General features: G+C 41.1%; 4 protein-coding genes and 1 long non-coding RNA gene across 11 annotated transcripts; 3 read left to right on the top strand and 2 right to left on the bottom strand.

Annotated features, from left to right (window-relative positions):
- Positions 1-29271: 29271 nt before the first annotated feature.
- epn2 (epsin 2) lies at positions 29272-73509 on the bottom strand. 6 transcript variants are annotated; one of them, XR_005209915.1, is made up of 12 exons: positions 73260-73509; positions 64602-65408; positions 61789-61943; positions 56435-56547; positions 56133-56237; positions 55559-55691; positions 53650-53802; positions 53103-53195; positions 51505-51735; positions 49336-50387; positions 34697-34701; positions 29272-29284 (listed from the first exon to the last, which is right to left on the bottom strand). XR_005209915.1 is itself a non-coding variant. In XM_037792361.1 (10 exons), exons 2-10 carry the CDS (start codon positions 65030-65032, stop codon positions 50047-50049), a joined length of 1755 nt encoding a protein of 584 aa, XP_037648289.1. In that variant the 5' UTR covers positions 65033-65408; positions 73260-73509; the 3' UTR covers positions 46610-50046. The 6 variants fall into 6 exon arrangements, 4 of the variants coding, with proteins under 4 accessions (XP_037648289.1, XP_037648291.1, XP_037648290.1 ...); XR_005209916.1 differs by lacking the exons at positions 29272-29284; positions 34697-34701 and adding an exon at positions 36133-36149; XM_037792361.1 differs by lacking the exons at positions 29272-29284; positions 34697-34701 and having other exon boundaries at positions 46610-50387.
- b9d1 (B9 protein domain 1) lies at positions 42122-46305 on the top strand. The gene is made up of 7 exons (XM_037792365.1): positions 42122-42424; positions 42555-42623; positions 44006-44117; positions 44275-44371; positions 44467-44529; positions 45088-45155; positions 45643-46305. The coding sequence occupies exons 1-7, from the start codon at positions 42362-42364 to the stop codon at positions 45798-45800; spliced, it is 630 nt and encodes a 209-aa protein (XP_037648293.1). The 5' UTR covers positions 42122-42361; the 3' UTR covers positions 45801-46305.
- A 9909-nt stretch (positions 73510-83418) lies between the features above and the next one.
- Positions 83419-119619, top strand: grapa (GRB2 related adaptor protein a). Its single transcript, XM_037792233.1, has 5 exons — positions 83419-83822; positions 90182-90279; positions 91326-91445; positions 105447-105615; positions 117344-119619. The coding sequence occupies exons 1-5, from the start codon at positions 83745-83747 to the stop codon at positions 117527-117529; spliced, it is 651 nt and encodes a 216-aa protein (XP_037648161.1). The 5' UTR covers positions 83419-83744; the 3' UTR covers positions 117530-119619.
- Positions 91308-126404, bottom strand: LOC119501687. Its single transcript, XR_005209882.1, has 5 exons — positions 126266-126404; positions 126072-126171; positions 117932-118055; positions 113164-113252; positions 91308-91438 (listed from the first exon to the last, which is right to left on the bottom strand). It is a non-coding gene; the product is annotated as an uncharacterized LOC119501687 (long non-coding RNA).
- On the top strand, positions 126140-142425 carry LOC119501685 (protein FAM83G-like). Of its 2 annotated transcripts, XM_037792232.1 has the most exons (6): positions 126140-126853; positions 128976-129143; positions 134714-134838; positions 135294-138429; positions 138563-138597; positions 140819-140926. In XM_037792232.1, the coding sequence occupies exons 1-5, from the start codon at positions 126383-126385 to the stop codon at positions 138587-138589; spliced, it is 3927 nt and encodes a 1308-aa protein (XP_037648160.1). In that variant the 5' UTR covers positions 126140-126382; the 3' UTR covers positions 138590-138597; positions 140819-140926. The 2 variants fall into 2 exon arrangements, with proteins under 2 accessions (XP_037648160.1, XP_037648159.1); XM_037792231.1 differs by lacking the exon at positions 138563-138597 and having other exon boundaries at positions 126145-126853; positions 140819-142425.
- Positions 142426-144179: the final 1754 nt, after the last annotated feature.

The following is a 144179-nucleotide window of genomic DNA, read 5'->3' as shown; positions in this document are numbered from 1 at the left end:
CAAGACACGGAAAACCTCTGTTGGTCTGGAAGAGCTGCAGCATTTATTTCTGCACAAACGTCCACTGTACATTCACTAGATATTCTCAGAGCTAAACTAACTCTTCTGCAGTGTGCAGTGAGCGCTATCTGAGTGAAGGAAAGCAGGCAGAGGAGCGGGGACGCCGGCCATACGTGAGCGCGCATGTGCCCCGACCCTGTAAATTTATACGCTTAAAAAGTTACAAACAGTCCCTTTAAGTATCGTGATAATATTGTATTGTGGGCCCCCTGGTGATTCCCATCCCTAGAGTGGTATTGCCAGAGGAAGTTGATAATTTAACTTTTTTTTAATATCATACAGCAGAACTCTTTTTCAACCAATCCTGCGTGACATATACTGTAGTTTATAATAGTGTTGTTCTATTAGAATGTACAGGTATTTATTTTTGCCAGATGTACCTCATAGACTGACTGTATATTCTATTGTTATTTTCCTTCCTTGTAGTTATATTCGCTGCAACAGCCCATTATTTCCACGAGGATCATTAATGATCTAATCTAATCTACTGACTGATGCTGCTCTACCCTGCTGCTGGTTATGCAGCTCTTGGAATCCAATTGGTGCGTCAGTCGCTAATTCTGCGAAACAGCAGACGTCAATCCAGATGGTAGTAAAAATCACCCCGGGACACCAGTTGACCCATACACAGTAAATAATTTCAGATGGAACATTTACCAGAACAGAAATAAATTATTTCCCTAGACAGCTGACATTTATTTGATAGGGAGATAAAAAAAATAACCAAACCACTCTGGCTAATTCTAAAGGGCTGCAGAGAGAGTGTGGCTTTGAGTGTGAGCATCCAAATCGGCTTTATTTCACAGTTGCGCTAATAGCTATGGAACAAAGTGTACTTACTGTATAACCATGTACAAGCCTTTAGAGGTGTAACAATACAATAAGAGCAGCAACGATTAATTGATTAGTTGTCAACTATTAAATTAATCTGCAACTATTTTGATAATCGATTAATCGGTTTGAGTAATTTTGCAACAAAACAAGTTGAAATTCTCTGATTCCAGCTTCTTAAATGTGAATATTTTCTGGTTTCTTTACTCCTCTGTGAATATCTTTGAGTTGTTGACAAAACAAGATATTTGAGGACATCGTCTTGGGTTTTGGGACACTTTTGGGACACATTTTTCACAACGTCATGTCAATGAAATAATACTACAATCAGCTCATAATTATTTTTTTAATTAAGACCAAAAAAGATCCTTATTTATTTTCTTTAAAACGTACAAAAACTCTTTTTTAAAATCTTTTTTAAATAGTTTTTCTTACAAATTTTGTAGCAAAATACCAATAATATCATATTAAAACAATAAAAATTGGATCACAAGCTCACCCTTATCTTGTGATAAGTTTTTTGATCATGAAAACTGATAAAATATAAAATGTTAAGATAAGAATGTCAATATTAATATATACAGAACAAATGTTATGAAGGTTTTATTGGACCAAAAATACCAGTTTTCAAAGTAAATGTGGCAAAAGCTGCAGTTTAGTTGCATTTTATGATGCCAACAAAGGCAAAGAGTCCACAAAGAGTCAAACTGAATACATTTGCAGGTGCTGTGAATGGATGTAAGGACATTTGTTTGAGTTAAAACGGTTTGATTGATTTATTCTCAGGGACAATGCACATTGATCAACATCATTGTAAATGTGCCAGTGTTAGACAAAAGGCTAACATTCAACTGTTTTCCCCCTCGGCCTGCTGTTAAATTGGCCAATAACACTGTTTCAACTTCAGTGGTTAATTCAAGTTGTATGAATGCAAAGAGACAAAAACAAAAAAAGGAGTCAGTCTGGAGGAAAATGAGAAACTGGCAGTCTGGTTATCAGTCTGTCTGAGCTGTCACACGCAGTCGCTGCTTGTGGCCTCACCAAACATCAATCAGTGAACTACTGCACTGACTGTTTGTGGCCAGAAGACGGAAAAACCACTCCAGCGATCAAATCGAGCTGAAGATTCATGTCACTTTGTATCCGTTGCTCATGATGTATGAGATACAACATGGAGACTTGGGAAAGAAGCTGCTCCACACCACTCCATTACTACAGTCAGCTGATAGCATTCAGTTGACTGAAATGTCTTACTTTTTTGAAATGTCGTGTTCTGTGAAATGTTGTTTTGAGAAATTTTGTGGTGTTTTGTGAAATGTTGTGTGTTGACCCTCAGGGCCACCGTAGGTTTAGGAGTTCAATTAACGCATACAACACTTTGCCCACAACAATAAATACAACTCCACCCACTACGCATTGTTTGTACTGCTAATTAAGACAAGTAGGAACAAAAATGATCAGTGTAAAATCTCGAGCAAACATATAACCAACCAGGCTACAACTGGTAAGTAAATCATCTACATTGTGATAAAGAACAGCTAACACCATGCAACTTTTTGTTAATGGTGCTTTAATCATAAGCCTAACAGTTGCACAGTTTGTGGAACTAATCCTGGCGGAGGACGGGCCCGCGTGAGCACATGTGCTGATAAAAAAGAAGTAATACAGAATTGAAACATATCCGAGGAAGTGATCATGTAGAGAAAACAAGATAGGGTAGAGAGCAGAGCAGAGCGACAAACATTTGAGCAGATAGGAATGTGTCAGTGCAACGCTTGACAACTGATGATCCTGGAAAGAGGGATAGAGGGAAGAGAAGGGGGGAGGGAAGGGAGGGAATGAGGGGGAAACAGGCGGGTGCCAAGTGTCAGGAGGACTGTCGAGACGAGAAGTGGGACGACTTGTGGTCAGCGAAAAGAGGATGAGTCAGAGGAGGTGGGGAGTGAAGAGTAGTGGAGGGTGAAGGAAGGGTTTTACAGACAACAGGGTGAGATACTGAGTGGAAACAGTTCCTGGCAGTCATTTTAAACCACTTGAGGGGTGGGGTTTACTGTATCACATTATGCTATTTAAGACAATGATCAAAAAGTATGTGAAGTATGTAAAGTTTGTGACAGTAACTTAAATATTTCAATTTGACTGTCTGAACATGTTTAAATTACCTCTTATCAGAGTGCAGCAGAAGGAACAAGATATCAAAGACGGCATACTTAGCGAATAAGACGAATTTAGATGAACTAATCAGATGAAGTCATCAAATGAGTGTGAGTCATGTAATGTGCGAGACGGCAACCAAACGAGGGAAGCAGAAACTGTCATGTGCGGCGACACAGACAGAGGCAGGACTGCGGGACAACTGACGGTCAGGTCCAATTACCAGGAAAAACACTCCTTCAGGGAGACCACGCTGTGGGTAAACACAGCTCTCTGACAGGTGTGTGAGACTGAGTGTGTGTGTGTGTGTGTGTGTGTGTGTGTGGGTGGGTGGGTGGTTGTTGCCATCCCAAGAGCAGAAACTGTACTTTCATATATTGCTTGTGGTTTTAATTTATTGCTCATGTTCTTCCTGTCTGGCTCCCAAAACTGTTAGCACAATTTCCTTCAACATATTAATGTACTCTGTTAAATATAGTGATTGTGATTCAGAGCACAGCGCAGCATCGTATTTCTCTGACAGAGAGGGGGGATGTAGCGGCGCTGGAAAGACACGGATCAAACGGTCTTGATGTTCATTTGCTTTTTGCTCACGTGAACCATCTGGGTTCACATCTCATTGCATCGTGGTACTCGATATTAAAAATGTAAATCAGGGTGGTGGTGTGTTTTTCTCAAAGGATATTTCTACTATAAACTACTACTAAAAACATTTCATATGGACATAATTGCAATTTCCATCGCCATACATGCTTGTGTACTAATATAGTTATCAGGGCTGTCAATTAAAATATTTAATCGCATGATTGTTCATAGGCAATCGCAATTAATCGCACATTTTTTATCTGTTCAAAATATACCTTAAAGGGAAATTTGTCAAATATATAATACTCTTATCAACATGGGAGTGGGCAAATATGCTTGCTCTATGCAAAAGTATGTATATATCTATATTAGCAATCAATTAATACAAAACAATAACAATCATTATCCAGAAACATGGTTGTGGATTCTTTAGGTTTTCTAGTTTCAAATCATACCAGTATCTTCACTCTAGCTTTAAAACTGAGCCCTCTACAACCTAAAAATCACAAATTGAATTAATATGTTAAAGAAATTAGTAGCGTTAAAACGAATTTGCGTTAACGCGTTATTATCGCGTTAACTTTGACAACCCTAATAGTTAAACTTGTATACTTTATATATCGTTATTACACGGCTTTGTTGAATACTTGATTCTGATTGGTCAATCACGGCGTTCTACGGTTCTGTTATTTCTTTATAGCGGACACACCTAATAACACACCTACTTTTAAACATCATGAAAGACTTGGATACCAACAGGTTTTCGGATATGCGCAAATATCGCGACTCCGATCCTTTTGATCCTTTCCGTGTTCGCACGGTTGAACAAGTCTGCCACCGGTTACGTCAATCGGAGTACGCATGACTGCATGTAAACATAAATATTAGTGGAATATTCCTTTTCACTAGCCATGTAAACAGCTTAGTATGAGTGCATGTAAATGTAGTCACTGAGGTATGAAGCAAACGATCTATTTAAAATTGTCAAATGTCTCAAAATGTTTGAAAAACAGGGACAGACAATGAACTTTAGATGTCAGGAGACTGATATAGGGCGAGGTATGAGGTTGAGGCTAAAGATTAATTTCCCTGTTTAGTATTTTAAAAGAATAGTTTGACATTTTGAAATGCGCTTACAGTAATTGCTTTCTTGCCGAGAGATACAGATGAGAATATTGCTACCACACATGTCTGAATGGTAATGAAGCTACACCCACCACCTGATTAGCTTAGCTTAGCTTAGCACAGAGTCTGGAAGCAGGGGGAAACAGCCCGTCTGGCTCTGAATAAAGATTACATAATCCTCTACCATCACCTCTAAAGCTCATTAATTAATGTTATATCTTGTGGGTTTAATCTGTGCCTAAACCAAAGTGTAAAAATGCAGAGGGTAATGTGCCAGACTATTTCTTGATTAGGTGCAGTGACTTCATATAGTCTGGTTCTCTCTGTGAGGTTGCCAAGCAACCAGCAGTGTTAATTAGTGAGTATTAGAGATGCTGGTAGGTGGATTTTGTTATCTTTAGACAGAGCCAGGCTAGCTGCTCCCCCTGTTTCCAGTCTTTGTGCTAAGCTATGCTAACTGACCGCTGGCAAGACATGAGAGCGGTATCAATCTTCTCATCTGATTCTCAGCAAGAGAGCGAATAAGCGTATTTCCCAAAATACTAATTCCTTTAAATGACACATTTTAGGTTGCAAAAGCTGTATAAGTTTAATAAATTCAAGACCATTAATTTCCCTCCAAAATGAATTGTGTCTACACTTGGAAAAATGGAAACGGGAGATAAAAACATGAGTGTCCTCTACAGTACAGCCCTGAGGAGATTCTGATGTGCAGCCACTTTAATATATTATGAGAAATAAGCGCAGCTATAATAACTCTATTATGTATTTTCTCAGGACAACAAGGACGTTGAACCAGGACACAATATTCAAGTTCACACTTTATCTCCCTCAGGCCCTCTATCCCACCCCCGCCACTGTACAGACACGCTGACCAACCAGTACAAATCACTGGTGCAGCAACAGGGAAACGATTGCGTGCTTCCTTCAAACCATCCACTGTATACTACCAGCTGAGTTTAGTGGATGCCCATCCAAGCCTGAGGCACTGCCGCTGGGATCTGAGTCATGTTGCCTGCTGGTGGTCCTTGAGCCTTCAGAGCCTTATATTCCACTCAATGACACCAAAAAAAAAGGCCATTAAAATGAAGCAAAATAACAAGTGATACTACAAAAAGCCTCTAAAGACGCTTCACAAAAGTGAGTGAGAAGGTGAGTCAAGCCCCAAGCTGCGCTAGACAAAGGGTGGCGGCATTAACGGCAGCTTTAGTATCCGCAAAGTGCATCTTTCTCAGCTGGGAGTAGCCTTCAGTCTGCTCTGATACAATGCTCCTTGAAATCACACACACACACCTGCACACACACAATTCATTCACACGGTAAAAAAATGCACAATCATGTGTAAACACAACTCAATACTCACGCGTAAATCCCCTGCCCCAGAGTGTTTTCCTTTTATCCACGGTGTGTTTGTGTGCGCTATTGTGTTCACAATGTATTTACTGTGTGAGTGAATGAAAGGAGACAGACTGGAGGCAACACCTCACTGCACACAGCCACAATGGAAAACAAATCTCTGCCATTCAAATGGCCCACTCCTGTGACACTATCAGCCTTTTCTGACGTGACGAGCTCCGCTGAGCAGAATTCAGAAAAGTGATGCGTGGCTGCTGCTTGTCCTGTGGACTCCATTGTGTCTGGAGATGTAGAAAAAAAAACCACCTGGGGCTGATTGCAGCACATTGCCATGGTTACATCTGATACATTTTTGACTTTCATAGTTGTTAGTCCATACAAAGTCATCATTACAGTCTTAATATATTATCCACAATGACTGTCTTTTCTTTAATCGCCCTGCTTATGACCACATCTCAAACATTTTGTTCTGACCTTCTAACCTGATGTGTCTCTGGTAGTTTGGCCACCAATCGTAATAGGCCAATTTCGTTCTACATCGTTATAAGAATCTCTATAAAAGGCCGATCAAAAGAGATGATCAGATGACGCAGAACATGCAAAACACACGCCACTACAATGGCTTCACTAGTGTTCTGAGTCATGTCTCTAAAGCCCCTTTTACACAGCTTGTTCAAGGCGGACTGTTGTGCCGTTATTCAACCTCGCTGTTGTATAAAAGGTACAGACACGAAATGGGGGGGGCATTGTTGTTCCGCCGCTAAGCCGGCAGCGGAGATAGCCACAGAGCCGAACCACCATCTATGTAGAAGTGTCAGCCAGCATGGGAATACATGGACTCACACACTAGACACTGTTGTGTCTATCTAAAATCACAACTTGGGCAGCTTGGGTTTTTTAGTTAGATGCCTGAAATAAGGTCTGTGGTTAACACAAGCTGAAGAGATTTTAACATTTTGTTCTACGACATAAAATACATCAATAAATACCCCACTCATGAATTTTGAAGCCTTTATGTGTCAGTTGCTAACGAGTTGCTAAATGAGACTACTGAACGTCATCACGCCGACTTGTTCGCCTTTACAGACTCATTGTTTATACTCACGTTCATGCGACCGTGGTGTAGTTTGTTTAAAGCCTAACTTAAGCTTTTTACTTCTGCCGATTGCATTTACTCTTCAAAAATCATAAAAGTGGTGTTCATTTGTGAAGATTATCTTGCTGAACAAAACGTGTAAGCCACCGTACCGGCGTACCATGAACGGTTGTTTGCCACAGAGCTTATTTTCTGCAATAATCCAAAACCCAACGGAAAAATCCCATTGGCTTTTTGTCGAGGGAACCCAGGGCGATGATAACTTCCTGGCTCGCCTACAAAAATACGTCATCTCTGGAGCACTCCATTATGCCGGCTGTGTTTGTTTCGTGTAAAAAAGCAGAGCCGTTGTAATGAGGTGTCTTCTTTACAGCAGTATTCTCAGCAGATATCTGTAAGGGGGCTCTAAGAGAGAGAGAGTGGAATATGTTGCACGTTTCCTGCCAATAAACAAACAGTTGTCACTTCATGATACTTTCTCAACTCTTAATCTTAATACTTAATATACAGTGTTGTTAAGAATTGTTAAATAAATAAACTAGTATTACCGCCTCGCACTTGTATGCTTCCGCCAAACAGTCAAGTTGTAGTTTACATTCATGTCTGTCCAAAATGTCATCACTTCATCAGTTAGACATTTGTGTGACATTGTCATAATTAGTATCTTAATTCTTGAGATATGGCCAAAAACGTGTTTTGTGAGGTCACAATGACCTTTGACCACCAAATTCTAATCAGTTCATCCTTGAGTCCAAGTGGACGGCTTGTGCCAAATTTGAAAAAATTCCCTCCAGGCGTTCCTGAGATATCGTGTTCAACAGAATGGACATTAAATGTTGCCCAAACTGGCGGTTAATTTGAAGTCATGCAAGATGGGCATCATCACATTTTGAGATTTTAAGATGAATTGATTTTTGGGGGGCATTTTTGCTTTTAACTGACGGTATGAAGTCACAGCTGGATTCAAACTCAGGATGCTTACAAGCCCCACGGCTTCAACACGTGTCACTGTAAGGCCAAACTGATGCATTTAATATACCACAATTTTTCTCTATTTTTAATACATTTTGTACTTTACTGTACATGTTTTGCAATTTTGCTTACTGATAAATCTTGCTAATCTGACTCTTGGCAGCCTCGCCTGCATCAGAGCCTTCCTTCGTTTGTTTATAGCTCCCTAATTAATCAGATTCATTAAGCTTTTGTGCTCCATAGTTTTCCCCTGGTCATGGATACAACAGCTCTATGGACCATTAAAGGACCCACTTCCCCAGTTTGGCAATGACTGCAATAAGGTAATATAAATAAAATATCACTCTGAAATGGACCATTGCATCTCTCCAGTTACAACTGACAGCGTTATGAAACAGACCAGACAGTTTATGGCGTTCTAGTAAACTAAACAAGTGCTACAGCGACACTTTCTCCTTTATCTTTCATCGTCTGATTTCTCCAAACTGACATCTACTGGTGGCGGTCATCGTTACTTGGAGATTTGTGATGCAAAAGTCTGAACTAACTATACCTTGTGCTGTTACACCCACAGAAACCTGGTTTAGATATTAAAAAACGAACAGGTTATGTTACAAAGTGGGGCACATCCATCACTAACTTTTCATTAAATTAGCACCATGACATCACAGGGAGACTCAGCAGCACAGTGAAGCTTTAAAGTTGTGCATTGTGCGTCAGGATTTAAGGGATTTAAGTCGCGACGGTGAAGTCACCGGAGTTCTGACAGCTATCCCTGCTCCCGCTGACAGGCCTCCCCGCCTGCAGTCTTTTTATTTATGTTTCTTACAGTGTCAAATAAAATCAATCACTCACTTACTCGCTCTCCCTTCCTCCTCCCTCCTTCCCTCTCTCTCTCTCTCTCTCTCACACACACACACACAATGTAAAGACACCTACAGGCATGACTGTGAAAACACACACACACACTTTCACACAACGCCGAGATACGGAGGTGGGTGATGTCATCAGGGTTTCTAGGCGACCTGTCATTGAACCCTGAGGCCTCTGGTTACAGTAGAGCTGGAAAGATGAGGTCACTCAGCTGTCAATAATAAATTAAGTTTATAACCAATGGTGTGTGTTGGTGTGTAAACAGGTTATATACAGTTAAGTGCACAACAGGAAGGGGGAGACGCTGTATGTGTGAGTGCAAATGTGTGTGTGTGTGGGTTTTAAAGGCTCGGGGTAATTAAAGCGAGAGGTTTATTGTGCGTGTGTAAAGCAGTCCTCAGCACAGTGGGACTGTAAAATCGTCGAAAAGTCTTTCATCGACACACATCACTCCCTAGATTACTTAAATCTCTTTAATGGAAGTGTTATGCGCGTGTGTGTGTGCGTGCACAAGCAGTCAGTACTCACTAGGAACGATTTTGTTCTTATAGGGCCAGTAAAGTGTTTACTGTCCAATAGTATAAACTGATAATACCGCTATACTGTATATATCTGAAAGGTCGATGGGGTCATTGATCAATACCGGTGACTCAATAACTATGATTACACGGATGGCGATATTTAACGTGATTAGGACAATAGTTGGGATAAAAGTAGTAAATATGACCATAGTTGTAGTAAATATTATTAATATCATCATTAATTTAACAGTATTTCAGACATCTTAATTCCAACATTTAATTTTATATTCATAGGAATAATTCGACAGGGAGTTATCCGTGTTTTCGTCTTACAAATTTAACCCTTTCGCAGTGTGTTTTCAGTTCATGAAAGTTAATTGCAACATTTTGGTCGCCTAAAAATGTCTTATTCAGTGTTCGGTTGTAGCTCCACCCTCTCGTGTCACTTCTGGTTGCAAAAAAAGAAGATGGCGACGGACAAAATGTCGACCTCGAGGCTTCAAAACGGCAGCCCACAAACCAAGGGGTGACGTCACAGTGACTACGTCCACCTCTTATATACAGTCTATGCAGGAAACAGGGAAACAGCTGACTACTTAACTAGTTATAAATTATCTCATTTGATTAATCCGTTCAAAAAAAGTGTAAAAATGACACTTTGCATTGTCTCCACTGGGTTGCCTGTCAACCAAATGGTGATGACGAGGAAGTTCCTGCACTCTGAAGAAGTAGTCTGACACTCAACCAGCCTCTTAACAATGCAACGTGTCATTTTAACACTTTGGTTTTTGCACGGTTGAACAAATGGGATAGAACAAGTAAATTGGTGCTTTGGACAGAGCCAGGCTAGCACTTTCCCCCCTTTGCTTCCAGTCTTTATGCTAAGCTGAGTTTACCAGCTGCTGGCGCGACTGGAGGTAAAGTGACAGTTTAATGCACTCCGATGGGGGTGTCATTACTTGAGCTCTGCACTGTCTCGTATATTTGAATGGTACAGTTTTATACTCAGCCAATCGTCTTATTCAAAATCAGGCCAAGAGTCAGATTATTGCCCTCCATAACAATAACTGTATCAGATGCTGAGATGTCTGCCAACTTAACTATTCAGGCTGACGAGCTTAGTTCTTCAATACAGCAGGTGTTGCCAGTTGTGTACTGTATTGTGTACTCTATGTGTACATGGCGGGGTCACAAGGAGAGGTCAGGGCTGGGTATAGATTATTGATGACTTCATAAATCTGCAGCATGGAGGAGGGGCCTCGTTACCTTGACAATTCAATAAACCTCATCAGTGCATGACCGCATGAAGGAGACATTCTCTCAATGCTGCAAGTGCTGATTTGACCCTGCCTGTATTCTGCTGATGATGCTGACAGTAAAACACAAATGGCCAACCGGTTTGACATTTTGCTTAGAAAAGCTTTTGAGTAAAAAAGATCAAAGTGGACAGCTAAGGGAAATGACATTGAGCTTAAATGTAAACTATAACAGGAGTGTATTTAGCACAGATTGTAACGTGAATCATATGAGCTTCATCTGGTTGAGGTCAGGATCCAACCAATGATCCGATTATTAGAAAGTGTAAGGTAATTGGTTTTATAAGCTGAGTGGCTATGCATTCTAGCTGTTGTTGGACCTGTCATTAGTGCTATACATAGCAGCTTTATGACATTACTCTTCCATATCTAACTGTCAGGAGCCAGATTAGGACCAAACACAGAATCCCAGGAAATCTGTTCTTTGTTCTTCCTGCTGTCTGTGACAGTGATTACATAACACGGCCCTCCCTTACATAAGTGTCATTTGTCAGCAGTAAATTGTTGAAACTGTTGAAATGCATTTAAAAAAGCATCGGGCATGCACTCCTGGTGGCCTAGATTCAGAGGTCTGACATAGATACTTTTGTATACTTCAATCCTAGAGACCATCTTTGCACAGCAGGGCACGGCAGTCGGAAACAGCGATTATTTATTTATTTGCAGGCAGAATGTCCCGCACTGTGCAACATATACTTGGATGTGACTGGGATGAAGAGCTGGGAAACTTGAAAAAATGTTGTAAATGTATAGATGAGTAAAGAAGTTTGTGTCAGTTTGGGTTTTTGTGCATGCCGTAAGATTATATGAAGAATTGAATTCATAATGACCAAATTTAAAATTGAATTAAACATATCAAACTTATCAAAATACAATGGGTTACATCATTTATGAGACAAATTATCATATTTTCTAAGATTGGAATATCAAACTTCATATCTTCTTTCCCCATCGGTTGCGATACTCAGCATTTTTATGATTAGGGCTGACCCGAATGCTTAGAAGCTTTGAAGCTTTGACCGTTGCCATGGTTATCAACCTCCAAATCAGTATTCGAATGCTTTGTTTTTTTGTTTTGTTTTATATATATATAAGTATGTAATAATAATGTATAAATCCCAAATAGCCCATGAGGTAAGGAATAATCCCACAACATTATTGATTATTCATATTCAACATTAATTATTATTAGTTATTCTCAGATGGATATCACTGTTTGTTATGTTTAGAGGTGCGTGTGAGTACAGTAGTGCGGCAGCAGCACTGTCCCGAAGCTTCGAATACCTTTGAATATTTCTCACCGAAGCTTTGAAGCCCAAAAAATGGTATTCCGGACAGCCCTAGATAAAATAAAAAATAAATAAATAAAATGAATGAATGAATTAAAAAATGTGCTTCGTTGGCTCTGACACAGTCGTCTCTTTCTGTCTTTGGCATGGATGTATAATAAGAACTGGACCCCAAGATGGCGTCTATTAATTCTAATGAGAAAAAGTTTTCTAGCTTCCGGGTTTATTTCCAGTGTATACGGCCCACAGTAGTGTTTCTCCCGCTGGACCCGCCAGCGAGTTCCCGCTCGGCACCTAGACTTTACATTGTGATGACGTCACAGATTTTTAAATCGCTTTTCTCTGCTCGAGGAAAGTTTTACAAATATAAAACCTTCTGAATCAAAAATGTATAACAGAAAGAGTCGTAATTGACCTTGTTTGCATTTCAAAGTGTCCTGTCAACAGTTTGACAGATGTCCCTTTTACAATGGTGTCTTATGGGTCAAATGCAGGGGGATTTTTTTCCCTTTTTTGGAAAGAATTGGAAGCAAGGCTGAGCGGCAGCACCGTATCCAGGTCTTATTATACATCCGTGGTCTGTAGTCACCACTCTGTAGTCTCCTTCAATATCCCACCCACGTCACTATCCGATCGATTACACATCACAGGTAATAGCCTATCAACACCACTGAAGCATAGTGTGCCACAGACGGTCAAAGCTGCTCCAGTGAGCGAGCGGAGCGGCGTGTTGAATGTAAGGCACCAGATATGGCTGAAGTAACAAAAGCATTTTGATTATCAGAGTTTATAAAGCGCAGTGAGGATACAACTATCGGCTTCCGTGATAATCGGTCTCATATCGGCCCTGAAAAAAACATATCAGCTGATCCCTATTAAAAACGTTCTTTAACTCTGATTTGCTCTGATTTTCTATACTGTTGGTCACCGACAGCGCCGACTACATAGTCCTCTGAGGAAATCTAATTGTGCGAGCTTCACACCACATGTCGGTACAAGTCAGTAGCCACTTCTCAGCAGCGTTGCCAAGGCTTAGAAATGACCAGCTGGCGTAAAGAACATCATGGCCAAAACTGTGCGGCAAAGCCAATCTGCATTTTCATGTCAAATTATTTCATTCTGCTCCCCAAAGTGACTAACACTATAACCTGGTAGCAATTACAATGAAAGCCACAACGCTGTCGACCTGGCAGCAGGGTAAGAATACAGCAGGCTGTTCATTCAAACAGATGACCTGGCAAAACGCTGAATGCCTACTGCACCATCTTTTCTCCAAACATCAAATATTAATGTTCACATTTCTTTACACATGACATTAAATGAGCTCTCAGGAGAATTTACCCGACGAACAGGGTTAACTTTGAGTTTTATTTATTAAATTCAAGGCAAAGCAAATGTATATGTTAATGTACAAAAATGACTTCAAACTGAACAATATGAAAAAAACATTCGGCACGCATACAGTTAATGTATTCCCTCCGTAATATACAGTTTCTTAAGTTGCAATGGCGTGTTCCAATTCTCAGGGGGAAAAAGAAAAAAAAAGCATCTGTCGCTGTAGCCCCAATAATCTGCTCTCTGCTCTCATTTTGGTTAGGTTTGGTAGTTCTTACTCTCAATTCTGTAGCAGAAATCCCCTCCGAGGGGCTGTCGCAGTGGGGATTTGTGAATTTGTGAGTCCTTCTCACACTGTCAATCTCTTCCTCTATATATCTTACTGAAAGATAACTCCCCTTATCTCCTCTTATTTTCTATTTGTAGCGCTTCTCCGTTGCACGATCCGAGGATCCCATTCATGTTATCAGGGCACTCGGTCAGTTAAGGTAACGGATCGTCTTTGACCGTTGGCTGCTCTGCACAATCATGCCGACTGAAAACAGAGTTAATGCAAATTACTTGTATCTTAACTGGAGCATCAAGGCCTCATGTGATGGGACAAAGTTCAGCTGAGGAACAGAACAGCCCTCTCATAGTTGCTAACCTCAGAGCCAAAGAGATGCAGGGGGAACAGAGGAGGAAGAGGGTATATGAGGATATGTCTGTGTGTGCGAGTGGCTTAAGACTCTGTTTCTCTCTGTCTTTATCCTTTACTAGAGCTTTACGGGGAGTTCATGCGGAAACGGTACAGAATATTCACTTCTGGGTTCAGTTCAGGTCATATTTCTTTCCTTGTTTCAAGCTGACCATTCCTGATCCCTTACTCTGCTGGGCACACATTCAAATATGAATGAAACGTTGCTGATTTTACTTAAAGGATAGGTTCTAATTTTTTTTTAAAAGTCTACCTTAACAAGATGCAAAACTTTTATAAAAATCTACAGTTCACGTTCTGGTGAAAACTGCATTTTAAAGTTCAGCTAAAGCTAATATGAGGCAAAATGAAAAATTATAAAATCAGAATCCCGTTCTTTAGAGGACTATAATGAGCTCAGGATAAAGAGCCAGTGTGTAACATTTCGGGGGATCTATGAGCAGAAATGGAATATAATATTCATATCTATGTTTTTATTAGTGTATAATCACCTGAAACTAAGAACCATTGTGTTTTCGTTAGCTTAGAATGAGCCCTACATATCTACATAGGGAACGGGTCCTCTTCACGAAGTCCGCCATGTTCCTACAGGATGGACAAACCAAACACTGGCTCTAGAGAGAGCTTTTTGAGGTTTTTATGCTACCTGAAGGCCACGGTAGTTCTCTGACATGCTTGGAAAGTGAGGGGTATTCAGTTGGTTGCAATCTGCAACCTCACCGCTAGATGTCACTAAATCCAACGCACTGTAATTTAATACGATAATATATTACTACTACTACAGAATCCACAGTTCACATTCTGGTGAAAAATGTATTTCAAAGATCAGCCAAAGCTAATATGAGGCTAGAGCAAAATGAAAAATGATAAAAAATCAGAAACCTGTCCTTTTAAAGCTGAAGTGGGTAGAAATGGAGCAAATATTATCAAAAAAAGTTATTTTTATACAACGGTCTGTAAAATAAGAAAGTTTGTGACCCGGCAGCCATGTTGAGATCAGTTGAGGAAATACTAAGCACCGCCCACCAGCCGGAGCAAACTCTCTCATTTTACAGCTAAACAGTACACTACAAGATGTTTCTGAAAACATTTGAGGAGAGAAATAGGCATTACAATAACAGAATATTGATTCATATTTCATCAGCGTTGCCTAGTTTGACCGGAGTTTGCGAGTGATTGACAGCTGCCTCCGGTGAAATAATGGGTTGAATGTGGAAAAACACTGCCATTCTCAATTTATCGCTCAAAAACATAAGCGTAAAGTACAATAAATTGTTTCCCTGATTCAATATAAATGGCAAGTGTTGTGGAAAATTCTTATTTCGTTTCATGTTATGCATAATATCAATGTTTTGCAGTTGAAGTGAGAGAGAGGGACCACAGCTGATGTTAAAAAAAAAGAAAAAATGATGGAGAACACACATTCACTCAAATAACAGATAACACCTGATGCAGGGAGGAGATGTGGTCACATGAGGAAGCAAACAAAGAGAGCATACACGATTCTATTTAAGTGAATTATGATTGTTGATTTGTGTTAATCATTATAATGTATGTTATCATCAACAGTGATGGTGAATGCATGCTGATTTGTACTTAGTGCTATAGCACTGAATGGAGCTAAATTGAACTGAGATGAGCGATGAAGGGAGAGAGGATGGGGGGAAGGTAATGGTGGAGATGCAAGGGAGGAAGGGTGTGATGGAGGGAGGAACAAAAAATGTGAGTGATGGTGCAAAATGGCTGGGAGGGAGGAGGAAACAACATGTTGGTGTAAGGCGGACGCAAAGGAACAGAACATTCTCTTAGGTTTGAAACAACAGCACGTTCTGTAGAGTGAAGATAACAATGTGTTTGTGTTTATGCAAGTGTGTGAGAGTGAATAATGTGTAATACGGGTCAGCATATCCCTCCATGTAAACCCAGCAGGGTGTGTATTATATTTCATGCTATTGTGCTTGATTTAGGAAAAAACATGAATGGATGCGTTAAGCCACTTTATAGAAATTACCATAACCACATTTACATATGGCAGCACTAAAAGATGAGCATTATGTCTCCCATGAAAAATACTCTGGACACTAGATACACATATTGTCATTTAATACGTCTCTGTTTACAATCATCAATCCATTAACTCCTCTCATCCTCTGTGTATCGTACCTTCCTGCTTTTATACTCTGTAAATCATACACACACAGCGAGCATATGTTTGCTGAAAGATGATGTCCCTAAAGTAAATAACCAGCTGCTGGCTATATGAAATTCATACTGGATGCAATAATCATTTTGAGGGTGGGGAAAACAATGCGAGAGGGGGGTAAAGAGCGTGAGGAAGGGAAAGAGAAAGAAAAACGAGGAGTCATTTGTGTGTGTTTTAAAGACAAATACACAACCTGCCTTTATTTCTATGAATATTTTGTTATTTCTGCAGCTCTGTTGCTTGAGTGTTGAACAGAAAAGAGACGTGATGGGAGGTCAAATATATGCAGACTTTTGCTACTGCGGAGCTAAATCTTACTCTTAACCCTTAACTTAAACCTTAAACCAGGCAAAAATGTCTATAACAGGACCTTGAATATATATATAAATACACACATACACAGTCGTATCACAGGAGAAGTGCATTGCGGTGAAACTGTCTTGGCTTTTCACAGTAATGGATACTAAGTCACCCCCCATCTCTATCCCTCTGACCAGTCCTGAATTCTTTAGTCTAACAGCTGCGAATGCTATGATTCCTTACCCAGCACACACACACACACATGCTCGCAAACATGCAGACGCTTGCACATAATGCACAGGATGCCTGACACATATATAGTCACATTATACCCCCACCAGGAGTTTCAGATCGGCCAATTCCAGAAGCAGGTTTACTCGAACTTCTAAAATAGGGTTTCAAATCTTTTTAACACGTATATCTTGAATGAAATCAACTAGAAGAATAACTGGTGAATCAATAAAGACTAAAACGAGGTGTAAGCCTCAAATTTGGAACTGAATAAATTGGGGGGACACACTCACACACATTACAGCAGAATGATTATAAGTGTCTGCACCAACAAGTAGCTGCAGGGCAGAAAGAATCGATACGACAGGCCGGGTGATTAACCCATTACCAGACAAGTGGCAGGTTTACAGTTTCCTGTATTGTTTGAAATCAAAGGGCTGTTATACTTTTCTTTTTTTTCTTTTTTACTTACAGTATGTTATTAGTAAAACACCAAATTGAAAATCATAATGGAATCCATTAATCTCAGTACATTATATTAATATTAGTCAGCTTGTTTTCTATAACCAGACCTCACATTTTTTTTGGCGGCAAGTACACAAGTATTGCGACGCTATAGGCTTCTGTCATCGAAAAATGAGCCACATGTAAGAGTATATACAGTTTTGATTATAAAAACAGACCACAACTGAAAATATATGTTCATATATTAACACATAATGAATAGGAAATTCCATAAACTGCAGTGCAGACACTGATAGAAACTAGTGAGCTGTTCCTCGCTGTCTATAGCTGACGAGTGAGATGGAACGATTTCATGTTGTCATGATATTCAGATTCGACACTGACAACTGACACCTGTTGAGCCAAACATTGTCATCATTAATAGTGCAGCCTCATCCTCTTTGTATCCTTCAAATACTCCTATAATAATATAAGACCCCTGACGCCTGAATATCAATTAGTTGAAGTGGTTAATGTTCATTATCTGAGCTAACACACTGGCTAACTGTCTTGAACGAGCCCCAGTTTGGTTATGTTTAATTCATGAGGCCCCGTCACTGTGGCTGGAATAGCTGATGAATATGGATCAAGGCACTTCTACACTCTCCAGGTATTACCAACTACCCCATTGACTTTTCAAGACAGTATTTACCTTCTTTTTTTTTTTTCACCGGTGTTAGGTGGGTGTTCCAGTGAGAAACTGTAATCCCAGGAAATGAGACAGTTTTTATTTCTGGCAGCAACGTTCAGTGCAGTTCCCTGACTTTTTTTTTGGTGGTGCCGTAGGCGAGACACCAACGCTGCACTCAGCAGACTTATTACCCGTCATAAAAACCTGTCATCAACATCGACTCTCCTTTCCTGCTCCTCTTGCTTTTTATCTTCTCATAATCTGCTCATTTATATTCTACTTTTCATCGAAAGTCAGCTGCAGTTTAACACGAATGTAAATGTGTACCTGGCTGCACTCTATCTGAACAAGCCCCACTCTCCATCAGGACTTTGACTCTCTAGGGGTGCCACCAGCTGAGAGGGACACCCCCTTGTGGCCAAAACTGGTCACCTAATTGCTAGAATTTGTTCTCAAAAGCTTCCAGCAACAACTCCAGAGCGTGTCATTACAAATTGAGCAACTTGCTTTGCTGCCTGCAGTGATTCAAGTCACAATTCCACACAGCGTTTGACAAATGATCTCTGCAAAGTGCAGCGTCGAAAAACACTCCAGGCCCGAATCTGTCTTTAGTGCAGGTTGATTGCAAGGTGGCTCTTGTGACAGCGGACAGCGAGAGGACACCGAGAGACAGCCTGTCCTGTCAGCCGGGCCAACAACGTTTAAGAGAAGTTTAGAAGTGACCTTCCCCTCCTCCTTAACACGTTACATCATAGTTGTTTCCTTCCACTGTCCCCCTTTTTCCCACACCTTCCCTCTTTCACCGAACTGCCTCAGAGCAGGGATGCTGTTTGTGATGCGAGGAGTGTTTTAAAGTCACCCTCAGCAGTGAAGGGGATAAAACTCTGCTCATATAAAAGAGTAACATGAGACTTTAACAGCCATCTAAAGATTTACAGCAACGAAGAACAAAAAGGGAGTGAGAGCAAATGATGTGTGCTCATGCTAATGCTGGTCGACTATATGAGGCTAACATTAGATGTGATCAAACGTGCTGATATCCCAGCGGACAGGCCTGCTCCACCTCATAAAGCTCCAGCTCCACAGAGGTTGTGTAGAGCGTCATTAACCCGGCTAGTGAATGGTTCCTTTCTCACCTCCTTCTTCTAATCACACTGTGATGCAGTTTAGTTAACTGTGGAAGTGTGATCTGATCCACCTTCTGTATACAGCCTCCACAAAAACAAGCTTTGGACAGATGTTAGCCTTCTACAAGCCAAAACAAAATCCTGGCATAACAAACTGAACTCCACCTGGACTGATCCTCATTTGCTTTCTTCCCATGTTTAAAACTGGAGTGAACAGACAGCTTCTTCATGGTTTGCTACACTTAAAGCTACTGGAATCACATTTAGTTTGACTCACATCACCGTGAAAATGTCTTAACGCTGGAGCAGAATTATGTAAGAACTCCTATGAAGCCCATGTGAATTTTGTTTCCAAAGCCCTGGTTGGTTTGTAATTGTACAAATTGAACCCGAACAAATCAAATACAGAAAAATATACAGAAAACAAACAAGACTGTAGAGTACTTCAAAACTGCATTGATTGATTTTTAGAGCACAAAGAAGCTGTAAACACAACATTGACATAACGTCACTTCATAAAGTTACCAATTAGTTGCCTATTTGCGGATCTAAAACCAAAACAATTAGCTGAAAGATGCTAAAATGCTCCGTAGGACTGGGGGGGAACTGGAGAGCAGGGTGTTAATTCTCTGTGGATTTACAACATCTTTCACATTACACAGCTAATTATAAAAAATAATAAATGGTGCCGCTTTAAAGATTTTAAATATGTGGATATTTATTTTACATTTATTGTAAATTAGGCACGAAATTATTAATCAATTGACATAAAATTCATTAAACCTGCAATGACAACGGAAAACAAGCTGTAAACACAAGACTATTATCTCCTTATACAGTTGATATGAGAAACGTGTTAGTAAGTTGTCTATATATACATCCAACAGATATGGAGCGACATTAGCCTTCATTTGGAGTCATGTTATTTATAATATTCTTTCTCCTTTTAGCTCTGTTTTGCTCTCTTCCAACTCCTGAAGAAAACATCTGCTCCTTTAGCTGCTAAAGGCTCCTTTATGTTCACCAGCTAGTTGCCAACTTTGTCTGCTGTTTGTTGCTGGGCGGGTAGTGTACAGTTGGTTTTCAGAGCTTTCTTGCTGAAAACAGCTGTCTGATGCAGCTGGAAACGGCTTTAATGACAGCAGTGTACGTGAACCAGAACTGTAAAGTTGTGGGCCAGAAAACAAAAACAAAAAAGATGCGATAAAGCTCTGTAAAATTAAAGCGACTGAGTTAGGTGATACATCTCTGTGGGTTCATCACTACGAGTGACACCTTTCATATGCTAGTCATTATATGATCCTTTGTTAATGTGAAATTATAAAACGAGTAGCTCAAATAAAGCAATTTGATTGGTTCATAGCCGTGATATAATACTCACACACTACTGCTATGACGTCTAATTCCTTTGTACTTTCAGCATCACTCTGCGTCTAAGAAAAAATATTAAACTAATGTGCTGTCATGGTTGCTTAGTGACACGGGGGGGGGTCATATCTCCCAACACAGACCAGGTTACAGATACAAAGTAACAGCAAAGTTAGCTGCCAAAACCCGCTACAAAGTGGAAATATTTATGGTTAACTTCTATTCCATTGAGGAGTGGATTGAGTAGTGCCCATCTCCAGAAAACAATCCACCTGCTAAACGACATGCAGCGCTACGCAAAGAGGAAGTTCCACAATGTTGCCCGGCAGAAATACACACAACCACTGCCTCCACAACGCTACGATTCAGAAACTATCTCATGCAGGTCTCGTCACAGAGAGATTATGGCCATAAGTAGATTGGCAACCGAAACTCGCCACACCAAGCAACACACCTCCACCTGACAAAAAAAAGGCAAGCCTATAGTACAAGCAGTTATCAAAGTCATCCTACTGATGCTGGACAGTTTTTCAGTGGTTGCACAATAAATGGCAACATATAAATAATGTAAATAAAGAGCCACATAATGAAATCAATATAACGCTAGCCTGTGATGGAAAAAGAAATATGCTAGCTGCCGGTGTACGTTCTATCGCAACCGCCTCGCTGTGTGCAGGCAGGAGGGCCTATTATAGTGTTGACGTTTTTATTTATTAATAAAAATCTATTTAAATCGGAATGCATCTATAACTTTCATATTGCCATACGTGATGACCATTTTATAAAAGCACTAGCTCACTTCAGACCGTGATATGTTAGCGTCGGGTCGAACAACGCCCCTTAGCTGTGATATAATCACAACATACCACGGCCTGTCGAGAGCTATTGCTTAAACATTGATTATAGACGCTTTAATGGCAAAGTCACTCATTAAATTAATAAAAAATAACAAACATCTGCAGCTCTGTTTGCTTTTCTTCATTTTATATCAGCATTGATTGAACATGTGAAGAACTCTGGAACAGTTTGTCAGACAAAATAAGCACTTCGGAGACATAACATCATAATGTCAGTATGATTCCCAGGTTGGGAAAAGGCTCAATATCATAAATCATAAATATAATCATGGCGCCCAAGCGTAACACAACATCTTGCGTACAACAGGCAATATGTTGAGTCATTAAAACAACAACATTTTATTATAGATGTTGTGAAGTGCCTTTTATCTAGAGTGCGTGGCCTGCCTTTATGCAGAGCTGACAGTGTTAGCGTTTCACCAATCCTGCTTTGTTTTGCCTTCCTCTGGCAGGATTTAACTTTTTATTAATGTTTGGATTACTGGGTCATAACAAGCTCTCCGCTGGCTGCACTGTTAGATACCGCATTACAATCGTGCTTATCCAAATCCAATCTTGTCGTATTGTCGAATGCATAAAAACTGCTCACATTACTACCACAGCCAAACGCGGGGCATTCCCACACTTTCAGCTGCACACACAGTGCCACATCTGTAAACACACAATTACACCGCAGATAAGCCTAATCTGGAGCTGTAGTCGAGTGGGTTAGCTGCTCTGAACGGTGTCCGTGATTATATTCCGTGTCATGATTACTGTTCAATATGGAGATGATGCCTCGAGGCTGCATGTGTCACACACGTCCATACATCAGAGCGGGCAGCTTATCCGGTGAGAGCCGCGGCGATAGCGCGACATTAGGAGGCTATTGCAGCACCCGAGTGGATGATAAAACTCGGTTTTGCAGCATCTGTTAGTACTGTGAATTATCTAGTGTACTACTTTAGCTGCAGGGGTAAATGAAGAAGTTATGCATATTTCTCTATCTAGGCCACAGGGAAGGTGGGGAGGGAGGAGGGGGCGGTTGAGGAGGGGGGGTAATGTGATTGTCAAGACACGCAGAATTCCCACTTTGCTGTACAAGCGGATACTGTGTGTGTGTGTGTGTGTGTGTGTGTGTTCGTGAGTACGTGCGTGCGAGCATGAAAGAGAAAGATGAAAAAACTAGTGTATAAGAGCGGGGCAGACTTTAAAGCCTTCGCTGATATTCAGAGTAACAACATCAATATTCAGCCACATTAGGCTACAGGCTTGATGTGAGTTGCCCATGTCTCTCTCTCTGACTGTGATACTGCAGAGCTGGGAGGAGGACTTCTTCCTCTTTCATGTGTTCAGCTCTGTGGAATCCATAGATAACAGCCATAAATAACTCACACAAACACACACACACACAGACACACACACACACACACACACACACACACATGATGTGGTGACGTTTAAGCAAGGCGGCGCGCTCTCTGAGGTGAGTGTGTGAAAGCCTTAAGAATGTTTTTGGGTTACTCTGTAGTTCAAACGCTCACACAGAAGAAGAGAAGAAGAAGAAGAAGAAGAAGAGAAGACGGAGGGGAGTGGAGTGAGTCTGTTGCTATGCAACCAGACTGTGCCGTTTGAGAGCATAACCATCCACTCTGCAATGAGTTGATGCATGCCTGCGCACACACACACACACATGCATGCACCCACGCACATGCAGAAAACGGTGGGAATCTGCACAGACAGACAGACACAAACACTCCCATGGCGGATTCCCACCGAGCATTCAGACACATTAAAATATTTGACATGTCGCGTCATGTCAGAATCTCTCTTTCTCTCTCTCTCTCTCTTTCTTTCTTTCTTTCTCTAATCCATATGCATGTTCCAGCGTTCAGTGACTGGTTGGCTGATTGGGTTTCAGAGACCGGGTCCCTTCTGAAAACGCTCAGAATAATGGCTCTTTCATTGGCGTGATAGAATTTTCCTCCAGGAATAACTGTGCAGATAAAATGACCTAAAGCATATTGTAGATTCAGTGAGAGCGTCATTCTGCTCTCTTGTGACCCACCAGGACAAATCATACAAATGCATGAATACCTCTTATTATTCATTTTCTATACCAACTGTCCCATGGCGTTATCTTCTAGGCATATACCTTGAATTTAGATGTTTCAAAGAGTTTCCTTGTCAGTGGGGAGGTCATCTGAACAGCCCTCGCACATCAGCTCATACATCCACACTAAACCCCCTGTGTGCTGTACACCAGCATAGCTAACTTACTGTAGCCACTGTTTCTCTGTCTGTTTTACCATCATGAAGTTATTCATTTATACGGTACTATGAAATGTTTTGACATCAGAGATGAACTACAATATGGAACAAACTCAACTCCGATAAAATAAAAGGTCATCTAGTCAACATGGATGTGAATCGCACCGTTTAACTTTAAGCTACGAATCAAGTTGGGTTTGGAATGTTTTTGTGGTCAGTTCTGTTCCCACATCCTGTACTGGGACTTTTTACACGCAGCCTTATGTATAATCTGATATTGACATGGGTAAAACTAATTCTCTATAAAACTTTTAAAGAATAGCTCACCACCAAAGCAATGTTTTGCTGCCCTCTCTGGTCGAAAGTTTCAAGCCTGTTTCACCTCTGTTGTTGCAGCAATTTTTCGGTTGATATCATTCGTTACATAGATTTGGTACTAAATTTAACCATTTTTTACTACTTGAGAATTCATAAAAATTATCAAAAAACCCTCCAAAATACCCCATTAAGACACCAAGACCTTGAGGAACACCATAGAAATAGCCATGTTGTGAATTGGTATCAAAAACTTTTGACATTTGGATATTTCTGCAAGAATTGCATTTTTTGGTGATTGGATGGCGAGCACTGTTGTGTAAAACTACCCAGGAAAGCCATCCATCCTCTGAATGCCTCTAGGTCTCTAGTTTGTGGCTGTAAAGTTTTATGAGGCTGTGATTATCCTAGAGGTCACCACAGGTCATTTTATACAGTGATGTCAAGTATTCAAAAAAACTGTCTCACTACAATGAAATGGTCCCTATGGGGACTAACATCATCACACATGAATACAGTTGGGCTCATTGAATCCACAAGAGTCTCAGCTTTACAGCGATACCCAATTTATGTAATTCCAAGACTGTTTAGGGACCCCAGTACGCAGAAATAATCACAATACATCATTTTAGAATAGGCAAAAATAACAATTATACTGAATTCAAAAGCTGCATGTGATTATCATAAAGTGGGCATGTCTGTAAAGGGGAGACTCGTGGGTACCCATAGAACCCATTTTCATTCACATATCTTGTGGTCAGAGGTCAAGGAACCCCTTTGAAAATGGCCAAGCCAGTTTTTCCTCGCCAAAATTTTGCGGAACGTTGTAGTGTTATTTAGCCTCCTTCCTGACAAGCTAGCATGACATGGTACCAATGGATTCCTTAGGTTTTCTAGTTTCATTTGACCTTCACTCTAGCTTTAAAACTGAACCTGCAACAGCCTCTAAAATACAGTAAAGACAAGGGTTAACACCACTCCTTCATAAATAATCTAGAAGTACACTCATTCTAACAAAGACGGATACTGACAAAACAGAACATAGACACCCAAAAACTGTATCAGTTCAGTAACACCTGTAGCAAAACTTTGTTTCAGTGAATATTTTATTTAGAAAAATCGACTATATTTCAAAGAAAAAAAAGATATTTCAAAAACATAAAACAATATTATTGCTCCGGCAGGTACTGTAGGTCCTTGAAAAGGTTATGTCAACATATTGATTGGCAGACTGAAGTCAAGGGTTGGCTTCAAAATATCAACACTGGCATTTTAAGCAGAGGATGGAGAAGCCTCCCTCTGTACTGTAGGAAGTATAATTTAACGACTAAGGCACGAGGCATCAGGACTAACCATAAAAGGAAGGAATTAGCAATCACAACACCACATCAAAGGGTACATTAATCCTAATAGTTTGTTTGTTCGTTCTCATAACTCAATAAGCTCTTATTTGATTATTTGTGCTGCTTGGAATGAGTCACATGGTGAGACTAGGGGGTTCATAGCACTGTATCAAACAATGTTATAGACAAAGAGACATGTAGGAAATTATCTTTTGTAACCCCTGTCTGTAATCTATGCCCTCGCTAATGCTCAAAGTGTGTCGAGGGGGTATACGAGTAGACAATGACAAAGAAGGGACAGTAGATAAGTGAGTCATTATTTCCATTTAATCTCTTGAAAAACACTGCTGAGCTATCATGTGCAGCGTTATTCTCCAGCGTAGGATCTGGCAGAATTGCTTCAGCAGCACTTGTTCTTGCTGCGTGCATCTGGTGATTATGATCAGCTCGGATTTTTTTTCCTGCCTTCTTTTCCCATGCTTCTTCTCTCATCATTAAATGTGTCATATTCCCCAGTCCATCTCTTTCCCCTCCAGTCCTTGGTCTCTACTTCCGACCTCCTCCCCTTCTTCACCCACCACCACCACCCTCACCCCTCTCACTCCCATCCCTCCAGTATTGGTCTTCAAAGCGGCAGGCAGGAGTCTACAGCAGCTCTGCAGCTCTTGAAATATAGATTTTATTGCCTGTGGGACCTTGCTTGCTGCTCTGTACATTTCTACCGCTAAAAAACACACACACAGTGATAGAGCTGTATGTGTTGCTGTGCACGTTTTTTGCGTAAACACACTCTCGCAATGTTACTCCATATGTCCTTTTGTAATAAAGTTTGCACTCTTGCAGCGGTTGGGGCTTTATGAGCAGATCAGTGAGGAATGAACTGCAACCTTTACTAATATCTTTCTCACCTCCTCCACACTTCTCTATATGGAGCTCTATATTATACACTACGGCACGATGACCAGCTGTTGGCTCCCTAAATATAAACAAGAATAATAGTCTATACAGCCATGCCAGCAGCTCAGTGAGGATACACTTTGGTATAGTGGTGCTTGGAGCTAAATGCTAACGTCAGCATGCTAACTGTTTAGCAGGTATAATCAAAGAATGTATATCGCTATGAAGTGAATGTCAATTCAGCGCCCAGCAGCGGAGCTACGCTTCCACCATTTTGGACTGAAAGCGACTACCGGACGCCAGTGAAATGTCCATCGTACAAAAGTATAACAAAATTATTTCTATTCTATAGTCATAATTTTAATGTCTCTATCGAAATGGCCTGTGTTGAGCAATAAAAATATGATAAATATGCTTACTATCATAACTATTTACTTATTTATTTATTAAACTTTTTGGCCGATTCCCAGAGAAGCATAAAGTGAACGATGGACATAAATGGAAGTTAGAAAAATCCAGCACACAGATTTTGAGAGCAATCTCAGTCTTTTTCATGTCAAGGACCTCCAGAATCGATGTCCAATAGACCACAGACCATGGATGTATAAGTGCTACGCTTTTGCCCTGAGTGTTAGTTAATAGCCTACAACTACATTAAATCCTGTTTATGTCATGCTACTAGCACTACTAGCTACTGGCCGATAGCCGGTTGTTTGGGAACAGAGACGTTAATACATCCACCATGGTACAGGCTTACAGCATACAGCCCATGGGTGTATTATAAGATAATAAAAGTGATGAATTACAGCCAATATATCCATTATTACAGTCGCATACAGCTAGCAGGAAGCTGGCAGAACCGGATATGTCATATGAACGTGCAGGGCCGTGCAGTCCCGTGGGTCTGATGCACATTTATTATGCCGAGGAAAATAATTCTGGATTCAGCCATTAGTGCATTTTACAACTTTTAGGACATAATGATTTAAATGAGGGCTATTTAAGTGTTCATATCGGGAAGTTGATTTATCCCCAAAAAAAAACGATACTCTGATTTACCGACGTCTCTTTATGCATTCATGGCTATGGACTCATTGGCGTTTTCAGTCCAAAATGGCGGCTATTGTCAAAAAAGGCACCAGAGTTTCGCCTCTTTGCTTGCTCTTTATATACACTTTGGTATAATGTTTACTGTGTTCAAACATCTGTGGTTGATGGGAATTCGTTTTGCAGGCATTATATCGGTCATTAGCCAAATTAATAGACAAATTCAAATGTTGACCTGAGGATGGAGCTATAGATAATATGTTAAGGGATCATCAGAGTCAGTAGGATTCATGGCAGTGCTTGAACTTTACTTTTTTCACCACTTTCCCAAACCGTTCCAAAATACAATTCACATGCATTCAATTCATAAATCAGACAGACAGAAAGAGAAAGACAGAGGGCTTGGTTGGAGTTTGTCTCCGTCTCTGTCTCTTCCGCGATATGTTTTGCCGGTTAAGCCGCCAGTGACACCAGAGAACGCGAAATCCCACCACCACTTCAGGACGCCATTGTAACTGCCTGACTGCTGTGTGTGCGCACGTGTGTGTGTATGTGACAGACAATATGTGACAGCAATTGAATTCTCTCGCAATTCTAAATAGAGAACTTCGTCAGAGATTAATGTTCAGGTTTAATCTCAGTTTTAAATGTTTTTAGGCTAAATCTAAAACCTTTCGTCCCAAAATGTATGTTTCATCATCCCTGATCTTTTTTTTCCGTCTCCCGGACATCCTTAAGTTTGAGCCCTGATTTATGGTCTGAGAACCCTTATTGCTCAGACAACATTCCATGGCAGTCCATCAAATATGGACCGACAGTCAAACATTGACATCCCTAGAACAAATGTGTGACTAAGGCATTTTCGGGCTCCTACCAATTTACAGCTAATCCTTTCTGACCATTTATAGACCACTGCCAATAAGCCAAAGTCAATATGTCTCGACTTGTCAACAAAAAGAACAATACTGACCTTTTTGCTAATTAGTGGAGCAACAAGAATCAATCGAACAGACAGCACAAATTCAAGAACAGTCAGTAAAAGACAGCAAAAGGAGCAAGATGGATGCAACTTCTGTTCAAGCAGTGGGAATAATGGTTTGGGAAGGCTCCATTTACTTCTGATTAACCAAATGGTGGTTTGGAAATTCTCTGATTTTTAAATTGCAGAGGGGAGAAAACAGAAAATGGTTCGTGGCAGACATAATCTTTCATCAAATATTACAACAAGACCTTGTTTTGTTTTTTTAGGAAGTGTATTCATGTTATTCACATACTAGATAGCTGTTGATGTGGAACATCTATACACAACAAAAACTTCAGTGCTCCAACACTCAATAATTCTTCACTACTTTACTTTTTCCTCTTTCTACATCTGTTAGTCAGTCCCTGCCTCCTCTCTTCCGCCTTGTTCCTGTTACTTTAGAACCCATTTGACCCGAGTTACAGTAAGTACAGCCTAAGTCACAAACACATCTTGGGCACTTCGCAGTCTGTCGGTTCATAATGGAACCGATAATCTTACCACGGAGATGCTTTTTGTGAAAATGGGCCTGTATAACTCCATTGTAACGACGCTGTATTGGAAAACAACTCTCAAGGGAGGGCTCTCCATCGCTCTCCGTCTCTCTCGTTTTCAACCACTCGCCATTTCCCCTCCAGTCTTTCTCGTTCACTCACTCGTTTGAGCCCTTTTCTTTCATTTCCCATCATCCCTTCTTTCATTATTGATTAGTTCAAAAACCTCTCAGATCCCAAAGAGATGCCCTGCCCACGCCGAGTAGTGTATGTGTGTGCGTTTCTGTACGAGCGTTTGCCACAGCCAAGTGGGACTTCGGGACCCACTTTGCTACATTGACATCAGCAGTTGCCCGGCGTGTTCATAACTACGGTGACCCTGTTGTCTGGGCGACCGCCATTATGTTGTCACGGAAGCACTCAGGCTAATGGAGGAGCCATATAAATGATGATGCGCTGTCCTTCCACCCTTTTCTCTCTCTCTCTCTTCTATTCCTCTCACACACATACAGATATGCATACATTTCTAATGGACTTCCATAATAAATGGCTTCCTCATTCCTCAGATGCCAGCCATAAATCGATGACACTTTTACCTGACCTCCTTTCTTTTACTCCTTCGCCGACGCACACTCAGACACAATCGCGCAGACAGACGCGGCAGCTCTGTTTACCTGAGTCATTTCATCTATTGATTAAAGTTTTATTGAGGCCACTTATTATCTGTAAACAAAAAGATGCCGACGTCTGTCATTTTAATAGACGATGATTTGTGACACACACAGGCAAACATGCGGTACGCAGAGCAGATGGAAATCATTATCAGTCATATCATGATTTTCTCTCTGTCAGGGAAATGCTACCAGAGACGCATGCTAAAAAGCTGACAGTAAAGAGCAACTGTGTTTGTATATTTAGTGTCAGCATGTGTGTGGGTGTGCATGTGTGTGTGTGTGTGTGTGTGTGTGTGTGTGCGTGCATGCTCACATATTTGTGCTTGTATGCGGGTACAAGTTTTTGTAAGTGTGGGTACATGCCTGTGTTTGAGTCTGTCTGGCTGTATGTAGCAGCTGAGTATGTGTGTGTTTTTTCATATGTGGCGCGTGGGTAAATGGGTTCAGCTAGTCAGCAGGTAGTGTCTCAGTGTGTGGGTTTTTTCCCTCAAAAAAGAGGAGACTAACTTGCCTGTATGTGTTAATGTGAATGTGTTTGACTGCGTTAGGTCTGTGATATACTGGTGACCCTGAACAGCAATCTAGAAAATGAAGAACACACAGCATCACATGTCTGAATTAAAATAGAAATACACCATCAAAAAGCTTTCAAAAGATTGAATAAAAGTGTTAAATACTGTTTGTAATATACAACCGACCAGTTCCCTGAGATAAGGTGTACACCACCTCAATATGTACTGTGACCATAGACTGTATATAAGAAGTGAACGTAATCACCTTGACGTCACCCATTGGTTTGTTGACTGTTGTTTTGAAGCCTGGAGTGTGGCATTTTGGCTGTCGCCATCTCGGTTTCTGGCCGACAAAAACACAGACAACTCCCAGAACGGACAACGCCGTGGTAGCGACCTGTCAATCACAAGGTAGCCACGCCCTAAAGCATCCCCTGCTTTATGGTCTATTTGACTCTAAATGGGACCATAATTTACTTAATGAACATCATGCTGTATTGAAGAAGACTTGAAGCTAGCGATTGAGACCATAAACTCATGTTTACAATGTTTACTGAGGTAATAAATCAAGTGAGAAGTAGGCTCATTTTCTCATAGACTTCTATACAATCAGACTTCTTTTTGCAACCAGAGGAGTCGCCCCCTGCTGGCTGTTAGAAAGAATGCATGTTTAAGGCACTTCCTCATTGGCTTCACTTTTCAGACCCGGAGTTACCCACTGGCTGTGACAGACAGTTACAGATTGGATGATAGCTTGGTTTCCACTAGAAACCAATGTTACATCCATATTATATAGGATGGATGCTATTGGATGGTGAGTTGTCCATATTGGTTAGGTTTTCGAGCACTTCTGTATTATCAAACGGAAAGTTGGCTATATCGCTTTCAGAGTTTCATAGTCGTAATTACAACTCGGATGTTGACATGAAAACTAATTACCTAAACTGGTCATTGCGGTAACTCAATTAGGACATGAACGTGTATAAGCCAACAGTTGAAACTTATATCAAACTAAATTTTTGTCAGAACATCAAACAGCATCTGAAACCCCCCGCCAACTCACACCTTTCCAGTGTTGGAATAGGGAGGGTAGCATCCAACAATTTTGGAAACAGACAAATCTGACAATCACGCTCACTTCACACAGCAATTGGCAAAGTGGGTGGAGGTGAGAAAGCATGCAGAATTTAAACTTCTCTTTCAAGCGCTACTTTTTCTTTCTTCGCGTGACTACATCTGACAAGTTTCACATGTAGAAACAAGTGCAAAAACGAGGACAAACTGCTCGAAAGTGTGTGCCGTTATCCTCATTGAAGCTATTATCTCATTCTGCCCCTCTCTGTGTAGTCTGGCTTTTCACCTGACTTCCAGTGTGGCCACTTGTACAAACTACTTTGTTTCAAGCATACATCTGCCTTAAGAATCATGTTTTCAATTCATAGTCAGGCGAGACGCCGCAGCCTTTGGCTCACCAAAGTCTCCTAAAATATCAAACAAGCACTTCTCCAGATCTCTGTCATTTCAGAGAAAGTCTGCTGAACCTCTAGCTGTGAAGCCGTTGTAGCATTTAACTGCTACTGTAACTGATGAGTGTTTGAATGTGTGCAAGCCACCCTCTCTCTACAACTACTCCCTCCAGGCTGTTACTGTAAATAAGAAAGGGTCTTTAAACAGCTTGCTTGGTTAAATGAAGGTTAAAAATCCTACATGGGCTTCCAAGTCCCCGAGCTGAGCGGAGATTCAGGGGAATGGAGAAATTACACAACAACAGCTCTCTAGGCTCCATCATTCCCCATTAAGTTCCAGTAATGTTTAGATCAGGTGACTGGGGAAGCACTTGCAGTCATTTGAAAGCACTTGTATTAGTTTAATAGTGTATTTTATGGAATTATTGTCTTAGAATATGGGACCATCATGAGGTAGTCTGTGTTTACCTGCACAGACCTGCACCTGGTACTGTGACATGTTCTTATAGTCCTTGGCTGTTTCAGAACTATCCTGAACATAATGTAATCTAATGAGTTTCCCAAGATGGCACCAAACCAACTACAGATCATGTCTAACAGATGAGCACACACACGGCTGAAGACATTTTTTGGGTTCCTCCATCTGCCCAGATATAGGAGAAAAGATGAAAAATGATCATTCAGGCCATTTATCCCACCATCCATTTTCCACACCTGCCTGTGTTCAGGGTCAGAGGGAGGCTGGGAGGCCAAACACAGGAAAGTACGCACTGGGCTTAAACACTGAAGGCTCCTCAATGACATACAGTTATTGTGAAGCCTACAGCATTCAATAGTCATTTTTGAGATCTGACAATCAACCTCATGTCGTTGTAAGTAGGGATGTCACGATACCAGAAATTTAGTAGTCGATACCAATACAAGTGAAATTCCACGATTCTCAATACCAATGCGATACCACGGTTAAAAACAAAAGTTAAACAATAAATCCATCTACTTCAACATCCACTCCTTTATTACCATTTTTATACTGGTTTTTGTTAGTTAGATAAACAGGTCATAATTCCTTCTCTATTATCTATTTCATATTGCTGTGAAAACATCTCCTTAACCGTATTTATTCAAGTTTCTCGCCAAAAACTACATTTTACAAGATTACAATTGAACACATCATGATAACGTTAGAAATTAATTTCACCCCACTCATTTTACTGAATAGAGCCTGAACACGTCATAATCAATGGCCCCTTCCGTGTTGAAATCGGCAGGATGCCGGTAAGCAGGGCAGTCCTGTATGGAGCTAACAGCTAACCTTAACTAGCTCTCGTCCTTCCGATTTCAACATGGATTTGATGTTCGCAATGTAGCATTATCAGGGAAACAATGGGGTGTGTCCCCTGGATGTGTTGATAGTGAGTTTACTGCATCCCAAACACATTTTCTATCGTCCCCGGAACGACGGGACACTATCAAGTCTCAGGCCATGGCGCTATCTGTGGTACTATAGAAAAACGAGTACCGTCACGTTTTCAGAATTTGGGCATCGACTAGATACCAAAGTATCGGTTCTTGTGACATCCGTACTCCCAACAGTGATGTCACAGTGCACTGCGGTATACTTCTAGATCACTGATAAAGTTAAACCAAAAGGGGCCACAAAAGCTGGTGTTGCTCTTTAATTACTTTCAGGTTGATGCTATTTTTTTCTTCCTTTTGACCACTCTGCCAGGTGTACAACTGTTCAAGCAGTAATGTAGCAGCAGTAAAGCCAGGTGTTGGAGCAGATATGGGAGATTAACAGGTGGAAATGTACTAGTAGATCACAGGACCTATCTGGCCTTCCAGCTCTCCCTCCTACTGCAAATAATGAACTGAAATAACAGTAGCTATAGGAATGTAAAGGCTGGATGTGCGCCTTTACAAAATTGTTCTGGTCTGCTGAGCGGTTTTGAAGTAATGAAAGACGCAATTATGGAATATCTTTATATACATGCAATACTGCCCAAGTATACTCAAGTTATGACTTTAAGCTGATAAGGACAGAACTAGCAAAGATAATTATATTACATATAATATTATGACTTAATTATCTGAATGTCTGATTAATATTTTATTCGTAACAGTGGCTCTAATACTCCTTCGTAGTTGACAGACTAGAATTCCGCATTTTGGTTTATCATATTTTCTTGCTAATTTGCAGCTCTATTAGAGCAGCTTTTTTTAATCAAAACTATTGCTAGGGACAATTCAGCAGTCGCTGGATATTCTACGCCCTTTTCAGAAAGTGATTCCAGTGATTGTTAATGATGTTATAACAATACGCAGTTGCATCTCCCAGTAAAGCCCAACGAGAACGCTCCAGCCTTAAAGATTGTCTTGTAGATATTAAAAATGTATCTCAGCTAATTTTCTTAGCAGATAAATCTGAGATCCGTATCATTGGTCCTGAGAATCTGCATCCTAGTATACAGTCATGTTTTGGTCAAAATTATTATTAGCAATTATTGTTAAACCAAATGTCAGGAACCAGGGCGTGCTCTTTGACACTAACCTCACGTTTGAGAAACACGCTAACTAGGTCATCCAATCACGCTACTACCATCTGAGGAATATTGCTAGGATATGATCAATGCTGAGTTTTAATGAAACTCAAACTATAATTCATGCTTTTATTTCTTCACGGCTTGACTATTGTAATGGTCTTTGATGGGTATGAATCAGAAATGAATTAATAGTCTCCAAGTTGTGCAAAATGTGTCAGCAGGAATCCTAACAAAAATCAAGAAAAGAGAACACGTTAATCTAGTTTTATGACCTTATGTTGTAAAGCACTTGCTAACGCTGGTTTTGAAGAGTGCTATACAAATAAACTTTATTATTATTAGTAGTAGTATTTTACAGTAGCTGATTCTCTCATACTTCCACTGAAGGAAAAAGTTTTATTCCTTAAATTGACCACATTACAAGAGGTCAATGCCCTAATTTGACAGTATGGATGTACAAAATGAGCAGTGCTGGTTAAACAAATCAGTCAGAGAGATTTAATTGTGTAAATTAAACAAAATAATGCATAACAAATCTGCTCCTATCTGACAAGCTGAATACATAAAAAGCTCTTAAGGGTAGTTTTTTCTTTTTTTTTTCAACCATAGCCAACAGCGTCATGACTTATTACTCCACCACTGGGGAGCTCAGTAGGCCAGGCTGACCTTAAAGACTCACTCCAGTGATGAATATCTAAATAACCTCCCCTCTTGAGTTCTTCAAATCTATCTCTCCTTTCCCTATTCCCCCTCATCTGCTGCTTGATTTTCTTCTCTATCCCCGTCGCCCACTCCTTAAAAGGGATAGTTTGGGTGTTTTGAAGTGGGGTTGTATGAGGTACTTATCCGTAGTCAGTGTATTACCTACAGTAGATGACGGTCGGCACGTCCCCAGTTTGGAGAAACAGACGGGAGTAACCGATCGGAACCAAATCAATGTAACTGCCGTCCCCGTCCACAGCAGTACATTGCTTTGCTCCAGTGCAGTAACTGCCGTCCTCTTCTCCAAAGTGGGGACGTGCTGACCATCATCTACTGTAGGTAATACACTGACTACGGATAAGTACCTCATACAACCCCACTTCAAAACACCTGAACTATCGCTCTAATGATATTTATAAAACAGCTATCCTTTTCAACCTTCCTCATGTTTTGCCTGCCATAACTTCCCCACCACCTTGTTTCCTCCCCCCCTCCGCTCGCTCTCTTCGTCTCCTCCTCGGTGAAGGACGGTAGAGGTTACAGAACAGTGTGGTAGCCTGCGGGCAGACCAGGCTCTCTGAGAACAGGAAGATGAGGTTGATGCTGCCTGGAAATTGATGTGCCTCTCTCACCAGTCGTGTACTAACTGAGCCCTTAATGGCTGATTTTAATGCCAACTAAATGCATATTGAGATCTGTGGCGAAGCGGGGCAGCCTTGTGGTTAGAAAATGGACATGTTTTATCCACTCAGAAAGCAATGATGCCTATAGATGGTTTCCTGTTTACAAGCAATCAAGGATGAGAGTAAGACACTAATTACCACAATATGGACTTTCAGAAGTCTACTTTTGAAACTAAGCAAGTTGCAGTAAAAAAATATCATCCTACTCATCCTTGCATTCCTAAAAACTTTTTTCCCCCCACACGCCACGGTCTGATAGACATCTGCTGGCTCTGGTTAGCAAACATGACACATATTCCTGTGAGGAATGGCAGCTGGTAGGAGTGATAACAATAACACAGACTACACAAAGTTAGCTCTACAGGTAGTTAGAAATAACCCTGTAAAACCACAATGTGTCACAACTCTCAGCGAGACAGCGAACAAGTGTAATGTAATAATTTCCCAAAATGTCGAACACAATCCTTTAAGAATAAAACTTGTTGACTTGAGTCTGTTCTTTACTGGAAAACCTGCTCTAATGATCGCAACAGTCAAAAAAAAACCTCCGGGGCCAAAACAAGACCAGCCTGATTCTGGACAGATGGGCCCTTGGGAGCCAAGAGGACTCTGAGACTGAGGCACAAAGACGTTCGGGGAGAGGGAGAGGGAGAGAGAGGAGGGGGACAGTGTGGAGGCGAGCAGTTTAAAAATATGATGTGGAGTTTTGGTGCCTCTCCCAGAGGGATAGAGAGATTCAAACTGGGCCAAAGACCACACACACACACTCACCTACATGCATGCAGCACACAGACACATACACAAACAAACTGTAGAATGGAGCCAAGCTAGAAAGCCGTCCAGGTTAGGCAGACGAGAAGACGACTTGGACGAGAAACTAGTGCAGACAGTTTAGCCAGAAACAGAGAGACGGGGAGGCTCGACTGAGTAGGAGACAGACAGAGGAACAGCTCATTAAACTGAATGTGAAGAGCTGCAACAGACAGTTTGAGGGGGGTTTTATTAGACAGGCTGAATGTCTCAACTGTTGCAGGTGTCATTACACAGACAGTTGTCCTCATGAAGCTTTAATAAAAGGCATAGCGCAACACATTCTGCCTTGTTAGGGAGGTAGTTACTTTAGGTATGGAGGACATATAGTTTGGTTAGTTAGGAACTGCATTTCTACTGCTAGAAAAAAAAAAGATGACTCTGTAATGCCAGCATGTTGGTATCAGTAGCAATGAAATGCTCAGGAAATATTTCTGCTAATCCTTTCAAACCATATCTGTCCCCTCCCTCTTTCTTCCCCTCATTCCTTCTAGGGCTGCAAACAATTTAGTAATCCAGTGTGACAGAGAGCCAGCATGCACAAAACCAGGACCATGAAAATGAAGCAGCAAAATGGCATTCAGCCGTCATTCATTTTATTATTTACACCTGTGCTATTTACTACTGCGACGTGTCAGAACGTCTTGTGAGAAAGGCCCTATAAGAATGACAGAAGATTAAGTTGTCTCAATCCCAACAGATGCAACAAAGCTAACAGGAGAGTGAAGAATATGTCAATCGAGCGCAGTGTGAACACGCCCACACAGTCCTGAGAGGAGCTCTGATTCGGCAGGGTGCTTTCACGAAACATAGTCCGTTTGGCTAGTCCGAATCAGAGTTAAATTTATACTTTTTGGTTTGTTTTTTTATTTGTGGGCCGCGTACAAAGGAGCAGGGCTGGAAATGTCTTTCTCATTGGTCAGAAATGTGGTGGTGGAAAACGTAAACACAGAAATCGACGAGCACAGAGCAAACACTAATGCCTAATTTATTCTTCTGCTGAAAAGCTTTCACAGAGCTTCTGCAGAGCCGCAGAGATGGTTTTCGGAGTTCACAGAGAGCCACAAAGACGCGCCGCACACCTCCTGAAAAATTTAACTAAGCGCCAGGCACTGCGGACGCCACAGAAGTTTGATTGGACTTCAGAGGCGGGAGGTGGACTTTCCGGACAAGTACCTCACATCCGTTACTTCAACAACAACAACAACGGCAACAGCAACCTTATTACTTCTAGGCACAAGAGCTCATCCTCATCATCCAACTCTTCCATAATTTTTTTTCCAGTCATGGAGTTTGTTATAGAACTGAATCATGCCTTTCAAACAAATCAAAGACTGCCTGACAAAGGATTTGAAAACCGTAGGTCCCAATCAAAAAGAAACTGCAGAACTATGTATGCCTGGCGTACACGAGAGGTGCTCGCACAGAACGCATAGGGGCATTGTAACCGCAGGAGTATAAATCAGGCATAACCGAGCAACATGGAGCAGAACGTGCCGCAGATACGTTTGATACTGGTAGTAATCCTGCTTTGGCATTCCTACCGAACACGATTGGAAAGTGTTTAGAACAAATGCCTCTGTTTAAGGCTCTGTGTGTTCATTTCATCCCAGATGTCACGGAAACATCGGACTTCTGCAGAAGTCCAAGTCACTGACTTCTCTCCCACTCATGTCGATCTGTCGTTTATCTGTGTCCATTTCAATGAATGCTCGCGCGGGCAGTCTGTAATCCCGTGCGTTTTGGTTCACTTCCTGCATTTGGGTCGGATTATGTTCTCACTGCAATTGAACCGCACTAGGGCTTTTTTTGGTGATCATACTCCGGTCCGAACCACCTCTCACAAGCGGTCTTGGTTGTTTTTGTCAGCACCTGAGTATCATTACTGCGTTCCAAACTGAACAGCACCAGAGTTCGATTAAAACGGACTAAATGTTGGCTTGTGAAATCGCCCTAATAATCATCAAAATCCTTGTCTTATAACATTTTCTGCCAGTTTACTAATCGACTAATAGTATCATGAAATACCCTTTCCATACTTTATCAATCCTCTCTCACTTCTTCAGTGTTCTTAATGCCATCTTTTATTGGTCAGATCACTTCCTCAGCTCCTCTAGTAGGCAGGTTAAGTGCCGGGGTCTCCTCCCCGGAGCAAAGTCTGTGATCCAGTGGTCATGGACCATTAGTCACACAGAGTTTGAAACATTAACTTCCATCAGCATCTCTCAATTCTGTAAGACTTGTGTGTGTGTGTGTGTGTGTGTGTGTGTGTGCTTGTGTGTCTGTGCAGCTGTTTGAAAATTAGATAAATATGACTCACTGAATTATGCTTGTCATACATAATACTTTGTGAGTCTGTTAGTGAAGACTCTCTGTACGGTGAGTGTATGTGTGTTTAAGCTAAAATAGGAAAGCGGTCTTTCTCTGTAAACCTCTCTATCTCTCAATCTATTCAGTTATTTTTCACCCCTGCTTCCTCTTGATGAATCACTCACCCGGTCGACACCTGTGAAGGGCACATTTTCTCCAAGACGCTGCAGCCCCTGGGCATGAGATCATTGTGCGCTCTGTGACGGAAAAGAATCTCCATAAGGAATACATAATATAGGAAACATGTAGTGTCTCTTACAATCACAGGGGGACCTGTGAAGGGCACTAGTTGACCAATGAAGTGTGTGTTCTCATGTTCAGTGATTATAAAACAGTCCCATTAAGTGCTCTTGCCTCTTGTAGAAGCATCCAGGCAAATGTTCAGTAAAAATACATCTAAGCTGTGAAGTCAGTGCAATGGGATGAAGCCTGATTTGTGGGCGTGTTTTTGGAAACGCACATGTGCAAGTTGAGCAAGAAGTGGACGTACTCACCGTGATGTCACCCTTTGGTTTGTGGACTGCCGTTTCGAAGCCTCAGGTTCCGCGTTTTGGCCGTCGCCATCTGGGTTTTGGCCATCGCCCTCTTAGTTCTTTGCAACCAGAAGTGACACAAGAGGGTGGAGTTAAGTACAACCGAACGCTGAATATAGACATTTTTAGGTGACCAGAAAAGATCAAATTGACTTTCATTAAGTGAAAACACACTGTGAAAGGGTTAAAGTTGTAAGACGAAAACACGGACAACTCCCAGACCGCTGTGGTAGCGAACTGTCAATCACAAGGTAGCCACGCCCTAAAGTATACCCTGCTTTATGGTCTATTTGACTCTAAATGGGACCATAATTCACTAAATGAACATCATGCTGTATTAAAGAAGACTTGAAACTAGCGATTGAGACCATAAACTCATGTTTACAATGTTTACTGAGGTAATAAATCAAGTGAGAAGTAGGCTCATTTTCTCATAGACTTCTATACAATCTGACTTCTTTTTGCAACCAGAGTCGTCGCCCTCTGCTGGCTGTTACAAAGAATGCCAATTTAAGGCACTTCGGCATTGGCTTCACTATTCAGACTCGGAGGTTTCCGCCTGCTTTGGACAGGCCGCTCTACAGCGACTGTAAATGGGCCGTGAGTCGTGAGGCTGTCTGACTCTAAATCAGGAATTTGGCAGGGAGAAGGAGGACCACAGAGATGGGAAGAGGAACAAAACGGGGTCAGAGAAATGGGGGATGAGGAGAAAAGAGGGACAGAGAGGAAGTGGAGAGAGGAGGAGATGAGACAGGTGAATGAGAAGAAGAGATCGAAGAAGAGAGGAATGTTACAATATTAAATCGAGGAGAAAGACGGGGAGTCATATGTGGGGAAGAGGATAAGAAGAAAGAGAAAACAGGCTGGACATTGGGGAGAAAGAGGCGGGAGATGTTGGCAAGAGGAGAAAAGGCTCCAGGGAGATGACTGAAGATTTAAACGGAACAGAGGGATTGCAGAAGGTGGAGAAACAAATAGACACAAAATTGGCAGGTGGAGAGGGAGGAGGGCCGGTGAAGCACTGGGATGAGGAGAAGGAGGGATTGGGAGATGCTGGGAAGGAGATGAAATGCGATAGGGTGGTAGTGGGAGGCTAAGGGGAAATATGCAGGCAGAAAAAAAAGAAGGATTGGAGGAAGAGAGGGGATACAGCAAGGAAACAGAGGGAGGAGACTCAAGGGAGTCAAAGCGGGAACGATAGGAGGAGGAGAGGTGCGTCATGTAGTGACATCATATGGGTACTTATTATTACAGAGTATTTACTTGACTGTCTCAGAAAGACATTAGGAATGGCTGATGTCTGTCTGCTGACAGTGTAATGGTGGCCTGTTTACTAATGAAAAGTTATTGCTTCCCTGATGTTATTGTGGAAGGAGAAAGAGAGAGAGGGAGAGGTTTAGATGGGAGAGACGGGGCAAATACGTCACGAGCTTTGAGGACGGCAAACGGACTGCGTAGTAAAAAGATTGAGGATGGAAAGAGAGCTGCTGTTTGGACAGTAATAAAAGGTCATAGACTCGGGGGGGGGGCTCTCTGCTGTCTGACAGCAGGACACACAGAAAGGGAGAGACAGAGAGGTGGGGGGAGCAGGCAGATAGAGAGACAGACAGAGGGGGACATTATTGGTGTGTGTGTGTAGAAACAGTTGATTTCCCATACTAAACCTAAAACATAGCTAATTATGTGAACAAAGGCAGCAAATGGATACATAGCCTAATAATTACCCTTAAGTATATGCTATTTTCAGCAGTCCTTTCTAATAGGCCACTGGTGTTGTGCCTTGTGGGATGCATCATGATGGCCGACTGTAATTATTGTTTGCTGCAGCTCTGGTATAAAAGCTGTGTCGAAGAGCCTTCTCTGCAATTCCAGATAATGTGGATATAACAAATATAAAACACTACTGTAATAAGCCTACTATTTCTTTTAAATCAAATTTAAGAATATTGAGATATAAATCATCTTTCTGAGAGCAATAACCTCGGTTATCCTCAGTGGTACACAGCACAGGACACAGTTATCTACTGGAAAGTTGCTATTTTGTTCGTGTTTAATGGGAAAAAAAATATGTAACTCTAATAACTGACTCTGGTTAGTTGGGGTATGTTCAAGTGCACTTGCAAATATTACTCGCAAAAAAAAAAGGATGTTAGCTTAAAGGTCCCATATCATGCTCATTTTCAGGTTCATACTTGTATTTTGTGTTTCTACTAGAACATGCTTACATGCTTTAATGTTCAAAAAAACTTTTATTTTTCTCATACTGTCTGCCTGAATATACCTGTATTTACCCCCGAGTCTGAAATGCTCCGTTTTAGTGCATTTCAACGGAATTGAAACAGAATTGCGTTGCTAGGCAACAGCTTGGGTCCATGTTTACTTCCTGTCAGCTGATGTTATTTACATACACTGCAACAGAAAATAAACTGGGACACATTTAGAATGTTTACATTTAAAACCGTGTAATGGTCTAAATATTGAATATTTGTGACATCACAAATGGACAGAAATCCTAATATCTTGTTTCAAAAGCACAATTTCTGAATACGGGCTGTGTGTATTTCTCTGTATATTGAGAGCTTCGATACTTTCACAGTATTTATATATCACTTAAACCTGTTATATAATATAAAAGACCTGAAAATCTCACTTTTTACAATATGGGACCTTTAAATTCAGAACTTCATATGATAACATACATACATGTTACAGAAGTAGCAAAGAGACTGTGACAACAACATGTGTAGGCTACGTATGTTATTTTGCTGTGACGTTATTATCTTAAGGGAGGGTAAAGAAAGTAAACCATGTGTCTTTTTTCAGTGTTAGCTAAGTTAGCTAATTGTTGGCACACAATTAGCATTAGAATTGGAGAAACTCATGCTACAGAGCATTTTCTCTGTCATTTGTCATTTACTTGACAACATATCTCAACACAAGGGCCACTTACTTTGTGTCTCTGCTTTCAACCACATCTCTTGGTCTTCCTCGGGGGCGCAGGTGGCTGCAGCCTTTGCTTCAGGTACTCTGTTGAAGCACGTGGGTTGTTGTGTTTGCTCCACTGCCGCCATCCTGTGGAGTCATTTCAGCACCGCTTCTTCTTCGCTTTCCGTTCAGTTTGGACCTAGCAGGTAGCCGTAGAGGAGGAAACGTCGCCTTAGCAACGGATAGAGTTAGGATCAATGAGTAGCAGCAGGATTCTCCTAAACTGGGTTTATTTCTCATAAAACAAAGACGCCTTGAATCCCCAGGTTATTAAGTGAAGCCGTGATGGCTACAAGCACCCCGTCTGTGTTTCTGCTCACGGTGAACGGACAGATTGAGGGAGCAAACGTGAGTTTTAGCCTAGCCTAGCCTAGCCTAGCCTAGCAGCTAACGTTATTACCTATTTGTCTCAGTTCAGAGTTTGTGTTTCTTTACCTCCTGTTAGGTCTAAAGGTGATCTATCTGTGTTGTCTTTCAGTTTCCAGAGTATGACAACTTGTACTGCAAATACTGTTTTGTCTACGGCCACGACTGGGCTCCCACCTCGGTGAGTATCTGCTGCTTTATTATGAGCAAGGATTATTACATTACATTAAAGCATTGTAATCTAAACTCAATACTTCTAACGTACAAGGCACAATTGGATAGGAAAGATAACTTAAATTATAAAAAATAATATAATTACAAAAATATAAGAGGGGTAGAAAATAATTCAAAGAACAAAAAAAGAAATGCATGAATAAATAAATAATAATAAGACTGCACTCTTCCATAGTAGCTCTAGGGGTCATCATCATATATCCTCCTAGGAACTGAGTTTAAAAAGAGTGTCTTCCAATTGCTTTTTTTGTGATTTCTTTCCTATTTAGGGTTAAAAGAAAATCTTAACAACTTAGGCTTTTTAAACTTTAATTTTATTGTCCACTGTAGTGGACTACAGGACTATTTCAGTGTGAAAAGACTACAAAAATGAACAGATCATGGCTGTTGAGTGATATTAAACCAAGAATACATTCAAAATGATTAAAAAAAACATCCATCCATCTGCAACTGCTTATCCCGTTAGGGAAAGCCTAGGATGTCCTGTTTACAATACACCAGGGGTTGATACGGTAGGTCAAAAGAGTAAGAGGATATGCATGTGGACAAAATTACCACTACAGAGGACACATGTCAATGGGCTGGGTCTCAGGAGGATATGTTCAGTTCTTCTTAAGCTCTGAGGAGAGACACTTTGCATGTCGTCCTTTCATTAGTCTTAAAGCACTGAGATGATTGGTCCCTTTTGAAAACGGAAAATAGGGTTTCATTTTCCTCCATTTGGATGCATGGATGAAAAAATTTGCCAGCAGTATCAGATTGTTCAATATCAAGTCACTCTTAATGTTCTTTATGTTAATACCCAACACAATATTTTCTCTTGTGAGAGGGGCGAGTAGTTTGATTTCGATTGACAGCCAGTCCTGCAAATCTTCCCAGAATGCCGCAGAATATATACAGTGGGAAAAAACAGATGATCAGTAGTTTCAATCTCAGTCTCACAAAAGTTGCAGTTATTGTGATCAACATTGAATGTCAGTCTTAGCAATTCATTGGATGGATAAATATTAGACATTATTTTTGAAATGGACTTCTTTTGTCTATTTGGAATGATTATGTTCAGTGTTAAAATAGTATTTTAATGTTACGGTATACGTTAACTACTCTACATTAACTATCTACATGTAGAAGCTATTGCCTCTGAATTGTAAGAAATTGGAATTTAAGTAAACTATTAAATATTTCCCATTTTTGTCCAGACAATGTAGAACTTTTTCACATGCATACAATCTTTTGCAAAATAAAGTATAGAGCAGTTAAAATCGTGGCTGGTTATGATCTTACCAGCAAGTCTTTGTGCCTGTTTCCTGTTTCTCTGTTTCTCTGTAGGGGTTGGAGGAAGGCATCACTCAAATAACCTGTAAAGGCAGTCAGTCTTCACACAAATTAATATGGAACTTCCCACTGGAGACAACATTTAAGAGCACAAACCCCTCCGGATGTGAGCATTACACACACACATACATACATACCACACAATGTTGTTTGGTAGCTGTTTCCTTCCTTCATTCATCTTCTAAAGGGCCCTTTAGAGATCATAAAACATAGAAATTACACGATGAAAAGTACAAAATGAAGACTTAATTTTCATTTCCCAGGGCCTCAGCTCGTGGTGAGCGTGTACGGTCCAGATGTGTTTGGCAACGATGTGGTCAGAGGCTATGGAGCAACACACATCCCCTTCACAGCTGGACAGTCAGTACTACCTATCATTTGATTGATTTTATTATTTTTAAGTTCTTGTTTATTGTCTGTTTGAAAATAATGTTATTTATTTTTTTATTTCCCAGACATACACGAACCATCCCCATGTTTGTTCCCGAGCCCACGTGGAGACTTCAGAAATTCACGAGGTGCGTGACGTGTGAACCGTTGTTGTTTTTTGTGTTCAGTTTTCTGTCCCGGCAGCTGCTGTGCTGCAGCTGATGAGTCGTGCCTGCTGGGGGGGAAGCAACCGATATCTGAGCGTTAACAAATATTTACTGCTCCTGAGAGTCTCACTGAGGATACAGTCTCCACATCAGTATGTATTGTTTGCCAGCTGCTGTTATCAGTGTATGCAAACACACACTCACAAAGGTATTCACAGTAGGCTATCAGAGATGCAAAAGGTGCACATCTGGACCTTTTGGTTTTGCAATTCAGACAGCAACATTGGGAGCATATTTTGTTTTTCCACTTGATCTGGGAAAGTGTTACAAGTAGGTGGCGCTTTCTTGCTCACGCACTCTTCCTAGTTATACTTACATGTACATAACCGCATCACTTCCTGTCTGCCAGAGAGGACTTTTTATGGGAATGATTTAAAATAGCAAGAGCATCATATTTTATGATTGGTTGAATCCATTTTTAATGTCAGGACAAGATTTTCTGTAGTTTTAACATTTTTTTTTTTTTCTTCTCTTGTTTAGCTGGCTGTTGGGACGGCGGCCTGAGTACACAGACCCTAAAGTAGTGGCCCAGGGTGAAGGCAGAGAAGGTTTGTTGAGCATTTGTATTTCTTTATTTCTTTTTACATTGTTAACAGTGACATGTAAGTTACGCAGCACTACTCACAGAAACATTTGAAACACATTTGGTGGAACAAAACGGTGTAAAAACAGCAAACTCCTTGAACATGACATTTCTAAAATGAGTCACTTATAAGTAGGTGGGTTACTTTTAAGCCAATCTGGACCAGTATAACAGAACTACCTGGATCGAAGAAGAGTGGTGGTCTTAAAGCACATACATGCTGTTCTTTCTCCAATAAATAGATGTGGATGAGTATAGTGGAAGTTTTTAGCCACTAATAATGTAATGTATATTGCCTCTACATAGGTAGAAAATTAATAAGTCACTAAAATGAATAATTTGAATGAGGTACACAACCCCCATTTAATTCTAATAGTACATTTTCAGATTGAAAATTGTGTCTAAAATCTTTTCATCTCTTTTACGTGTCCTATTTTATTTGTGTGTTGCAGTGACGCGGGTTTGTTCCCAAGGCTTCGTCACAGTCTCCTTTCACATCATTACTAAAGACATGAAGAAACTAGGTTACGACACGGGACCATCGAGCCCTACAGACACGCCGTCTGCCACATCTGGCTGGTCGACAAAGGAACAACCGTACAACATGTGACAACATAAGAGACTGTTTTAGAGAGAACTAATCGATGGATTTTTAAAAAAATTTGAATGCCCTCAAGGACATTTGGCCCCCAGCGAAACAAAATCACAACACTCAGGTTACATATAAAATGACTCATGTGCTAAATCCACAATACTGCAATGCCACAGTCACTTCAGAAATAAAAATGCAAGAGTTCAAGGGACAACTCTGATCAATCAGAACACACATACAAACACTCCTATACCTAATGTTTTTTTAGTAAAAATGAAATTATATGAATGATTTTATTAGATGTTTACAAATATAAGCAGTTTCAGATGAATTTTTCAGTTTTACTACATTTTTTACTTTTTTAAATAAATGGACTTTGCCTTCAAATTGTTTGTGTTTGAATGTATTTAGCATATATTGTCACATCACTGTGGGTGTTTTGACTAGAGCTGCAAGGATTAATAGATTAGTTGTCAACTATTACATTTATCAAAAACTATTTTGATAATCGGTTTGAGTAATTTATAGAAAAAAAAGACCACATTCCATGATTCAAGCTTCTTAAATGTGAATATTTTCTGGTTTCTTTACTCTATGACAGTAAACTGAATATATTTTGTGTTGTGGACAAAACGAGACATTTAAGGACGTCATCTTGAGCTTTGGGAAACAGTGATCGTCATTTTTCACCTTGACATTTTATAGACCCTACAACTAATCGAGAAAATAATCAACAGAGTAATCGACAATGAAAATAATCGTTAGTTGCAGCCTCTAGTTTGGACGTTTGGTTAAATAAACACAAGGACACACAGACGCTGGAGTTACAGAGCTGAAGTGATACACATTTTATTTTGAACCGATGCAGCTACAGTTGTCCTCATCCAACAGGGTGCGGCCTGCTGCGTTCGTTTTGTTTTGTTTAGATGCCGTTAAAATACCACGGTGACTTTTCCTACAAAAACCCATTACACAGAATAATAAGGTATACAGAGGAACAGTATGTTACAATAGTACAAATGATAAATTATATTATACAGTTATAATGCCAACAGGTTGAGCACGTATCCAATAAAAAAAGCAGCCTGCTCCCAGTACTATGAGAAGGGTAAATAGACAGACGTGGAAAAGATTAAAGGAGGCTGTTTATGCATATAAAGACAGGTCAGTTAGTCCTCTTGATAAAAGCATAGTGAATACATAGTAACACGCAGAGGAGCTCGCTACACACAGGCCACATTTTCACTGCACCGTAGCCGCGACTGTGAAACTGCTGCCAGGGATCAAGAACAAGTCATCAACTGCAGTGACATCGGACTGTTTGGGAGTGCTGAATTTTTGCTCAAGACAGTATTTTTTTTTGTTTGTTTTTTTTCAATGCATCCATAACAACATTTTTCACAATCGCTGGAGTGAAGTTGAAGGTCAGGCCGCAGTGAAATCAAGGCCAGTGAGAAAGTGACACGTCTTAGCTAGAATATCATAGTAGCATTTCAATAAACAAGACTTTTTTTATTAGCAAATCTAACTTTGCAAAAACACATCAAGTCTTCTTATCTTTTTTTTTTTTTTTTTACTTTTCCAACTTCCAAATTTTTGCATATATTTAGTTGAGATTAAAAATGTTTGCTGGTCTGCAAGTTAAGTGTCACATCCATTCATTCAGGACCCCAAGCATAAAAGTCATCATCACCACCCTCATCATCATCAAAATCATACATGGTTGGAGCTGCCCCTCCTTTTGCCTGAGAGAAATGAAGGTCTGTGTTTAGTGGAAATACCAGTGTCCTGCGGTGTCGCTATCATACCACAGCAGACCAGGAGAGGGCGCCAACTCACACCAAAAGAAAAAAAAAGAAACACCCCTTCCACAGTAATAACGTTGGCAGTGATATCAACAGAACTAAAAGAGAAGAAGAAGGGTCTATACACCGGGGGCGCAATACATCAGCTGTATTTCATCAACCCACTTCTTTTTTTTTTTTCCAACCAATAGAAGAGACCGAGACGCTCAGCTTGCTGTCAGTAAATGTGCCGATATTCAGCCAACAGTAACACTTTCTTACACAAACTCCTGAACAAACTGAAAAATAGCTCTGAAATATAAAAAAAAAATGATAACAATGGATCCATAAACAGAAAAAAAAAAAAAAAAAAAGTCAGTGAAGTGTGACCCTACTGTTCAAAACTACTCAAAGAAAGTACGACACCCTCAGAAATCACAGTCGCTATGACTTTGGTAACAGTTGTGCTTCTAAGAGAAGAGAATTACATAGCCTACCCATAGGGTGAAAAAAAAAAAAACTACAATGACAGAAAATAGACAAAAAAGAAGAAGAGAATGAAGATGATACATGGCTTAGCTAGTACACAGCTCCGAAACTCTGAAAAGGCTTGGCTATGGATTTACATCTAAACGAGTCAAATAACAACAAAAATAAAACAAAACTTAACAACTGTTTGTTTACATGACATGTCTCGCTTGTTGTTTGCTGCGGGATTCCCTGTGCTATATATCAATAGACCGATCCTGGAGCAACCCTGTGTGAGTGTGTGTGTAAGAGTGTGTGTGTGTGTGTGTGTGTGTGTGTGTGTTTATCAACCAGGTAATGTTCTTGCGGATAGATTAGCCGCGGTAAATCCACTCGGAGGTCTTTTTCTCGAGTGGCTGACGTGCTCTTTAAATCCAGAGCTTTTTTTTCTTCGCAACCCTGTCGCCATAGTAACACTCCTTGATATGTGGTTTGCACACATACAAACACATGCAAACAGACACTTCAGGGCTGCAGATGCCTACATTATCCCCCCCTACCCCCCCGTTTTGACTTCAGAAACTAACTATATCTAAACCAGTTTCCACTTTACTGAGTGAGAAATGAAAAAAAAAAAACTTGCTCATTAAAGTACACTTGGAAGCTATCTCTCATGCAAACTGCGCGAGCACACACACACACACACACACACACACACACACACACACGCACACACACGCGCGCACACACACACACAACCTCTTCCCTTTGACCCTAGAAACAAACTAAAAAAGAAAACTGTCCCATGATGCCTCGCTGCATCCATATGTTCAGATAGCAAAATACTGAAGCCATCACACACGTCTTTTTCTCTCTAAACACACACTGGAGGAGGGTGGGGGGGGCTTAGTGACAAATACATCAACATGTGGCTGTTAGTACACCTGCGCGTGAGCACACACACTTACAGACAAAAAAAAAAAAATTGCGTTTACGCATCTTTTCAACTCCTCTAGGACAAGGGGTTCGCCCCCGTTTGATAAGTGTTCATTGTTAATCCCATGACCCCTGGAGGTCAAAGTTCACGTGGAGGGTCGGGGGGAGAAAAAAGGTCCAAGTTGACGGGAAGTGACCAGACGAAGAGTTGTGACTGAGTGGTACCGAAAAGCCGAGGCAGTGTGTGTCGGCGGCGGCGGCTAGCCTCCCTCCCTTAGCTAAGGTGTAACGGTGAGCCCAACAGTCGCAGACAGAAAAAAAAAAAAAAAAAGACAAAAAATTGTGCAAAATCCCTGCTTAGTAACACACACACACACACACGCAAGAGTATAAACACATCTGACCATCTCTCATCCGTACTCCAGTGTGTATAAGTAAAACCCACTGGAATATACACAGTGTAAAAGTACTGAGATGTGCACTCAAGCTCAAACACACACACGCTCACGCTCACGCTCACACACATACACACACACACACACCGGCTGACAGGGCTTATAAAAGATTAGCTCTAGTGAAGAGATAAGATCCTGGCGTTAGTATGGTCAGACTCTCCTGTCACTCCACCACAGAAGAAGAAGAAAAAGAGCAGTCCTAAGGGGAACAAGGGAGAGGAGGCGAGTGAATGAGGAGGAGGACAGAGGAGAAGAGACTGTCCTTGCCTCTGTGGAAAAAACTGTAAACACCGCTGCTACTCTGTAAAGTCTGTAGACAGATGCAAAACTCTTTCGTGGTCATCAACATCATCGTCGTGGGATCAGTATGGAACACACAGGACTAGGCAGCTTGTAGCATTGAGACAAAAGAGACATAGGAGGGAGGAGTAAAGGAGTGTGTTAAGGTGGGAAGGAGGCCAGGGCTGGGACTACGACCTGGCTAGGGAGCTGGTTATAAAGGGATAAATGGGATAAGACATCTCCTTGTTCATTCTGAAGCTTCTTAAGGAGCCAAAGTGGAAGAGAGAGAGAGAAAGAGAGGGAGGGAGGGAGGCAGAGAGGAAGGGTTACTTGTCCCCCTCACAAAAGGAAGGGGTTGGTGGTTCCGGCGGGCTGCGACCCGGCCTGGGGCGGCATGCTCATCAGCGGCTGGGGCATGGACATGGAGGACGGGATCCCCGTGTTCCCCATTCCCCCCATCCCGCGGGACATGGGGGCCATGCCCGCCATGGGGTTGGGCTGAACGAGCCCGGAGGAGATGGCCATGGGCTCGACCATGCCGAAGCCGGCGGGCATGGGGCTGACCCGCATCTGGTTGAGGGTGGGGGGGACTGGCTGGCTCACTTGGAAGGGGTTGGCATGGGCTGCTGCTGCTGCTGCTGCTGCTGCTGCTGCTGCACCTAGACCTGGAGCAGAGCCGCCTGGATAAAGACAGAAGTATAAGTTGAGTTGGGCTCCACAATTAAAGCTTCTGTAGGCAGAAAGTTATTGGCATCATTGGGCAAAGAATCCATAATAACCTTTCAGCATATTGTAATTCAAGTGTTCTGAGAGATAACTAGACTTCTGCTCCTCGTCATGGCCCTGTTTTCAGGCTTTAAAAAAATCTAACCCCTGACGGAAGACTTTGACCAATCACAGGTCATTTCAGAGAGAGAGCATTCCTATTGGCTGTGTTCCGGCTGGTATTTCCTCAATAGATCTCAACATGGCTGCCAGGTCACAAACTTCCTCATTTTACAGCTAAACAGTCCACTACAAGATGTTTCTGAAAACATTTGAGGCGAGAAATAGGCATTACAGTAACAGAATATTGATTCATATTTGATCAGCGCGGCCTAGTTTGACCGTTTGATCGGAGTTCACGAGTGATTGACAGCTGCTCAGAGACGGCAGGCTCCAGATCGGCTCTGATTGGTTGTTTTCCTTCGGTCTGTGAAATCTTGCAGATGCCATTAGGAGCACCGGAGGACACAGAGGCACATGATATTTTTCAGATTACCTGTCTCATGCATTACTGTCAGGATATAGTTACCGCTTTATAAAAATAACTTTTTAAATCCTATTTGTTCCATTTCTACCCACTGCGGCTTTAAGTGAATATTATTATGATAAATAGAACTAAATGTTCATATTTTTATTACTTTAAAAATATCATTCGAACACTATATTACTACGACTATACTGCCATTTTATGAATTCAACCAGGTATGATTCATCTCTCTGGTATAGAAAGGGCAGGGTCAATGATTCAACATTTCAATGTGCAGATGGGTGTGTCTGCAGGTGTGTGTTCAGGCCTGCACGTGTGTGTCCATGTCTCCTGGCTTACCTACCGACTACACTTCCTGACTAGCACACTCTGTCATCTAATCCCTTTGAATTAACCAGTTAGCTGCTTAAAAAAAAAAAGCCTGTCCATGCATTCATATAAAAAAACGAATTTCCTAAACTAACATTGCTCACTAAAAAAGTGGTAAGAGTTAAGAAGAACATTTTCAAGTTCTGAAAACAACTTCCTCATATTTTCTTCCCCACCTGTTGAAGCTAAGAACGGGTTGACGACTGGCGCAGGCTGGGCTGGTTTGGTCACCAGAGAGTCCAGGTTAACCAGGGCGGCGTTGGGACCCAGGAAGGACTCCGGAGTCTTTCTAGTTGGGTTCCCGGAGGACATGGACATGGAGGTGGGCAGGGGGTCGAAGAGGTCCATGCTGCCGCTGCTAGCGAGGCTGGAATGGGAGGGGATAGAGGATGCTATGCCCATGTCGCCTGGGAAACAAAGAGCAGATGTATTGATGAAAAACGGAACTTTTCTTTGAGGAAACAAAAATATATATCACATAACACTGAGGCATCATTAAGACAAGATTTATTTTCTAGTCTTGAACTGCAGAGGTCATTAGAACTCTATAATTAAGGCGTGAAGAGTTTGACATGTGAAAGGCTTGTTTATATATCCTTATACTGAACTGATAGGTACGCTCACATTTTATATTATGACGGTCTAATAGATATTAAAAAAAATGTTTTTTTGCCTATTCTTGCCGTGCATAAACTCCTCAGTTTCTGCTCTCATTTGTCACCCGAACACAGCGCCCACTTACGTACCTGAGCACTCACATTTACCGTGAAATAAAAATTGAGTTGATGCAATAAAAATGATCAGATGATGCTTTTATGAGAGGACATCAGAGGCAGACAGTCTGGCTGTTTGTTGTTTTTTTGCGGGCAGCAGTGGAGACATTCATTAATGCACTCGCACATGAACACGCACAAACGCAGCATGCCAGCAGCAACATACGCAAGAGGAAATGTCAAAGATGGAAACTGTCTTCTCAGAAACAGAAACTGAGACGCAGCTGAACCAAAAAAAAAAAAAAAAAAGCTCATGATAAGATCAGACAGGCCTAGCTTGTATTAACACACCCATCAATCCTGTAGATTTCAGCCAGAGCTGCTTCAAATAGTAACCTTTCTACAACTCATCCTACAGAGGGATGTGTCCTGAACATCACTGAAGTTTGTGTGTCCTCTACACACTGTGTGGTGACTTCTGGGAAAAGTAACTTTTATACGCCTGGTGTTTGTGTTCCTTCTCACCTTGTCCTTGGCTGTATCAGAAGTGTTTGTGTTGAGCTGGAGCAAAAAGTTAGACACCAATGTCACCCTCCCCACACCCAGAGACTGCCAAACCACATGGGAAAAAACACTCAAGACCTGTGCCAACCTGTTCAGTGGGGCCCTGGAGTTGTGAATGGGAGCAGATCTAAAAAGGGATCCCATAAACTGGATGGCCCAGGTCTAATAATGCATTTATCCATAAACACATAAAAGCTGCATCACATTACACCACAGTGACATGGGACCAGACCAGAGCAAATTTAGCTATTTTTTCCACCATTTGATAGGATTACTGCAGCATTTGATTGCATTTGCAGTGGGAAAACCGATTAAAAAAACATGACACCAGTGGTGCCAACACTGTCTTTGCTCCAGTCTGGTGATATTTACATAAAAAGACAAGACATGTGTGTGTCTGTGCCCCCGCAGAGACATTGTGTATCTGCAGACACTGAGGGGAAAAACAACAAACACAGACTCCGTGTCATTAGAGAGACGAAGACAAGGGTGAGTACCAGTGGGGACAGAGGAGGAAGAGCGCAGGCTGTCAAACTCTGAGAAGTCCTCTTTAGACGTACCGTTGGATGCATTGAACAGGTCAAAGTTACCTGAAAAGGGGACAACGCATACATACACACACAAACACACACACACAGACGAAATCATATAAACAAACAGCAGACACACAAACACACACACACACACGTAGACAGATGGAAACACAAGTATGAATGAGTATGGATAATTTGGTAAATTAACTGAGAGACATGAACACAATAAGGATGTGAAAGCATGCAGATGTGCGTAAGCATTTGTTACTGTCCCTTTTGACACACCTGTTAAGGTTTGGAGACACTAGCCAGCCATTAATTAGACATCTTTTCCATTGCTTAAAATAGAGGGAACTCAAACGAGTGCAAACGTCCATAAATACTTAATAATTCTACAAATATCTTTTAGACTCAAACACAAAATTGTTGACAGGTGACTTTTGTGAATGCCCTAGCAACTGATGCCTGTGGACAAAACTGAAAAACACTACTTTTTTTCCCAGACGGTCACCTGTGTTGGAAGTCTTGGGGCGGGTAGCTGCGGAGCTCCAAGGGTCAGCGGAAGGAGTGGAGTTTGATGCCCAGGGATCGCTGCTCTTCATGGGTGGGACAGAAGGAGTAACACCCCATGGGTCCACTGGGGCTGCTGGCTTAGGTGCAGACCCTGGAGGACAGATGTACGGGGCAAATTGGATGAGAAGAGGAAGAAGGAAAGAGGAAGAGAGTAGGAGAAAAGGTGAAATAAGATAAGCGGTTTCATTCATCTGATAGCAGACGTGTATTTGATCTGACCCATTCTAAAAGTACAGTTCATCTATCCTTCTTCATTCCCCCCTTCAACATTTACATATCCAAACTCCTCCACAGCCTCCGTTCTCTGTCTCCCTGTTCCTCCACACTCCTTTCCTTCATCGTATCTTCCGCTAACATCCTCCCCCTTTCACCTCCTCTCTGTGCAGTAATGCTGCCGAGCCAGTGGAGCAGCATTCCTATTTAACAAAGAGTCACAGTCCTACGAGCTGCAGGTGGAGAGCAGAGACGACACACACAGAAAAAACTGACTCTATACACAAATACTTCTTAACGACGACAGTCCGTGTGTAGATATCATCTGATGTGACCATTTTCAGTGGCAAGTGTGTATTAGGGATGTCACGAAGTCGATGCCAAAATTCTGAAAATGTCACGGTACTTGTTTTCCTACAGTACTGCAGGGCTCGTGACTGACGACGTCTAAAATCCGAAAGGACACAGTAAACTCACTATCGACACATCCAGGGGACGCACCCTATTTTTTCCCAGATAATGCTACATTGTGAACAACAAATCTGTGTTGAAATCAGGAGGAGGAGAGCTAGTTAGCGTTAGCTGTTGGCAGCCGGTGGGCAGCACAGTCCTGCGGAGATAACAGCTAACGTTAATGGAGGTTGAATTGAGTTTTATTTTTGACGCGTTCAGGCTGTAGTCGGTAAAAAGAAGTATCAGGCGAAGGTAAATTATAACGTTATCTTGATGTGTTCAAATGTAATCTTGTAAAAATGTAGTTTTTGGTGAGAAACCTGAATGAATCCAGTTGTTTGAAGGAGATGTTTTCACAGCAATATAAAATAGATATTAGAGAGGGAATTATGACCTGTTTAACTTCCTAATAGGGCTGTCAATCAATTAAAATATTTAATCGCATGATTGTCCATAGTGAATCACTATTAATCGCAAATTAATACAAAAAATGTATCTGTTCAAAATGTACCTTAAAGGGAGATTTATCAAGTATTTAATACTCTTATCAACATGGGAGTGGACGAATAAGCTTGCTTTATGCAAGTGTATGTATATATTTATTTTCGGAAATCAATTAACTACACAAAACAATGACAATTATTGTCCAGAACCCCTCACAGGTATTGCATTTAGCATAAAACAATATGCTCAAATCATAACATGGCAAACTCAAGCCAAACAGGCAACAACTTGCCCCAAACTGCATGTGATTATCATAAAGTGGGCATGTTTGTAAAGGGGAGACTCGTGGGTACCCATAGAACCCATTTTCATTCACATATCTTGAGGTCAGAGGTCAAGGGACCCCTTTGAAAATGGCCATGCCAGTTTCTTCTCGCCAAAATTGAGCAGAAGTTTGGAGCATTATTTAGCCTCCTTTGCGGATTCCTGAGGTTTTTCTAGTTTCATATGATAGCAGGCTCTTCACTCTGGCTTTAAAACTGAGCCCGCTACAACCTCTAAAAGATTGATTGCGTTAAAGTGGCATAAAAACAAATTCACATTAATGTGTTATTATCGCGTTAACTTAACAGCACTACTTTATTGTATTGGTTTTGGTTTTTTTACAATGGAATAGAATTAGGGATTTCACTGGTTATGGTATTAACTACTAAATTTCCGGTGTTTTGTGTACATACCATAAGACTGCCAGGGGTCTTCTGATGCAGCAGCTGCCCCAGCCACGGCTCCGGCTACGGCCCCGGCGCCCCAGGGGTCAGCGGAGGCACCAGGCTCAGGGACAACCATCAGATCCAACAAAGATGACTGTGGCTAGAAAGAGACAGAGAAAGTGACCAAGAGACAGGAGACAGGAAGAATAAACAAAGAATACAGACCAAAGAGGAAAAAAGAAGAATGGGATGAGTTTAGATAGAGAGGGAATAGATAAGGAGGATAAACGTTAGGAAGGTCAGCCAGTATCCTAATCAAACATACTAACGGTGGTCATGTCGTTACAAGCGGAGATAAGCCGTGCTTCTTCACTTTAGCTCCGAGTGAACCTCAAACTCCAGCCAGCCAGCTATTCAGGCAGAATAATGATGAGTAAACTAGGTAGTCTGCTGCCTGTTAGTGGTTTCATTACTGCTCATGAAGCAGCAGACGGTATCGGACAGAAAAAGATGATGGAGAGAGACGAGACTGTTTCATGATCAAGGTCATGGTCTCAGAATAACTGAGTCACTCTAGTCTCCATGTTTGTGTGTATTTTACCTCTCTCTTCTTCTTGGCCAGTTTTGCTGATTCTGGACCTCCTTTCTTACTCTCCTCCAAGGCCATCTGTAGTCTCAGGTCATCCCCTCGGCGTATGCGATCCTCCTAAACACATACACACCCAGAGCATAGTTAGCATAAGCAGCACATGTGCAATTTGAATTCTTAAAATAAAAAGCTTGTTTCCACAGATGTAATGTAAACTATCTGCAAATGTCAAACAGAGCCACACAGTAAGAAAAGATAATGACAAGCATTGGGTTCATACTCTGCCATGTTAGCATGTGTTTCTGTGTATGTACCTGCTCCGCAGCCTCTCTGCTCATGGCCAGAGCCAGTTGAAACTGGAGCTCCTCCTCGCCGCTGGTTTGAGGTCTGGCCTGCTCCAGTTCTGAACCCGCGTTGGGAGACGTGGCTAAAACAGACACATCCAGAACGCATGTTAACATCACCGCCACACGGGACTCCATCACATATACTGTATATGCTATAACTGGACTGAAAACTGACTGTGGAAACTCTATGTTCAGCCTTCAGTGAGCCTGTAAGGGACGACGGCTCCATTCAGCTTATTGGATTAGATCAGGCCATGTGGCATCCCAAAAAACACACAGACACTGCACGTGACAACACACACCCCACACACAAACACAAACACACACACACACACAGAGAGAGAGAACCAGGCCAGGAGAAAGAAGTTCAAATGCCAATAGGTGAGGTTCAGTAAAGGTGGCCTGGAGTGTATTCTTTAGTTCAAAGTGTGACCATGTGTCTTTGAGTTTGGAAACAGTCACTTTGCTGTTTCCGTGGGAACCATGGCGTGGGAGGTGATGGCGAGCCACAGTGACATCACCAATCGCAATTCTTGACTTTTCTCTCCATATAATGTCATAATTTCAGTGTCATCATTTCTCCAGTTTAGAGTAGGTTTGTTTGTGTGTGTGAATGCTGTGGGTGTTTGTACACCTAACCTGTGTTTTCTTGGGCTTATTTTAGGATTTTCTATGCAATTCTACACATACAAAGCTGTTTTATCCATTCATAACAGTGTGTGTTGAACAAAATGTGGTGTTGCAAATTAAATCTTAACGTTCTGATGGGATTTTTGGCCAGATGATTCCTCTCAAACTTAAATGTTGTTCTTGTTCTCCTACTTAAATAATGTGCAGTGTCTCTCTCTCTCTCCTTCTGCCTGCCTAATCTTTTGCTCTCCGTCTCTGCTGCTCCGAACAACCAAGACCGTGTCATGACATGCCCTGCTGCTGATGTGGACACTCCCAAAACAACGTACTCACTCAATACTCATCGCACCATGATGATCTTTTGTGTGATGTTACATCATTTTGATAGCTTCTCTGAATGCAAACGGTTACAGAAAGATACGTGAAAGGCGTTCGTTCGAGAGACAAAACAACAACAGTGACACAGATATGATCTGGGGAAACACTGATGGTTAGTTTCACTATGTGACACAATTAACATTGAAACTTCACGCTTTGACAAACATCCTCCTTGCCCTATCAATACGCCTGCACATCAGCAGTTTTCTATAAATATTACAGAGTAAATTTGTCACATCAAATGTTTCCATGATGAGGAAATGGTAAAAATAATTTATTTTTTTTATAAAAGGAATGCGCTGACGTTTCCTTTCACAGTTAAAAGGCTTGGCCTTCCTTGAAAGGCTTGCCAACTTAATAATAATTTGGGTACATTCCCGTAAAATGACAACATATTAAGCGTATTATGTGTTAATAGAAGTGTTAAAGTGTTCTGTCTTGCTACTCCAGCCTCAGATCTGAGTCCTTGTCTCCTCTCCTCCCTCACTTGTTCCTCAAACCCATTTCTCCCAAGCTCCGTCTCCAGGCTGTGTGTCTCAGGGGAAAGTGACCAGAAGTACCGGAGGGTAAAGGTGTGTTTGGTTAGCTGGTGGGACTTGAGTCATGGCCTCGACATCAGCAGCTACATGTCTGCCTTAAATAGACAGTGAACACAGTGGTACTAAAGCCTACACAGAGGCAAAGTAACCCAGACAAATATGCTGGAATGATATGGTAATATGTGTGAATTTGTGGAAGACATCCAACAATCCAAAAAAAGAGACGGAAGCCTTAATCTTTAGCACAAGGCACAAAATGTGTACCATTTAGCAGCAGAAGGTAAATTTATACACTGATGCTCAGACTAAGCAGAGCTGGATGATTTGGCCAAACATGTTTTCACGATATGTTTTTTTTATATATTGATGGCGCCCATAGCACAGGGGTGGCCACCAACCTGCCTGGGTGGATTGTTGGATGCTGCATGCATGCCTCAGGGAAACCACGCATGGAAGCACAAGGGAAAGAGCGATAGGCAAGGCTGTGAGCCAGAGCGGCCAGAGGCTGACGGGGGCACCGAACAATACAGACCTCCAGCGCAAGCCCTGAGGAAAACCCAGCAAAGAAACCCCTCAGCTCCAGAGAAAGACTTTTTGCACCCACCGAGCCGGCGGCAACCGGCCCTGACCAGAAGGCAACTGGTAAAAAATAACTATCCAAAATAACTGTTACTGTGAAAGATTTTATCGTGGACATTTTCAAGACGGTTTTATCAGCCAGCCCTAAGACAAAGTGATGTCTTTCTGATACAGTCACCAGTATCTTCCATTAACATATTAGACAGATGCATTATATTCTTCTAGCAAAAGAAATATTTTTCCTTGAGCTCTCTTTAAATCTCTCCAAAATCAACTGCAAAGCAAAAGAGGGATTACACAACAGATTTTCAACCACTAAGCCTAAAGAGAGACTACACTACCAACACAATAAACACACAGTACAACACTTGATAGTAGCGAGTCAGAAAAGACAAATAAACAAAGCCAACTAGAACACACCAGTTTCTTGCCCACCGCTGTGGGAATGGACCATATATGGATAATCACAATTTCTTGGCATTCCTCACAGACACAGATCTGCCTGCTGGCAGACACATGCATTTAAAAAGGGTCATTCTTCTACTGTTTGCCACTACCGTTTGTGTCCAGTTGTTTCTTACCTTGTCATCTTCATTTTCTGTGGTGCTACGTTTAATGACTACGCAAATAACAAAACTGAAATTAAACAAAAACTTGATCACAAACCCCTTCAAACAAAGCTAAGACTCAATTCTCTGAACGTTGAAAGTGAAATGGGCTGATGAGCACTAGTGTCAGCTGTAGCAGATTTATGTGGTGATAATGGTGCAGAGGATTTTTATCCCAGGGTGTCGACCACTAACTACCACAACATCTGCAGACACCCAGTCTCTTGTCTCTCTACATAAGGGAATTAAGTGGCTGTTTGAAAGCTGGTGAGTGAGGCAGCTCCTTAAATGCGTTTTCTAGATTATTCCTTCAAGACATTGTACATTTTTCCCCCCAACCTTTGTGGGAAGCGTGAGAGGCAGGGGAGCACCTGTCAGGAGGAGGGTAGACAACCAAAGACGATGAATGACAATAAAACTAGAGAAATCTCCTGTATTTACACTTTGGTGTTCAACAGAGAAAATATTTGGAGATAACCTGGAGCCTTGACTCAGATTAGACCACACATGCACACACACAAAACCGCATTAAACGTGTTGATTTGGAGTTACTGAACAGCTGATCATTCAAGTCAACTTGGATGAACTCATGCTGACCTTTAAAAGCAATGAAACTACAGCCTAAGACTATATTTCGGGTCTTTCACACACATGCACGTTAATGAATGCACATAGACACGCAAGTGTGTGTGTTTGTGTGTGTGTGTGTGTGTGTGTGTGTGTGTGTGTGTGTGTGAGATAACAAGGTAGATACAATTTACAAATAACTAAATGTAATCACATGGTGGGAAACATTTTAATTCCTTGGATGAAGCACATTTCAGACCCTTTCAGATACTTTTGGGACTGATGGGGGATATGCTAGGTCAACACCAACAGTCACACTTGCCAGGCTGTTTATTCACACCCTGCCTGGTCAACAATACACGGAAAGTTCGACTGGAATCCCAAAAATCCCCCCTGGAAACGCCCACAGCGACGGCCCAGCCTCACTCCTCCTATTGGCCAGTCTCTCCTTCAGTTTTCCCTCAACTGATGACTCAGCTGCTGGGGCTTCCGCCTCTTGAGCCACACACTCAAACATAAACGTACATGCAGGAATGCGGGCCACAAAGTAAAAGGTGAACGCACGCTCCATGCAACACGTATGATCCACGCGGGCTGAAACCACATGCATGGCAACAGACAAAAACACACATCAATAGGCGCGCACACACACACACACACACACACACACACACACACACACACACCGCCATCCTGCTGTGCACAAAGGACTGGGGTTCAGAGGATGAAAGGAAAAGAGGCCAAGGTTAACTCTTTCATTTCAACTTCTCCATTTTTCCCCTCTGTCCCTCTCTGCGTTACCCCATTTCCTGACTGGGATTTCTGTTTCTTTTCAGCTCTACCCCTCTCTCACTCTATCTTTCTTTCAATCCATTTGAACTTGTATTCTCTGTTTGAATGACTCATTGGAACTAGAAGAAATTAGTATTAGGTATGTCAGGACACCAGAAAGTTAGTCGTCGATACCAATACCAGTGAAATTCCACGATTCTCGATACCAATTCGATGCTTCGGTAAAAAACAATAGTAAACAATAAATTCCATGTACTTCAACATACACTCCTTTATTACCGTTTACTGCGTCTCAAACACATTTTCTACCGTCCCCGGGATGATGGGACTCTGTTAGTTTCAAGCCCTGATGGTACCTATGGTACCTGCGGTACTGTAGAAAAATGAGTACCGCCACGTTTTCAGAATTTTGGCATCGACTTGGTATCAAAGTATTGGTTCTTGTGACATCACCTAATGAGTACTAGTAGAAATTCAAGCACAGAAACACAAGAGCAATGAAGACATATCACCAAATATGTCACAAAGTATGAGGACCCCTTAAACTGTTTACTTCAAGAGGAATAAAAGTGATATTATTCCCAGCTCGACATGGTGAAGATATCAGACTAATCAATATATCATGCTAGTTGCAGAGGGCAGTAGTAATGTGCATCTGTACAGAATAAGCCCAACAAGTGTCACTGCACACTTCATTAATAAGAAACAGACATTTCTTTCTTTTTTTCTAATCGAAGGTTATCCAAGTCTGGTTTCCATTCACTTATTTCTTTCCGTCATGTATCTCTTCATCTATCCATGCCTCTCTTGTTGCTGTCGCTGTGTGTTTCTATATCTCTCCCTCACTGTGTCTCTGGAGGAGTGAGCATATCATTGAAAAGAGAAGCAGATTCCTCTGTCATGTGGATGATAGAAGCTGGAGGGGGTGAACTCTGCTTCCTCTTCTGTCTATGTCTGTGTGTCTGTGTGTCTGTGTGTCTGTGTGTCTGTGTGTCTGTGTGTGTGCTGAGGAATGTGGCCCTACTGCAGGACTGCAAGCCAGAGACAGAACAGGGGGAGGGGCAGGTTTCAGGATGTAGGCCAAAGTTACACAATACAGTTTAATGGAATATTCTGTATTAAACATATGGAATGAGCCCTGTGTGTGTGTGTGTGTGTGTGTGTGTGTGTGTGTGTGTGTGGGTGGGTGGGTGTACAGCCTATGTGACAACTATAAGCTAATACTCACAGCCGTGGTAGGAGGCAGGTGAGCCCTCTGACCTATTGTACTCTTCGCTGTAGGAAGTGGAGAGGTTGGGCTGAGACGAGCCTCGACCAAAACCCATCTGACTGCTCCCTGTGGACACCTGGGCCATACGCTCTTTGGTCTTCAGAGCCTGAGACCTAGTAGGACAAAAAAAAAAAAACATATGATCAGTCATCTTGACTCAAGTCAAGATTCTTATAATCATTATTATTATTAAATAAATAATGAGATGAAGTCTACTGTATTGCCAAAACCACCCTATGAATCACGGGTTTAAATGTTTTCCAATTTGAAAATGCAACGGCAAAATCATTAATTAGAATTAAACACGCTGCCAAACAAATGATGAAGCACCCCCTTGGTCCAACTAGTATGATTCTGGGAAATGATGCAATGCCCTAAATGTTGTCAAAATCAGATCAGAAAAAGACAGATGGATGAACAAATAAAAAAAACAAATGACATGAAAGTAGGAGACCAGCGCAGGTGTCATCTTAATCACTTCATGAATTCAGTTATTCAGCGATATTTTCAAGTACAACCACAGAGAATCACCGAAGCAGACAACTCATGTACAGAGTGGTGTTTACTTAAGACTGTTAAGCTGGGAAAGACATCAACTCTAGGGGTGTAACGATACGTTTTTACAACGATACGATACGATTTGCCAAAAATTCAATCAGTGTGACTGTGAAATAAATATCTGATACTGGACAGTGCAGGTCAGGATTCCTCAAAGTTTTTCTTGTAAGGGGAATCATGGATAAATTAATTCTGGATATAAACAAGTAAACAATGATTAATGGCAAATACATACAGCTTTGATTTGAAAATAATAAAAAGTGCAACTGCAGGACCTGCTGATTCAGTTCTCAAGATTCAAGGCAGTTTAATATTTAACAAAAAAATATAATAAACCAACTTCTATTCAAGTTAGATGAACAGTGGTTTAACCTGCTGCTTCTGTCCTCATTTTCAATATAAACAGTAGATCAATAATACAGAGATCAAACAGCTGATAGTGCTCAAACAGCTTGGGACACTAATCATTCCTATACAAACGCTGTTAAATAGTCTGCTTATAGTAATCAAGTAGCCCACCTGCAGTGTTCATTTGGGGTCTTTTCATACATGAAAACATTTGGAAAAACATTTTAAAACTATGTTAGACAAACGTTAGTTGAATTTCTGTTTTGTTTTTTACTTTACTCCCACGATAACTTGCCTCGCGGACCGTCTGCTCTCCAGATGGATACGTGGGGCTGATGCTGCGTGCACATAGATATCATGACGGGGAAAGGAAAGTAATTTTCTCTGAATGGAAAAAACAACAACGCACGGGGATAACACATGTGGGTGAAGCCGATGGGTGGATTGATAGCGCCCTGTGAGCTCGCGCTGCAGAGGGCAGAGGTGGCGCATGTCTGGAGAGTGAACCGGAGCAACGTCTAACATTTCTTTAATAATAAAAGTGCTAAAAAACACTTTCATATAACGTTTGTCGTCCTTAAATACAAGGTGCAAATCCTTAGTATCGATACAATCGATTTTTGAGTTTCAAATTGATTTTATATCAATTTACGTCTCCCGTGAAGGACAACTTGCCGAGTACCTATCAATGTAGTTGGATCGTAGGAATATAAATCGATACATCGAAGTAGTAGATGAATGGTTACACCCCTAATCAACTCTGTAGCCATCTTTCATGTGTGGTAACTTTGCACTTCTTACTAGTAATAAAGATCCACTGTAAATTACAAAACAGAAGAAGAGATATGGAGTAGCATGACGCCCCTATGGATCCATCTTTGTTTAGAACCAACAGGTGTGGAAACATAATGAGCAGAGTCCCGAAATACTAAAGAGACTCTTTGTATTAAAGCTTATCAGTCACCTGTAATAAAATTGGAGGCACTGAAAGCACCAGTCGTTGTTTAATAGAGGAGCAGTGCCAGGGTCTGGTGTTGTTCGGGAGTGGTTTCGTCAACCTCGCTAACTTTCAGCACCAGAGTGGAGAGCAGCTCACCCTGCTGAATCAGGTATGGCTTGAGCCCCCCTAAATTAAGTTCCGGGGACATTTCCTGAGGACATTTTACTGCCCAAAATCAGCCCTGGTCAGGGAGTAGTACTTTCCTAAAGTATAGAAACTTTCAGGGGAGAGTTTGCAGGGATGACCGTAGTTGAATGGTGAAACACACACACACAGCGCCGCTGAATCAATTTGTGTGCCGCTTCATTCATAAAAGAAAGAAGGAAATATTCTAGTACTGATTTAGGACCATTTTAGGACAAGGGGAGAGCATATTTCTCTTTAAGTTATTTTCTGATTGTTTCATGGCGGTTACATTCTAAAGCATAAATAAATAACCATCAAACACTCAACAGATGATTTACTGTGGAGACAGACTACTCTTTTCCTCCACTGCATTTCATTCATTACACCCTCTGACAGTAAATACTAGGTTTGAAACGGGCGGACACACTGAACTGCAGGCTGCAGAGTGTGTTTACTGCTGTGACCACCAGCAGCCCTCATCCATTTTAATGTTGCTTTTCATATTTTGTCCGCGGACTAATTTGACTAATCTTTGCAGGTCTTTAGCGGTGGAAACGCAGATAAGAGTGGGCTGAAGCAACCTTTCAGTTCCTTGAAAAATAGTCCCGGAACTAAAATTACCCAGAACTTCTTGGTGGAAACTCGGCTTTGGTAAATTCTGAATTACATGCATAAGTTGACCCCAAAGATTTTCGACTGTGTATCTGTTCCAAAATTTGATTCATGAAGCTGCTCTTACCTCTCTCCTTTGAGGCGTTCCTCGTCTTTCAGTAGGACCACTAGCTGCTTGCTCTTCTCCCTGACGTTGATGCCCTGGTCTTTGCCGTCTCTGTCGATGTACTGGAAGTCCTTCAGAGTCTGGATGGCAAAGATGTTCTCTTTGCACTGCAGCGCCACTCGCTCCGAGCCCGTCTTGATCAGGTAGTCGAGCAGGGTGAGCGCCTTGTAGACGTGGCGCCAGTTCTTGCCGTGGTCGTTGAGCCGTTTCCAGATCATGCTCATGATCTCGCTGAAGGCGACCACGTTGTAGGTGAGGTCGGCGATCTCGGACATGAGCGAAGACGACGGGCCCCAGGGGTCGTTGGAGGTGGCCTCTCTGACTTTCTTCTCGGCGTCAGAGTAGTTGTTCACCATGTTCTTCATCTGCCGACGGATGGTGGAGCTCGGCATGGCGGCGGTGGAGATGGGACAGACGGGGGAAGGAAATAAAATGTACACTCTCACAGAGGAGAGGTGCTAGGAATCCAGTAATGTTCTGGTAAAGAGGCTAACACACACAGAGGGTGTAAATGTGAGTGTGCGTGCTTCAGGTGAAGCTTGCGTTATGTGTCCATGCGCCTGTGTCCTTTCTCAAGGCACGGCGGTGGCGTGATGCGTGTGTAAATCTTCTTGTGTACAGATGTATGTGTGTGTGTGTTGTGTACGTTTGTGTTTGTTTATGAGGCTTCTCCAGGCCAGTGCAGTGTTCCTGAGTCCTCCAGAACAGCGTCTGTTAAAACCATCTCCACACACACAGTGCTGGCTGCACACATGACCACGCCATCACCTGGGACAGACAGACACACAACAGGTTAGTGGAAGGAAGAGAAGAAAACAAAAACATTTAGGAAAGCTAACAGAATGAGAACATGGAAATGTACAGCCAAACTAAAAGGGCAAACATCACAACACTTCCTTGTTGTTATCCGTTTCTGAGTGACTGCCCACACCTGAGCATACCAACTGTTTAGTATTTGTTTTGGCACTAACTTCATGTCTCTCTCTCTCTCAAACTAAAACTTCACATTGTATGCCAACAATCCCAACTAATCAAATTCTCCTTCAGATTTAAAGCACACAATATTCAACCTACCTTTCATTAAAGACACACTGAAGAAAACAGATGTCTGTAATATTTGAGATTTAAATTAAAACACATACTGCAAAAACATCTGGTAAAGTCATGGGTCTAATCAGAGTTTCTTTCTTAAAATGTGTCATTGTAATCCCAATTTCCACACCTAAACAATAAGACTGTGAAGATAATTTGTATTGATAAGAGCAGCTGTAGTGCCTTCCTTTTTGAAATGAGACAAAACAAATTTGTTTCCTACTTTCACGCATAGATAGGCAATTTGCACTCACAGAGAGCCTGCCTCCTCCTCCTTCTTCTTATTATTATGCGGGGTCAGGGTGGTGTGACCAAGAATTGTGTTCTCACTTCTGTAATCTCACTTGAGTTTACAGTAACCCGACTCAATTGTAAATTACAAGACAGTGTGTTGGAAATTCATAATTTCAGGACAATCTGTGTGGTGGTAATGTTGCTCATTGGGTGGGCTTGGAGAAGCAGAAAACGCAAGACATTAAAAGCAAACACAAGATTAGTGGGAAGTAGATTAAGAAGATACAACTAGTGTATCACACGATAATAACATCCTAGTCAGTGTTTCACTGTTATTTAAATGTCTACAATATTCTACCTAGATAGTTTACGTGATGCTTTTCTCTAATTACTGAGAAAAATCAATAATATCTAGCTTCAAAGAATGTTTTGTTGTTGTCTGCTTTGTGAATAAATGCCATAAATTCAAGAATGCTCCGATCGATTGGCTACCGATTTTGCGGAGTGTCCCGCAACGTCGGCACTAGTCTACCCATGTTGGAGGCCTTTTGGCCGATTCAGCATGTTGAAACGGCAGCGGAGCCCGTCGGTGAGAGAAATCACTCTGATTGGCTGTTCAGCTTAAGCAAATCCGTGCACGAGAAGAGAAACGGAAGTTGTTCTATCTGAACCAACGAGGGCATATACAGAATCCTCTTCTCATTTTTCCATCTTCATCTGATCATTGCAATACACGAATATTTTCACAACAGCATGGCCATCTGGGATGAAGCTAAGTGATGAGTGAGAGTGGTGTGAAAATGGTCGGCAAACGCCGTTTTATTTCACATGTGAAAGACACAGTGTGTCTGCAGGTGTCCTTAATGCATTTATTTCCCTAAATGTGAAGCAAATTTTGTAAATGCAGTTTGCAAATTTTGCATCTCTTCCCTCAGAGATATGTTAAGTACCAAAGTAGCACAAAAGCAATAGCTAATTTTAACAGAGCTAGATTCAAAGATTTGCTAATTTAATTTTAGAGCATCATTCTCAAACCATTTCTATCTTAATCAGCCTTTATCTATGCTCTTTCACCATCACCACAGTATTAACTTTCAGTATATTGCTAGGAGAGACGCCAGAACAATGAGTGAGTAAAAATGTGTTTCCACCCTTTGGTGGGTGGCAGGGGAGATAAAGCATTTCCAGTCTGATGATGACTACAGGAGTGACTGATGACTGACTCTGTCCTGTTTCTAACAAATCAGCAGCCCTGCTACTAATCACTTCCTGACACACACAACCATGGAAAGTGTGTGGAAACTCACAGCTGTGGAACCTACACATCTAATTTCCATATGCAAACCCTTAAGCGTCACTTTAGTATGTAACATTTACCGATTATGCGCCTTCTGTTTTACCATGTAGTGTCCTTATGTTTATGTGATATGAGCTGCTTGCAGAGAAAAGTCGATTCCAATGAAACACGATATTGTAATACGGTCTGAGCTCAGATGCAAACTCGCCACAGCAGGATCTCCTTGGCATGATCATTCAGCCAGATTAGTACGTAGACTGGACTTTTAATATATCCAGAGAACATTTCTTGAGCGTACACACACTCTTATCCCCCACTTCTGTCATGCACCACATTCACATCAACTGCAAACTTACCTAATCTTATTTAAATAATTGCTCTCTCTGTAATAAATAGCAGCTTGGGTCTTCTGAGATCTTTTCGTGCCCACTATTTCTCTGACTACGATCTAGGGAGACCCATGATGACTTATCCTATTCAGTAATCTGATCCCTCTACCGAGCGTGCACCGACATGCCCCACAACCTGAACAGAGCAAGACTGTTAAAAGTGATTAGCAGTCTCTGCAGACTCTGTGTGAAATGCAACAGTTGGAAATTTTCAATTTAAAAAGAAAGTAGCAAGGGGTTACGTACGTATGTGTATGCATTTGTTTTAGGGAGCTTCCTGTCTAGCAATGCCATGGAAAGACAGCTGGGGGTGGGGGGACGAGAGGGTGAGGAAACGAGGAGTGTGAGTGTATGTGTTGGGGGGGTAAGAAAACCACTTGGCACATCCCCTAAATTTACTAAACGCCAGTGAAATGTGATTCCTGTGCCCCCCAAACGTTCCCTCCTCACCCTGCATCCGCATGAATACAGCTCAGACCTAATGACACATCTGCTGCTATAATCACCTATTCACCCATGGCAGACAGGGGGAAGAGAGGAGAGTCTGTCTTGTCCATCCCAGCCCCCCCAAAAAACCTCCTTCACACCCCGGAACAACCCCCACCACAAGACACCGCTGGCCCGCCTTCCTTCAGCCCTTCTGTGCTTGGATCACTCGAGCCCCGAGGCCCACAAGAGACCGCACACAAGACTGTGTGTGTAGAAATACATATTCATGTGTCAATGCAGGTTCATTATGTCTGAATGACTGAGTCTGTCATTCTTGTCAAATTGCCATTATGCCTCATTGTTGCTAGAATATGAAAATAACCATAACAATCATTTAGTCCGGGGTCTACTTCTTGCAGCTTCAGGTGAACTTGCACATCTGCGGCCACCCTTTAAGCACGGTCTGAAGTTTACTTTTTTCACTGCCTGCAACTACGGCAGGCAAGTATTTTTTTGTCTGCCACTCAGAAATGTTATCTGCAACTTTTGATATCTATGCGCTAAATGAAAGAATAACATTTTTAGATCTGATGTCATTCAATGTTCGATATATTTTACACAAAAAAACATTATATGCATGGTAAATTGTTAGAATTACTGTATTGTACTGTTATTGTCATCTATAGCGGTTATTTGCATAAAAACACAGTTCAAATTATTAGGAAATAAATTATACATTTCTATTTAAATATTTGCTTTGATTTTAAAAAATCTTGGCGTCAGTAGTTTTAATAATGTATTATAAGCTGCTTAGAGTTAAACAGGTCATAATTCCCTCTCTATTATGAATTTTATATTTGCTGTGAAAACATCTCCTACAAACAACTGGATTTATTAATGATTTTAACCAAAAACTACATTTTATGAGATTACATTTGAACACATTGTGATAAAGTTAGAGTTTACCTTCACCTAATAGTCATTTTTACTGAAGAGAGCTTGAACACACTATAATGTAACTCATTGAAACCTCCGTTAACGTTAGTAGCTCCGTTATTTAACCAAGCAGGACTGTGCTGCCCACCGGCTGCCAACAGGTAACGTTACTAACTCTCCTCCTGTTGATTTCAACATGGATTTGTTGTTCACATTGTTGCATTATCTGGGAAAAAAATAGGGTGCCTCCCCTCAAGTTTAGTAGCATTAACGCTGTGCTTTTGAGCGCTTTTTCTCTCTCCGCCATGGCTCCGAAACATGATACAGCGTGCGCATGCCGTTGTGACATTGTGCATGCGTATCTGTCGGAAAGCATCAATACAAAGGAACTGACTGTCACGGAGGCATGAGATGCCAAGGAATCGGACAACTAGGAACCGGTTCGCAATCGGAACCGATTCTCTGTTCCCCTCACTAGCGTTTTCCCTGCCTGCCAAAGTGGCGGAGGGCCTGACAATTTGACCGACCACTGCCAACAATTTACCCGCATTTGGAGGGTGGCGGGTGCTAATTTCAGATCCTGCCTTAGGGTCTCCTCTTCCTCTCTCTCTCTGTCTGTGCGTCTGTATCTCACTAACACACATCGAGGTTGAAGAAATTTGAGCAGAAATTAAGAAAATGAGGTAACTGCTACTAGCATCTACTCATGTAAAATAATACTCTTTATAATTCATTAGGCGGTCCTGCTCCTGGATTGGATATACTGGTCGATATTTTGCAATACAGACTGCCTGTTTAGTGGCAAAAGTGGATTTACATTGGATTTCATTTCACATTATGGATTCTCTCTACATCCTCTACCCCTAATTACATTTTTTTATTTCCTCATATTAGTCATGATGACTTTGACACATTTGGCTGTCTCTTCTGCCACCGAGCTGTCAAGTTCATGTAGAAATGCCTGACTATCAAAACTTAGAGATGGACACAACTGTAGCATCAGCAGAAAACTGACAGTGCCTCGGCTGCAACTACGCAAAAAAGTTGGGCTCAGTCTAAAGTCAGCCAGAGTTTTTTTGAAAGGGTGAGAGACAAGAAACTACCTCGTAGATATACATCATTGCAAAACATTAACCACATTATCTCTACAGTGGACTAGGACTATACAGTAGCGTACACCGTTACATGCAAAGTCAGAAAATTCAAATAAAGCCCTATCCCCCTAACCAAATAAGATACTGATAACATTATTATCAGATCCGTGCCTTACTTGGAATGGCTTTTAACCGTGACAAAAAATAATTGCTATCGATTGTGATGTTTACATTTTAGAAAAGGAATATAAAAAGTAGCTGCAGAAAAAAGCTTATGGGCAATCATTGCTATATGTCTGTGGAAAATGTTGCTGTACATGAATGATGATCTAGCAAAGGCATTTCCTGTGCAAACCTTATAGCAGCAATAGTCTATCAGAACGTGAATAAAAGAGTCTTATTTCGAGTATATAATCAATGCATCATGGAACAGACTGTCTATCTAATGTTGTGGTGGTGCTTATCAACAGGTGAAATCATTTGCTGAACTATAAATCAAGTCCTTTGGCAGATGCATTTTCAACGGGGGACATCAAGACCCAATCTGGAGGATCGTTATTGAGCTGATCACTGAATATTTGATGGCATCAACAACATAAAGTTTGATCACTTTCCAGTTCTGTTTGTGGTACCAGTATGTCAGCTCTGAAAAATGCCTGATCGTACTCAGTTAAAGCAATGGAACCTCACAGCGTGGTGAATGAATGACCTACACATGAACTGCAGAGCACATAAACAGTATGATTATATGACAATGTCAAAAACTATTCATATCAGGGTCTGTGTCGCTAAATACTCAATATCAAAAGACTGAGGGGACAGAAAAAATGTGATTGTACTATCCGACGCAAGAACCCATGAAGCCAAACCTTTTCTGCGTACGCATGCGCCAGTGTCTGGGTGTGTCTTGGCAAAACCTGGGTAAACTGTGATTAGCATTAAGGGTTGAGAACAGGTCTACCTTGCCAGGCCCACACAACAAGAGTAAAGCTGATCTGGAGATAGAAGGCTTGCACAACCGGGTGCCTGAGCGTGACAATATCTTTGTTATTCAGCCAAGTTCATTCACCATCCATTTACTTCTTCAGAGCTCCATTTGAGCAACCTAAATAGCAGTAACTAATCCTCAGCCACTCAGCTACTCGAGGATTAAGTTTTTTTCAAGCCAAACTAATAATCATATCAAGTCCAACCCCAAAGAAAATCAAACGTGTTCCAAAAGTGACTAAATTGTAACGCTATGATGTGTAAAATGTAGTTTTTAGTGAGAAACTTGAATTAATCCAGTTGTTTGTCCACACGTTTGTTTTCATAGCAATATAAAATAGATAATAGAGAGAGAATTATGACCTTCATAACAAAAACTAGTATGCAAACGGTAATAAAGGAGTGGATGCTGAAGTACATGGGATTTATTGTTTTACTTTTGTTTTTTACCGTGGTATCAAATTGGTATGAAGAATCGAGAAATGTCACTGGTATTGGTATCGACTACTAAATTTCTGGTATCTTGACATCCCTATCGACAACTATTAGATGGATTACCATGACATTTTGTAAATATATTCATGGCGCCCAGCGGATGAATCGCTATGACATTTCCTGTAGTGCTGTAATTCAAGCAGGTTTTACTACTTATTGTGTAAAATATCTCAACTTCTACTAGATAGATTGGCACCAAATTAGATGCAGACATTCATGGTTACCAGACAATAAATCCTAATGACTTTGGTGACCATCTGATTTTTCCTATAGCTGCACCATGAAGTTCAAATTTGTGGTTTTGCGAGAAATGCCTGCACAACAAGATATGAGCTGTGATGAGCAGTGGGGAAAAGACTGAGAAGAAGAAGCCACCTTCTGATCGAGCATGTCACCCCGCCTTTTGTCCACACTGACCGGCTGGGAGACAAAGCCAAGTCAGGGGAAGGGAGGAGGAGGAGGACGGTGATGATGCATCTGTCACCCACTGTGACTGACTGATCATCCTGACAATAGACAAAGCCCTGCCCCTCTCTCTCAGGCCACGTTTATATGGGCTCAGTGCAGCTCAGGAATACAAAGCTCACATCCTAAACACCAGCATCTCCCACTATATACCCAATAAAATAAATAAACCCTGCCACTGTCTAGTGTCTTTCAGCAAAAGAGTGTATGCCTACCTACCAGCTGGGTTGGCGGATTGGAAACGTTGCGAGTAAACACACCGTGAAGAATCTCCCCTAGAAATCTCAACAAGTATTACGTCAAGTTTGTGCCTTGATGACTCACAAATAGTGTGATCTAATTCAGCACATCCTCTCTTATCGAAGTAGTGTGCATCTAGTAGAGGAAATACACATAATTAAGCCGCTCCTTAAAAAAAAAGAAGACAAACAAAAAAGGGAAAAAGAACAAATCACTGCGTTTCACTGAACTCATGTGATTGATAGCACACGAGCTAAAGAAGCTAACACTAGTAAAGGTTCACTCAGATTTCACAATAAGCTATTTCAAGTGACCGGTTTTGAGTTGCGACACAAAGCTGGGTGTAGCAGATATCAAAGTTTGAGCTACACTCAGCGCTAACGTTAGCGGAGTGCAAACTTGCGGCGAGTGACGCTAGTTGCCGTTAGCAACAGACTAAGCTAACGTTAACTTGTTATTCAGTTAGTTTGACTCAGGTGGCTGAATAAAGAGTATAACCCAACTAAAGTTTGTTTTATTGCACATTTATGTACCACTGAGTTGTGCCACTGACTTTAATAGTTGCCCTCGCAGACAGAAACACTGACTAACGTTCACCACACAGAAACTTGGCTTAGAAAGAAAAAGTTGGATGAGAGCTAGCCGAGCTTGTGTGAGGTTAGCCTGCTCCTCTCTAACGTAGCTCGGCTTTAAATACATTAAACTGTTGCTCACTTTAGCATCTGAAATGCAACACGACACCATTTATTGTATTCACACTCACGGTTAGATAGCAGCTCCCTAACTGTGTTTTCTGTGCTAAGACAAGCCAGCTAGCACGCTAAGCTAGTTAGCATTCCTTGAAGCTAGCGGCTAAGAGACGGGTGCTCGGTGGAGACATCGCCAGAGCGAACTGGATTACAGGACACAAGCCTGGAGGAGAAACAAAACAACTCCACTCGTCTTCAAACGCTGAACTTACCATCATCTGTTAGGGAAACGTCCGGTTCAACAGTTAGTCCAGGGATGTAAGAAACCCATAAACCAGTTACTCCAAGGAGGAAACAAATCAGAGAGAGAAGGGTACTTGTTATTTGGGCGTTCAGAGGAGCTGCTTGTTGCGCCTCCTCCGCCTCTTAGCTGTGTGTTGCTAATGCTAAGCCAGCTAAAGCCAACAGGCTACACGTATCTCCTCCTCCTCCTCCTCCTCCTCCTCAGGAACATGGCGGGCAGAGGGAGGGGGAAGCTGGGGAAGGGTGTGACCAAGAAGGCTTCACTCAACCAGGGTGAGCAGAAAGATCCTTTACACTGAAAACTATAGTGGTATAAACATTAAAACATAAATGTGATGTTACAGCAACAGGGCAGTGGGACCATCATGATCATTCATTATGTGATCCAAGTTTTCATTTGACTTCTACATGCAACAGGGTGGTGGGCTGAGTATAGTGGCTAAAACACATAGGAGTGCTGGTTAACAATGTCTCCTTTAAGATAAGATAAGATAAGATAAGATAAAAATGAACCTTTATTAATCCCCGGAGGGAAATTCAGGTGTCAAAGCAGAAACATCAGCAAACAGAGTAAAACACAGGAGAGGTACATGTATACAAAAATGATAAAAACAATAATAGAGATATAAAAGATACCATTAACACATAAATGTAATGTTACAGCAACAGGGCAGGGCAAGAGTGACCATCATGATCATTCATTATTTGATCCAAGTTTTCATAGGAATTATTCATGCAACAGGGTGGTGGGCCTTATTTCTGGGAGAGTATAGGTCAGGGGTCGGCAACCTTTACTATCAAAAGAGCCATTTTAGGCCAAATCAAATAAAATAAAAAAATCTGTCTAGATCAGGGGTCTGCAACCTGCAGCTCCAGAGCCCCATGCGGCTCTTTAGCACCTCTCCAGTGGCTCCCTGTGGATTTTTAAAAATGGAAATGAATAACTGTTTTTTATTTACATTTTAATTTTAATTTATCATTGTTGTAGGTCTATGGTGCGACGGAGTATTAGGGCCACATTAAGAGAATAAAGTCATAGCTTAACGAGAGAAAGAGTATTAATATTAAGAGAATAAAGTCATAACTTAACCAGAAAAAAAAATCTTAATATTAAGAGAATTAAGTCATAACTTTACGAGAAAAAAAAGTTGTAATATTATGAGAATAAAGTCATAATATTATAAAGTAGTAATTTGATGTGCTATTTTCTTTTTTTCTCATTTAGTTATAACTTTATTCTTACAATATTACAACTTTTTTTACTATATACTTATACTATAAGCTGTGTTACCTTCATCACAATGCTCAAATGTTTTGCGGCTCCAGACAAATTTTTTTGTTTTTGTTTTTGCCTAAAATGGCTCTTTTGATAGTAAAGGTTGCCGACCCCTGGTCTAGAGCCACAAAACATTTGAGCATTGTAATGAAGGTATCACAGCCTATTAAGTCTAATGCAGTGAGGGCCCAAGTGCAAATGAGTGGCAGGACATTGAAGAAACATCTCAGGACATTTGGCTGGAAGCTGCTGCTGCTGGCTTTTCAGCAAATCCAGTGTGCTTGTTCTGGAAATGTCTTTAAATGCCTTTTTTGTTGTTGTTGAATCTGTCCACGCACTATTAAATTCTCTATTTTCCTCAGAGACTTTTCTTTTTTGAGATTTAGAATCCATAGCTAGCCTATTGAGCTACTGAGGTTGGGCAAAATGAGAGGATAAGGCACCAGGTCGTAGATGACGCACATTTGGGTTGACTGAAATGATTTAAAAAATATATATTTTGGTGTATAGGCTACAGATTTTTGCAACTGGAGAATGTCGGAATCACCGTAGACCTACAAGAATGATAAATAAAAATGTAAAAAAAATAACAGTTATTCATTTCCATTAGTTTTTAAAAAAAATCCAGTGGGAGCCACTGGAGAGGGGCTAAAGCGCCGCAGGTTGCAGACCCCTGGTATAGGCTAAAACATAGGAGTGCTGGTTAACAATGTCTCCTTTAGGATTGCAAATCACAATGACAATCCTCTTTTAAAGATTGTTCCTGTCTCTTTTGTTTTAGTTGTTTGGTGTCTGTCTGAACAGACCTCTCAGGTAAATCAGGATCTGCTCAGGAAACTACTTGTGTCATTTTCTTCCTTTTTGAAAAATAGGCTCAGTACACAAGCAAGACATGAGTGTGTATGTGTGTGTGTGTGTGTGTTACAGGTGTGTCCCTACAAGCCCCAAACATTGCAGGACAGCATTCCATCACTCAGCCTTTTTTTCCACTGCCTCAATGCAACCGTCTAGTCATTTGAATAGAGGGAGGGACACAGTCCCACATGTTTCAGACACGTATGCACCACACGTTGTCGTTTATTAAAATGAGGTTCTAAGAATAGACATGAAAGCTTCCCTGGAAAGTATAAAGTGAGCTATGAATAGACATCTACGTGTGTGTGACGCTTAAAAATAGAGGTCAAAACGTCACAGTTTTACAGCACAGAAAAGTTGCCAACAACTGAATGACAGTATGTAGATGGCCAACGGGATGTCTGTAAACTTTTATTTTTTGGCTTCCTATTAATATGCTGTATACCTCCTGGCTGGCAGCGCCATTTTATTTTGGTATTTTTTCTTCTTTCATCCTGTCTGTCTTTAAACAGAGTGTTTCACTGGAGCTTCTGCTATGTTCAGTGGATAAGCCAAAGAAAGCCTAAGCCAATTGTGTTTGTCGGTCTCTGCGTGAGAGAGTGAAAGAGAAAGATAGACTCAGACGTCATGGTGCGAACAGGCCGTTTAAACAATACCTTTCTGTTATCAGCCAAACTAGTTTTATAGCGTGAAACAGAATAGAGCTGACATTTGCAAGCCAGGATGCCAGAAAAACACTGATTACTGATATTAACCAACTCAAGACCTTTACCAAAACAATATTTTCTGGCAGTGATTTTTAAATATTTATATAACCCAAACCTTTTCACCAATGGATCATCTTTTTCTTTTTTTTTACAAGTGAATTCAGTTGACTGTATTTCTGGGAATCTGAGCTGATGACTCATCACCGTAGACTTAAAAGCATCCACATTAAAGGTGCAATGTGTAGGATTTGGCGGCATCTAATGGTGTGGTTGCAGATTGCAACCAACTGAGTACCCTTCCACTCACTCCTCCCTAACGTGGGCTGCCAATTTCAAAACCATGGTAATGCCGTTCACCTCGCTCAGAGGCATCTTTACCATAATAACACTACTTAAGGAGTGAGGGGTGAATTATTCAGTTTTCTTTCCAGAGAATAAAAGTTAAAATAAGAAGTATAACTTAAAAATGCTGTTGTAGTGTACTAATTATTTTGGTATTTTCATTGTTTTAAAGTCACAAGAATGCAGGAAACAAAGTCTCTGAAACTAAAATTTTCAAATATGTGGCGGAGCAACATGGCAGACTCCGTGAAGAGGACCTGTTTCCCATAATGAAGGGTCATTATAAGCTGACAAAAACACAACAATTATTAGTTTCAGGTGATTATACACTAATGGAAACATATTATATTCCATTTCTGCTAATAGATTCCCCGAAATGTTACACACTGTTCCTTTAAAAGCATAACTCCTGAAACACACCGGAACAGTCAATATTTAGCTCAGATATGATCCTATTCAGAAGAGGATTATGTATCAAAGCTGGTTTGTTTGACAACACCAGAGGTGACAGGAGGAGGGCATTATGTCTCTGTGTTATTAAATATAAAATATTTCTTTATAGAATACAGCTGAAAAATACAAAACTAAAACAGCTGGAATTGCTCAAACAAGTGTGTTAAGAGCTTTCCTCCTTCGCAATATGGGATCAAAGATGACCCGAAGTTAAGGAATGGGTAAGATATATATTTTTTTTAAACAAAATCAGCATTCATAAGTTCACCTTGACATATTTAATAAGAGCATTTACCAATTCCTGACATCTCCTTGGCTCATACTGTAGTTAGTGTTCCTAATCATGCATGCCTGAGTGTTATCATATTTTTCTCATTGCTTTATCGAGCCCGTTCCAGCTTGTGCAAACCTGGACTGTGCTACTCCACTGAAGGCAACATATTTGAAATAGTCAGTGAGTGGAGTGAAGGTCAGGCATATCTTCTAATGCGTGGGTGCCTCCTGCAGACCAGATCACGTCAATCCCCACGCATGCAGGTCCAATTTCAGCCACTAGAGGTCAGGAGCGTTCTACTTTTTATTATACGAGTTGGGATTATTGTGACGGCAATCTGGGAGGTCCTGCTAACTGTGAACCCCTGCAGCCATGTATGTCCTTTAATATGTGATGATCCTTAATTTAAACATTCATTAAAGCTAATTAACATTAAACACCTCAGCCTGCCTGCTTTCATGTAATTACCCCCATTCACAACACTCATTAGAGATTCATTGGGCTCTTATAGCTCTCCTATCTGCACCCTTAGGTCTAATGCACTGACTGAGGTCACATGAAATGCAGCCACCAGTACAGGTTTGGTTGAGTAGCATAAAGTATTATTATATATCATTATTATTATTATTTACTACAACTGTTATCTACTGGTAAAACCTTGTTTAGAGATTTGCCATTTTGCATCCACATTGTAAAATTGAGCAGTCAAGGCACAGACTGCAGTAAATCACAGTTACAAAGGCAGCGACACATGTGAGTCACGCTCATTTGAATATCGTACAGCAGCATGTGTGAACCACGGTGTGAACGTAGCGGTTCACATAAGGGAAACAAACGGGCCTGATAGTCACTACATGAATTACTGGTGCACCACTTTCAAAAACGTAGTTTAAAAATGTGAGAAAAAGACTGGCAGGATTCAGTTTGTGGCCCGCAGTGGGACACGTGGTTCCAGACGGAGCCGAAATCAGCAGAGAAAGACAGAAAGCATGAAACAGGATCACGCATAATACCTGCCACTTCTGCCGGCTTATTAGCTAAATCTTCTCATACGTGCAAAATGGTATTATGCTTGCTGGGGGCTGGTGTACCTGAAGTAGGTGAGCAAAAAGACAAAGTGCTTTAACAGTTTGAGTTTAACTTCAACCTTTATCAGCGTCCGGTTTATAACTCTTCTTATAAGTGATGGTGGAAAACAAGACCAAAATGACATCTTGAAATCTATAATTGAGTGACTCTCGGGGAATCTGTCCGCCTTTTTGTTTGCACACCATGCTTGTCGTTTTCAGCCCATCACTGCTGTTAACAGACTCTCTAGTGGGCATCCCACTCACCACAAAACTAATCTGAGCCAACAGTTACAGAGGAAACATTAATAATACACCGTGTTAATCTTACTCAGCTGCAAAGAGCCGTATTAATTCAAACACTGTCAGCTTTTTCTGCATAAACTTTTGAGGCAAAATGTGATTTTTCTTTTATGTTTAATTCACTATAAATCATTATAGCGTTGCAGGTTTGAACATCGCTGCAGACACTTCTATCCTTGTGAAACTGCTGATGCAGATAGAGGTCAATTATGTTTCCACAAAAAAACACAATAATTACAGACAGGCTGTTAATGTTTTATTTGACACATAAGTTTTCAAGGGTGAGCCTTCTTTACACATTTAAAGCTGCAGTAGGTAGAAATGGAGCAAATATGATTATCACTATATCCTGACAGTAGTGCATGAGACAGGTCATCTGAAAAAAATCATGTGTCTCTGTGTCCTCTGGTGCTCCTAATGGCATCTGCAAGATTTCACAGACCGGAGGAAAACAACCAATCAGAGCCGAGCTGGAGCCTGCCGTCTCTGAGCAGCTGTCAATCACTCGCGAAATCCGATCAAACGGTCAAACTAGGCAGCGCTGATCAAATATGAATCAATATTCTGTTACTGTAAATCTTGTAGTGTACTGTTTAGCTGCAACATTAGAAAGTTTGTGACCCGGCAGCCTTGTTGAGATCTGTTAAGGAAATACCAAGCACCGCCCACCAGCTGGAGCACAGCCAATAGGAACGCTCTCTCTCTGAAATGACCTGTGATTGGCCAAAGTCTCCCGTCACAGGCTAGATTTTTTTAAAGCCTAAAAACAGATCCATGAGGAGGTGCAGAAGTCTAGTTTTCTCTCAGAAAACTTATATAATATTCTGAAAGGTTATTATTGAATTTTTGCCCAATGATGCCAAAACCTTTGTGCCTATACTGAAGCTTTAACATTATCACATTTTATCCGATATTCTGTGCATCGTTTTTTTTCAATTTTTAAAATGAACAAACCCTTCTGTTTTACTGCTTATTATGTTGACTCAATGATGAAATATGTCAGTCAGACGTTAACAGAAGAGTGAACATCTGCTCCATCTGCTCAGTGTTACAGGAAATTCACTGAGTTCATGAAAGTCTTTCAAGCCAATTTACAATATGGAAGAGGAAATCATTTAAATCCAAATTTCTTGCAAAATCAGTGAAAGAACAGAGATAAAAAAAAAAAGTGTCATGGGGACAATATAAATTGAGGATAAAAGAGAGGGGAAAATATATTTTTCAGAGCGTGGTAACAGAGAAGAAGAAAAGAGGGAACTAATGAGAAACATGGGCCTTCAGACTAAACAGATGGAGGAAGGCAGTGCTGCCGTTGTCTTTGAAGGGAAGTTGAGAGACTTTGTGCCCACCTGCTTTTCCGCCGTTGCCCACTTGCTTCCGCTGACACACACACACACACACACACACACACACACTGTACCCTCTGCATCAGTGCCCATAGCTTGCAAACTAGGTGAGCCTGTGTGTTGCGGGTGACGCATAAGCACCACAGCTGTAGGCTATTTTCACACTGACAATGTAAAACATTTCACTCAATAGTTGTAGTTGAAGATTATGAGGTCAAAATTCCTCAGTATTTTCAGAGAATGTGCACTTGATGCGATGCAATGATAAGAAAGCCACTTAATGACAGAGTTAACACTCGCTGTTCAAAACATCCGTCGCAGTCTTAACTGGAAATGGACACAGGAAGTGATGTAAGTGCGTCAGCTGAGTGAGCTGAGCAGAAGAAAAAAAGGGTATGAAGAGTGAACGCCACCGTGGCTGAATAGACAAAGAACACAACCACCTACAGAAAACTTGACAAACAAAGAATGAAATCCAAAGCCAAAAAAACAAAAGTAGCGCCCACGCTGTTTTGTTTGAGAAGTGAGGCTGGGAAGTGGCACACAGGAACACAACAGCATTGACCAGTTAGCACACATTTACATTTAGAAATGAAACAAAGTAGCGTCACAAGCTTACAGGTGGAGGTCGTATTGATTTCTAAATAGTGATCTTTCACTTACACATGAAAAACACATAGAAAGAAATGATGCTGTAATCAAATGTTTATTCTCCTTTCAGCATTTATATATATATTATCTGTGGTGGGTTGATTTCTTGTTGTAGGAACTCATGAGAAATCATCACAAACAAGAAGGTAAAGATTGTGCTTTGGACCTTGAGCTGAGAGGCAGTTCCACTTCCTCTTCCTCTTCTATTCTTCCACCAGCACACAGCTCTTCCTCCTGCAGTCCCTCTCCTCATGGCTGAGTCAAGTAACCAGCTGACTGGGGATTTCCTGAACACCTCATGCTATTGAAACCACAGTTCGTGCATGCTTTTTCTGCTGTTTTGCTTTGTCCAGTTCTATTTAGTTCTGTTCGCCTTTCTCATCTTGTGTCTTCTAAACATTCATCTCGCAATCTCATCACTTTCTCACACCTTTCTTTGTGTTTTTCTCACCGACAGGTTTTAGCTAGTTTTAAATAAATTGAAATTATAGGAAATTAGTTCTTTAGAGTCTCAAGAATATTCACGGTTTTTGGTTTTAGAAAAGTATTTCATGACACAGAAACACATAACTCAGGATTGTGAACAGCTAGAGAGAGCTGCAACATATTTTGACGAAGGAAAAGGGCAAACGCTCCCTCATTCTGTGACAGCTCGTGGCCTCAATGTGCAGTTTGGAAAAGTCAGACCTCATGAATAAGAGCTGAAGTTTGCATGTTGTATCTTACACTCCAAAAAGAGAATAACTACCATTTTAAAGTATAATATTTTATGTGATGCACCAGTTTGTGCAACATTGTGCAGTTTTCAGAGCAAGCATCAGTGGGTTTTTAGGCTAACATCTGAGTCCGCTGGGTTTCATTACTGAATATGAGACTGTTGTGTGCCGTGGCTGTACATGCATTTATGTTCTTTGGTTCACTGTTTGCCGTGGAAATGGCTAGATGTGAAAAGAGGAAGACGACTGGGCCTTTTTTCAACTGGTTTCATTTAGTTTTGACTCTCAACAGTCTCTACTGGCATCAGAGACTTGTAGGAGAAAACACAAGCAAGCCATCCTGACCAATCACGGTGTGTGCAGTCTCCACATGGTTAGTTAGTGACGCAACTTGTAGACTTTTTAGAGACACACGGAGGACCTCTTAATTAGTAGTATCGTTATCTATCTTTAATGTAGTTTGACAACAAATACATCAACATGTTTTCTTGACATTAATGGTCAGCATTTGTCCCTCAAATAATGAAGAAAAAAGTAACTTCAGAAGGAACTATTATTCTCCTCACTGTCTCTCAAACCTGCAGACCTTCTGTTGAGGTTAAAGCTAGGGTTGGTAATCTTGAGAAACTAGCAAGAGTTATGCTAGATTTTAAAACTAATTATAAAACACTAAACTGCCAACTCTTTTCCAATGAAAGTAGCTAGTAAGTACTAACTCCAAAAGCCCCTAAATCTTGCGAGAAAGTCGCCAAGTCGCCAACACTGACAGCTCATCGCTTCAGGCCTCCCTCCAAAGTCACTCCCCAAAGATTATCATTATGAACGTAAACAACAAACATGGCTATTGCTGCTAGCAGCTGGTGGATGACTCCGGTGACGTGCAACGAATGCCCGGGCAGAGTGCGTGCAGGCAGGTATGGAGGTAGCCCGTCCAATCATTTCATTCGGGTTGAATAAAATGATTGGACGGGCTTATTAGAGTCCTGCGAAGCCCATAGATTTCAGATTTCTTTCTCTCTTTTTTTGTCAAAGCATTGTATGTATTCATTGGTGATGTAGTGAGAATTTCAACTAATATAACAAAACAGTTTTTGAAGAAGATTACCAACCGTAGCTTTAAATCTTGCAGGTGAAGTGAGGAAAAATGAAGTTGCATTCAGGTTTCGGTTACACCCACAGTGTGTCAGTGTGATTTTCTCTGATCCCGAGTGTGTCCCTCCAGTATTGACATGAAAAGCTCTTCCCTTTTTTTTTTTTTACTGCCCACTATTTCCAACTTTACTCCAGGGCACTTTTTGCAACAGTGAATGCAACTCAGTGAATGAATAAAGTTGGGATATATGATCTGCCCACTGTTGGCTATACCTGCTGCAGTCAGGCTCACATCTGTGAGTGGGAAAACCAACAGTATAATGTATAAACTCTCTCAAACCTGGCTATATCCTCCATCCTTTAGTCTTTACTTAAACTTGCAAAGGTCCATCTAGCTGCCCAGTTCTAACCTTCTTGCCACGTTGGTGTGTGTGAAAATGAAAGTCTGTGATTGGTAGACGCCTCTTCTCTTTCACTGTTCCACATGAAACCCTGTACGCCTTGCAAATCTTGAATGCAACCAAACCTACTACAAAATCGTGATGCAACATGCACATATGCATAGGAGGATGCGGAAAGAGGAGATGGCAGTTTAACAAAGGAGAAATCAAGCTTTTGTTGTGGCTGCTGGCCAGACAACTACACATTGAAACAGAAATTGAAATCTGTGATCTTGTTGCCTGCGATATGAACTTCACTGGTGTTTTTTTTATGAATGTCAGTGAATGATTACATTTTTGGGGGGAAATATTCACTTTACTTCTCACCTTCTCCTGACCTTTAATGTAAGTGAGCAACCGTGAGCTAACTTTTCAACTCTAAGGTGGGAAACTAAAGCTGGTTCACACATCGACAGAAGTGTTAACGGCAAACCACACACGCACACAGGAGACTGATTGAAGAAACACACACACACACACAGAGAATCCACAGAAGCCACACCAACAATGTGAGACTAAGAATATATACACAGGAAGTGCCTCCCACTCCCTTGCCCCTACTAGCTGTCTCTCTCTCTCTCTCTCTCTCTCTCTGAACGTTACTCATGGTGGTGCGTTGCCGAGCAGCAGCCAGTCGTGTTTTTCCCCTCGCCGAGCTCACTCTCTCTCATCCTCTGCTCCGACTCTCTCGCGCGCTCTCTGGCTCAGCGGACAGACGAGACCTCTCCTCTCCTGCTCCTCTTCATCTCTCCCTCCTCTTCTTGTCTGTTATTATTTCATTGCCTCCTTTTCCTTTATCTGTTTTTTTTTTTTTCTTCTTTTTTACATTTCTCTTTCTCTCCCTGCCCCCCGTGCCAGGGGCATTAGTGGGGGTCCCAGAAAGAGAGTAAGTGTGTGTGTGTGAGAGTGAGTGTGTGTTGGGAGGTCTCGGCATGGAAGCAGTGGCACTGTATACGTTTCGTGCCACAGAGGCTGATGAACTCAGTTTCAACAAGGGGGACTTGCTCAAGGTAAGGGAAAGATTTATCTATCTATATCTATCTATCTATCTATCTATATCTATCTATCTATCTATCTATCTATACACAACCATACAGCACATCTCTCACACACAGTAGCTATAATTGTAGATGAGAACAGAGTCGTGGACCAACAGATTAACCACCTCTCTCTTTCTCTCTCTCTCTGCCTCCGCTGTGATAATTACAACGATTATAACTTTAGCGTCTACAGCTCTTGACTCTGTATCCAGGTGCTGCTGTTACTGACTAAAGAAAAAGCAGTATAGAGGAACCAGCTTTTTGATTGGCATGAAAAACACTGTACAGGAATATGGTATTTACTGTAAACTTCCACAGTAAAGGAATAGTTTGACATTTTGTGAAATGCACTTATTCTCTTTTTTGCTGATGAGTAGATTGATACCACTAATGTCTGTACGCTGAATATGTAGCCAGCTATCATAGCTTAGCTTACCAATTAACACATTATATCGCATTTGTTTCAAGGGGAATTATTACGCTTTTGTTCTTTTTCTCTTTCCTTTAGTGTGTTATATCGTTTTTTTGTGCATGTAAAAGGTCTGCAAAGTTACAAAGCCCAAAGTCCACGCCAAAGGGAGTTACTCTCCCCCACAGAAACACTGCTCCTGAAATGCCCGAAACGCCTTGAAGTCCCGCCTTTTCCTCCGTAACGTGGTGATGTCATCAAGTAAAACATGTGCATAACGGCTAGTTTGGCTCGACCTCAAACAAAGCTAGTTAGAGCAGAGAGTCCAAAGAGTTTAGTTGGGGTGAAAAGAGGTGTTGCAGCACAGCTGGTATAAGAAAAGCGAAGCGTTTTTTTTTAACATTAAAGCATGTAAACATGTTGTAGTAGAAACACAAAATACAAGTATGCACCTGAAAATAAGCATAATAGGTCCTCTTTAATTTGCACAGAATCGTAAGTGTAAACTAGAATTACCGCCTCGCAGTCAAGTTGCATGGCTGTTGCCGGCACGGCGGCATAAAAATGACTTGGTACGGTATGAAGCGTGCAAGACTGATTCTTGGCTGTGACCAGTGACTTCCTGGAGTTTCTAGTGTGGTGTTTCCAGTCTTTATGGTAAGCTAAGCTGAGCTTAGTGGCTGCTGGCTGTAGCTTCATATTTAGCCAACAGACATGACAGTGGTATCAAACATCTCATATAACTCTCGGAATAAAAAGAAGAAGAAGAAAAAAAGTGCACTTCGCCAAAATGACAAAATGACTTAATTAAAGATTAATAAAAGATTTTTGCTATAGGATGCAAAACAAACATTTAGTTAAAACTACAGCTGTTGTATTTTTCTGATGGATAACAGGCTGAATGCAGTGCTGAGATAGTTCCTGCACAGCTGGAAATTACTGTGGTAGAAAATTGTCCCTCTAAGACATCAGCAGTAAACCTCAGAATTAAAGAGCAAGAGCTTCTCTCTAGACTTACACTAATATGGCACCAGCTGTTCCACAGTCATATAGTAGCCTATATAGTAGCAAATTCTCCACAGGACTTAGCCTCAGTAGACCAGAGAGCAATGCTGCTGCAGAACAAGTTTCAGGGGCAGCTCTAACTTTTTCATGACTGGGAAAACCCTTACAGTATGTTCTTCTAGCTCTCATTAAGATATTGCTATGGAGCATATCATATATTACTAGATTGTGAAAGGTATTCTGGGAAATGGTTGGAAATTATTCAAGGTAGAAATAGATGAAGCCTCATCACGAAATAACCCATGACATGTATTTGAATACGTCAAACAGGATAATAATGCCTGAGGGAATTTACCGTTACAGTAATTGTATGCAGTAGACTGGTATATTATTCATCCCAGACGATGTTCCAATGATGTTCCAATATTAGACGACACGTGAACAAAGCAGCTTCTCATTCCTGCTGTCTGCAAAGTCATTGTTTTGGAGCTGATGTATGACGCAGACAAGATGAGATGGCATTTAATTTTGCTGCTTTGTGAGTTCATTCTTGCTGTAAATAAATGGGATTCTTTATTTCCAGCAGTATTTATGTGCAGATATTATTTTCTTTTGGTCTTATTAACTTACCTGTAAATCATGATGTAATTAGTTGTTGGCTTTGGTCAGCAAACTGTGACTCAATACTGTACTTATCTTGAGGTCAACAGCATCGACGTGAACTCGTGCTTTATGGCAACAGAGATACATTTGCTGCGATTATACAGGGCACCATGTTTCCTTTCTTCCCGCTGGGATAAACTGCTGTCTAGTCTCAGCCAAACAGCTCCGGTTCAGACTTGGGTCACACAGTACTTTTAAATAATTCTTCACATTTGTTCATTCCTGCTCGCGGCACCAGATGGCCGGCGCTTTACACTATCACAACAACTCATATAGCGTCATGCAAAATGCTCATCATTTAAAGAGGACCTATTGTGCTTTTTTTCAGGTTCATACTTGTATTTTGGGTTTCTACTAGAACATGTTCACATGCTTTAATGTTCAAAAAACGCTTTATTTTTCTCATACGGGCTGTGCTGCAGCACTTCTTTTCACCCTCTGTCTGACATGCTCTGTTTGACCTCTTGCCCGCCCCCCCCCGCCCCCCCGTATAAAAATCCCAGTCTGCTCTGATTCGTCAACCGAACAAAACTCTTCGGACTTTGCTCCAGCTCCGCTCTAACTGGCTTTGTTTGAGGGCCAAACTAGCCGCTAGGCAGGTATTATGCAAATGTGTTACTTGGTGACATCACCAGATTATGGTAGAAAAAGTGGGATTTCAAGCGAGGTGTTTGAGGCAGTTCAGGAGCAGTGTTTCTGCTGGGTAGAGTAACTTCCTTTGGCGTTGACTATGGGCTTTGTAACTTTGCAGACCTTTAACATGCACATACAACTATATAACACCTTAAAGGGAAGGGAAAAAGCAGAAAAGTATAATAGGCCCCCCCTAAAACAATTCTAAATGACTATCATATACCTTCCTGTCACTACTTATTGGCGTTTTTTGTGTATCAACCAATTGGGGTACATTGTTTTCTTCATGTCCTGTTGTGCAGTGGCCATGTGGAAGCAGATCAATCAGGCTGATTAGAGTGTAGACTCGAAATGAAATGATAAAAATAGCCTAAAGTAGCGGCTATGACATTCTGTTTAAAGCTGGAAGACAATGCAGCCAAATCTAACACAAGGGACACAAAAGTAGAGTGCAAAAACACACATTTCTTTTGTTCTCCAAACCCCAACACATGAATGTGACAATTTAGGGTTTAAATTAGATTTGGATGGTTGAACAGACTCCTCTGTTACTGGCAGTGGCTAAAATCACAGGGAGCAGCCAGGTGGTACGCTCAAGAAAAGTGCTACTTTTTAATTTGCTCATTTCCTGGTGTGACAAAGAAAACCCAAGCTCAGAAACAGGCTGTCTTTCTGAGTGCCTGACTAGAGCCTCCAGGTGCAGTGAATCACCTGACTTGTCTGAAAAGTGAAGCCAATGAGGAAGTGCCTTAAAGTTGCATTCTTTCTAATAGCCAGCAGGGGGCGACTCCTCTGGTTGCAAAAAGAAGTCTGATTGTATAGAAGTCTATGAGAAAATGAGCCTACTTCTCACTTGATTTATTACCTCAGTAAACATTGTAAACATGAGTTTATGGTCTCAATCGCTAGTTTCAAGTCTTCTTCAATACAGCATGATGTTGATTTAGTAAATTATGGTCCCATTTAGAGTCAAGTAGACCATAAAGCAGGGGATGCTTTAGGGCGTGGCTACCTTGTGATTGACAGGTCGTTACTACGCCGTTGTCCGGTCTGGGAGTTGTCCGTGTTTTCATCTTACAACTTTAACCCCTTTCAGTTTTCAGTTCATGGAAGTTAATTGTAACATTTTGGTTTCCCCCAAAATATCTTATTCAGCGTTCGGTTGTACTTGTTCAGATATTTAAGGTCTAGTGCAGATGTTAATGTTGGAAATGTCATTTTTCCTTGATGCATTTGTGGCTTATAGTATGATTGTTATTTTAAGGCTTCATTATGTAATTGTTAAATCCACTGCTATGGAAGGAGCCGAGTCAGTCACAGCTGAAGCAGTGGGGGTGGTCTTGGATAAATATCCTATATATACAGTATATAGGCCTACATATCCTAAACACACATGGAGAGGAAAGAAAAAAAATGAATAATGGATTAAACTGAGCTCAGAATAACTTACGCTGTGTTCTTTCCCAGAAGCTAAAACATAAAAAGGGTGGTTTGGGATTTTTTTTTTTGCATGATGCAGGACTAAGATTTAGAACTGCTTATTGTTAAACTAATAAACAATGGGGCAGTGATGATGCAGTGTCTGCAGGAAAAAAAAAAGAAGAAGAGAAGCTGATTATATTGTGAATTCTAGAGCTGTTGATGTATCTGTAATGTAACCCTGGCAAAGCGTAATTACAGCGAGAGGCAGAATCAAAGACGGAGTTGTCACGAGAGGTGGGAAAAGGAGATGAGAGGGAGACGGTACATTTCAATTCAAATTTTGGTTAGAAAAGTTAACGTCTGTGAGTCAGAGTGAGGAATTAACGTCGGCTTAAATTGGGAGATGTGAATATGGCAGACTTGAGACAGTCCCAACATGTCGTTTTAAACTGCCTAAAATATAACAAGGGGTTGTTTAAGAGGCATTTTTGCTTATTTAAATGAAACGTTGTCTGGCCGACATTGAAACCACCAGCTGAGTAAAAGGCCAATCATTCAGTTCTGTGGTTGAACAATGATTGATGTTATGAGCAGTAAATCACACCACAGAACACACATTTTAAAATGCTCGTACGATTGCACAGTGCAACCATTAAAGTAGGTGGCGCATGAAATGAAGTTCCTAAAGGCAGAGAGGGCACAGGACAACTTTTTTTGGCAGATAGGCAACGTTGCCAAAGGAGTTTTACCATCATAGCTGCATTAAAGCTGCAGTGGGAAGAAACGGAGCAAATGTGAAAGAAGTTATTTTTATAAAACGATCACTATATCCTGACAGTAGTGCATGAGACATGTAATCTGAAAAAATGTCATGTGCCTTTGGTGTCCTCCAGTGCTCCTAATGGCATCTGCAGGATTTCACAGGCTGGAGGAAAATACAACCAATCAGAGCCGAGCTGGAGCCTGCCGTCTCTGAGCAGCTGTCAATCACTCGCGAACTCCGATCAAATGGTCAAACTAGGCAGCGCTGATCAAATATGAATCAATATTCTGTTACTGTAATGCCTATTTCTCACCTCAAATGTTGTCAGAAACATCTTGTAGTGTACTGTTTAGCTGTAAAATGAGAAAGTTAGTGACTCGGCAGCAATGTTGACATCACTTGAAGAAATACCAAACACCGCCCACCGGCCAGAGCAAACATTTGAACAGCCAATAGGAACGCTCTTTCTCTGAAATGACCTGTGATTTGCCAAAGTCTCCCGTCACAGGCTAGAATTTTTAAAACCTGAAAACAGAGCCATGAGGAAGTGCAGAAGTCTAGTTTTCTTACAATATGCTGAAAGGTTATTATGGATTTTTTTGCCCAATGATGTCAAAAACATTCTGCCTACTGCAAGTTTAAAGGAAGGATACATTTCAGTCGTACATGTTTTAACTGTATGTCACATTCTGCTTGCTATCAGTTTTCAGCACTGTGATAAAAAAGAGCTAAAAAAAAAAGTGATGAACCTCGGTTCTGTAGGGGAGATAAATAAAATAAGGGGTTTATAAATCACTGCAAAACCAAGCAGAGCAAACAAAACAACAGCTTAAAATATCAAAATGACAAGGAATGTCACAGCAGGATCAGAATACTGAACAAAAAAATGACAGAACAGAACAGAAAAGAGCAGCGACACGACAAATGAAAAGAGACAGAATAAAACAGGTAAACAGTAAAGCAGGTAAACCGGAGCGGATCAGGTGACAGCGTGTCTCTCACAATCAAAGGCTGCCCTTGTCACTCCAGTCTAAAAATTGTCCGTCAGAAAAAGTAATTTAACATCACCTGTCCCAGTTTGATTGAACATGAACCCGCTTCTGCTCTGTTATGTGCAGCAACACGGGTTAATGCAGCTCAGATTTGTTTGCTGCCCCTCATGTGTGCAGTCATGGAGGGCCTTATGTGGCATTTTGAACTTGCCAATAAGCATGCGCTTCTGAATTTGAGTGAGTCGGCGGCCTCGCTTCACACGGCGATGGATGAAAAGCCACTGTACCGGATAATAGAAGGAGAAGAGAGAGGCCTGGCGAGGAGATTGATATACAAGGAGAGAGAGAGAGAAATGATAGTGGCCTTTCACCCGATAGTAATAGGCTGCGTCATGTCGTTACGGGCAATATTTCATCTGTGTGTGTGTGTGTTTGCTCCTAGATCACCAACATGGAGGATGATCCTAACTGGTACACAGCTGAGCTCCATAACAGAAAAGGCTTCGTGCCAAAAAACTACATCAACCTGCGGCCACACGCGTAAGTACACACACACACACACACGTCTTCAACTCATCTGTAAAGCAGATGAATACATTTTTTTACACGTCCAGCGCTGGTCTATCTAAACAGCTCATCAGTGAGTGTGTGTGGCGCTCGGGGCGTTTTCTGCTCTGCTTTGGACATCTGCACTCCGGCATAAGGCAGCCTACCCAAAGGGACACACTCATTCGCTGCCTTACGTAACCACACATGATACAGCCGTGTGTGTGTGTGTGTGTGTTTACAGTGAAGCTGCTGGTACACGCTGTATCTCCATCTCCATCAGATGGTCATACACCAGCTGGCCTCTACTTTTTTCGCTGTGACAAACACACTAAACTGGCAACGCAGCCACTGCAGCGGCTTTAATGAACACTGATGCACGGTCCAGTTTGTGCACAGCGTTAAGGAGATGTGCCCGTCTGCGAGTGCTTTTTCCTCCTCCACATTTCTTCACAGAGCCAGAATTCTGACCTTGCGACTTTAAACCAAGAGACTCCCATAATGCGGCCTCCATATTGGATGTGCTCTCCCCTCATTTGAGCCATCAATCTCACTGCAGAGCACAGGTTCACGAAGGCAGAACGTCATTTATGCAAACCTTGCATCCAAACAAACTGCTCTGCTAAGCAAGACTAATGAGCAACAAAAAAAAAGAAATGAAAAATGGCACTATTACTTACGCTCCACGGCTGACAACTGAAAAGAAGCATTTTGGGAGTTGTTTGGCGTGCATATTTAGCAGCGTGTTTAAAAATAACTTCACAAATGTGCTAATTTTACTTTCTTTCCCAGTCAACCTCTCTTTTATTTCTATGACAGCATTGATCTGTAGTGATATGAGCTGCTTTTCTTTTAAAGTCTCATCATTTCCACTGAAATTGCAAACATCAAAACTTATGAGATGCCCAAGTAAATAATTGGATGTGTGCAAAATTGTATTGTAGCCACACAGACCCCAGAATGACACGGGTCATATGCATAAAACAGTGAAATCAATGACTTCTTTCTTACTGGCTTCCTGTTTTCTTTCTTGCTTCCAGCTGGTTTGCCGGTCGTATATCTCGCGGTGTGGCAGAAAGTCGACTCAGACACAGGGAGTGCGGGGCGTTTCTGGTCCGAGAGAGTGAGAGCGCCCCTGGAGAGTTCTCCATGTCTGTCAGGTAGGACATAAAGGGTTGTTCAAGGGTCCACTTGTTTTCACATTCATACATTGTATTCTTAATATGTCTGAGAGTTGACATTCTTAGGTTAATTGCTGTACCCCACTTTGATCTATGTATTCTTTTTAAGGCTGTCAAACGATCAAAATATTTAATCGCGATTAATCGCATGATTGTCCATGATTAATCACGATTAATCTCAAATTAATCTCACATTTTTTATCTGTTCAAAAGTACCTAAAAGGAAGATTTTTCAAGTATTTAATGCTCTTATCGACATGGGAGTGGGAAAATATGCTTTTTTATGAAAATGTATGTATATATTTATTATTGGAAATCAATTAACGACACAAAACAATGACAAATATTGTCCAGAAACCCTCACAGGTACTGCATTTAGCATAAGAAATATGCTCAAATCATACCATGGCAAACTCAAGCCCAACAGGCAATAACAGCTGTCAGTGTGCTGACTTGACTAAGACTTGAGAGGGAGACTCGTGGGTACCCATAGAACCCATATTTATTCACATATCTTGAGGTCAGAGGTCAAGGCCCCCCTTTGAAACTGGCATCGCCATTTTCAAAGGGGGGCCTTGACCTCTGACCTCACCAAAATTTAGAGCAAGTTTGGAGCGTTATTTAACCTCCTTCATGACAAGCTAGTATGACATGGTTGGTTGGTACCAATGGATTCCTTAGGTTTTGTAGTTTCATACGATTGCAATATATTTATGCTTTAAAGCTGAGCCCGCTACAACCTCAGAAAGATTGATTGCGTTAAAGAAATCAGTGGCGTTAAAACTAATTTGCATTAACGCGTTATTATTATTATCGCGTTAACTTTGACAGCCCTAATTCTTCTACATATTATTCCTATTCTCCATGCTTCCTCTTATTACTGCAACAGCCCTGTTTTTTCCAGAGGGATCATTAAAGTTTCAATCCATCTCTCCTAAAGCCATCTAATTCAATTAGCAGATTTATGCACACATATACTGTATGCCCATATCCCTGCTTATGCAGCGTAGTTGTCTCTTGTTTGATCACTAATCACATTTTTCAGTCTGTGCATGTAGCCTTTTTGTCGGTGGCCGGGGATCAGAGGAGCAGGCAGAGGAGGGGGGTTTTAGAGGATAAGGTGTGGGGAGGAGAGTAAGAGGATCTGCAACCCCTCTGGCCTGATGTGAGCTAATCCTGTCTGGCACACCGCGGCATCTGGAGCTGCTGATGGGGCCGATTGGTTGTCGTGTCGGGGGGATGACGGTCAGGGATGCAGCTGAGGCTTGGTGCTGTGCTCCAGAGGGCTATGAGGATATTGGATGTGTGTGTGTGGAGGAGATCTGTAGTCTGAATTTTGGCACTTGAGGTCAGACCTGGAGGTAAGGGTTGGCTCTTCTCTGGGCTTTAAGATGAACTGGCTCAAGTCAGAGTCAAGAGTCGGATTTGTGGGTTGTTTTGGGTATGATGTCTCTCTTCCAGTGGATTTAGTACAGGCCTCTGGAAGCATTAAGGAAGTCGCCTGCATTAAGGGAATCGAAAGGGAAAAAGAAAGAAGGGAGGTGCTGTGTGTAAAACAGGTTTGCCGAGAGGGGACAGAGAGGATTTTGATGCTACTTGTTTTTGTTTTTTTTGGGCTGTTTGTTGATGCCTCTCTGGCTGTTGTTGTTGGATGGTGTAGCAGCTCGAAAAATGGGTCAGGTGTGAGTGTGTTAGTGTGTGTGTGTGTGTGTGTGTGTGTGTGTGTGTGTGGTCGTTGTGTGCTGACAGCTCCCCTGTCAGAGGAGACGTCCTGACAGCAGTAACTGTGGATACTTCGGCCACGGCTCAGCTCGGTCCGGCTTTGACGTCAGTCCGTGAAAATCAGATCCACTTTCACAGCCACAAATGAACGAAGCCAAAAAGGGACTTTGATCCTTTAATTTACTGAAAACCTGCTGGTGAAGTTAGAGATCATGCAACACTATGAATGTGGTATAACGTTAAAATACAAATTTGTGGTGTTTTCATTGAAATTAAAGATCTTAGGGTCAGTTTCCCCTCCATTTATTATTACTTATTACACGGCTTTGTTGAATACTCTCTTCTGATTGGTCAATCACGGTGTCTGTTATTTCTTTATAGCAGACCGTTGCTATGTATAACAGGCCATTGCTATAGGCGCAGTTCTGGCGGACCGTTTTAGTGTCAAATTATGAATTTCTTTAGTAAGTAGCTATGTAATAAACAGGATAATGTACAGCTAGTGGGTCATTGTTGTAAAATAAACCCCTTCAGACCCCTCCCTGCATCGCCCTGTCGGGGTTTGACTGAACAATGACCGGCATCGCTGTATATTATCCCTTACTTGGATAATTTGGTTGTGATGAAAAGTTTTAATTGTCACTTTAAAGTTAAGGAGAGGCGCCATGATTCATTCTCATCGGCATGAATGCACCTTTAAGTCCATTATGGAAGTATTCCATGGTGTAAGGATGTTTGGATTCGGTGTCACTATGCAGGTTGTTCTCATACAGTGTTGGAAGCAAAACCTATGAAAAGTAATGCACTGTAATTTGTTTATTTCCCAGGAAATCAATGAGTATGTAATCCACGTAATGAACTAGGTTGTATAAACACCATGTAAGGAGGAGGTGAAGTCACAGTGTATTATTTGTGATTTAACTTCCGTACTTAAATTACGCTATATTAACCAAAACTGTGATCTTTTTCTAAACCTAACTAAGCAGTTTTGTTGCCTAAACCTAACCAAGTCGATATTTTCCTTAACCTTACTAAGTAGTTTTGTTACCTAAACCTAAGGAAGTTGTTTCCTGTGCAGACAGAAGTTTATTTTGAAAAGACTGTATGCATGTAACGAGCAGAAATTGACACGTGTTGCTGGACATTCGTATGAAAACGCATGAAAAATGAGAAATAACTTTTCGTAAGATATACAAACCGCACCATGACATGTCGTTTTGTGTTAATTTGTTCAGGAGTTGCATTTCTCAGGCTTCATTTCCAACTAGAAAAAAAGTTTAATGAAGCATCAGAAAGCTGTTATGGAACATAGCAGCCTGGTTTATCAATCCAATCCAATCCTATTATGAGAAATGCACACTGGGGATCGGGCCATAGCCAGGGTTTTACAAATACTGAGGTCTGGGTGATGATGCAATTTTCAGATAATCAGGTAATTAACAGGTTTCAAAAGCTTCACTCAGCCAAAGAGGTAGGATCAGTTTCTCAAGCCATAAAGGAACACTTAATCCTCAACTTTAATCACCAAATTTGAAGATACATGGTTTTCATTGGGCAGTGATTGAATTAAATCAATCTTTTAATTATTTATGTATTTATTTGTAGGCTTATTGATTGTTTAAGAATATACTGGAGGGCTGTGTATCGGCAAGAATCTGGTGATACGATACATATCATGATACAGGGGTTACAATTCCATATATTGTAATATATTGCGATACTGTAAGCAAGGAGATATATTGATATTATTTTTAAATCTAATTTTAGGAAAAATGGTAGTATAAAGAACACGCTGCCATATGCATAAAATTTGAGTAAAAAAAAGTTTACTTGAACATCAAAACACAACACAAAATGAACCACTGTCTGCCACCAATCTTTGCATGTAAACTATTAATTAAAATCAACACAACATAATGATATCAACATACTATCACGATACTCAAGTGTATCCATATTTTCTTACATCCCTAGGAAGTAGCCAATAAAACAGCTGACGATGTAGAATGCAAACGTCCCGCAGGTTTCTAAAACCTTTCAGAAAATATAACAAGGACGAATCCTCAACAGCGATTCTGACTGGGGACCTTTAATGTGATCAATCTTCATTGTCATAAAAGCTTTTTGAGAGATTTATTGTCCAAAAACGGACTAGAGGGGATTTTCTTTAAGTACAGTTTCTGTTCACAATACTTTCAGAAAAGGTGCTTACGAAAGAATACGTGGCTGGGGACTATAGCTTCAGACTATGCCAGTGAAACTGTCCCAATGGGTTATTTAGTAGCTTATTTTTGGAAAGTGGAGCAAAGTGATGCCAACCTAGACTTTTATAGAGAGAGATGAGGAATCCATTTTGCTTAGCTGGGCTTTCACAGATCTCTTTGACTCAGCAGCAGCAGATTCACCCAAAGGATGCGTTTTTGTCTTTTCTGAGTCTTCCACAACGCTGTAATATAGATGTAGTTTGAAAAACACGAAGAAACGTCTGAAGAAACAGAGCCGAGGTACATCAGCATAGTTAAAAGGCAGCATGTTGCATTTGTGTTTTTTTGTTGGTGGGGTATTTTTCAGACTCTCGCTGACAAGGGACATAACTTTCACTTTTTCTCAAATGGAAAATCTCACTTCCTTGTTCACACTCTGCCACAATCACTATCAATATCAGTCCTTCCACCTACACATAAAACTCACAGCTGAACGCAACAGCCGTCTCTGTGAGTCATCAAAAGACACTCTAGGAAATCTGTAAGCAGACGGTGCACATTGGGGGGGAAAACGGATACAACCGAGAAAAATCTAAACAACACAATATTATATAACAATATAGCTGCAACACAATTATTTTAGTTGTGTGGTCATTTTGTTTATCAAGGGCTTGGGCTTCATTTTCTCCTTGAAACGGTACCAAATGTTTATATTTTTGTATTTTCTTTCAGTCGAACTGTAAGAGCAGACACCACTTTTTTTTGATGGCTGGATGTCTCGTCGGGTGATAGAGTTCAAGGCTGCTTCACCGCAGCACAGTCCTACATGTGCTTTTGACACATTGTTATTTGAACAGTATGGTGGTCAGCCCACGCATACACACAAACACACACACACATACACACACAACACTTGATTTTCCTGTGGCCTTTGTTTTATACAAATGTCTGTTAACAACTTACAAAATGTACCTTAGAGGGAGACTTATCAAGTATTTAATACTCTTATCAACATGGAATTGGGCAAATATGCTGCTTTATGCAAATGTATGTATATATTTATTACTAGAACTCAATTAACAACACAAAACAATGACAAATATTGTCCAGAAACCCTCACAGATACTGCATTTAGCATAAAAAATATGCTCAAATCATAACATGGCAAACTGCAGCCCAACAGACAACAACAGCTGTCAGTGTGTCAGTGTGCTGACTTGACTATTACTTGCCCCAAAACTGCATGTGATTATCATAAAGTGTGCATGTCTGTAAAGGGGAGACTCGTGGGTACCCATAGAACCCATTTTCATTCACATATCTTGAGGTCAGAGGTCAAGGCACCCCTTTGAAAATGACCATGCCAGTTTTTCCTCGCCACAATTTACTGAAGTTTGGAGCATTATTTAGCCTCCTTTGTGACAAGCTAGTATGACATGGTTGGTACCAATGGATTCCCTAGATTTTCTAGTTTCATATGAGCCCGCTACAACCTAAAAATCACAAGTTGCGTTAATGCGTTAAAGAAATAAATGGCATTAAAACGAATTTGCGTTAACGAGTTATTATCGCGTTAACTTTGACAGCCCTAATATATAGTCAATAGTCGTCTCTGTATCTCTTTGTATCTGTGCTCTCCTGTGTTGCCTTTACACCAATGTATGTCTGGGATGTTGGTTTCCAATCATTTGTCTGACCTGTTGTACCCACTCAAAAGATTAACATTAACGTTATTATAGCGTTAACTTTGACAGCCCTAATAGATACGTCTGTTTTCTTAACCTTATGTCCACTTTACGTCAACATTTTCAGCCACAGTAAAAATCCTCCCGGCCACCCAGCAGCATCTTCTACTGTGAAAAAGGGTAAAACTGTTGCTTTCATTGCCGTGTGTCTCTATGGTTGTTGTTGCACTTCAGTGTGGAACGGATGCCACCATTTTTGACAGGGCCTCAGATATCACCGACTCATGCTGCCAGTGGCTGATGATGGCTCATACAGCCAAACTGCTGAATCGGGCCATTCATTCAGCTGCTTCCCTGTCATCATTACTCTCTTATCAGGGCCATTACTCTGAAGAGGAAGCATAAAGGGAACTGACCCTTTATAGGCTGCGCTTATTTTACAGCTATACATAATCTTCTTTGAGCATTAAGTAACACGCTGCAGGTTCAGCGTCCTATGAATGTCATCACTTTCTGATGACCCTCAGATAAAAGTGAAATAGTTTAGTTTAGTAATAAATGTATGGGGGGGGAGAATTGCATGACAGAGTGAAGAATTGAGTCAGTAAAGTTATGTAACACCATTTGGGAATAAATATACGATGCAGACAGCAATTAGCTTCATTTTCTTCAGGTGAAATTCTCCTTTCAATTCAAAGTTGATCTATGCACCTCCAAGCCACTGAAGCAATAGTTGACATTTTTGAGAAATACTCTTATTTCTGATGGAGTCAGATGGGAAGATCAACACCTAATTTATTAGCTTAACTTAGCACAAACACTGGAAACAGGTAGAAACAGCTAGCCTGGCTCTGTCGAGAATGGTATCGATCTTCTCATCTTACACTCAGAAAGGGTGCTGGAAGGTTTTGAAATATCCCCAATGAAGACATCTGTGCCAACATTTGTAAAAACCATAGAAAAACTATTATTTCTATTCTATTTTGTTATATTTTAATCACTGCTACTAGTTTTGGAACTAAAAGAAAAGTGCACTGATCTCTTTTTTTTATCAATTGTCCAGTTAGGCTTTCACTGCTTTACACCACACCTGAGTGGCACCAATTGAATACCACAGTTCAGTGACCAAAACACAATCGAGAGAGACTTGAGCGAGACAGAGACATAAATACAGAGAGATATAGAGAGAAGAAGGGGGAATATAACGAGAGATGAAGAGCGACAGGGGGCAAGAGCGAGCAGCAGCTGCAGATAAAACAGATAGGAGGAGGAAGAGCTTATGGCGGGTGCATGATTTAACTTTTTCTGTTTTCTCATATTGGCAGTGGAGCTGAAATAAAACCAGCCAGTCCTCTGGGAAATAAACCCTCCAGAGGGCCTCTTCCTTTCTTTTCTCCATTTGTTTTTTATTCCATTTTTTCCTCATTTTATTCTATCCTTATACTCTGTCCTCTGACTTTTCTCTGTGTCCTTTTCTCTTCTGGATCTATTGACGTAGTGGTACATAAAAAGTTTTGTAAAAGCCCCCAGTAGGCCTATTTTAAAAAAGCAATCATAAAATCATCAGTGCATGATTTTGTTTAGCCTTAAAGGTCTTCATATAACAGACTTTAGTTTGAGTCTACAGTACTTATCACAGTACATGCTACCAACTTAAAGGGAGAGTTTGACATTTTGGGAAAAGACAGCCGTAGCTTTAAGAAAATGTTTGATGTGCATCCCCATAGCAAAACATTTGACTAGTTTAAAGGAATAGTTTGCCATTTAAAATAATAGTACTTGCTTTTTTTTGTTGAGTTAGATAAGCCGACTGATAGCCTATCACTCTCGTGTCTGTACGCTAAATACAAAGCTAGCAGCAGGTTAGCTTAGCTTAGCGCAAAGACTGGAAACAGGGATAATTCACAAAGTGTCAAACTATTTCTTTAAGAATTTACCATATACAGCAACCTAAAAAAATGTGTAAGCTGTTTTCACAGGGTTTGCATGTTGATAAATATAAAATATTAGAATGTGGCATTGCTAACTAGCGTATCCAAATCGCTATAGGCTGGTTTGGCAAGTCTGAACTTGGAAAGTCAGCTTGGCAGGATAAGTAAAGTAGAAAATGTCATTTTGTAATGTTGAACGAGACTGCAAAAGTGCTTCAAGTCAGTAGTACATTTTTGCCTCGCTTAAGTCATTTACCTCTGTAGCTTAAGCCTAGCCTGAGGGTTTGTTAGCCTAATGTTACTAAGCTAGAAAAGCTGTGGCACTGTTGAGATTTAACTAAACCGATTAGATTATTTCTTTCCTTGAAGCATCTCTGGCTCTGAGATTATATAACTATAAATCTATATTTATTACAGGAATTAAGTTACTGCTATGGGCTCCGCCTGCTGAAATGTATCTCATCCAATGACAACAGCTCTCGTCTGAACCAATCATTTCAGCTTATATGAATTTTCTTTCCGACACAAATGACTACATGGTTTAAATTCACAGTATGAAGCATGAAAATGATTCAAGTTATATTTTCACAAGCAAAAAACTAATTTGTGCTTTTCTAAGTATAATCCATAGACTGTATATAAAGATGGATGACATGACAGCTCTCCAAAAGTGAAGCCAAAACAACTCGATTGCCCCCCTGGTGGCTGGCTGCAGCATAGGTTATAAGTCCCGCCCCCTCCATGTTAGCTGACGGGACATGGGTCAAATTAAAAATTCAAAGTACACGTCAAATACATTTTTCAAAAAGATGGTTTCTGTCATTTTAGATAGTTCCTATCACGCTGATGTATGTACAAGTGTTAATTTTTCTGACAAGTTTGGGTTTAATTAGTTATTTGATGCCATAACAAGGGGGTGAGACGTCATGATCGGCAGCTGTGAGTCTCTCTCGCTGACAAGCTGCGGTTGGTTCGGGCAGGTGACCCTCGATACCGTGGCTCCATCGCCGGATCACTACTGCGCAGACTCTGGCTCCAAATGACGTCAAGATCTCAAGATGTAAGCTCCCGTATCCACGATATTTTGGCTTCACTTCTGCTCAGCGGAAGGAAGTGGAGACGCGTCGTCCATCTTTATATACAGTCTATGGTATAATCAGTGTTTGGTGGTTGTTTTATTTATGATGATAACTGACTCAGGCCCATATCATCTCCATCTGAAAGGCTCCTTACTGAAACGTCAACACACTTTGGACTAAATTGCCTCCCTCTCCACCAAATGTCTTTTATCATTCTTCCCTTCCATCTTTGCACCTTCACACACACACTCCCTCCCTCCCTCCTCATCCATCGATCAAAACAGGTGATGGCGAATATTTACTGACGCTGCAGGAAGAGCTGAAACCTCTCACTCACTTACACACACTTTTACAAAATCACACCCATGCACACTATATACGTTCAGCCTGTGATACATGAGATAACGATATACTCGCACCGACAGACACAGCTGATGTAATCGTTGATTTTGCAGAAAGCACATGGGCTGACACACACTCTGATAACTCCTTGACACGACCATCAGTTACTGACACACACACACACACACACACAGTCACACAGAGTTAAATTGACAGCTGGAGGTGTCAGCGCGGCTGTGTGAAGTATTCCAGACATCTGCAGCGGTTTAGAAACCGAACAGCAGATTAGAGAAGGGGGGTTGGCAGGATGAGAGAACAGGGAAGTGAGACCAGATTGATGGAGAGAAAGTCGAGCGAAAAGACGGACGGATGACCTTCACGCATCTCAAAATTGTGCTGGCGTAGAGTAAAAGTTTATAAATAACCTCTGTCCTCATCTACAGTATATCTCTCTCTGTGCATTTCTATCTCTACATCTATTTCATTTTCTCTCATTCTCATTCTCATTCTCATTCTCTCTTAATCTCTCTCTCACCCGCTTCCTTTTAGTTAGAAAAAGAAAATAATCTCGCTATCGCTGTGGGCCTTAATTACACTGGATCAGGGAGATGAGAGGGCACTTGGAGTGTTGGTGTGTGTGTGTGTGTGTGTGTGATCAAGTTGAGACAGATGCTGTCTGTGTTATGCACGCTGCTTCCCTGATGTCTCTGGGTAATAATTAATAAAAACGTCTACATGACATCACCTAACACTGATATAGCTGCAGCATTACATCTGTTCTCTCTCATCCTCCTTCTCCTTCCTCTTTAAAGTGTTCACTTTTACAACCCACTGCTGGTAACTGTTCATAAAAATTGGGAGTTTGTGTTTACCACAATGTGTTCGTTGCCCTCTTAGTCATCAGTAATGATGTAAACCGCACACCAATATAAGCAAAAGTCAAATGAAGTTTGTAAAAACACTATCATTAACTTCCCATTGTTCATACGACCTCATAATAGTGTGTAGGAGGTGATAAATGATCTATAAGCTACTGGGAATTTACGTGTTATAATTTATCTCCACCTGAGAAGGTGTTCAGTGGGATGAAGCGGTGGTTTGGATTTCAATATTATGATTGTTTTCTGTAATCGTCCCAAGGTTTGCTCTTAAATTGTACGAAGTGAATTCGTTTACTCCAGCGGTATAGATGTGGAGTGGTGTTTTGTGCCGTAGGGCAAATTGAGCGTGAAGATGTGATGTTGTAGTTTAAGTGTTGTTCAATAAATATTTGAAGCGATTCTGGTCAGCTGTACGGAGACACTGCAGGAATATTTAGTTAGATATTTTTCTCTGCTGACACAACATGTAGATTTTGATGTGCACAATTCAAGATGAAATATGTCACATCAGTTTTTGAGAGGGATTTTTGTCTTTTTCATGTCTTGTATAATACAGTCATACATCTAGCTGCCAGTCTGAAATAATGGCAGCTCGTGCAGAGTTTCAATGTAAATCCGTCATATATTAACAGCCATTAGTTTGCCAAAGATCTGTCCATTTTCTGGAAAAACTTTCCTTTTAGCACCGTGTGAAAACCAACTTGTAAAACTTGAAAACAGCTAATCCATCCTTCTAACTTTCTATTTCATCTTTATCGCATTGTGCATTGAGTGAGATTAGAGTTCTCATACCAGAGTTTGTGTGTGTGTGGCTGCATGCATTATGTTATCCTCGACTTAAGGTCAATCTGTATACACAACCTCTGGAGGAAATGGAAATCTCCAGTTTCCAGCCAATATGGCTAACCCCCTGATAAACATTGCCTTCAAGTAAGGGCTGCACGATTATGGCCAAAATGATAATCACGATTACAATTATTTATCACGATTATTCATTGATTTTAGGGACAAAATATTTGTATTAAAATTTCACATTTAAATAAACAGAACCCAGCTTTCACGTCCATGTTGTGCCACATTCCTGCTAATGTACAAATCTTTGCATCAAAATAAGACTGCTCCTTATTCACAGTGCATCTCCTGGAAGCAATATAAAAACATTTTTTACTCAAAATTAAATCAACAGAGCACCGCTTTCACTTTCATGTTGTGCTTGGCTACATTCCTGCTAATTACCAAGACTTCAAATAAGGTTATTCTTCACCTTAATTCAGTGTATTTTTTATACAATCGAGAGCAGACGGCAAAACGAGTAATATACAGTACAGCCACGACAATCAGGAAAGATTTTCATGGGCTGCCACTGCAGGGTGCGCACGGATGCGGCACGACAGCTCCCCAAAAGTGAAGCCCAAACCCCTGGTGGCTGGCTGTTAGTTTAGGAAGCGCTTGATTTGATATGCAGCAGAGTTTTCTATGAGCGGAGCACGAATTTTAAACATCGACCTCGCAATCGATCACGTTCATTTCATTGTGGGAAGCCAAAATTGTGAACTATAACTAACTAATATTCGATTAATTGTGCAGCCCTAGTGTCAAGCTGTATACTCATGTTTTTTTTATCTGGAGCAGTTTTGTAAGTCAGGACAACAGATAAATATAAGCTGGGTTTGATAGGGAATTTTTTGCACTTTAAAATTGACACAAAACAAACAAAAAACGCATGTTGGACATGGCATTGTTACTATTACATAACAGCTGCAGGAAATATAAACTAGATGTGGTGAACAGGCTACAGCACAGCTCAAAATGAAGTCTTGTTTCCCGTTTCCTTCCTTCTGTGTACTTGGTGTTTTTCATTCTACATTACATTGTTGTGAATCCCCTAAAGGGAAAGTCCTTGACCTGCCTACATCCTGTCTTTAATCTCCACCTCCACACAATCTAAACTCTCCTTATTCATTCTTTGTCATCCACTCTCCTATCCGGTGAGGGTGCTGGCCCAGGTACCAATGTTTTGTCTCGCTGCAGACAAACAGCTGCACAGCTGGCGGCAGTAACAAAGCCCAACCAGTAGGGCGCAGCAGATGGCGTCAGACGACTGGGGACAGTGACGGGGCTGATAGAGATCATTCACAGAGAAGATCACAGTTTGGTGTGTGTGAGTCAGTGGAGGGATAGAGAGGGCGACGGAGACAGACTGGAGCAGATAACGAGAGGAGCTGCGATAGGGAGGGAAAAGTTAGATAGAAGTCAGATAATAGAGAAGAGGGAGAGCAACACAGAGCAGAATACAGACCCAAAGGCAAAGGAAAAGACAGACAGAATGAGTCACTGTTCAAAGACCACAAAGGCTGGTACAGTGTCAATCCAAAAATAAGTACCAAAAAACTTTACATTTGGCTTGAATTAATGTTTTCATCTAAAAACACTACAATTTCATCATTATTTTTGGGAGACTGACGGAGGGTGAGAAGAGGGAAACGAGGGCACAGAGGGTGAAACGGAGAAGGCAGAGAAAGAAGGGCAGGGTGGAGGTGTAGCTGAATGCCATCCAGTCATCGGGGAGTCAGCCCCGCTTGTTCATGGAGCTCAGCATCTGAATAGAGAAAGGAATTCTGCCTGAAACAAGCCGACGCTCATTTACTTTCTCCCAGCTTGGAGCGGCGCCAGTCGGACTAGATAGAGGAGGAGTTCGCTGAGTTTAAACCATATATTCTGGAGCGGGGCGTGTCATTTATAGGAAGAATATGCTTTATTTTAATAGACACCAACGATGTCACAAAAAAAGAATGCTGTTTCCTCTACGGCGTTATCTTTTTCCCCAAACAAAAGAGATTTAACCATCATTAACATAAGCCCCCCACACACCTACTTGTGTGATGTGTTTAGAAATATGGGGGAGTTGCATTGACTTCCGCTGCGTATTGGATGCAGTTATATAACCGTGTGATCACGGTGAGGTGTCCAGATTTCTAAAGATAAAGCTGGCAAGTTACTTAGCAACCAGCACAGAGCAGGATAGGGGAGCAGGTATGATTGCCAATAAATACTGGCCAAACTCTTTTAATCACAACAACAAGGCACGTACTACAACACTGTGGCTATTTTTGTTTGTGCCATTATGCGGCTTTATTTTGAGCTACGCTAAATGATTTTACTCTCTTAGCAACCCTGTATTCATCAAAATAGGATATGATACACGTGTGATATAATACATTATACTGTGTTATAAATGATTCACATCTAAATGGGTATTTGGTTTGACATCATCTCGCTTTGCACAGAATCCCCCAGACCCACAGAGTAGCCCACATAAATGTCATTGTCTGCTCATTTAATTCCAAAATATTACTCACACACAATAAAAAAAAGACTCTACTAGAAATTGCCTCCGTTCTCTACTAATTATATTGATTTAGAATTTGCATCAATGTGGGTTTCTCTTCATACAGCCCGGTTGCACGAAAAGACGAATGTTGAATTTGTCCACTCTTGTTTTGTGTGTTTTATGTCGTCTCATCTCTCATGGTTAAAAAAGGATTTAATTGAAATAAAATAAAATAAGAAATGAGTGGTGCATCCAGTGTGTTTTTTGAGGAGACAAAATAAAGAAGACAGCACTGAATGCACGCCAGCCCCAGCAGCTGACAGCTGGGGAGTTAAAGGGGCGGCTTTGAGGACTAAAGGCCAAGACTGTTGGTATCAACCCAAAGCTGGTCCAAATTGATTGTGTGCAAAAAAACACTGATGACCCAGGAAAGATGATTATGTCTGTCGGTCCCCACTGGTGCTAATCATTGTGAGGTTGCAACAACATGCTCAAGACAGATGCTACTCCACCGCACACACCGCTAATGCCATGGCACGGCTACTATATATACTGGACAGTTTCTCCTAAAGTATCCACCCATCTGCTGCTGCAGTGGCATACTTCTATTTCATTTTATATGGTCAAACAGATATTAAAAGTTTTATGATGAGGTTGAAGCAGGACCAGTGAGTTAGGAGTTTGTATTTTAACATCTGTGATTTAGTGATTGGTATTAATTGTTATTCTATAACAACTCACGACAGCTGCTCATTTAAGATGAGAAATCATGTTAAACTTCTCCTTCTGTGTTTATTTTTTGCAGTTACGGGGATCATGTTCAGCATTTCAAGGTGCTGCAGGATCGCTGCTGTCAGTACTACGTGTGGGACGAGGTCTTTTCCTCGCTCAACGAGCTGGTGGAGTTCTACCATAGCAACAGCATCGCTAAGGAGAGGACTGTCTTTCTGAGAGACCCCGAGCACTTCGCCAGGGTGAGCATGTGACTCCTATTTGTTTGTAACTATTTCTTTCTTTCTTTCTTTCTTTCTTTCATGCATTTAAACTGTCTCAAACACTTTTTTTTACTAAAGCAGACAAAGTAAAAGGTCTGAATATCTTATAAATTGACAATTTAATCAGTAATTAAATTTTGCACCATTGAAGTCTTTCCTGTCATTCACATTCACAAAGAAAAGCTGGAGCGAATGTGTGTATTATTTCAAAAAATAGCAATTTATTGCTGATTATAATTAAGAACATTTTGCTTGAGATCATAGATTTCTTTTTTTCTTGGGAAAAGAAAATAATGATTGTGCTATCTCCCACAGTTATTTTAACATCACTGATTCATTTTCTTAGACTTTCTGTATTCAGCATCAAGTGCTGAAATATTGTCATTGTCAATGTCATTTTAAATTTGAGGAATCAATTATTACTGTTTTGAATTTAGGCAAATTAGTTTTTTCTTACTTCATATTGTTCACACAACAGATCAGCATAAAGTGCAGCTCTGTCTGTCTCTTTTTTCCCCCAATAAATCCACCTAAATCCACAGCCGTTATGTAGCACAATCTATTTTGCAATAATTCAATCTCGTCCCTAACCCATTTAAAAGACATCTGTTCTTGTTGTCATCAGTCTCTGTCTCCTTCGTCTTCCCTTTTTGTATTTAAGCCGCCAGAGATTTATTTAAGCATCTGATGAGACTTCACGACACAGTGAAGCAGCACTTCTTCTATCTGTTGTCAAATCCATGTGATTTTTACAGACGTAACAAGCTACGCAGGTGTTCATATTTCATTTTGCTGTGACTTGGAAGTATAAGCAGGTTTTTTTGACAGCTCTGGGAACAACTCCATATGTTGGTGAGATTTCTGGAGCTGTGACTGTGGCTGCAGGGTTTGACGTAGTAGAGGTGCAGCTTGTAATGAAAGATCACAGGGCTGCCGTCGGTTTGGAGCGGAACCAAATCACTCATCTCGGGCACCGAGCCAGAGGGAGTGAGAGCTGCAGCGCTACAGAAAACTGATTTAAAAGGCAATTATTTACATAAGTCATGATTAAGTTGCCATATATCCAGTTTGGACAGGATATTTCTTTAGTTAGATGTGTTTAGTCCACTTTCTCTTTGTACTTCAGACACTAATGACTGGTTGAACTTTCTACTCTCCTCTGCATCATTTAGAAGTGTTCAAGTCAAGTCAAGTCAAAGCAATCTTATATATTACAAACGTGTCTTTACAATCTGTACAGCGTGCACCCTCTATCCTTTTTAATGTACTTTCTTTTTTTTGTAAGGTGAAATAGGCGTAGCCCAAATTTCTGTCAGGTTTAGTGAGAGAAAATCTAAATTGCAGGTAGTTCCCATGATGGTGTCACCATGGGAGAAGCTGTTGTTGTTGTTGCTTATTGTCAAGTCATTATGCAGACAGGATCGCGTTGCATGTTAAGTACTCCTGGGAGTGGCAAGTGAGCCGCACCCGCAGGCGAACACGCTCGCTGCGGAGGGACGTGATCCAGAGCGATGCTGACATGACCGCATGTTCGTATGACTGTAACACAAGCAGCCTGCTAATTCTCATCTCATCATGTCCCCCTCTGAAGCCTGGCACCTGAGAAGAGACCGCCAGACTGACTCTTTCTGGATACAAGTTGAGCCACTTGGCAACGGGGGGCAGAATGAACATTCAATCAAGCTGAGGAGTAGCCTGCACTGCTTCACTTTAATTTGTCCAGGGAAAGACCTTTAAGTAAGCTCTTTTACAGAGACACTCATTTCGTACATTGTCCCACATGACAGCTGTAACATGTAAGAGTAACATCAACTTACTGTAAGGGCGGGTTCACACCTAAAGGTCCGGTTCCTCAATCGAACCAATGCGAGGAGGAATACATTGTTTCAGTTTTGTAACTGAACCGGTTTGCGTTCACAAAGGCAAAACTCAAATGGTCCAGAAAAAACAAAACTCATGTGACAGAAATGTCATTGGATTATTGTTGGTCATACGGTTTGCTCCTTGTACGACTCAACAGTTGTCTTGTCGTGTGTGACATGCTTTCCTTCGCTGTGACGAGTAAGTGGACAAAGCATTAAGTTCTTAAATTTGACTCATATAGCATCTGGCTAGTTAGATAGCTAGGTTTTCATACTCTTTGTCAAGTCCATCACCGTGTGATACCAACTAGGAACCTTTAGCACCGGTATGAAACGCACTAGGCTTTCAATTAACAACAATGTAACCACCCACGGCAACAGTAAGCGCTCAGAGAAAGTGTTGTGGTGACGTAAGGTGTGTTCCAAATCGCATACTTTTTCTTTTTACTTTTAGTACATACTACAGCTGCCCTTACAAAGTATGTACTGTTGCATGTAGTACGCCTACAATTGGGACATACTACTACTTCATCATAACATTGAACCTTGACCTTTGACCCTTTTGCTCATATATCTGCTGCACAGAGGATTGTGGGTCAGAATAGCCAGGAAAGCATGCTGGCTTGCATTATGCAAAATGCAACCAGATGCAGTAGGACATCCTGGTATTTTTGGCATACTGCATTTGACATACTATGTATTGGGACATACTAAATCTTTTTCTGGCATACTAAATAGTATGGTAGTATGGGTACTGGATCGCACAGGTAGTTTAAAGAGCAAAAGAGACACACAGGGCGGGTGGGAATTGAGGTGTATGGGTCCAACAAACAAAAGTTTATTTTCACGTTACAATCAGCTGTTTGTTTGTGTCCTGTGTTCACAACATCAAGTCACATTTTCACTGTACAAACATAGTCATTTAAAGCCCAACCATGTTGTTTTTTTCTAAACCTAACTAATTGGTTTTGTTAACGTTGAAGTGATGCTGAGGGGTCTGACAAAGCGTCAGTATGTGACAAGTTGGGATGAGAATGTGTTGGCTACACTGGTTACAGAAAATGAGCAGCGGGTTGCCGCTGGGTCTAAACAGTCTGTCAGTCACTCCCCGTTGCTAGGAGACTACGGAGCTGCTGACCGCTCTCCTACTGGCAAACTAGTCTCCAAGCGGCGCGGAGCGAGGCAGAGGGGCTGCAGGTTGCGCTAACAAGCTAATTATTGTCTCAACAGTATATTCATTAAATTCAGTGGTAGCAAAAGTGCAAATAGGTTACTACTTCCCCAGTCACCAAAACAGGAAAAGCTAACGTTTTTTAACCAATAAAATGTCACATAAATGGTACGCTTCCTGTGAATGGTTCGAATGGTGTTCACACCAGAAATGAACTGCTCCAGTGTTCACTTGACAGCGGTCCATTAAGACCATCCCTTCGAGGCGGAGAGAGGTTGTTTGGTTCACACCAGAGTTCACACCAACACAAACGCACGGTTCAACCGGACTAAACAAAGCTGGTGTGAAGACGCCCTATTTCTCGTGAGCAATTCATTATGAAATAATGTAAGGATGGCGATACATATTATTTATGCTATTGCTCATAAGTAATGTAGTGTTTCCTAGCGTGTTCAAGTCAAAGGATTAACAGGATGTGACAGGTTACATTAAGGTCACATTACTCATTAGAGCTGCATGTCGTGTCTTGTTGCGACTAACCCGTCGCTCTCGTATATATTAGTAAACAAGATTAATAAGGAATGTCAAAATCTCTAATGACACACGGTGACCAGTTCTTCAGCTCTCCTCCAATTGTATCTGCTTCTTAATCGTTTTGATTATATGTCATGATTTAAACTTTGTGAGCAAGAATAACAGTTTGTCCATTTTCCACATGGGAACTGATGGAAAAAAGAGTCTACTAGCAGAGCTGCATTTTCAAATGCTTGAGGCGTTTTGTCTTCTGTTAATAGAAGCAGTTTAATACCCTCATTCAGAAAGAAACAGCCCCAAGCAACTCTATAACAGATGAGCACACCTTCCAGATTTTGCTACCACCTGTTTTTATACACGATCCTGCAGATTGGGTCTGTGTGTAACCATTTCTTTGACTTCATTTTGCTGGAAAATCAAACCTTGCATTTAACTATCAGCTCGCTGCGCTGTATGCAAGTAAATAAAAAATAGTGAAGAGGCATTGGCATCAAAGGTGCTGGCCTGCAGACAGACAGACACGGCTGTTTTGTAGTATTTCTGAGGTGAGCAGATAGGAAGTTTAGAGGCCAAGAGGAACTAACACAGAGGGAGGAAATAACACAGAAAACCACACATGCACATACATCCTCCTGTGTTTATGACATTATCCAGAAGCTATTATTTATTTTGTGTTTATGACATTATCCAGAAGCTATTTTTTATTTTATTGGCATTCTTGCTAGGCAGCACGTTGTATTACTTTACCTGGAATACTCGTGCATTTTAAAGAACACACGAAATACAACAATGAATGCTTAGATGAATAGGTTTGTGATTTCAAAGAGAATAAAATATATAGCAAAATATCAATATAGTTCAATATTTCCATGGTCACATCATCAGCGTAAGCTTGAAGAAAATCTGATTGGTTGAAATGTGTTGAAGTTGTCTGATTCGTATGTTCTTTAGAAGATGATCCACATTTATTGATCTTTGTGATGTGTGAGCTTCGCTTCAATGAGTCTGGTCCTTCTCATCAATCTCTTCATTTATTTGCTGTCATATAAGTGTAATGGAGTAAAGTGTGGCGTTAAAGGCAGCTGGATTTGCCCGTTTCACCAGCTCATTTTTTCTAAAACTTAAATTTATAACTCAGATGGGGTTATTGCTATAAAACAAAGGAATGTTTTTTTTCATTTATTCAGAGACGGTCTGCTGAGCAGCCAGACTGCTGCAGTATTTCACCTGGTGGAACTTTCAGATGAGGATGGCAGGTTTTGATCCTAAAAATAGATTTTTTTTTTCACAAAGCAGCTTCTCGCAAATTTAGTTCTTTTTTTAGTAGCATCCTGCTTCACACCTAAACAGTTTCATGCATGTTCTGAATCACAGGGGATCTTGCACACTATATCAGTCCTCTGAACATCTGGAGCAGGTGTGAGTTAAGAGTTTAGCTTCAGGGCGTTATGATGGCAGTTAAACGGGAGATAACGACAGGCGTCCCCCAAGGGGGAAGGAAAAACTGTTTGACCTAAATACTGTCGCAATCTAAATCTCTTTAATGTGAGCAACTCATACATGGGAACAAAACCAGCTATTTCTGAGCAGTTTGGTTTTCTGGGAATTTTATTTTTTCTAATGTTAGTAGTTTATGTAGGTCCTCTGTTGTCGACTGAGAAGCTGGTGTCATGTGAATACTGGATAAAGGGTTCAGACAGATGCTGCACTCTTCTCCTGTTTTATAGGCATTTATTGCTGTTATAAAGCAGATTTAAGACCACAACAGAATGTTTATGCTTGTTAATTTCACTGCTATTTTATACTTCATTTAGTCTCTCCATTACATTTTAATGCGATGCCATACCAAGTAAGTCAATTTGCTCTGTATTCTCAGGTATTAGCAGTCATTGGTATCTCTTCATAACATATTTAAATGGCTGGTGTTCTTCTTTAACGAAGGGGAGAACGGTGTTCACTTGGCTAGCCCTCCCACATCCTCACAGCTGCTCTAGAGATGCATCTATTGTGATTGTGTTTTCACAAGTCTGCATCTAATCTTTGGGCTGCTGTGGCTCATCACGGTAATAACACTCAACATTAAATATGCTGGGAAGTATGTTTTAAATGAGCTTTAATGCTTTGCAATTTACCTAAAAGTTGCAAAGTGATATGAAAATGAAAACAAAACATATACAGTGTCAGTGACAAGTCAGACGTATTAAGAAACCATATTGGACTCCCAACAAAATGAATTACACAAAATAATTACAGCATTGCTGTTAAATGCAAGGGTGCATCATTATTAGAAGATCATTTTATTTAATTTTCTATTCCTATCATATTTTATGATATTTTATGTCCCAGGTCAATTCCATATACAGAACAAAATTGCCCACCATCTGGTTTTATTTGGCGAGCCAGATGTTAGCGACGATCCCGACCGACTTTACTGTCTTTCGGAGGCTGTAGCAGGCTCGGTTTTAGAGTTTGGAGTGAAACTAGAAAACCTTGGTAGCAATCACATCATGTTAGCTTGTCAGGAAGGAGGCTAAATAACGTTAAAGTTCAGACAAATTTTGGCGAGGAAAAGCTGGCATGGCCATTTTCAAAGGAGTCCCTTGAACTCTGACCTCAAGATATGTGAATGGAAATGGGTTCTATGAGTACCCACAAGTCTCCCCTTAACAGACATTCCCACTTCACTTTATGATAATCACATGCAGTTTTGGGGAAAAAAACATGCAATTTTTTTAATGCAATATATATGTGTTATTTTTGCCTTTTCTAAAAATGGTGTATTTTAATATTTCTGCACGCTGGGATCCCTAAACAGTCTTGGAAATGCATAAATTGGGTATTATTGGAAATGAGCCCAATTGTATTCAGCAGGTGGGTTTTAAGTGGTTACTAAAAGCTAAAATAATATTCAATTAGGGGAACTTTAGATCCTAGTACCATTTTGCATCTTAACAATACATAGGTGTTTACTTTTGGCCCGTGGCCCACCATTGAGGTCCAGTTTTGGCCCTCCACGGGAAAAAGTTTGGGCACCCGTGCTTTATATCATGTACTGTGATTTGCCACTGCTCAGAACTAATGCTGTTGTATCAGGAATATGTGTATTTAAGGTCCATCGGGGCGGTGTACTGTACTTATTCTATGTTACTGTGCCTCAGGTCTGAATGATGTGGTCATCATAGGTCACCTTGCTCTACCATATTAATATTAAAATGTAATCGTACCAGGTGGGCCTTGTTCAAACACATGACCGTACAGTACTAAAAACTATATCGTGTATCCATTATTGGGCTGCAAATATTGTAATTTGGAGTTAGCCAATCAACAAACCCAGGATACTCAGTTACTATTTTTGGCCACATATACATATTTACAGTATTCTTGCATCATTCAAACATTAGCATGTTGTCTGTGACCTTTTGTGTACTGTAGGTCACCATGTTGCTCTGCCATGGCCTTGAGGTAACGTGCTTCTGCATCACAACATGCCCCATAGCTGAGGGTGGCGTGCTGAAGGTGCCGTGTTTACCTACATGGCTGTGTAGCCTCAGAAACAGTCTGTCATTCCACATCACATCACGGCAGCTTAGTCATACCTTTGTATCTGTAGCCTTGTTTACTCTGCAACTGTTTTAACAAGAGTTTTAAGGGCAAAATTGCACATTTTCTATCGTCTATAGCAGCAAAGTCACATTTGATTATGTCACAACCTATTGGTTTGTAGCGCTAAATCTTCATCTTGTGCTACTAATTTTGGACTCATCTCAGTTATGAATCATTTCAATACCTAGACTAATGTTATTTTTTTAAATGCATGTTATATAATGCATTTTTATAAAATAATGTGTGCTTTTAATTTCAACTGAATGTGTTGCTGCAGCCTTTTTTTTTAACTTTGTCTTTAGTCTGGCAGCAGAGTAAAGAGAACAAAGAGACAAGATCATACAAACTCCATCCTACCTTTTCTTCATTAGCTTCAGATTTGTTAGCTTATGATGGTCATCGGCAATTCAAGTCCGTGGTCTCTGTTCCGCTGTAGGTAGGTAGGTCTGCAGATCAAAAACATCACATTTAGCTTGGTTCCAAACACTCTGTCATTTTATATAAAGATCATGGTCAGCTGGTCTTCATATCTGCGGGGCTTCGTCTTGGCCTTCGGCATCAACAAAGCTCCAACGCCCACTGAATGTCTCTCACTGAGCAAGCAGACCCAACAACACAGTCCTCACTCCATTAAGGTTTCAAGAGAGACAACAAAACAACTTCATTTTCAAGATGCCGACCTTTTCTCATCTCGTATGTTATATACCTAAATTCCCACCAAGTTATTCCGTAACTCCCTCCTCTGTCTTTGCAACCTTATTGTGTATCTAAAATATGAGTAGTATACCCACTTCTTCAGTTACCAGCAGACTGTTTCATCTTCACAAGTTCACACAAGTGTTAGACAGTGACACTAACAGCACAAAAACACCAGGAAAAACTAGTTCTTTCATCGTTCCCCTCAGCGCTTAAGATTATTAAATGAATGCATGAAAACGGGGTTATAGAGAAGTCATGTTCATTTAAAACCCGCGTGTTGTAAATGTTTTATTAAAATGTTTTAATTCCTCTTCCTCACTGTCTCTAACATGATCACAGTTTCTTTTAGTTTTTGACTATATGGGTCAGTTTCACAGACATAAATTTAGTCTGTTGAGGACCGGCTTAATCTGAGTCCATGCATCTCTTTGCTTTTTGTGTTGTTCCTCTTAATGTGCAGTTCCAACTATCACACATCAGCTCATTACGAGCCCTAGATCCCTTCTTATCTCACCACGGCAGGGTGGGAAATAATTATCAGTCTATTTTTTTTTATACATATCCCTAATGTCCTCGTGTCCCGAAGCTTTCTCTTCAAACAGAAAGCTTGTTCATGCAAAACGTCGACCTCTTTTTGACACCTTGTCATCTTCCAGTGGAAACAGAGGCATTTTTTCTGCCTTATATACCCTGTGTGTGTGTGTGTGTGTGTGTGTGTGTGTGTGTGTGTGTATATGCAGACAGAGACAAATCTAGTATAAAGCTGTAGTCCATTGATGTTACAGAGTAATTTGTTCCAGTGTCAGCGCTCGCTCTGGGCCGGAGCGGCTGCTGAAGAGGACGTTGATCACAAGGCAGCCGAGCGCGGCTGATACGGACGGACCATATTTCTCCTTCCGAACCGCCGCTCTTCACGAGCCGGCGTGGAAAAATGAATGGGTTTTCCCTGTGATTCACATGCACATACACACCCGAGCAAATAGAGGCCTGCACGCACATGCTCGCTCACACCCAAAGGTGCAAACACACACACACACTAACAAGAAGTCTAGACTAGATCAGCGAAACAATAAAGGATAAATCCGTGAGGATTTTATAGATTTGTGTGGGATTGATAGATTGTGTCTGTGCCTCTTGATCCTAATCCTGCTGTCTGGTTAGTGTGTGTTTGTGTGTTGGGCCTTGGTCTAAGACAAGGCAGTCTACAGCAATAAAGGCCAGAAGTGTAACACAGATACCTACACATAAAAAATACAATATTGGTATTCTTTCCAGCTCCCACCCAGTTCATATCACATCCACTTTTTTCTCTGTGGGAGCGCAACTGACAGCTAAGAGGTTGGTTAAGTTCAAGACGCTCTCCTTAAAATAGCCGCTTTTATTCTGCTATACTCTTAAACTGCTTTTACTTCACGAGTCAGCAGAGATCAGAGGAGGCCGGCTATCAGGGGAGAAGAAAGACTTTTGTGAACTCAAGGAAAAACGTAGTGAGACACAGAAAGCACAGCACCTGCCGGTTGAAGTGAAAGCAGTTCACCGCGACTTGGATCGCCGTAAAACATCACACGTTTAATAGAGTGCTGTTTTAAGCATAGGTGTCATTCTCGACATATTACTCTCTGTCTACCTGTCTCTCTCAGTTCTCTATGTCTCAACCATAACCACAGTGTTGTCATTTATTTTGTTTAAAGCTGCTCTGCCTTGATAAAGTAGCCAAATAATGAACAAAGCCTATGAGGAGAAGAGCTATGTGATTTTTATGAAATAACACGCGCCCTCTTTTCCGACTTAAACCACAAAAAGCAGCTGCAATCTAAAAGATCTTCCTCTATCAAGATGTGGGAGTTTGTCTTCGTAATTTGATCAATCAGAATTTTAGATATTATCATATCAAATGTCCCTGAAGCTACACAACCCAAATAAATATTCTTCTCTTGATATAAAATAGTTTGACATTTTGGGAAATGCTCTTATTCGCTTTCTTGGCAAGAGTTAAATGAGACGATCTAAAAGCAAATAACAGTATTTCTCAAGATGTCGAACTATTCCTTTAAATGAGTCTGACCTGAGTGAGGCCGATGACAGGTAATTGAAATATACTTCTCTGCTTTTCCTGTTAAAAATGCTAAAAGAATATTAAAATATAATACATTTAAAAGGGCAATTTCTCTCATCTAAATGAAATCCATCATCTTATATCAGAACTATATATAACTTAGCTGTCAGAAATTATTATTGATCATCACTGAATGTTTACTTTCATGTCTGTATCCCTCTTATGTCTGTGTGCTGCTATTTTGGTGAGACATTTCCCATCATATTAATATTTAATATGAATGGACTGACCATGATGTGGCTAAATAAATGTTAAATGAAAAAGATAAATACATTATAGTTGTACTTTAAAGGAACAAACAGTACATTGTTTATTAAATGGACACAATGTCAGATGATCCTTGAACTAAATACAATGGCTGCATTTGCAAACGCACTTCATCTGATTTGAACTCAAACATCTGGTACTTCTTATTCCATGTGGTGTTGCAAAATAAAGGTTTTGTTTTGTTTTAATACAGCCATAGATTTAACAAGTGTACTGCTTCAAAGAAACACCACTCACCTTCTGTATCGCGGCTGTTGAATTAAACAATATCTGTCAAACTTTTCAGGAGCTGAGAAAAACAACTATACTGACCACCATTAATTTTTCAGTTCATTCAATGGGGAATTTTTCAAACCAACAGAAGATCATAACATCCTTCAGTAGAGAGAGAGTTTTCAAAGGATGCTTTGAATTCTTATTTAAAATTCATGTTGAAAACCTATCTGTGAAAAATAATGATAATATAAGAAGTAAAAGTATAAAGTATCAGTTTGGTGTTTGGTTAATTCTAAGAGATATCTATTTTTCTCTTTGAGAAATATTTCTATATTCTCAGGATATAAAACACATACTAAGGGAAGTATGTAAGAAAAATATATACAGTAAAAAACAATAAGTTAAGTTAGTCATTAAAAAATGAATTGTAGTCCTGTTATTTCCACTAACTCATCTAAAGAAACTAACAGGGTACTGATGAGATAAGAGTTTGGATCAGTTTTGTTTAAGGCCATTACACACCGGGGACATTTCTGCGTGTGATTAATTTGCACATCAATATATGTTTTCTGAGCTTTCGCACCGCAAATAAAGCTATCATCCAATCACGTTGTGTGCAACGAGTTGAGTTGCACCTTTATTTTTGAAACAACATCAAGTCCGACCCACGACGGCAAACATACTGTGTGTTCCAATACCCATACTACCATACTATTTAGTATGCCAGAAAAAGATTTAGTGTGTCCCAAAACATAGTATGTCAAATGCAGTATGCAAATAATTACCAGGATGTCCTACTACATCCGGTCCCATTTCGCAGTATGCAAGCCAGCATGCTTTCCTGGTTATTCTGACCCACAATCCTCTGCAGAGTGGATATATGAGCAAGAGGGTCAAAGTTCAAGGTGAAATGTTATGATGAAGTAGTATGTCCTAATTGTATGCGTACTGCATGCAACAGTACGTACTTTGTAAGGGCAGCTGCAGTATGTACTAAAAGTAAAAAGAAAAAGTTAGGGATTCGGAACGTACCTTACTTACCATCCCTTTCAAAATAAAAGCCCTAGACATATAATATTCGCAGGCGAGTATTTCGCATTTTCGTGTTGTTAACCCATCACGCCCCCGGTGTGTAAAGGCCTTTAGACAGGGACTGCATCAAAAGTTGTAAAGTACATTTTTCATTAACTCTCTCTTCTTTTCCTCCATCCCTCTCTCTATCTTTTCTTTCTCCTACAGCGTCCCCATCACGCCCACGCTCTCTTCGACTTCACCCCCCACCACCCATCCCAGCTACGCTTCCTGCGCGGCGATGTCATCGAACTCATCGACTGCTCCGATTCGCTGCGCTGGAAGGGCCGTTGCCATGGACACGTGGGCTTCTTCCCCCCGGAGTACGTCCAGCCCATTTACCACTGCCAATGACGTGGCGCTTCAATCGAATCCACCGCCATTCCCACAGGTTCACTAACGAGCCACGTTGACCCCCCTCCTCACACTGCTCCCCCTGCTGTGCACTGGCCCGTTCACTTTAGGAGAACTGAGGAGCTGCAACTGAACTGCTCATTATGTAACTGACTCCTCCCATTCCCTTGTGATGTCACCTGTCAATCACAAGCCTCGCCCAATCAGCTGCTACAGGCCCATCAATCGCTTCCACCTGATCCCACAACTTACTCTTTAATCATGTAAAGAAATGAAGATATGGACCTATACACTGTGGACAAACACACACAGACTGACAAGCCGACACACACATCCCCGGGCATACTCATTAATTAGAGTTTATCAGCACCGGTGCAGGCTAAATAAAAGCAACACACACACCTGATGAAAACAGAAACGGGGCCCATGGGAGGTTGTGGAGGATGGCGAGGTTTTCTCTCCGCCGAAGATGAGTCAGGATTCGCTCCAGTATTTTGCCGCCGCTCCCTCGTAGAGATCCGGCGAGCTGAGCAGAGAGACACAGAGAGTCATTGTGTTGTGAATATTTGGGCCAGACACTCGGAGGATACTGACACAGCAGATTCCTCCCTCGCTGTGCGGGTGTGTGTGTTCGGAGGGGTTTGTGTGTAAAATGTGGGTCTGAACACTTGTGTGAATGCATGTGTGTGTGAGTGTGTGTGAGTGTGTGCTCTGTGGACCAGTAAAAGGAGGTCACTGTGTTAAAGTGACCAGTGAGATGAACACTGCCCAGATGACACGTTGTTTTGAAATACACAGCTTAAAATGTAATACGCTCAACTCAATTTATGAATCATTTCTTTGTTTGTTTCCATGTATTTATTCTTATTCATGTGTAATCTTAGAATACATATATTACAAGAAGATAAAACATTGTAAAAAGGTTTTGTTTCTGTTGCAACGAATAGTTTAAGTAAACCACATTTTATGTGATTAACGATGAGAGCTCGGACCGGTCTTCCTTAGAGGAATACTCCGACCCCAAAATGAACATTTCTATATCAATTACTCACCCCATGTTACTTTGAATTCTTGAAGAAAACTTAGTTTTTCTTGCATACCTCCGCGATGAACGAAGAATCTATAAATGGAGAAAAGATTTGATGAATTGAAGTAAATGGGAGCTGCATTAACAAAAGCGAAACTATATCAAAGCATTCGTTAACAAACTCTCACACAACTCGTGCAATATAAGTCTCGTTTATCCTGTTCTATGCTCTCTACTTCACAAACACATGCATTTTCGCCAAAATCGTACTATTAAAAAAACTTCCGCTAGGGCTGGGTATTGTTTGAAAAATTATGATACCAGTGCCCTTAAAGTGATACCGATACCAGTAGAGTACTTCATTCGATACCCATACGGGATTGGAAGCTGTGTGTCTGACCCACTGGCTAGCTAATCACACTAATCACCCACGGTGGCGGGTCTGCGTTGCCGCGGAAACCCACTATCTGGTTTCTCCCCAAGGTTAAAACTGTTAGCTATGTCAGCACTGTTGCCATTGTTAGCGCTATGCATGCTGTTAGCACCATTAGCTGCAGTCCGGCTAAATGGGTTGTAACTGCTGCAGTAGTGGATCAATCACACGTTGCATTAAATCGAAAAACTTGTGGTAATTGATTGCGAGCAAAACCATACAAATAGTCTTTTTTTTCTAGATCTGTGCACAAAAAGGATCGATTGCAGGCAATGTTTGACTGGAGAAGTTTTGATACTACTTGGTACTGGGTTATGTCGTTCAATACCTTAAAAGGTATCGAGCAGCAACACCGCAATACAGCCCTAACGCTTGGGCAGACGCGCTTCTTGTCCAGACTCACACGAACGAGTAGCGGACTTATTTGAATTCATCATGACTTTCCTCTGTTTATGGATTCTTCGTTCAGCATGGGGGCATGCGAGAAAAACAAAATTTCCTTCTAGAATTCAAGGTAACACTGGGTGAGTAATTGATACACAAATGGTCATTTTGGGGGTGAAGTTTTCCTTTAACATGTAATGACAAATCATTTAAATAAAGTGATATATTCACCTCTTTGAACTTGAAGCTTGGACATTATTGTTCAATAATATTTAAATTTCTATTAAGAATTTGTCTACTGAAATGTAATCCGAATATACGAGTGTACACAAAATACCATTACCACTTTGCAAAAGAACACTTCAGCTGTGAAATAAATAAGTAAAAGACTAGAAACACTGACACAAAGGTGGGTTATACAGTATGAGGTTCCACTTGATAGTATGTGTGAGCTCCTCTGTATGCCGTAGCCAACTAGACAGCGTGTCCATCATATTTCTATAGTATCAAATTATGGCAACTGTTCCTCTTTGTTGATGCAGTTTGTCTCTGTCTGCCAAAAGTTGCTGAGTTGCTCTTTGTGACACATTAGTCAATGCAGTCCATTTTGTGCTTTTCTTGCTTTTAATGTCACAGGATGAAATTTCATGCTCAAACAGCCACTTCATTCCATGTGTAAATTGCAATTTTGTGACATTAACCATAATATTTCACACTTTGTGCCACAAAATGCAGGTTAATCACATTGAATGAATTCTGTGCATTTAGGTACAGTCACATGACAGTTCCATCCTACGAAATTAGCTGGAGTTGGAAAAGGAAAGGCATGCATGGATTTGTCTGTCGTGCTGGCTTCAAGAAGTGAATGAGAAATGGAAGACAGAAGTGACCATACCTTCATTCACTGTATGCACCAGGTGCCCACCTATAGTCATTAAATGCAGGAATGCGGAAACGATCGTCAATTCATCTGCTTGTCAGCTGACAAGCAGATGAAAATTAATCAAAAACTATTTTTTGTATGTGGTTGCAGATTGCAACCAACTGAGTACCCCTCTGCTCACTCCTCCCTTTCCAAGACTGCGGTTACGTGAGCCACCGAGTGCAAAATCGTGGTAACGCCGCTCGCCTCGCTCAGAGCCCATCCTTACCATTGTAACACTACTTTTAGGAGCAGTGGAAGTCAGACGGCGGCTGGCGGTAACACGGTTTTGAACTCTGCGGCTCACGTTACCGTAGTTTCACAAGCGTGTCGGAGAACTACGGTGGCCTTCAGATGACGTAAAAACATGAAAGACTCTCTCTAGAGCCTCCTATAAATATATAAATAAACCGCTCATTCTAAGCTAACGAAAACACGATTCTTAGTTTGTAGGTGATAATACACTATATTCCATTTCTGCTAATAGATCCCCAAAAATCGTACAGACTGGTCCTTTAAAGTCATTTATCAAGCAAAAATGTCAATTCATGCCGGTTCCAGCTTCTCTCTACTCCACATCATGAGAATTTATTAATGTCTTTGCAGTTTGTGTGGTTAGTTGGATAACTAACTTGGGAATTTTCTACTGTTTTCTAATATTTTATAAACTAAAAGAAATAATATATACAATAGTGATGAAAACCTTTTAATTGATGATGAAAATAATCATTACTTGCAGCCCTACACACACTTCTTTAATACTGTGTTACCACATTAATATGGTAGTAATAATAATAATTAGTGTGTGACTATTTGATTATAAATATGTCATCGTATCTCAGGTACAAGCCAGGAGAGATCTCATTGGCATGCAGTTCTTGTTGACAACAAGAAGTACTACGTCGTAAGTGTGTCAATGTGTGTGCAACTGAACAGCACTTGATGACAGACAGACACACACACACACGCACACAATATAGTTATGTCAATAAGGATGTAAGCACAGTGTGCTCTGACACTTAGACTGGCGCTATGTGAGGAATGCAGCGCTGCTTCTCTCACCAGGATGTTATGTTTGAAATGAGGCAGGAAAACAGAGTTACAGGTTACATCCTATAATTAGCCTGAACTGAATCACTTCTGTTCGGTTTTCTTTCACTCTTTTGACTCCTCTTGTGTTTTTTTAACAAACCACTTCTCTCATTCTCGCTGACAGAGTCACCTCTGGCTCGCCAATGACAGTTAGTCAATAAACCACCAGCATCCAGCAGGGGATGAAGAAGAAAGGAGTTAAAAGGTGTACCAGAAATAGTACTGCCTGTTTTCTTTCCACTGTTCTTTTTTTAAAACTGCCGAGTCACTTTGAAGTGTGTGCGTGTGTGTGGTTTATAAATGTGTGTGACACAGACACACATTCATTATGACATATCTGTGTCATACACTAGAAGTGAGACAACGTAAGAATACTAAACGCCACTGACAAGCTGTCGCGGAGAAAGCGGTGGAAAGTAACAGATGAGAGGGAGAAAGTGAGATAAACAGGAGGGAAACTGAAGCGGAGGTATGAGACAGCAGCGAAACGAGACAGGACGGAGATTAGAAAATGTTAAAGGGTGAAAAATATGCTACCGGGAGGGACAAAAACAGGCAGGCGGAAGCAGATGACACTAATGAAAGATGGAAGAGCAGGGTGAGGAAGCAGTGAGTCACAATACGAATGAAAGTGACAGTAAAAGAGCAATGATAGTCACAGACGTTAGACGCAAGTACAAGACGGTTGAACCGGTTTGACTGACTGACAGCCTCGAGTTGTTGAGGCCCTGACTGTGGAAGATGAAGTGACCACAATCAGCCTGCAAACCAGTCGGACACCAGGTGAACCAGTTTATCAGATAATAATCAGTTATATCAGCATGTCAATGCATCAAAAGACGAGATGGGTACTTGATGAGTCAGCAAGACACCAGCTAGTGATTCACCCAGTGATTCACTAAACATGTGATCAGCGGTGACAGCCAGACAGAGAGGAAGTCTGCAATATTTAATGGTGCCTCAAGTAATGCTGCCCATCAGGAAGACCAACCACGCTCTGTCACCTCCCTCCATCCTCTAATATGCAGACCTGGACAGGTGCGTCACCAGAGCTGACATGATGTGTGCAAGCAACTGGACACATCCTGTTTGACACGTTCGATCGCTCTGGTGTGCAGCTACTAACTCTGCCTCTGTAAGCGGACATTCAGACCTACAACGGCACTGTGTTAAAAAGAAATGGGGCTATGTTAGTGCGTTAATACAGGTACCAGAGAGAAGAAAAAACACTGGTAACACTTTATAATAACTATCATTAATAAATTACAAATTTATAGTTAATTAAAATCATTTTACTGAAATTAAATGATAATTAATAAATTGTACTTTTTACTTCTTTTAATTTATTAGTAATGCCATAATTTATGTTATTTTAACAGTTTATAGATGCACACATTATAAACTTTAATATACTGTATTAAGTCTTTGTTAATGATTACGAAATGATTTTTAAAGCAAGTAATTGTTTGTAAAACATCTATAAACATTACATAGATATTTGTAACACTTTCTTAACGTTTAATAATTGGTTTGTAAGCCATCTATAAACATTATTTGGATGACTATTATAAAGTTGCAACTGATGATTATAATACATTATAACATGGTTAATAAATACTTTGCAAAGCATCTATAAAGGTTATTTAAATAGTTAATACTTTGTAGATGGTTAACAATTGGTTTCTGGTTCCATCTATCTATGAAATGTTTATAAATGTTTTACAAATGATTTCTTAATGGTTTATAAATCATTTGATTACCATTAACAAATACTTAATATAGTATATAAAATGTTGTAATGTGTGCAACAATAAACAGTTAATAAATAGTTTACTAATGTAATCAGAATGTAATTGTAAACGTCTCTTATCATCTATGATACATATCATTTATAAACTAATAAATAAATAACTATAAAATAATAATGAAATAATAATAAATTAATACAAGTATAGAATTACTAATAAGTAGTAAACATTAATTATAATTTCATTGTTTGTTAACAGTAAAATAACTATTAACCAAAGTTGAATTAACTAACAAATTCCCATTTATAAATTATTATAAAGTGTCACCTGCAATTTTATGTGTCATTTTCCAACTCTGGAAAGTCATCACAGTTACAGTCATTTTATGGTCTGACTCAATGATGACTCAGGTAAATTGTAGAATTACACTATGTCAGCAAAACTAACAACTAGGAGAGTTTGCATCATTCTGTTACTTTGCCAGTGCAACAAACATTTACCACAAGATCTGACCACTTCCCACAGTTTTTCCTTTTTCCTTTTAGCCCAAGAACACATCGTAGGTGATCACAGTACATGTGCATGCATGTAGACACACTGACTGATGAACATGTCACAGTGAGCGGCAGGTTATAAAACCTCCCTATACTCAAAAGTAATAGACAGCCTTTGTCGTAATCTCTTTATCTCCCACTGTTTTATAGCTAATGACGTGTAATTACACAACACATCAATGCAGGCTGCATCATGTGACTGTGATTTACTGATAATCAAGTGTGGATGTAGCAATTTGAAGTGATTGAAAGTTCATAAAAAAATATGGCTTATAACCTTGAGGCTGTGTGTTCTTGAGAAGACTTGTTTCGTTGTCTTTTATTTTGAAGGGTTGCGTAAATTTAACTCTAATTAACTTTTTAGTATTATCAAGTCTGAGAATGTAGTTGAAGCTCTTGCATAGTATTACACACACTGAGTGCTCCTCGGTTCTTACAGAACATCAAAGTAATACTAAAGAGTTCAAAAGTCAGTCATGATGACCTGGGTAGGTGAACGTGTAGTTTTTGGTTTTAAGAAAATTAAAAGTTTACGGTCTGTTCCCTCCAGTTAATGTTTTTACATCTCATTAGTCCCATCCTAATCTCTTCATCTTGTTTTTGCCTTTCTATAAAGTAATTATGTGCTTCATTTTGATCTCTTTTAAATACGGAAACTGACGCTAGAGGAGTAGCCTACCTAGAGCGTCAGTTTGAAGCGTAGGGCCACTGACCAAGCCTTGGTATTTGACGAGAAGGGAGTGAGAATGTTTTGTCTTGGCAGAGCATTAAAGGGATGATTGGGTGTTTTTAAGCGGGGGTTGTATAACGTACTTATTACCTACAGCAGACGACGGTCGGAACGCCCCCAGTTTGCAGAAGCAGATATAGGAGTTACCGCACAGACGCAAAGCAATGTACTGCTGTGGACGTATTATAAACGTATTTTAGCCGCCTAGAAAGAAAAAAATCAATAACAGTTTAAGTGTACGCTATATTTAGAATATTTTCACTGCTTTACTTTGCTGCCAGACAGTCCTTTCCATCGACAAACTGAAGCCGTTGTATCAATCTCTGCTCTAGCCAAAGCCACCAGACTCTGGTCTACCACTGCCTTGATCTGTTTGTTTGTATTATTGTGTAAGGTAAAATTACTGCTTTTCTCAATGGAGTCTGGTTGCTTTGGCAAGAACATAGATAACAACTTCAGTTCCCTGACGGACACATAGACTGTATAGCTGTCTCACTGCAAGGTAAAGCAGTGAAAATATTTTAAATATAGTGTCTGTGATATTGATTATTTTAGGTGGGCCTTTCTTTTAGGTGGCTAAAATATGTTTTTGCTGCCCCGTCCACAGCAGTACATTACTTTGGTTCCGTGCGGTAACTCTGGTTTCTCCAAATTGGGGGCGTACCGACCGTCATCTACTGTAGGGCTGTATTTGAAACCGCATACTATACTAGTAGTACGTACTGATTTGACCGAAATGTAGCATCTAGTATGCAGTATGCGAACAAAAGAAAAATCTACAATATGCCAAAAGTACCCGTATGTCGTACTGATTTGGTAAAAATCTCCAGTATGCATCGGACAAGTCTACCTCGCCTACTGTATCCCACAATGCAAAGCGCTGGAACGGTACAGGCTACGGTTACAACAACAGAGGCAGCCAGTTACATTTTTCGGAGCTATTTCATCACTAAATTTACTTCTGAAACTTTTTGAGGCAAGAAAATCTACTGTGTAGATTTCAAATGTTTACAGTTTTACAATATTAGATGGCAAATCGAACATTTGCTCTGACGTTTTCGGAGTTTAGAAGGGAAATATTGCAATAGTGGTATGAGTTGTTTGTTTTTTTAATCCATTGCTTTAAGAGCTGGTTAAAAGGCTAAAGCCTGGTCTAGCATACTGCATATTACATTGCTTTAACCGTTGCATACTGCATACTCTTAGGAACACAGTGTGCAGTATGTACTGTATACTGCGTTCGTCAGTAGTATGCAGTATGTACTGTATACTGCGTTCGTCAGTAGTATGCAGTATGTACTGTATACTGCGTTCGTCAGTAGTATGTAGTAGGCGGTTTTGAATACAGCCCCAGTAATACACTAACTATGGACAAGCACTTCATACAACCCCACTTCAAAAACACCTGAACTATCCCTTTAAGAAACATGTCAGAACAGGTCAAACAGCCCAGTATCTGCTGATTGTTTTCAGGCAATGGCACTCTAATGATTTAATGATGTTTTGACAAGGGAGAGTTTGCCTCATTAATCACTTAATCTCTATTCATCACTCCACACACACACACACACAGTAGAAAAGCCCTACAGTGACGTGGTAAAGGTGCGCATGTTTCTGTGAGTGGGTGGATGTTTTGCCTATCAGGGTCACACCTGTCGGGCGGAGCCGCAGCCGGGTGTCTCTCTCTGTCTCTCTCTCTCTCTCTGTCTCTCTCTCTCTGTCTCTCTGGTCGGTCAGGTCCTTCATTTGGACCTGGAAGGACAATGGCGCAGTGTTAACGCACCATGGCGGGTCAAAGGGACTACATTAAGGGACTACATGACATGTCTGGAGCTGAACTGCTCACCTGGTTGAACCACAGAGGAGCAATTACAACACTTTTAAGCAGTTTTCTTTCTGCAGGAGTTTAGGAGAGGAGCTGCGTAAAGTTTTTAGTGTTTTTCATTTTGTTTCTGGAGACATCATGGCTCTGTCCCAGATCCAGTGCCTGGACAACAACCACGTGAACCCGCGGACGCACGAGTCCAAACCGGAGTTCTTGTACTGCGAGGACCAGCGGCTCGCGCTCGAGGCTTTCCTCCAGGATGGTCGCGAGGAGTTCGTTAAGTTCCTCGAGGCTCGAGGCGTGCGGGACTTCCTCTCGGACCCGGAGCTCGAGACTCTCGCGGAGCTGGTAGAGCCCTACGACCCGGGCTCCGAGCTCTACCCGGAGGGGTACGAGGCCGAGGAGGATGGAGACGAGCCGCCGCTGCCGCTGTCGCTGCAATACTGGCCCGAGCTGTCGGACACGTCCGTCCCGCAGATGGATATCGGCTGGCCGGACTCCGCTGGTTACCGGGGGGTGACGCGCACCACTGTGTACGCGCAGCCGCCGCTGGAGGGTCAGGTGCACATCAAAGAGGTGGTCCGCAAAATGATTGCGCAGGCGCAGAAGGTATGTTGGGGCCACTAATGGACCGAATAGGTGTTTTTTTTATTTAAGGTTAAAGGAATACATACACATACTACCCGTTGTAATAGTGCAGTGTCAAGAGATAAGTTCATATTCATATACATACATATTCATATGTATATACATACAACCATCCTCATATATAGATATATATACATATGTCTATATCCACACGCGCATACAAATAGATAGCCATTTAGACACATTCGCTTACACAATTATCCATCCTATTTTACAGACAAAAAAAAAGACATATTTACATCCCTTTAGTTGACCTTTATCGACATTATTTATTTATTAATTTTGTTTAACTCCAATCCTGAATAGGTGTTAATGTAGAAAAAAGAATCTGTTTAAACCCTGATTTTCACTTTCCAATTAAATTAAACTATACCCTCCGATAGATTAACTCATTCCACGTAAAGCACTATAAAGCCTTAAAATAACCTAAAATTAAACAGTTGAAATACAATGCAATCATCTGAAATACCTGTTATGACAATATTAGCCTAATCTCTGTTTTGCTCTGTCTGCTTAGTATAGATAGGTTTATATAGTAGGGCTGGGCGATATGGCCAAGATCTTATATTACAAAAAAGTAATGATATAGGTCATTTCATATCTCGATAACGATTATAGGCTATATCGCGATATAGCATGTTTTCCTGTGTGAATACAGGATATACTTGACAAATGGAAAGTACTGAGTATTTTCTCATTTTAAGAACTTGAGTGCAAAATTAACAGTTTTTTAAAATGAAGAAATAAAATAAATTAAAAAAAATAAATATATGTATAATAATATTACTGGGCCAAGCTTGTATCACAATAACTACAATATAGAATAATATATACAGTAGACATTTTTGTATTGTTTTAATATATGTATATATATATATATATATAGGGTCTGTCAATCGATTCAAATATTTAATAGGGATTCATTGCAAATTATTGCTTTATGCAAATGTATGTATATATTTATTATTGGAAATCAATTAACTACACAAAACAATGACAAATATTGTCCCGAAACCCTCACAGGTACTGCATTTAGCATAAAAATATGCTCAAATCATAACATGGCAAACTGCAGCCCAACAGGCAACAACAGCTGCCAGTGTGCCAGTGTGCTGACTTGACTATGACTTGCCCCAAACTGCATGTGATTATCATAAAGTGAAGAGGGCATGTCTGTAAAGGTGAGACTCGTTGGTACCCATAGAACCCATTTTCATTCACATATCTTGAGGTCAGAGGTCAAGGGACCCCTTTGAAAATGGCTATGCCAGTTTTTTCTTGCCAAAATTTAATGTAAGTTTGCAGGGTTATGTAGCCTCCTTTGCGACAAACTAGTATGACATAGTTGGTATTAATGGATTCCTTAGGTTTTTCTAGTTTCATATGAGCCCGCTACAACCTAAAAATCACAAGTTGCGTTAATGCGTTAGAGAAATTAGTGGCGTTAAAACAAATTTGCGTTAATGTGTTATTATCGCGTTAACTTTGACAGCTCTATTATATATATATATATATCTCCCGTGTTGCCTATGCACCAATGAATGTGTGTGATGTTGGTTTCCAATCATGTCTCTGTCCTGTGTACCCACTCAACAGATTAACTGAAGCCTACTGTTGACATAATGTTACCATGAGCAGCCATGCCTCTCACTCAGTATGAGGTCAGAGTACAGACGTATGACCAAATGAGACAGTCAAGAGTAAAGTGCAAGTTGATTAAGCTCACTTATCAGAGGCTAAAAGAAGTGCTGCACACTGTTAACACAGGCACATATCTGTTGTGTTGGATATTTGCATGATTATGTGCATAAATATGAGTGTGTGCTTCTGCCTGTTCATGCAGCTGACTCATTCGAAGGCACACGTTTATGTGTTACTTGACTGAAACATTATGGGCTTGTGTGATCATATTTTACTCAAACCTGTGGAACAGTTCTTATTTGTTTTGGCAGAAAAGAGCAAATACTGTTTAAACGCCTAAGGCCTGATCCTACTGTAATAAAGTGTGTGCATGTTTACTTACTTACTTGCATACATAAAGATTTTTGGCATGAGTATTTCCTGCATGTGTGTGTGTCTCCAGGTAATAGCAGTGGTGATGGATGTGTTCACCGATGTCGACATCTTCAGGGATTTGCTAGATGCTGGTGTCAAGAGGAAGGTTTCGGTCTACATCCTGTTGGAACGCACAACGCTACCTCATTTCCGGTCCATGTGTCAGAGGGCCAACATGCATGCCGGGCACCTCAAGGTGAGTCAGCGGTCTGACGTTTAGCATCAACAAGCGAGGCTTAGTTGTATTTAAAGTTAAAACAAGTCAAAAATCCACCATTATTCATCTGCTGAGTCAATATGCGCTATATGGCAATATTCTAATTTGATTTTTATGTTTCTTTTGCACAAGTGAAAATGGTTAAAGATGGTTAAAAACATTAACATTCATCCTCTGGAGAGCATACCCGAATTTCATGGTAATCTGGCCATATTTTGCTCTAGATCGCACTGTTAGACAGACTGACCAAAGAATAATATGCTGACAGAAAATGAAAGTTCATTATCATGTGTAAGGATAATATGTCGTAGTTCCAGTTGCAGAGAGAGTAAATGTTTCACTAATGGAGAGTGGATCTTTGACCTTTGGATAGCGGAGGGGATATCCAGATGTTCGGAAACCTCATTTTGTCACTGAAAAACATCAGTAAGGCGCCGTAGAACACGGTACAAATTATATTTTGATAGAGAGATAAGCAATTGGAGTCAAGAGGTTTTCGTTATGCAATTAAGTGAAAGCACATGCCATCTCTCCCTTTATCTCTCTCTCTCACAAACACACAGAGTGCCAATAACAACAAGCCAACCCTCCCAGCTGGCACTGTACCACAGAGGAATCTTTTACCTCGCTGTGTCCTTAAGTGTTTTAATCTATAATTGGCCGCTTACTAAGAAAAATACGAGTTAGAAAACACATTTCGGTCAAGTTGGGACACGGAGAACTAAGTTACAAGGAAAATACGACTGTATCTTCAGTGAAGCGTCTTCTTGAGACATAAATCTTTTAATCAAGCTGCCAAGTCAGCCCTATAAGAATTCCTCTGTAGATGATAAACCCTTAATGGTTAACAGTGCAGTATTTGGTAGGTGGGAGTCAGACTTTTTACTTGCTTGCCTCAGTGCTGCTGCGTTGTTCCTGCTCTCTAAAGGGAGATCATTTAGATAATCCTTCATACAGTAGAAGCGGGGTTGGAAAATTTCCACAAAGGCTCCCAATGTGCTTAGCTAATAATGTTGAAAGTGATATGAGCCAGTTTCGATCAGTATTTGGCAGGCAGAAGTGAGACACTGAAGATGCAGAGAGCCGTGTTTAGGCGACACACGAGAGAACACACAATGCATTTGCACATGGGGTGTGCACACACATTCATATGCATGTGTAGACAGACGTATTGACACTCACACAGACGGAACCTGTATGACAGTTTGCGTTTTTTAAACATAAACATATGACAGTTACACATGACAAATGACAAATGAGGAAGTTGTTTTAGCTGCTTTTTGAAATATCTGGCATTTATACGTTGTTTGTACGTACATTCTCAGGGATGTCTCAATCACCTTTTTTGGCCCCAAAGCCAAGTTCAGTGTGCAAACCTTCCTGCAGTAACACAGCAGCTGCACAACGCACACTTAGCCTCAAGTCCTACATTTTAAATTAGTCAAATGTTTGATTGCAGAATGGCTATGCACTAAGAAAAAACAACCTGTGCCACAAATTTCCTTACCTATTTTGTACAATATTCTGTAGTGTAGCACAAATATAGTACACCTGAGAAATGTTGTAGAAATACACGCAGAGAGATTGTTATTTTAACCCAAACCGACTCTGCTGGCATCACATGTCGACGCTTGTTCTCAGAGGGAATGTCATTAATTGAGACAGATGGCTGATATTTATTATTTTGAGCAACTGTGTGTTTCACTTTCTCACAACGCTGTGTGTTAACAAACAGATCAGGTGTTTAAATGGAGCTCAACCAATTTTATGTATCCATATCTCGGTCATATACTGTGTCTGTGCTGGGATCTGCCCTTTAAATGGGCCTGTATCCTTCAACACAAGTCTCTGACAGAGTCTTATCACTCTGGCATCACAGAAAATTTGATATCCCAGGATACAGCTGTACAATTGCCATTTTATGACCAGGAACAGTGATGAGCAGCTAACACAAAGTCTCTCAGTCTGTCTGTCGGGGAGCCGAGTCTGGGCTGCTGAACGAGAGGGTGATTGGCAGACAGAGTAGAAGACACATGTGACAGCTTGTGGACAGCTTGAGTTTTCACTGTAAGTGACAAGAGGGAGTAGGTGGAGGAGTTGATAGACGGGATGGGAGGAGGAGCAGATGAGTGGTTAGATGAGTAAGTAGGCGAAGAGGTGCCAGATTCTTCAGACTCTTCAGTCGTCTGACGGGGTTTCTAGACATGTTACAATATAACAGTGACACTTCACCCTGCCAGATGTGGACTGAGGGTATTTTTGTAAAATGAGCAAATCCACAGTGCCTCAGTTAGTTGGGATGTTGTTCTCTGTAGAGCTCTGTACGCTTTTCAATTACATTTTTGCTGATTTTATCAGTTGGCCAAAGGAATGTACTAAGGGAAGGAAAGCAGTAAGGGTGTTTCTACTGTGTGAAAAGCCACACCCAAGCCATGCCAGGAATAATCTGCTGCATCAAGACAACTGGTTATATCATTTTTTGGCTGCATCCCAGCTCAGATAGACGTGGCTCAAGTTGTGTCTTTGAGGAGCCTAAAGGCCCTCCCCAAATGAGATGGTCTAAATCTAAACTCACAACAACCAAAGTAATGGTATGTTAAGTCAAAATATTCTACTTTATCAGTTTACAAAGAGCTGGACATCTACTAAACAATGTCAGACAGACAACACGGTCACGCTGAGGCTGTGACTTTAGATGCAAATCACATTTCTTTGTATTTCTCATTGTAGCTCTTTGCTATATTTCGGAATGATGCTGCAGTTTTTGTTGGCCCTTTATGATCTCATGTGTCTCTGCTTTTAACGGACAAAATGAACCCCATATTTATGGCCTAGTTGTTACATCATGCAGGGCTATGGCCCAATCCGGTCAACCACAGACTCACAGACTTTGAGGCACGCTCCGCAAAGTCTGTTAGGCCTTTAGGGCTGTCCCACTGTCAAATTGATTGAGGGCTCTCTCTCGCAGATGTTTTGAACCCTTTATGCATACTTTCCATGAGTCTGCATTTTTCTGCAGATTTCGCCTAAGGTAATTACCCACAATTTATAGCTTTGTGACATTAAATACGGGGTCACCAGGGGAGGCCAGAAGGCATTAAAAAAAAAAGGTAAATGAACAGGACGTCACATGGGTGTTAAGCTAGGTATATTTAAATTTACACAGAAACATTAACATTAAGGATTAAAGATGGTACATAAAAAACACATGAAATCAGAGGAATGCAGTCATTAGACTATATTACGCACCTGGTTTATTCATCAACCATTTATTTTAATTATTATTAATAAAATAAAGTTTGACAAGAATAAGTCAATTATTTTTTTGACAGTTACCTCTAGTCTCGTACAGCAAGAGCCTGGAAGACATTCAAATATGCAGAAAAAAACGTAAAATTAAAAATCCACAATTGATGTCGTCAAGGTAACACGATATGTCGCAGCATAGTGCTGTCTCATTCGTATTTATACCATTTCAAGCCCTTGCAGCCTCTCACACTCAACCATTTACCAAGTGACGTCATTTAAGTCCCTGAGGGTTCAGGATTTAAGGTCTTAGGGGGCACATTGGAATTGGGCCTATAGGAACCATTCACTGATCACCAACATAAACCAAACACTTTGTAAACACATGCATTACATGATATTTCCTGACTGTTTCCATGTTTAGAAGGATCAACTGAACACTCCAATAAACGACTGTGGTCAAACAGTAGATGTCCCAAATTCCATCAAAACAGGGCTGCATATGTCTATGTCCAAAATTAGGATGCAGTTTTTTTCATTAAGTATGGATGTATACAGGTCTGTCCTAAAGAAAGAAAAGAAGGGAGGACAGAAGAAACAACGTGAGTCAGAGTGAGAGAACTGAGAGACTTAGATAGGGAAAGTGTTTAGCTCGAGGTACCTTTCATGTGTAATCTCTTATCTGAAACGTTGTTACAGTCTTTTATGACCACCCATTTATTATCATGTTAAGTGTTAGCACATTGATTATATTGTTTTACAGCTATACAGTCATACCTGTAGCCCTGTCAGAGTGTTTACATGTGCACAATGCGACAAAAAACACTAAATACACTAAATTCTTAACAAATTGACGACGAAATTGTGTTGCCATCAAGACTTATGGAAACATTTTCAAAAAGCAACCTCGTCTGGCTGGACCAAACAACAACTAAAGTCTTTGCATACATGTGCAGGAAACATCTGAAATGGACAGAAAATTGAGCCTTGCGAGACAGCAGATTTTAATCCGAGGAAAGCCTGGAACAGAAGTATTTTTACAGAATACATGCCGTGTTTTCAGACAGAGATGAGTAAAATAGGCAAGTTCCAACAAAGATAATCGACGTGAATGGTCCACAGTGTCAGATGGAGTGCTCAAATCAAGTAAAGACGAGACAGAGATCCAAGCAGAATCCATGGCAGTTAACATGGTGTTGGTTGTGTAAGATTGAATCACAGTATTTATATTGGATGTGGTATTAACTGTTCAGCAGTTTGAAAAAGTGGAGCTATTTGCTTAAATCAGTGGCGGCAAGTGGTAGATGTACTGCTCCTACTGTCTATGTATGGCTGTAGGATTTTTATTTAAAGGGGACATATCATGCTCATTTTCAGGTTCCTACTTGTATTTTGGGTTTCTACTAAAACATTTTTACATGCTTTAATTTAAAAAACCAACTCATTTTTTTCTGATAATTTCTGTCTGAATATACCTGTATTCACCCTCTGTCAGAAATGCTCCGTTTTAGCGCCTGTCTCCTTAAGCGCCTCCTCCTGAAAAAGCCCAGTCTGCTCTGATTGGCTTGTAAGAAAAATACTGTGCATTGAATCACATGTTTTCTGATCACCTTGTAAAGGAAGTTCTCAAACCGTGGGCGCTATATTCTAATGAGCTGCATGTGACATAGGAAGAGGAGCCAAACCTGAATGGCTTGTTGAATCACATGTTTTCTGATCCAGGCAGCCCACAAAAAACTGACTGGGTTGTCTTATTTCACAGTTTGTAGGTTGGTAGGCACCCCAGATACCCAAATATATGTGCACAAGCACTGAGAAATTGAGATTTTTTTTATATGTCCCCTTTAAAAATACGTGTTTATGTTTAACAAGCAGTTGTGGGTTACACGTAAAGACAACCGTTTGCTTTAACTTGTATTTTATACGGTTAGACATGCACATGAAAAAATTCAACCATAGTTCAAGAAATGTGGCTTAAGGCCCATGTATGTCCTCGTTGGTATCATACACAGGTCTGTTGAGTATGTCTGCCTGCGCTTTTCATTTTATTTACATATATATCCAGCCATCAATCAGCCAATAAATATTCAAAAAGGTAGATAAGGTCACCTCATAAAATCATGAAAACAACTTGTTCTTTGTATGTTTGACACTAAATGCTCTGAATATTTGTTGTGATTGTAATTTTTTCATAACATGAAGTCATCGCCGTCATTGTTTTACAATCTTACATCGCGCAGTTATAAAGTTAGCTCTGAATCTGGAGAAGGTATAACGTCTATACTCGTTTGTGTGTGTTACAGCAACTTCGTGTACGCTGCACAGACGGAGCAGAGTTCCACACTCGGTCCTGCACCAAGGTCAGAGGGCGAATGGGACACAGATTCATGTTCGTCGATGGAGACAAAGCTGTGTCTGGGTCGTACGGGTCAGTACACTTCATATGTGTGGGTGTGTTTGTCAGTGAGAGTGTGAGAAGGAGATAAAGAGAGAGACGATGAAAGAAACAGGTTTGTTCTGTGTCTCTCTTTGCTTCTGTGAGCGTGGCGTCCAGAGAGATGCAAATAAAGAATGCTTGTTAACGTTCAGTAGAGTCCTCTACACATTAGACAAACAGGTTGTAAATATATCCAATGCACAAGACAAATAAATGCATATACAGTCCGGTCCCTAAGTAACTGGACAATGATGCATTGTCTTTTTGCTCTGTGCTTTATGTTACAGTAATTTGAGGCATCTGCATCAGATGAGCTGTGTAGGAGTTGTAGCCATAGTTGTCTGTCTGGTTATTGCTGTTTATTTGCGCCTCTATACTGTATAAGAGCTGTTTGTTTTGTAATGTCTTTGTGTACTTGAACGTTGTGTTTGCTCTATGTTCTTTAGTTTCACTTGGATGTCATCGCGGCTGGACAAAAGTCTCATCACCGTGGTTACAGGCCAGGCAGTGGAGGCCTTCGACCGTCTGTTCCGCATCCTCTACGCGACCTCCAGCTTGGTCGACCTCCGGCAGGTCGCCACGGAGCCTGAACCCGCACTGGAGCCCCTCTCACAGCCGGCCTTGGTGGCCCTCCCTTCTGCTGCTATGGCTAGGAAAATGTACAGCCCCAAATACACCCTGGTTACTTTAGGCAACCCCAGCCCCACCCCTTCTGCCAACTCCAAAGAGACCCAAAAGGACTCCAAGAACCCAGAAAACAAGAAGCGGAGGAGGAAGAGCAAAGAAGCTGTACAGGAGGCTCCTCCCCTCCACCCCGGGCTCACCAATCTAGAGAAAGTTTGTATGATGTCATACCTGCCCACCTGGCCGGAGCCTGACCCCCCCAGCGACGTGATTGGGTACATTAATATTCGCGACACCAGAAAACCGAATCAGGTCCATCTGCAGAGATCTGAGATGTTTGAAACCAGCCAGGCGATCAGGTTCAGTAGTCCGTTCAGCATGCCTAAGGAAACCCTGCCAGAGGTCGCCAAGCCCAGACAGCTTTCTGCTAAAAACGAGGAGATAAATAAACTCCGACAATGGCGAGATAAAGCCAAGGCTGAGGAGTCGGCAAGAGGCAGAGCTCAGCCGACGCAACTCAATGCAGGGCCTGGGGACATCAAAAATAAAGCAGAGGCACCTGGACAGAAAGGACCAAAGTGTGAATCTGACAAAGACACTACTAAGACTCTCAACACTGAGAACAAACAGTATTCAAACACACCTACCAACCACGATGCACACACGCCTCGCCAATCCAGCAGCAAAGAGTCCACTCCTAACGCTGGGAGGCCTTTACACGCCACACCACAAACTGTCGCCACCCTCCCAGGATCAAACACTAAAAATGAAACTCATTCAAACACACAATGTGCTGCTGGGTACAGGATGCATGCCATAGAGTCGAGCAGCACACAAGAACCGCACCTGCGTCCTCCCACTGACTGGAACTCAAACACAGAACCACACACACAAACAAAGACGGTGCCGCCACATACAGATTCACACACGCGGGCTGTTCACACACAGCCGCACCACTTCTCTGAAATGACTCCTAACACCCAGACTCCCGCCGTCAACAGCCACACGTCCTCTTCTACTTCTGCCAAGCACTCTCAGTCTGTCAGTTCCACCTCCACCCTTTCTGAAAACAGTCACGTCTCCGTCGCAACAAGCACAACCACCAGTGCCTTTTCTCCTTTGTCCTCCATTAGCTCTTCTTCTTCCACTCCTCCTCTTACTTCTTCTTCTCCAACTCCCAATCCTCTCCTCCCTTCTTCCTCAGCATCCCCACCTTTGACCCCAACCCCTCCCGTCCCTAAACCTCGTACTGTCCAGCTGGTTTTTAAAGGCGGTGTCATCGGAGACGGCCAGAAGCTGCCAGAGGTCAGCGTTGTCAGGAAGCCTGAGACGAGCACGGTGGTCCACAATGTAGCAACCGTGACGCAGAAGTTGCCAGAAAAAGTGCCTGAGACTGTCCCAACAGAAGCACAGAAAGATCCTGAGAGCACATTGAATATCGGAGAATCTCCACCGCATAAGCAGAGTGGGACTTCCCAAGAAAGAAAGAATGAGGAAGCAGATGAGAGACAACATCAGATAGCAGGAATGCAGTTGGACGCTGGAAACAAAGCCAAGTCAAATGTTTCAATTACTGATGCGCCAAAGGCAGAGAGAGTGAATATTCAGGAAACGATTCCAAAAGATGCCGAGCCCAAGATGTTGACGTCAGCAGACTGCAAATTAACCCCACAGATAGACGGTGTAGCAACAGTACAGACGGAGTTAAAGTCCCCAGAAAGAGCCCAAGTGCCAAATGAAAAAAGTGAGAATGTGACGGAACGTAAAACATACCTTGCAAGAGCACATTTACCTCAGAGAATATCATATAGTGAGCTGACTCCACAAGATATAGACGCATTAGAGACTGTAAAAGCTCCAACACACACTCCTGTTTCTGCCACACACACATCCAAAGACACACAAGGCCAGCAAAGTAATCCAAGTTTCACACCGGTACACCGCACAGACAGCATGCCAAATACTGCAAAAAATAACATCACCTTTCAAGTACAAGTTCCTAAAGCACGGGGGAGCACGCCTGAAGGACCCCTGCGCTTACATCTCCCTGACATATACACGCCCGATTTCCTTTCGCCGACGCCTGAGATAGAATCGCGGTTGCTCACAGCTCTCATGCGCAGTCCGACTCCGGACGGATTTCTTCCACGCACGCCCACCCCAGACTCGCAAATGCACACGCCGGATCCGCGGCCATACACTCCAGATTTTCGGACGCCTACGTCCGACGGGTACGCTTCATCGAGGGCGGGCTCCGCTCTCTCCACCACCTCAGACGAGTACTACGAATGTTGCGACTCTCCTCTCAACGAGCCTTATTTCGCTTTCCGCAACCACGGGACGACAGAGGATCACGTCAGCTTCACAAATACTCCTAACGTTACAGCCAACATCACAAGTCCTGCATACTTAAATTCTAACACTCATGCTGCTTCATTAGGCACAACAGACAGTAATTCCTCCAGTCTGTCTGGGTCTGCTAGTGTCTCCTCTTTGTCTTCTTTACTTGAGAGGAAAGTGAAAATGGAGGAGGAAACGGAAACCGCAAATGAAGAAAATGGGAGAGACGAGGATGAAGAGGGGAGGAAAGGAGAGAGGAGGACAGAGGGAGGTTACCAGGAGACCGAGAGGAGAGGCAGCGAGGAGGACGCTAAGAGAACAGCAGAGACAGAAGAAAAAAACAAGGAGGCCCAAACCCAAGTCCCTAAAAGAAAGAGGGTGCCAAACCAATCAGCAGCAGAGAAACGGGTCGACGGAAGAGTGACTCCACGAGAATTATCCAATGAGAGGACAGGGCCAAAGCGAAAGTCCACAGGTGACCTTCAACCAAAGAAGACTTCTTCTGAGAGAAAGAGACCAGACAGAGAGAAGGCGGTGGACAAGGCGGCGGACAAGGCGGCACTAGGATCCAGCAGCGTGGAGAGGAGGGAGAGACCAAAGTCAACTGACATACAGAAGGTATGAGCAGTAAGGCAGCAGATGTTTTCATCTAAATCATTTTCCTCATCACACAGAAATAACTTTTAACCCCTCTGTCCATGTTGATCTAACCCAAATCATTTCTACTTTTTAATTTTCTAACACTTTGCAGTTTTCTGTTCAGCGTACACCAGTGTGACATAAAGGGTAAGCACAGTTTACCCACTTTTTGAGATTGTGTCTAGAAGGTAACCCCCAAGTTGCGAAAACTCTCCAAGAGTCGCTGCTTGACGACCTATACAAACCGTAGCCATTCAAGGTCAAACCTTAACCATTCGAGGTCAATGTCTAACCTTAACTATTTGAGGTCAATGTCTAACCTTAATTATTTGAGGTCAATGTCTAACCTTAACTATTGGAGGTCAAACTTTACCCATTCAAGGTCAGTGTCTGATCTTAACTATTAAAGGCCAATGCCTAACCTTAACCATTCAAGGTCAAACTTTACCCATTCAAGGTCAATGTCTAACCTTAACCATTCAAGGTCAATGTCTAACCTTAACTATTTGAGGTCAATGTCTAACCTTAATTATTTGAGGTCAATGTCTAACCTTAACTATTAAAGGCCAATGCCTAACCTTAACCATTCAAAGTCAATGCCTAACCTTAACCATTCAAAGTCAATGCCTAACCTTAACCATTCAAAGTCAATGCCTAACCTTAACTATTCAAGGTCAATGCCTAACCTTAACCATTCGAGGTCAATGCCTTACCTTAACTATTCAAGGTCATTGCCTAACCTTAACCATACGAGGTCTATGCCTAACCTTAACTTCTCGTGAGAGTTTCACAGCTTGGGGGTTACCTTCTAGACACAACCACTTTTTGAATAGGCATTCAGTACATTTTTACCATCAGATTTCATTAAAAAAAAGTGGTAGTGAAAGTAGTACAACTGAGTTAAAGGAAGAGAAAGTATTTTATCTCTCCCATTTGTGTATCATAGTTTCATCATTCATCATTTAAAAACCCCATAACCCAATACAACAACCAATAACATGCTGCACATTAAAACTGAAGAGAAACTAATGCAGTGTAACAAGTGTATTATTTGTGCAGATATTTCAATCTTGTTGTTGGCAGTGAAAGTTAAGATGTGTGAATATTAATGTGTTATTTGATGAGGGGATAAAGTCTAAGAGAGTCCAAAAACTATTAAAAAACATGAACAACTCTCTCCCAAATCTAAAAACTAGAGTGTTAAAACTCAAACCTTGTCATAGGGTATACAGTGTGGAGCTGCTCCATAGACAATACATTGGGAAAGATGTTTCTGTTTCACAACTGACAACACTACAATAGAATAAAGCTCATTTGGGTATAAAAAAGAAAATCCGTGTCCCATTCATTGCCTATGGAGCAGCACCATACTTTATACCCTGCGACATCACAAGTTTGAGACTTACTTCTCTGGTTTCTGGCTTTGAGAGAGAGTAGCTCATGTTCACAGATATTGATTGAACTTTCCTCGGCCATGGTAACAACATATTGGAAATCCAAATTTAGGTGGTGTTCCCCTTTAAATGACCTGTTGCAAAATTGCAGCTGCTGAAGTCATGCCGTTGAGGAGTTCTACAGTCATTAGCTCTGATCTGATGATGCTCACTCAGCTCCAAAGCTGACTTGAACAGTCTGCTCTTTTAATATGTGTCAAATATTTAATAGTCAGTGTGTGTGTGTGTGTGTGTGTGTGTGTGTGTGTGTGTGTGTAAATGCAACTTAGTGCTATCTATCTATCTATCTATCTATCTATCTATCTATCTAACTAACTAACCACTTCTGTTCTTGTGTGTGTGTCTAGGCCTGTTGAATATGCACCAGTAGAGCATCATTAAGTTGAAACACACGACACTTGTTCATTATTGAACAAGGAGACTGTGTTCGTGTGTGTGTGTGTGTGTGTGAAATGTGAATTAAAGTGACATACTTTTAATGAAACGCCACATGCGTTCACACTGATGCAATATTGATGAATTCAGTAAAAAATTGATAGTTTCACATTTATTGCCGTAGCTTTACTCACTCACCGCTGACCACGAGTGTACGCCTTTTATCTAACAATAGTCAGTGAGGTGTTGCTGGCATGTTTTAACTCTGTACTGTCATGTAATATTAACAAGAGTGACAATAAAACAGATCTTGCATTTGCACCCAAGTACCTCTCTTTTCCATTTGCAACAAAGCGTTCATGTCACTCGGCGCTGCATTTGTGAGTGTAAAAATGTTACACTGCATTGTAAATGCATGTAAATGCATGCAAGTTGCCAGCATACAATATGAGAAGTTGGCGTTATAATAAACCCCAGTCACATGTATTGATACCTCACTGTACATTTCTTCTCCTCTCCATTCTCCTTTCTTTCCATAGCTTTTGCATACTCCTCCCAGAACTCCTCCCAGAACTTCACGAGGACTGCAGCAAGACAGCGCACCGGCCTCCCCTTCCCGACCATCCAGACCCGCTCGACCCGTCGCAACCAACCAGGCTTTGGGGTCCCGTCCCTCGGGAAGCCGTCAGCTGAACCACGCAGAAAGCAAAGCAATCCACGGTAGTCTCCAGGCCTTGAATAATGTCTCATCTCCTCGCAGACCGCCGTCCAGACCGCCTGCTCCAGCGACAGCGGGCGCTGTCGGGTCAGCGGCTGGGCGGAAGCAGGCCGAAGTCTCTCAGAGCCACCAGAGCCTCCTCTCTCGCCAGCCTCCTGCAGCGCAGGGCCGGACGAGAGCCGGGCAGTCGCAGAGTCAACATCCCTACCCAAAACCCCAGGCCTCCTTTCTCCACACGCACTCTAACAGAGAGGAGCAGCTCCAACCTCATTCCCAGAAGCAGACGGTAACACAGCGGGAAACACATTGGCAGGAGGAAGGAAAGGCTCCATTTAGCTTCTCTTTTAGCAAGCTGTACAGCCTGAAGGGCCTGAAGGATAAGATGAGCAAGCTGCCAGCACAGAGCAAGAGAGGTGGCGCCAGCTCTCCGGGACTGGGGCGCAAGAGCACGAGCTAGTCTGGAACCGTCATTCTGACATCAATTTTTATGTTACTCTAACACATCAAGCCAAAGAAAAGGCAGGTTAAAATAAAGAATTAAGATGGTTCTCCTCACCTCCAAGAGAAACGCTTGACTTGACCCAGTTTGTGTGAAAGAAATGCCAAAAATAGCATCTTATTTGGCTCTGCCCCACCCTTTTCACCCTTGGGTTACTTCTTGCTGACGCTTTTAGTGTATATCTCAAGTTTGACCTTTGACCTATGATTCGTGGAATTGGCCTGCTCCTGTCTCGTCTGATGGAGGACACAGATTAAGTTATTTTCCACATGGCAGTGTTAAACCTCTCCTGTGCATGATGTTGCTCATATACTGGAACCAAACAGAGAGCGATTGGACAGGTGGTTTCCTTTTTCTCTTGGCTTCTCATTTCTAGAGATGATTCGTATTCATGTTGCTGCATGTCAAACTTTTGAAATTGTTTTTCATGTTGAAAATCCAGCTGCCTTTTTCTGGCTGAACACGGAGCTTTGTGCTTTAGGAGGTCGTGACCTCTGATGCTGTCGACGGCCTTGACATCTGGAGTGGAGTTTTGTTGCTTCCTCACCCACCTGGACTTGAACAACTGAACAATGGAGTTGTTTGTAAACTATTTTTATGTGAACATTTGGATATTAAATGTTCAAATTGTTTGTATGACCAAAGAAAATAAACACCAGGTACATGTGTAAAGCGTGTATAAACCCAGAAGTTTGCCTTTTACATGCTGCAAATCAGATAGGCTGCTTTGACTTCAATCGACTGTACGTATACTAGGGATGCAAAGATACCTGATCAGATATCGGGACGATACCGACTCAAATAGTTGGGTCGGGTATTGGTGATAATGGGGCCGATCTATTAAATTTAGTCCTATCTTTATATACTAAATACATTATATACTGGAATTTTAATTCCTGTTTAAGTTTTGACCAATTTGTTGCTGCATTAAAAAGGTTTACACTTGAATTGTAATTCCTGTTCATTTTGAAGATGTTTTACAAAGTTGCTGGTGTATGATTTATTTTAACGATAAATAACAATTCGGTAAATGTATATCTATGGTTTTATTTGTTACATTTTGTTTTACAAAGTCAGGAAAGCAATATTTAGTCTGATGTTTTTTCACACAGAAAAGAATGATCCCAGTCACTTCCACACAGCGACGCATACAGCTTATTAATAAGCTGGGGGATCTGTTCTCCATATCGAGCGATACCCAAAGCCCAGGTGTCACTATCGGGACTGAAAAAGTAGGATCGGTGCATCCCTATTATATACTGTGGATTGAGCAAAAACAAAAGCAGCTGCTTCCTGGATTCACTGTGATACATTTGCTTGTGAAATATCTATTTTTTCCGCTATTTTTGTCATTTCAAATGTGGGAGATCTTTTTTTGCTTACAGCAGTATTGGTATCTCAGGATGGTGCCATGCGAATGTGAATTTATGCTTCCAATATACAGTATGAATGACTCGGAGTCATCACAATGCACATTAATAGAGTTTGAAATAGGTACTATGATCACATGTCTGATGAAAAGCAAACATGAAAAATGTGCTCACATACTGTATTTACAGATGTACTGTATTTTGTGTGATACTGGACAATGCTGAAAAACAGAGATTTACTTTTTTTCTACCACCACTTTACAGTCTGTGAGCAGGCAAATAAGTAAATGTTCAAATTAGGCCTGTCAACATTAGAAATTAAGGCATTAAGGTAATCGATCTTTCGGAGGTTGCATCGGGCGCATTTTTTAAAGCTAGCGTGAAGATATTGGCATCATACAAAACTAGAAAACCTAAATCCATTGGTACCAATTATAATGGTAAATAACGCTACGACAAAGTTAAGTTAAATTATGGCGAGGAAAAACTGTCATGGCCATTTTCAAAGGGGTCCCTTGACCTCTGACCTCCAGATATGTGAATGAAAATGGGTTCTATGGGTACCCACGAGTCTCCCCTTTACAGACATGCCCACTTTATGATAATCACATGCAGTTTGGGGCAAGTCATAGTCAAGTCAGCACACTGACACACTGACAGCTGTTGTTGCCTGTTGGGCTGCAGTTTGCCATGTTATGATTTGTGCATATTTTTTATGCTAAATGCAGTACCTGTGAGGGTTTCTGGACAATATCTGTCATTGTTTTGTGTTATATACATTTATTTGCATAAAGCAGCATATTTGTCCACTCCCTTGTTGATAAAAGTATTAAATACTTGACAAATCTACCTTTAAGGTACATTTTGAACATTTAAAAAATGTGCAATTAATTTGCGATTAATCGCAATTAATCATGGACAACCATGCGATTAATCGCGATTAAATATTTTAATTGATTGACAGCCCTAGTTCAAATGTCTAACCTCATGACAGTGGTTGTTTGTATTGTGTTAATATGAGTTTGTCATGTTTGTATTATAACAAGCCAAGTTTTTTCCTCCTCTGTACATTTACATGTTGACGATACAAATTTGAATGCTAAAAGTGTTGATGCAGAATCTTATCTTATTGTTTTTTGATGTCTCAGACCTTTAGTTTGGTTATTTTGTATTCTTCCGTTGTGTGTGTGGTACATCCAAAGACTAAAGAGGTCACATAATTGATCTATTCTTTGTTTACACCAAATCCCATTTACATTCAAAATGCTTTTTGCCTTGAAGACAAAGTCACAGCGACTGTGCCCAAACAAAGC

This window comes from Sebastes umbrosus, chromosome 14, assembly GCF_015220745.1.
Source record: "Sebastes umbrosus isolate fSebUmb1 chromosome 14, fSebUmb1.pri, whole genome shotgun sequence".
NCBI classification, from domain to species: domain Eukaryota; kingdom Metazoa; phylum Chordata; class Actinopteri; order Perciformes; family Sebastidae; genus Sebastes; species Sebastes umbrosus.
This window is presented reverse-complemented; position numbering and strand designations above follow the sequence as displayed.

Excerpts from the sequence above, each read along its gene's own strand:
- b9d1 (XM_037792365.1), top strand. The coding sequence starts at position 42,362 with ATGGCTACAAGCACCCCGTCTGTGTTTCTGCTCACGGTGAACGGACAG. Across the intron at positions 42,425-42,554 it reads GACAGATTGAGGGAGCAAAC|TTTCCAGAGTATGACAACTT; the intron begins GTGAGTTTTAGC and ends GTTGTCTTTCAG. Across the intron at positions 45,156-45,642 it reads CCAGGGTGAAGGCAGAGAAG|TGACGCGGGTTTGTTCCCAA; the intron begins GTTTGTTGAGCA and ends TGTGTGTTGCAG.
- epn2 (XM_037792361.1), bottom strand. The coding sequence starts at position 65,032 with ATGCCGAGCTCCACCATCCGTCGGCAGATGAAGAACATGGTGAACAAC. Across the intron at positions 53,803-55,558 it reads AGACCCCTGGCAGTCTTATG|GGTCTGCACCTAAGCCAGCA; the intron begins GTATGTACACAA and ends TCTGTCCTCCAG. Across the intron at positions 51,736-53,102 it reads TTCCTCCTCTGTCCCCACTG|GCGACATGGGCATAGCATCC; the intron begins GTACTCACCCTT and ends TTTGTTTCCCAG.
- grapa (XM_037792233.1), top strand. The coding sequence starts at position 83,745 with ATGGAAGCAGTGGCACTGTATACGTTTCGTGCCACAGAGGCTGATGAA. Across the intron at positions 90,280-91,325 it reads ATCAACCTGCGGCCACACGC|CTGGTTTGCCGGTCGTATAT; the intron begins GTAAGTACACAC and ends TCTTGCTTCCAG. Across the intron at positions 91,446-105,446 it reads GAGTTCTCCATGTCTGTCAG|TTACGGGGATCATGTTCAGC; the intron begins GTAGGACATAAA and ends TATTTTTTGCAG.
- LOC119501685 (XM_037792231.1), top strand. The coding sequence starts at position 126,383 with ATGGCTCTGTCCCAGATCCAGTGCCTGGACAACAACCACGTGAACCCG. Across the intron at positions 129,144-134,713 it reads TGCATGCCGGGCACCTCAAG|CAACTTCGTGTACGCTGCAC; the intron begins GTGAGTCAGCGG and ends TGTGTGTTACAG. Across the intron at positions 134,839-135,293 it reads GCTGTGTCTGGGTCGTACGG|TTTCACTTGGATGTCATCGC; the intron begins GTCAGTACACTT and ends TATGTTCTTTAG.